Source organism: Mauremys mutica, chromosome 2 (assembly GCF_020497125.1).
Source record: "Mauremys mutica isolate MM-2020 ecotype Southern chromosome 2, ASM2049712v1, whole genome shotgun sequence".
In the NCBI taxonomy this organism is placed as follows: Eukaryota; Metazoa; Chordata; order Testudines; family Geoemydidae; genus Mauremys; species Mauremys mutica.
In genome coordinates, this window is record NC_059073.1 from 247,035,139 (window position 1) to 247,179,317 (window position 144,179).

Consider the following 144,179-nt stretch of genomic DNA (forward strand, 5'->3'; position numbering starts at 1 on the left):
TGGGGGGAAAAGTCTCTTTCTGTTCAAGATCAATCACTGAGGTTACTAAAAGGAAAAAAACAAAACAAAACAAAAAAACCCAACCTTGTCTCCTTGCCACACATACAAGTTCACACAGAGCCTGTTAAATTGGCACCGTTGGCAAGACAGCGGACTGCTTGCCATATCGAGACTAGGGCTTCTTGATAGATTATTTCTCTTGGACAATTCACATCATCTGTGGTCTCTGCATTGTGTCTTGATGTGGAGAAGAATACCAGTGAGAATAACCAGGCATGTAGCTGTTGGGAGGCATACTGACTCCCTTGGCAGAAGCTGAAACGTCCCAGACTGGAGGGAGAGCTGGAGACCGCGGGGACAGGGCAGCGGAACCTGGCAGAGGGTCGCTCTCATGAGGATTGCTGCCCTGCTTTAGCAGCTTCTTAAACTTGGAGCGTTTGTTCTGAAACCAGATCTTCACCTGTAAGCAAAAAGCGGAAGAGATTAGGCCGCTGAGGAGCACCTAACTGACAGCAGGAAGCACCCGACCGGAGTTATTTTTGATATATAGAGGGGCCTGAGTTTCCAAATGGTAGGGATGGAGATGTGGGCTCAAGCTGGCATTTTTAGGGGGTTAAACACGCTAGCGTTCGAACTAACCTGTTGTTAATCAGAGAAATAGTGACGCTGGGAATCGAGATGTAGCTTTTAAAATTGAGTGTTATTTTCTTGCCCAGGCCACCAGTAGTGCACAATATAATTTATTCTGTTTTAATTTCTCACTCTCTCACCTACCTATGTGTGTACATTTAAGTACTTAGACGCACAGACATATATATATATATATATATATATATATATATATATATATATATATATATATATATATATATATATATATATATATATATGTATATATATATATACATACACATGTACACACACGTGGCATATTCCTCATTCAGTATTTTGGAGGTCGTTTGATTATTTGGAGAAACTGTGGTCAAACAGACAGAAGCATATCACCCCGTGCTAGGAGACACAGTAATAGTCAAAGGGCATCTTAAAAGTAAAACCTGAATCAGACACTTTGTACCATCAGGCTGTCCTTGTTTATATCCTTGGGGAAGGGGCTGACTAGAACAAGTGCTTTATCGTCATTTTAAAACCAATTTTGGATGGAAATTGCTTTTTTCAGAAAGAGTAACTGATATAAATCACCTTGGATCGCATCTTGCCCTCTCTAGTCAAGTAAAACTCCCCTAAATTGAGTTTTCCCTGCATGAGGTCTGCAGGATCGGGCCCTCCACGTTCAAATGGTACATGGGTGTAATTTAAAGATTCAAACTCTTGATCCTGCAACCCTTGCAGGTAGTCTTTATGCAAGGATATTATCTCAATGGGACTACTAATTTGTCTGTAGATTTTCAGGATCAGGCCCACATCTTGTGTATGTCAGAAAAAATGCCATTTGTACAATAAGCAAACATATTTCCAAAATTTATATCCGCTCAATATTTAAAAATTGCCCAAGTAAGCTGCTGTTGCCAATTGCAATTATAAAATATTGAAATTATTTATTAAAGTCATAAATGCACATAACTGTTTTAAATGAATTGATAGTATTTATTCATTTGCTACTAACCCCTGCTTGTGAAGTCTGTAATGCCTCGTGTCTTTCAAGCTTAAATGAGCCAGGCTAGGACAGCTCCACCAACCACACTTAACTATGGCTTAACCTGCTATAATTTTCTACACGGTTGTCTTTGATCTTCAGATCTATTATCACGTTTTGTACATTTTGCCCAAGGGTAACCACTGCATTTGAGTTAGTCATCCAGGATGAATTAACTATTGATTTTACAGGTATTTTCTAATGCGCTCTTGCTTTCTCTGTCTCTATAGGTTGCCACGATCTGGCTTTTTATTTTTATCTCTGCTTCAGGCCTAAGGTTTTCTTGCCTTTGTTCTGTGCTCTTGTCACAACCGAACAATTTCATGTTGGTGCAGTAATAATTTGGATCCATTTGTTTTTTCTAGTTGTGCCATCAAAGGGTAAAATTTGATAACTAGTCGGCAGGGGAAAATGCAGATTCAGTCAGTTATTTCAGCAGTGAGCCATTTACTCTGTACTGTGTAATAAGATAACTCACATCACATTTGGCATAGTAGTAGCATGTGTGTTACCTTTTCTACTATCATGTACTTCTAGTGAAGATCTCTCTTTGGTTGGCCTTGTATTGTATGACCAGGATTGCAGTGATTTGTGGTTCCCATAATTTACCTGTGTCTGAGTAAGTCCTAAGGAAGCTGCCAGTTCAGCTCTCTCTGGAAGTGCCAGGTACTGAGTCTGCTGAAAGCGATGATTTAAAGCCTGAAGTTGTAAACTCGAATAAATGGTTCGAGGCTTCCGTATCTTCTTTCCTTTTCCATTGAATCTGATTTCACCGTTTTCAATCACTGTTGTTTTTTGCTGATCTGCAAGCAAGCAACACGTTTGAAATGTCACCACTGCAGAGAATGCAGAGAACACTCTCTGACTGTTTAACTGGGGCATTTTGTTGCTCTTTCCCCCCCGGAACAGCCCGCATGCAACAATCCCATTGCCGTGTCAGTCCCACTGCCATAGTATGCACCAGGTTGAGTGCTTAAAGGCATCACACCGCAATACCTCTTATTCGAACAGTGCGAATCAACGGACATAAGGAAGCCGTGCCTGTGTACTGGGTGGCTTGTTTTACTTGCAAAAACACAGCATTTGTTTAATGAATGGATTGCTAGCTGCCTGGCCATCAAGGTGTTTGCACGGCTAATTGACTTCATGTCGCCAGTTTGGTGGTCAGTGAATCACCAGTCGCAGCTTTAACCATGCTTTTTGTGCTCAGATCAGTACATAAAAATAATCTGCTAACTGCGGGAGGGGAAAAAAGCCCCACAACAAACTCATCTTGAAACTTTCACTCCTCAGGTGCTAACGGGCATTTGCCTAATGCCGATCCCCTTGCCTAGTGTCACAAAGGAGCAATAAACATTGTCTTTTCTCCCTTAGCTGAGGATGGGATCACTGCAAACTCTGTATAGCATTTCTCCCCAGCCATTAAGAGACGGCTGCAGAAGCAGGGCGCCTGGTGAAATGCAAATGGCCAGTTTCACGTTAAATGTAGCTGAGCAGTAGGCCAGCGCTCGGAGTATATTAACGGACAACACAAACAAACACACACACTCACACCTAGACAGTCCAACCCCGCCGCCAAATAGCGCTCCCGGGATGGAGCGATCGCAGCAAAGCCAGGAAGGGCTGTCGGTATCGCCCTGGAAAATAGACGCCCGGGGCTTTATAGCCCCACAACTAGATGCGCCTCCTGAAAGCCACCCAGACCTGGATGTCAACATAGACATAGGGACCGTATGCAATGCATAAGGCAGCTCCCGCATTTGCATGCCATGCACACACCCCGTGCGAAGCGAAGGCAAAGCACCGAGCTGCGCAAAGACGCGAGTCCCGGCTGCTCCGGGGCCAGCACTGGAGCCGATCCCCGGGGGCGGCGGAGCCCGGCCGGAGGAAGGAGCCGAACGCGGTAATAACGCGGCCTCGCTCACCTGCATCGTCCGCCCGCGTCTGGCTGGCCGCGCTGCTGTTGTGGTAGGACTGGAGGTAGGGGCTGTGCTGCGAGTGGCTCATGTAGGGGTAGGCGGCCAGCGAGCGGTGGTTGTAGGAGTTGCCGCTGGCGGGGTAGGGCGCGCTGTGGTGGTGGTGCTGGTGGTGCGGGTGCGAGCCGGCCGCCGAGTGCAGGCAGTGCAGCGGGTAGTGGGCGCCTGCCATGGCCGGCGAGCTCTGCTGGGAGTGGGACTGCGGCGGCGGCGGCGGCGGCGGCTGCTGCTGCGGCGGCTGCTGCTGCCCGAACTCCATGAAGGCGGATTTGGAGGAGTCCTGCGCTTCCAGCCCGTCAGCCATCGTAGTCATGGTCATCATCAAAGTTTGGGAGTGAGAGAGCGGATCTCTCCGGCTCGCCCCCCGCGCGCTCGCTCTCTCCCCAGCCACCTTAGAGCCTATTATCCTGCACTGGGAATTAGTGAGGTGGCTTTTTTTTTTGGAGGGGGGGAGAGCAGTAGTGAGAGGGGCCTTGTTCGCGGAGGGAGGGGTGAGGGGAGGGGTGTGGGGGGGGCTAGTCCTGGGATTTTTTTTCTCTCCTCTTCCCCTCCATTCCCCCCCCCCCTTGGTTATTGGGTTGTTGTTTTTTTTTGTTTTTTTTTTTTGGCTGGCGGAGTTTAAAGCGGAGATTTTTGAAGGTGGATGCTGGTAAAGTTGAGCTTCTGCTGTTAGACTTGAGGCAGAGACGCCACAAGTCGAATGGTTTGTCTCCAAAGGGCAGTGCCTCCCCATTGGTCAGTCAACCCCTGACGTCACCACCCCGGAGGCTGCGACTGGCGTCTGTGCGAGCTTGGGTTGAGCCCACCGTCGGCAACTCCAAATCCCGGCTAGAGCGCGGCGAGGCGGCGTGCGCGCGCCGTCCCCCGCCGCGGAGCACTGCTGCTCCCCGCCAGCCAGCAGCCCCCAGGCGCTGCAAACGCAGGCTTCCGAGCCGCTCGCTTCCTCCGAGCCGCAGCTTAGACAAAAGGAGTCCATGCTGGCACGGGGGGCATTTTTTGCTCGTGTCGTGTGCATTGTCGGGCCAATGTAGCAGACAGCCAAGTGTAACACAGCTACTAACCTACTAAAGGTGTTTCAGTCCATCTGTACAGCCCAGAGTTTGAATGCACCTTAGCTTTCCCTCTCCTGTACTTCAAAACATGCAGTCAACCCAAGTGAAAAGGGAAATTTAAAAGTGGAAAAACAGAACCCAAGTGCATGCTCCAGCCCCCCGTCCCGCCTGGGACTGGCTCCTGGTTGACCAAGACAATATTCTCTATATTTTAGGAAGAGCAGCAGCCTGCTCACTGTAGCAGCGAATCATTGGAGATCTGACAGTAATGCATTTTTTCCTATTGAAAACAGAAGCTACTGTAATGCTTTCAAATATATGCAAATGATACATGCGGTTAGTGGTTTGGCAAATCTTGATTACAATATAAACTACCCAAGAAAAAGTGCCTTCCTCCTAAATTTGTCTTTAGATTACAATTCCAGTTGATTTTATTTTATTGTCAACATTGTTAATGATAAAAATAGAGTCGTTTTACAGTTATTTTTACTTTCTGGAAGGAGGCAATTAGACGTCTAATCAGGAATACACAAAAATCTCCCATGATTAACTGCAGTACTTTGTTCAAATTGCTGCTATAAAATTCAGAACAATTTGCCTGTAATGATTATGGACTGGGTTTATTTTGGGAGGTGGAATAAAAGTGGATATAGCATAAATTATCCTCTAATTATACACCAGTGTCGCCTCAATTATCCTCTTATCAAAATGGTTGTCTAACTGCCGCATTTAGTTTCAATTCTCTCCTTTTTTTCTATAAAAAGAACTTCATACCTTGTTATTATTAATCCATTTATTATTTGCTAGGGGATTTATATGTGAACATCCAGGTGGTATTACCACTTCTCTTTCAAAGATGGACTGGGGAAAGACATTTAGTTTGAACCAGCACTGTTGCGGATCTATCCTTTTTTTGCTTCCCCTGTTTAAATCTCCTCGCGTCCAGCTAGAGAAAGCATGAACTCCAGAGCCAGACACTACCGAAGAGGACCCAGGTAGAAAAAGAAAGGAGACGTGCAATTGGTTAAACCTAGAGAAAGCTGAAAGTTCTGTAGATTGGGAAATGGGATCAATCTTCGGGCTTTGAAAACCACCAGCAGCTGCAATTTGCAAAACAGCTTTCAAGACTAAGCCCAGAAACGTATCCAAAACGAAGTACATGTCCTGACACTATTTCTGAGAGCGACATTTCCAGGGGACTTGTTTCGAACCTTTGCAGAATATTTAAAAACGCATCGCTTTTGGAAACATCAAGAGGGATTTAAAAACAAACAAACAAACAAACCGTTGCTTTGTTTCTCAGCACGGTTATTAGCCCTAGGAAAGGGGTGGAAGTGGTAGAACGTGATCTCACCATTTGCATATTGCACCGTACATGCAGTCGATGGGTTTAAGCTATTTTTTTCCCGGTGCATAGCCCCTAATCTCTCGGCGTTTATAGTGCAATTTGGGGGAATTGGGGGGTGTCTTTTTTTTAGGGTGGCCAGGATGTTTTATCCCCCCTCCCCCCATCGGTGTTCAACTTCTTGAGCCTCTGGAGTCGGTTCAGTAACTCTGAATGCAGTTGTAAGTGTCTCGCTTTTGCTCTCCTCTTTTAACAGGAGTTCCACGTTAACATGCGAAAGGGTAATCCGATCCACGCGTTTACAAATCTACAATGATAAAAATGCTCATAGTAAAACAGAGAGGGAGGAAGAAAAGGGAAAGAGCGGACTATAACATTCGTGCTCCAGCCTCCTGTTCCTATTGGGACTCTTGATTCATAGGGTGTAGGTAATGTACTCAGTAGGAACAGGTACATTTGGCAGTTTTATTGCTTTATACCCTCCAGCTTGTTGTTAACACCAGGAAGGCGTTTTTCTGCAGGTGCGCATACTACCATTTTCTCCACGCTTTTCGGCAACAGCAAAAGCCTGCATAACAAAAGATGTCAGACAAGGGGCTAAGGAATGCCTTCAGAACGTTGTTTTGAAAGGACTCTGGCTGCATACTGTACAGCTCTGGAGTAGAGCCTGCGAAAGGTGGAACGCTTTACATATTTTTTTTTTTAGTAAAATCTACACGCCACGCTTAAGAAAGAACTAGGCATCCTAGTCCTGAAACAAACAAGCAAAACAAACAAACAAACAAACAAGAGACAGGAATAGCCTAAAGTAACTGCTTCTTCGATAGGCAACATAGGGGTATAGCTGTGTTTCATCTTAAAGCTTGGGCTAAGTGACGGGTGTGCACCTGTATGTAGAACACATAGGGGAATGTGCGTGTGTCTGTGCGTGTATGTGTGTAGATTTTCACTTTAGAATAATAAAAGAATACAGGAGTATAAACAATAGTAAAAGTATAAATTATATCTACTTTTATTTATTAGTGATTTATTATTGCTCAAGGTGTGTGTATACGCGCACACACATTCTCAAGGTGTATATCTAGATAGAGCTGTAGATGTCCCTTGAGCAATTTACAGGGTAAGGACTGGCATTTTCTATAGGAGGATTGAATACATCAAGCCGTATACTGGTAATTTCCCCCAATTTAATTAGGCAAATGTGTCAGTATGGAGCGGGCGCTTTTCAGGGTTGATTGGCTGATGTTAATAACTCTTGACTAAAAGGAGCGATGGTGGTTGTAAATATTGATGGTTTTCTTTTTGTCCTAGAGTTCGGGGGGACCACACCTTTAGGGAGTGGAAAGTGCTGAGGGGGGTTGTTGTAATGCCGCACAAAAGGTTGTTTTTTTTTCTTTCTTTCTTTGCTGAACTCTGGTTTCATCGCCGGCAGGAGCTAGGCTGAGCCTCTCTCGCCCCATTGTCCCTGCGGCCCCCACTGCTTCAGGGTGTCTTCTCCCCCGCAGAGAAGGGAGGGCGATGCCTGCCCGGGAAGGGACCTCTATTATTCGGGGGGGGGGGGAGGGAGAGACAATTTGGAGAAGAATGAAGGCCGAAGCCTTTCTTTGGGGGGTGGGGGGAGGAGGCAGGTGTAGATATTTCTTCTCATAGGGGAAGGCAGGATTTGAGGCCTACGCTTTTGGGTGGGGTGGGAAAGAAAGAAAGAAAGAATTTCTGAATAGGGCTCTCACACTAATTTCTGTCTCAAACAAGATTCTTGAACGCAGAATCTATCTAATCTATCTATCTATCTATCTATCTATCATCTAGGTGTGTGTGCCCTTCAATGTGTTGTATGACGCTCTGGTAAAGCAGGGAAGGGGATGGTTGCCAAGTTGGACTCAGTTTCCAGGTTGATTCTAAAGAAATGAGACCTGTATAAATAGCCTTTGAATTCACAGAAATAACTCGGTATTAATTTACCTGGTCACTAAAGAATCAGATGGTATGGGAAAAGTCTTCACTTCTTTGTAGTGTATGAAAATATATCAAAAATCAATAAGCAAATCGTGAATCCGCACAGAGAAATAAATCCCTTGCTCTCAAAGCTGAAGCAAAGACAATGTTGCTCTCCTTTCCAGACACTCTCGGGACTGAGGTTTGCAAAGTTAGTTTTGATGGGTTGTGAGAGGGTCTAGTCTCGCTAGAAAAGCTTCTCGTACATTTCAGTCCCTGGTGGAATTGTTCAAGATTTCGACTTTTTTTTTTCTTCAGTAGACACTAACTGGGTTCTCTGGGATTTAGACAAAAACTAAAGAGCCACTTTTAAATATAATCTGTTAACAAATATTTCCCAAAAATGAAAAGCAGCAGCTAATCGTTAATGATCTTTATTCTAATTGTTTGGGTTTGGGACATTTCTTTTAACTGCCAAATTTGAGCTCCCGAAGCAAGGTAGAAAGGACCAGTGCCAGAAAATGTTATTCACGGCCACAAACCCCAAACTACAACCATTTCAAACGTTTAACCGGCCTTTAGTCAATTATAGGCCAATGTTGATTTCATTGCAGCTTTACCGAAACACAATGACTTTCATATTATAGAAATAGAATGCATTAGGCATGTGTGATGCCACTGTATTTGAAACATTAAGACTGGCAAGTTGGCATTTTAAAGAGAGATGGATTGTTGTTGTTTTCACAGCGGTACTGGCAGCCAGATGGAAAAAGAACTCAAAAGCTATCTAGAAAACTCCACGATGGAATTTAGGCCTTAAGAAATACAAAATAATTAATTGGAGAGAAATGGATGATGTACATTCATTCTTACACATATGCAAACACACACACTATCTTCATCTGCATATACATGTATGAATATACCAAGTATACTTCTATTGATAGTTTTTTAAAAAGAAAACGTAAAGCATGCAATACTCACAAAGCCACCTCTCTCTCTCGTATTTTATTTTTACGCCTATAAAGTCATGTTTCTCTGGCCACAAAAGCTACATGTAAAACAACGGACACAACCGTTTGAAGGAATTGACAACAACAGGAAACAGGAATCTATTTTTAGGGTATAATATGGAGTTATATAATCAGTCAGAGTCTTCCTAAATGCCCCCGAGCAGCTTCTGTTTCATTCATTCATTTAACACCACCAAAGAAAAACAAAACACCACATTTGTATTTCTTATTCTTTTTCTTTGAAATAAGTCTTATTCTGACAATATAGGGATGGACTTTTGAGATGTATTCCCTACTATATCAGGGACCTAACATCCAGAAGTTTTTTGTTTGTTTGTTTGTGGTTTTGAAATCGAGTCTTTAATTAGTTTAAACGTCTAATGATGTAAATACATGCGCTAACTGAATGATCATTTTAGACAGTATTATTGTAAAAAGAGCTCAAAGCAGTTTTCTACGCATTTTGGACATCGGAGCACACCCCCATAGGCCAACAGGCGAGCTGGTAAACCCACACCAACACATATAAACATGGACACATTTGAGCTAGGGGATTATTTACCCAAGAATTGCTGGAAAACTCACATAGGAGCTAATTTTATAGTGTTATTATCATGTGTATTTTCTAGTTATCGGAACAATGCATCTAGTTACTTAGTTTTTTAGGGGGAAAGGGCGGTGTTATTATATGATTTATTTATGGAGCTGTTGGTGATATAGAGAAAAGAGTTTAGAAAGGGAGGTTATTCATTTTAAGCCGGGGGGAAAGCATGTGTGTGTGAGAGAGAAGAAAGTACTGCTCCTGGCGATAACCTGGGAAAGATATATTAAAATACACCCTGCTATATGTACACAGCATCTATCTATCTATCTATCTATCTATCTATCTATCTATCTATCTATCTATCTATCTATCTATCTATCTATCGTTAATTGTGTATTGCCTTTATTGACAGTAAATTCCCCACTGACTGAATACACGGACTATGCATGTGCATTCTGAAATGCTTCTAAATGTACAGCCCGGTCTGAAGGCGACTGGTTCACATGGGAGGCGTGTTTCCTACATACTTTACTTTTGACATTGTTCACAAGCGTTAACTTCCCGGGAATGACGATTCCACAACAAATAAGCAAAACTATGTCTGATTAAAACCGTCCTTCCTTGGCAGTTCGACTCTGCCTTCATTATTTACTGCTCCCAGAGAGCAGAGAAAGGCTAAACAAAATCTCTCTCCCTACATCTGCTGATCACATTTCTCTTTTCAGGCTCATACGCCTGTTTACCCCAAAACACATTACTGGTCTCTTCTGCCAGGATGTCATCTTGCCATTGCCTTAATAGCAACTGAGTGGGAAGCAAAGGATCCCACAAAAAGAGGTCACCTCCTCAATATGAAAGCAAGCTATTTTAAGGAGAAGCTGGGGAGTTAAACGCTGCCAGTCCAAGAGTAAGAGCGGCGTGGAGGTTTTTCTGGATTTCAACCCACTAGCATCATAACAGACAGGCAGGCGTCGATGGCTTTCCATACCGCTAGTGTGAAGGAAGTGGCAAGGGGGAAAAAAAAACCTCCGAGCCTGCAGATGGATCACACACGCAGCTTTCTGTATTGTAACGTGGGTCAAAATAATAGAATTCAGAAGGGAAAGATCCGCAGAGAGCCAGCCACTGTCTCTTGTACAGATTTGTAGCGAAGCCTGCGCTGTAATTAAAACCTTACAGCCAGATTAATTCAATGTGTTGCTCTGCAGCGGTTTTTTTTTAATAGTCAAAATCCGCTTTACAATTGAATTAGGTTTAAGGACTATTTCTGCGAGGCTCTCCGCATTTGCCAGGGGATGCGAGATAATGTTATTGCCTAGCACATTCTTTCTTCTCCCAAGGTACCAGCTCCAGGAGTCGACTTGGCTGGGGAACCTGATCGGTACGGGACCCATAGAATGCTTTGAGTAGGGAGCTAAACATGGTGGCTTTGGCAGTGAGGGGTAGCTTCTTATTAATGTATACCTGCCATGTAACAGCAATTATACGAGTATTGAGCAAAACACACCAACACGAGTCATCGTGTTCAGTTCTCTCTCTCTCTCTCTCTCTCTCACACACACACACACACACACACACTTCTGTCCCCAGATTCATGAGGGAAAATTCTCCAGTCTATCTCGAAACAATTTCAGATTGAATGCTCCCCCGAGTGTAAATGATCGGTGCCCTCTCTCTATTAGCAGTTGGGTTACAGACAAGAGAAACTTGTGGTTCTCCTCCTCTCCCCTCCTTTTTTTTTTTGAAAACCTTCCAAAAATTAAGGGTAATATTTCAAGATCTCTGTCAAGATGTCTCCAAGGCTTTTTTATTTGGCACGCCCCCCTAGTGCTCTGGTGGTGCTGAAATAAATGTTTTATTATACAGAGAAAAAAATCCTCTGAAAAACACACTTCAAACTTTCAAACTCCGAAGTGCTCGACTTGGAAAAGCTCAGAACCTAATATAAACTCTAGGCCCTTTTAAGTCAGCCACAGGCTACAATTTCTTCTGCGGTACCAGCCAGTCTACCCCCAAACCAAACTCAGCGCTCAGGGTTTCAAGAATTCTTATACCTTCCTCTGATCGAGTTGCAGCTATTTCGTCAATGTTTTAGACGCTCAGCTGAACGTGCCTCTTAAAAACATAGGGCTTCTAGTAAAATTCACGATTAGTGTGTCATTTCAGCACCGTTTGAAAAATCGCCAGCTCCTTGGCAAGTGAAAGCAGACGCGTTAATTGCAGCAAATTATCGCGAGGTCCTCTTTTCATTCTGTTTCGCCCCAGTTTATTTTTAGTGCGCCTCAAATGCCTACACATTTCCCTTGTTGGGATCAGTGCAATTATTTACTCTACCTTTAGGGATGCATTTACCCACCACTGAATGGCAATGTAGTAAACACGGAAAAAAGTCAATCCAGTTATTGAGGTTCATTTAATATTAAGTGACGTAAACATCGTGGTTTTACTTTGTCTTCAGGCCGTCCTCATTATCTGGAATAGATTGCAATGAGCTCTTCCTATTTTTCCTTTCAATATTGTTGCTTCTTTTTCAGGATCTCGGTAGAGAGTAAAAAACAACGCTTAAAATAAAACTGGAACAGGTCTCCCAGAGGGATTCATTATCTAAAAACTCTCTGGAGAAAAATCTAAGAAGAAACCAGTGTCTGGGACTTTAAAAAAAGGTAACAGCCTCTTTAGCAACCGTCTCCCCCAAGTTCCTCATGGTCCGATCATCTAGAGCAAAAAAAGCTCTTGACAATGTCACTAATTCACTTTCACTGGAGTATTGAATTCGCCTGCCTGATTAATTGCTCTCACATACAACACTGAGATTTAATTTCCTGTGAGTGAAGATCGTCACCTTTCCCAACCTGGATGGTCCCCTGAACCATCATCCCACGACAAAGAGCATTGTTCACTGAACAAATGCAATAAGAAAGGGACGGAGGGAAAGGGTTAGGGAAAGGCCAGGTATCTGTAGCACTAAAGGAGGGAGGTAGCCAAGGATTCTGACAGATGGATCCGAAACATATCAGATCTGGATTAACTTGTCTGCTTTGTGAATTGTCTGCATTTGAGAAACCAGCCCTCCTCCACTCTGCCCCTGGCAGGTTTTGTTACGAGCGCCTTTATAAATGTCGGAACCCCCTCTCCTTCCTTAAAGATCCGTTCCGTTTCTTTTTCTCACCACGGGAATATTTCCACTCTCTGTAAAATAAAACGAAAAAGCCCAGAAGAAGTAGAAACGTTTGTTGTTGTTTTTTTTTAACGAAAACATAAGTAACCTAATTTCGTATCGTGGAAGTAAATTTCATGCTAGGATATATTTTGCATAACATGTAATCTCGCCGAGCCGGAAGACATTTAATTAAAGCCATACTCCGAGAAGTACAGTTAAAAGCGAAGTCATATCACCACATAACCTCATTCACATTCAGGATTCAGGACAGAATTCACATTGTTCTAGTGTAGTGTGTCGCTTTCCTGACGTACGAGGCCTGGAAACCCAAGAAACACCACAAAGGATATCGGGGGCGGGAGCGCTAATAAATAGGATTAATTTATTTTGCCTAAATACCATTGCTCTCTGGTTCATGATTCTGAATTTCCGATCAAAATAATTTAGAGAAACACAAATAAGATAACGGTTGCTATAGGATGGAGGTCAGTTTAAATCTCTGGGACAGTTGTATGATGCTACCACTTCACTCTGATGTGCTGAAGTCTTCTTAATATTGTTTTGGAACACGTACATCATCGGGTCTAGAATATATGGCACATTTCAGGGGGAAGCGGGTTGCTCTTGGGCCATTTCTGAAATGTCCTGCAGTTCACACGAAAAAAGGGCAGGAATGCACTTGGGGTTTTTCATCATCTAGTACCTGCCACTAGCCCAACGTTCTTCCTGTGCACGTGCACAAGGGGCTAGGGACCAAATGCTTAGAAAAGCAGACACAAAAATCCAAATAGCCTGTCTGCTCATTTAAACGTCAGACTTTGGGAAATGATTGTATTACACGCGGCTGATCAGTGTGTGTATGAAAAGAGCCAGCACCACCAGTACCGTCATGGGATCTATGAGCTTTTATTCCCAGGAGAGTTTTGCACCGCTGATAAATTTCCTATTGGAGTTTTTTTCCTCCGCTCCTCTCAGTATTTTGACTAATCCCATGTCATAATACTGATTTAGCCCCAAAAGAAAGGGGAGAAATACCCACATCCCCAAACGTATGCATTTGATAAAGAACTCTCAGCAGAACACCAAGGCGGGGCTGCTTGGAAAGGACTATTCTTCACTAGTATTTTTTAAAGTAAAACCACAAGATCATCTCGCAAATTCCAAATGGAAACGGGAGCGTTACTGCAAGGTTTGCTTGTTGGTTATCTTGTATAATATTTACATAGGCAGGGATATTTAATTATAAAGCCCCCACTCCCATCTTTCTTCCGTTCAAATTAATAGAAAAACTCCACGGAATGGGTGAGGATAGGATCGGGCCGTAGGTAATAATTCTGTCTACAGCAAATTTTGTTTCATAGGCTGCTAGATCGTTCTCCTTTCTGTGTGTGCTTTTGTAACTGGTGCTCCTAGTACGGTTTGATATCCTTAAAAATGACTGTCTATGCTCCAATAACGTGTAATTAAGACATTTTAGCTAGTTCTTTTTCTTTAAAGTGGCATCAAGACATTATAAAGGCGTGAAAAGAAAACGGCAGCAGTCCTACCTCACGGTTGTGACTGTTTCATTTCACAGGAGATAAAATTCAGCGGTCAAATCAAATCAGAAAGGCTCTGCTTAGTCTCCATGTAGCGGTAATTAAAAATATTAATTGGCTGCGTCGACTGCTCAAGAAGACAAATGTTGGTAAAAAAGCATCATTAATCCTCCAGTCATTAACAGGCAGTAGAGGAAGCTGGGCTGCTAGGACGTTCAAAGGAGCAATTTGTTTAGTGTTTCCCAAGATCTAAGAAATGATTTTAAAAATATTTTCCATTACTTAAAAAAACCAAACATTAACTTTTATGTGGCACTAAGCAATAGTCGGTTAAAGCGTTTTAAGTGACCTAAGTGCAGTTTTAGAGGACATAGTAACCCCCACCCCCCCAAAGCCACAGCTCTCATTCATGTTGCTATCAGCAAACGCTGTAGAGACGTGTCACTTCAGCTCTTGCTGGTGTGTCCTAAGGGCCTTGTCCCTCCTCATCCCTGATTTCACGAAGGTCCTGTTAGACTAGCCCGCAAACTGCTCTTCACGAGTTTTCAAGGCACTGACCACGGGGCCTGATTCTCCCCTTACCTGGAGTCACCCGCTGCAATCACTGGAGTTACACTAGGTGTGTGCGTGGAAGTGGAGGAAAATCCGCCCCATTATAGGAAACCCGATTCTGCACTTCTTACGTGCCCAGTGAAGCCACTGACGAGCTTCATGGGGCTGATTAAGAGAGCGCAGCATCGGGCCCGGAGTGGACTGGCGAGGAAACTTCTGCAACTGCCGAACCAAGTTTGCCAAACGCAAAAGCATGTTCGGGCAGATCAACTGATCTCTGCCCCTTACAGCCACGGAGATGAGAGCCCAAGAGCAGAGAGGAGATCTGCGAAAACGTCACGTCTAAACGGATACAGGGAGGGACCTTGCTGCTTGGTGCAGTTAGACTCTCATTTAATTCACAGACAGAAAACTTGCTGTTATTTACGTCCTTTGGGGCTGACAGAAACCTGAAGAAGGCAGAACCTGCAGAGGCGACCTGGCCACCCGTCCTGAAATCTAGTCAGTGCAAGGGACCACCCTGCCCCCAGGCCGAGCACAGCCCCAGTGCCTCCAGTCAAACCGGATCAGTTAGACTAGACAGGTCCTACCTCTCCTGGGAGCGTGTAGGCCCCAGAGGTCCCCGCTCCCGGGGGCTGGCCCTGGGACTGTCCTTCAGCCGCAATGGACGGAGGAAAGGTGAAGAAGAGACACTAGAACTCACGGGTGGAGCTGGGGCTGCGCGCGAGGAGGGAGCGCGCGCCCCGGGCCCTGCAGCAGCCAGCTCTGCAAAGGGACCCGTCTGAAGTGCGCTTGGAGGGGACTTGTCAAATACCTGCTTGCCCCTCCGTATGCTGCTCGAATTGCCGCCACATTCCTGCATTTCAGAGCTGTCTCTCCCCCCCCCCCCACACACATACCTTCCCCACACATGGTTTAGTAACGGATCCCCTCACAGACAGGCTCCAAAGCCACATTGTCATGAGTGGGGTTTTTAGCTGGTTGATCAGTTGCCCCTTCAAACCCACCGCCTGCCATCGCCTGGTGTCAGTGGCCCCTGGGAGAGCGAGGCCGCCATCGGGGATTATTGATAGGCCTCATCTAGGCATTATTACAGCTCTGCTACCCCTGAACTCCCAGAGCCACGGCAGTTCATCGTGTGAATTCAACTACTGGGCATGCGCGCTGAGGCCCAGCAAGAACCAGCCTTGTTCCGTTTTCGTTGAAAAGAAGTGACTGAGCATGCTCAGTAACCGATTTTCCATATAATCTAGGATATCCCACCCCCCTTTCAGTAATCCACCGGTTGGACTAACGAGCTGCAGTATCTCAGCTGACAAATAACATCTTGTTATCTAAAGAGAGAAGCGAGAAGAAGGTAAAACATCATATGAGACCATCACTCTCTTGTTGGCCCCCTCATTTCAGTTATTGCCATTCACGAATTAAAACACGTGTTTAAGGAGCTGTCTGAATACCCACACAGTCGAGTTTCTCCAACCTATAAGGCGTGAGCATCGCGATTTCTCTCCATTCTGCAAACTAGCTTTAAACGTTCCCCGGTTAAAGAAGCAGGCGCCCCGTCCTGAGGGCCACCGCTAGTTGTAGGGCATGAAATTCCCCCGTTTACTGCAATATTTAGGCATAAGGGAGTTGTCTGAGGCTTGGGCTTTTGCCTTAATCTCCATGGCCATTGTCAAACGAAGATGCTCCTTTAACCTAATACTGTGAACATTTTGAAAGCCTGTTCTGCAAATGGTTGTTGTTGTGCATCACAGTCACGTACGCGCACACAACAACTACTTAATTGGGAAAGATTCACTCACCTAGAATCTTACTGCAGCTCCATTTGTTATAACCTCAGCCTACGAAGTATCAGTCCCAAACTGCCGACATCTATTTATAATTTAGTACCACTAACCAAGGACAGTTTTGCTTAAGGACTCAGGATTAGGCCCTAGATTTCTGACACGCAATATTACTGGTTTACTATAAAATCCCTATGCCACCGGAGCTCAAACGTTAAAATTCCTTGGAGCTATACTTTCCTTAAAGGGTGTTTATGAGCTGAGGGCCATGCAGCTCTACATAAATGTAAGTGGTAATATGCAAAGTCTTTATATACCACTTACTTTATTCAATAATCATTTATTTTGGATTTAAGTATCATGAACTTAGCTGAAAGGTTAGTGTGGTTTTATTTTCATAACAAGGGACTTTCCCTACATTAAAAAAGTATTAATCAGTAGAAAGTAAGATATGGGGTTTTGATGCTCTGATGTGACATTAATAATTGTTGCATCATGTAACTTCCTACATCTTGGTTTTAATTTGCAGTGAACCAAACAGAGATATTTGCAATTTTTAAAATAAGCACTCTATGTAATAAATGGGAACATTGTGCATGAATGCTGTTTCTTCCTCCTTTCTTTAGAAGACATTATTAGCTCTGACAGCATGCAGCTCAGGTTTGGAGGAGAGGATTTTGTAAAGGGATGACAGACAGGAAGGGCAGCAATCATGGGCTTCTTGGGCTAAAGCTTTTTTTCTTTTTTATCAGAATGTTCTGTTCGATGCCATTTATCCTTGATGATAGAAAATTGCTCTGTTGCCAGGACGCTGCTGCTGAAATAGAGGGCAGGAGCCACATTTCCATTTTGCAGCTTGAAAGCTATTCAAATGAATGTGTAGAAAGGGGGGGAAATCTAGAGATAAACAAATGAGAATAAATCGAGTTCCTCTTTTCTTTCTTTTTCTCCCTCTTTTTTTTGAGGGGATGGGGGAGGTCTTTATTTCTTACATAATTTTTTTTGTTCATCAGCAGTTGGAATACCTGTGAAGTGTTGTAAATCAAGGGACATTTATTCTGGTGCTGCTAACGCTACTGAACATGTAAACATATTAAAGAAACTTATGTATATGTGTGTGTATACACACCCACCCACAGTTTTTATGTGTAGGTCTATAGCGAGAGAGAGAGAGGGGGGGGGGGGGAACTGCAAAAATGATCTTTCAACAGTCTTTCAATAAGTATGATTATCTACCAATGCTTTTAAGTGTTGACTATTATGGAAACATATGTCATTCTAAGACTATTAAAACAGAAATATTTAAATCGGAGTATTTACACTTCTTATCCACTTGCTTATTTTTCATCGTCTATTTTCACTTCATGTAACACATTGGCAATCAGAAAAGATCTAAAACATAACCAAACAGCTATGTACTAGTGCACATGACTAATGTTCAATATTTAGCCCAACGAGGTTTGTTTATTTATCATTTAAAAGCTAGAAAAAGTCAAAATAAGCCGGGCCCAATATTTATAAACCAGATTTATTAAAATGATAAGTAATTCTATTCTTCCTTGATGTTTATCCAACTTTCAGATCAGCTGAATAGTTTAAAAACCGGAGCAGAGGATTTTTAAACAATTTCAATTTCTTGTTTCTTCTACAGACTGCTGCTGTATCAGACTAGAAATGTTGGCCATACCTTGACTGAGGCTGTAAAAACTCCCAAAGCGCCCTTTTACCACAAAATAACTTTTAAAGAATTCTAACTGCACTGGTCTGTGCAAAGTCTGGTGCCAGTGAGTCATGGGGTTTTGCAGATTATGCAGCGTCCTCTTAAACACAGAATTTTAAGTGACCATAATGTATATGGTGACATACTAAATTTGATCCGCTGGGATTTTTTCACTATGTCATTTCAACCGAGTTTTGCCTCCTATTAATCTATAATTAGCATGTTGGCTTCAAGTAGAATGTATTCCAAAGTGGCACCTTGTTAGATGTGGTTCTCGTCTGCAATGAAGAAAACCTGAAGAAGAAGAAGAAGAAGAAGAAGAAGAAAGAACTATGAGTGAGAGACATTGATTTATTGGCTTTCGCCAATAGCTTCTCCACGAGTGTCCAATCCAGCCAAGCACAAGACTTCATTATTGATTTTTAAATCTCTCTTTAGCTGAAAGTATCACACTGCAGATAATAATGAAGTATAATCACTGCTGCTATTAGATTATACTAAATACACAAATCCAAGGGCTCAAGAGTGTTAATTTTTCTAAATGATTAAGATGCTGTTTCTTGCAGAATTACCTGTTGGGGATATGCCTGTGTCCCTGAGCATACAGAACACAGATCTCCCCAACAGGCAATGTTAGATATGTTAATGTAAATACATTGTACATATATCATAATTACATAATTAATTGTTTGCACTGTACAAAGCGTTTGTTATTGTAGTCCAAGACTTTTAGTGCTTGCAAATGGGACATCCTAACAAAACAAACAAACTATCTATCTGGCTCGACATATACCTAGCTGGCTCAAGCTTGCACTCTAATTTAATATGGTCTCTGGGGATATTTTAATCAAAAGTATATGCATATATACACACTTTCTACTGGATTGGACACTCATGGAAAAGCTGTTGGCGAAGGCCAATAAATCCCCCTCTCTCTTGTTCTTTTTCTTCAGATGTTCTTTAATTGCGGAGGAGAATCACAACTAACAAGTTGCCGCTTTGGAATGAACATTGTAACCCCGAAGTGCAGTACATGTGCCGTGTATGTATTTCCCAGGCTGTCTTAATGGAGCATTAAGTTGTGTTCACACATTGAGAGTCTCTTTTCCTCTTGTGGTCTGTGTTTGCTTCCCTACGCTGACAGGATACGTCCTGGCCAGTTTGGCCTTCCAATGAAAGAATGTGCGCGTAGATACTTTGATTTGCTGCTGCAGGGGAAGGGACGGTCTGCACTGTGGGGAGCAACATGCTTTCTTTGCAAATGTTGAACTAGGTCCATAAGGATAAGGGGTCGGATCTTGCAACTCTTCTCAAGCGAGTAGATCTTGCCCTCAAGAGGAATCACAAGGAAGTCAACGGGCTAGTCCCCTGGTAAGGATTTGCAGGATGGAGCCCTGAATCTACACTTGTAGGAAAGTTACTCTCTGGAAGTATTGAAATTAACCGGCTTCCGGTCTGTATGCAATAGCTTAGAGTCCAGGATTAATTGACTGTTCCCTAGGCACACATTTTTGCAGTGTTGTTACATTAGCCTTTTCGTAAACACAGCCAGCGACCCATCAGGGCTGTTAAAGTCAGGAAAGTGATTGAAACACTCAGAGGAAGAGAAATCGCTTCAGTTTTCAATATAAATGAGCTCTGCAGATACTTTTTTGGTGTGCAAAGAACCATCAGCCGATACAATTGTATACAATTCCCTACCCATTTAAAGCGAGAGTTTAGCTGCTTGACTCTGTGTGTGAGTGGAGGGGACCCAGTTCTGTGTATCAGAACCACCACACTTGCCTGTATCATTTCCGCTGCACTGGGGTGGCTCTCCTACCGGTAATGGAGTTAAAATACTAAGCGTTGGAGGAGGGACAGCTTTCTAGTCCCCAGCTGGGGGTGTACAATATGCACTAATAACAGAGGCGGCTTTGATCGCCGTCCCGCGATTTCTAGATAATCTGCCTGTCTTTTATTCTCAGGGTTGGCTTTAAAAAGATGGAGTCGTACAAGCCCATTCGGGGTTCGCGGCGCCCGAGAATGTGACACCCAGAGCGAATGTAAAAGCGAAACATTGTGACTCTTTAACTGGATTGGGTGGGAAGGAGGGGGAGTCAAATTTCCACTAAAATGCCCCGGGAAGGTGCTTTAGTGTGAAAACCTGCCGTGCGTTCCCGTGCCCTTGCATCGCTGAACAGCAGCTGCGCGTGTGTGTGTCAGAATAAAGTCATTTTCGAAACGATCATGTTGATAACGTTTTTCCCCACACACGCTTAGTTCTGATGGACCTTGGAACCTACCGCCTGGCCCGAACTGCACCAGCCCCACTACCTAATCTCAGCCCACTGGGATATTTTCGGGGCTATCGGCACATGAAGGGCCAGATCCCAAGTCCGTTGAGGTCAGTGGCAAGATTCCCATTGAGTTCAGTGAGGTTTGGCTCAGCCCCATGCCAGGATGGTATTAGCATGATGCATAAGAAAAGGAAACTACTCGATATGGGTACGGGTTTAAAAACTACTCGATAGGAAAGTGCTTGTCAGCATTTACTGGTGTCCTTTAATTAAAAACTCGCTGGGTTCCATTTCCCCCGGCATCTCTAGGCTGCCTCCGTCCTTATTCGCCATCCCCTCGCCAGAGTTCGGCGATGTGCGATGCAAAGGGTAAAGAATTGCATTAATCCCGCTTTGATCTCTAAAGGGTGATCACAGCAGAAATCAGGTCATCACACAGACAGGCACTGCTGTGGAAATGAGCTTTTTGCAGGATATCTCCCTTGGCTTCAGGGCTTCCATTGCCAGGTGGCAAACCGCAGACGTGTCAATATAAAGGAATAAATTGTGATTTGCGGGTAGAGATTAAAGCTACTTCAATCCAAGCACTTGCTATTATCCAGTAGATTCACAGCCCGGTGTCTGTGCTTCCCACCCCTAGTCATCCGAAAGGTATTAACTTTGTTGGACTTCAGAAAATATAAGATGATGCATGCAAGCTTAAAGGCCTGCAAAGTAACAGCATCAGTGTTTAAACCCCACTTTGGTTTTGGAGGAGGGGCTGGGGTGAGAGTCTTGGGTTGATTATGACCAGTTTACTTATTTGTAAGGAAGGACAATCTTGGTGCTAACATCAATTAATGTAAAGAAGTTAACTTTTTTTAAAGCACCTTTTCCGCTTGGCTAGACAGGGTCCTAGAGCACCGTGTGTGCGTAATAGCACCCAATCTGTTGAGAGCACTAGTAAGGCAAAGATTAGAAGACCTGAGTAAGTTTCAAAAGACCAGGCTGAATTTTTGACTAAGAAATATTGAAAGAAGAGGTGACAAATCCACGAAAACTGCCTGCAAATAGAGTCTACCACAACAAAACATAGCATTGTCAATACTGCATTTATAATATGAACAATAAAATGTGTTATAAACTAAGGAGAAACATTTATGCAGACATCCACCCTTTGTCTTGCACATTTCTTCCTTGGTATTTGATATATTGCACACCACCATGCCCAGCCCACTCCCTCCCTCTCTCCCATCCCCCCCACCCAATCATGTGGAGCTGGTATAATTAAGGTTGCCTGACACTTCCCATTGTAGAATCCTGTTTTCAGTTTTTTATAGTACCAAACTTTAACCATTCAGGTTGAATGTTTTCATGTCCCATGGAAAAAAATAGTATGTGATCATATAATTAAAGTCTGTATCATAATCCATTCACACAAGGGAAACGAATTAAGGTTACACAGGCAACCTTAATTCTGGCTAGGACTGTCAAGTGATTAAAAAAATAATTGCAATTAATTGGGAGGTTAAAACATTAATCATGATTAATCACGCTGTTAAACAATAATAGAATATCATTTATTTAAATATTTTTGGATGTTTTCTGCATTTTCAAATATATTTATTTCAATTACAATACAGAATACAGAGTGTACAGTGTTCACTCTATATTTATTTTTGATTACAAATATTTTCACTGTAAAAAACAAAATAGTATTTTTCAATTCACCTCATGCAAGTACCATAGTGCAATCTCTTTACCATGAAAGTTGAATTTACACATATAGAATTATGTACAAAAAAACCCTGCATTCAAAAATAAAACAATGTAAAACTTTAAAGCCTACAAGTCCACTCAGTCCTACTTCTTGTTCTGCCAATTGCTCAGACAAACAAGTTTGTTTACATTTGCAAGAGATAATTCTGCCCACTTCTTGTTTAGAGTGTCACCTGAAAGTGAGAACAGGCATTCACATGGCACTGTTGTAGCTGGCGTAGCAAGATATTTACATGCTAGGTGCGCTAAAGATTCATATGTCCATTCGTGCTTCAATCACCATTCCAGAAGACATGTCCTTGGTGATGATAGGTTCTGTTCGATAATGATCCAAAGCAGTGTGGATCAACGCATGTTCATTTTCATCATCTGAGGCCATGTCTACACTTACCAGGGATCAACGCTGTTGTGATCGATGCAGTGGGGGTTGATTTAGTGGGTCTAGTGAAGACCTGATAAATTGATCACAGAGCGCTCTCTGGTCAACTCTGATACTCCATTGGAACGAGAGGAATAAGGTAAGTCAATGGGAGAGCATCTCCCATTGATGCAGCACGGTGTAGAGACCGCAGTAAATTGACCTAACCTACATTGATTTCAGCTACATGAATAATGTAGCTGGAGTAGCGTAACTTAGGTCGACTTACCCCGGTAGTGTAGACAAGGCCTGAGTCAGACACCACCAGCAGAAGATTGATTTTCTTTTTTGATGGCTTGGATTCTGTAGTTTCCACATTGGAGTGCTGCTCTTTTAAGACTTCTGAAAGCATGCGCCACACCTCGTTCCTCTCAGATTTTGAAAGGCACTTCAGATTCTTAAACCTCGGGTCAAGTGCTGTAGCTATCTTTAGAAATCTCATATTGTACCTTCTTTGTATTTTGTCAAATCTGCAGTAAAAGTGTTCTTAAAATGAACAACATGTGCTGGGTCATCATCCGAGACTGCTATAACATGAAATATATGGCAGAATGTAGGTAAAACAGAGCAGGAGACATACAAGTCTCCCACAAAGAGTTGAGTCACAAATTTAATTAATGCAGTATTTTTTTAATGAGTGTCATCAGCATGGAAGCATGTCCTCTGGAATGGTGGTCAAAGCATGAAGGGGCATACAAATGTTTAGCATATCTGGTACATAAATACCTTGTAATGCTGGTTATAAAATTTACATGTGAATGCTTGTTCTCACTTTCAGGTGACGTAAATAAGAAGCAGGCAGTATTATCTCCCATAAATGTAAGCAATTGGCTGAACAAGAAGTATGACTGAGTGGACTTGTAGGTGCTAAAGTTTTACATTGTTTTGTTTTTCAGTGCATTTATGTAACAAAAAAATCTACTTTTGTAAATTGCATGTTCACATAAAGAGATTGCACTACCCTACTTGTATGAGGTGAATTGAAAGATACTATTTCTTTTGTTTATCATTTTTACAGTGCAAATATTTGTAATAAATAATAATAATGTAAAGCGAGCACTGTACACTGTGTATTGTATTCTGTGTTGTAATTGAATCAATATCTTTAAAAATGTAGAAAAACATCCAAAAATAGTTAATAAATTTCAGTTGGTGTTCTATTGTTTAACAGTGCGATTAAAACTATGATTAATCATGATTCATTTTTTTAATCTCATTTACTTTTTTTGAGTTAATTGCATGAGTTAACTGCGATTAACAGCCCTAATTCTGGCATTTCCTAACTTTTGGATGATTGACTTTGCAACCTTAGCATTATTTTAATGTCATTTGTGTGTGTGTAATCTATATATAAATTGAACCAAAATGAATATGTCTGGAACCTTGTCTCTAAATCTCTTTGAATTTGAGGTTGTTGATGGATTGGATTTGAACCTCAAGAACAGATCTGTTCCTACAGTTTGGGTTCTGGGTCTGACCTAAATCATGTTTTGTGACTCTGGTTCAAATGTAGCCAAAGTCTCATGGCAATAGCTCATGAAATCTCATTGTTATGAATTTGGACACAGCTTGGAACCTGGCCTAAACTGGATCCACTTGTGAATCAAAACATCACCTCCTCAGCTACCACTATTTAAGAGATCACATATCTGGGTGTTTAAGAGGTGAATATTTATCTATCTGTCCTTAGCTCTTCATTACTGATACCTCAAAATGCTTAGGTTTTATTAACAGTAGCATTCCTTAGAATACATCCTATAGCAGCAACCTTAACTGACTCAACTTTTTTTTAATAACTATGTGGGAGTAATACAGAGTGTAAGAGGTCCACTGGGTCTCTATAACACAGATTCCATGAGCTCTGCAAGGTTCCTGGTTACCACCAGACTCCACTGTCCTGCAGATCTCACGAACTCCACAAAGTACCAGGGGCTCCATTCACAAGGAGGATGCCACTTTAGGTGCATAAGTCCAACATTTAGGCCCCCCTGGCATTCACAAAACCACCACTCATCTACCAACCACCAGAAGGCAAACTACTTATACACACACTACAACCATTATAATTAGATACAATTATTAATAACTGTACTTAATTGCAACCTATTTTCTTCTTCTAAAACAGTCTATGCACATGTTTTCAAGGAGATTTAACCATGTGGAAAATCTGGAGTAGTCACAAACCATTTTTTAGCTAAAGGGATACAAAGAAATGTTAGACACATGTTAACATTTCAAGGCAGAGCAATTTTGTAATGATCTGAAACTCAAAACACTGTTTGACAAAGTTTATCCAAACATTGCAAAAATTGTACTTAAGCCTTCAGAGTAAACATACAATAAAAAAAAGAACAATATACAAAATGTGAAATTCAACTAGATCAGTGATTCTCAAACTTTTCTATATCATGACCCCAAGTTATAACAGAAAACATTTCAGGACCCACTTCCCATTTAGCCAACCATAAGGAAAGGCGGCAGGGTGATCATGATCCCCTGAAACATGTTTGTGACTTTTAGGTTGAGATACCAGGGCCTAGATAATGGTAGACCCACCAACTGGAATATCTAATCAGGTGAGACAAAAAGAGAAAGAAAGATCTTATTCAGTATTTATTTATATAGCACAGGTTGTAAGGATGGATAAGTGATAAGAAAGGAGCAGAAGGATGGACCAGTGGGTAGGGTGTTAATTTGGGATTTGAAAGACTTGGGTTTAACTCTCCGTTCTGCTACAGCCTTCTTGTGTGATGTTGTGTAGGTCACGAGTCTCTCTGTACCAGCTCCCCATCTTTAAAATGGAACTAACAACATTCCCTTACCTTACAGGGATGTTATGCAGATAAGCACACTGATATTATGAGGTGCTTAAATAGGATATGTCCATCTAATTCTTTCTATTTCTGTCTGTTAAATCCCCAGGAGGGATGGGGCACATGTGACAGGAATCTGTCTATGTGAGCCTGGATTCAGAGCAAGGAAAAGCCAAATCAGTGATTAATCAAAATCATACCTAACAAGGATTCTTTTTTTATTGCTTTGTAGGCCTGATCCTACATGCAGTACTCAGATAAAATTTTCCATTGAAATCAAATAGTAATTCTGTCTGAGAATGATTAATGGGTTGGGCCAGATCCTCAGCTGGTGCGAATCAGCACCAGTCCGTTGAAGTCAATGAAGTTGTGCTGAGGACCTGCCTCTAAATGTTTACACTGTCTGAAACATATTTTTCAGATCAGCATATTTAAAACCATTTCCCACACGTAAAAGACAAACCAATATACCTCTGGACTGCCAGTGGAAGCAGTTCTAACTATTACACAGGGGTTTGTTGAAAAGGGGAAAATAATCAGCTATTCTCCTCTCCCCCTATAAGGGCTGGTATAATGCCCTTTGAAGACATGGGAGTCTTTCCATTGACTTTGGTTCAGGGAGTTAAGCATGGGAAGAGGAGAAGAGAGCCCTTTGGCTTTTAATTAAGGTTACCCAACTTGTGGAAAGTAGTTTTTCTCCAAAGTTAGATCTCTTTGCTCCACTATTTTATTTTTACATGTCCCACCCTAGTTCCTGCCTCCTTGCCAGACCAGTACACTTAGCACCAAAATTTCAGCCATTCAATGTAAGGAAACATACTGAATTTATCATGGTTCGCTTGGAAAAAATGCTTTTGCCCTCCATAACTGATGTCTGTTACACATGAGATATGTTGTCCAATATAATCACATATACATATCATAGTGAATAGGATACTTTTCTAGACCTTGTTTCATTCTAAAAAGCAGAATAGTTAAATTGTGTTGTTTCTGAGGTTATGAAATATATCTGATTGGCTGTCCCCTTGGAGAAAGAGAGGCCTTGTCTACACTACAAAGTTTTGTCAACAAAAGTCAGCTTTCATTGACAAAACAGTGGAGGGGTACACATTACAATGCTACTTCCAATGACGAAACTCTCCTGCTTTGCCCACAAAATAAAACCACCTTGATGAGAGGCATAGAGCTTTGTGCAGCAAAGTGTCAGTGTAGACTCTGCACTTAGTTATGTCACTGTAAATGGCCTTCAGGAGGTGTCCTGCAGTGCCCATCCTGACCGCTCTGGTCAGAAGTTCGAACTCTGTTGCCCTGTACTTAGGCCCCTCCCCATTTAAAGGCCCGGGATTTTTTGAAATTCCACTTCCTGTTTGCTCGGCATGGAGAGCTCATAGTGCATCTTCCCATCTGACCATGGTGGCTCCACGCAGAAAACACTCTCCCACTTGGAGCACACAGGAGTTGTTGGGTCTGCTGGCACTGTGGGGAGAGGAGGCTGTGCAGTCCCAGCTCCTCTCCAGCTGTAGGATCTTCGATACCTATGGGCAGATTTCTCGTGGCATGTTGGATAAGGGCTACAAATGGGACATGCGTCGCTGTGCGAAGACAAAGGCATTGAGGCAGGCATACCAGAAGGCAAGGGAGTCAAACCATCACTCTGGTGCTGTGCTGAAGACCTGCTGCTTTTATAAGGAGCTGGACGCCCTCCTTGGTGGCGACCCCACCTCACCTGCCAAGAGCCCCGTGGATACTTCGGTGGGGCTGGAGACAGCAGACAGCAGAATTAACCCTAAGGACAAAGTCGAGGATGAGGAGTTTGAGTAGGAGGTTGATGTGGAGCATGCAGCAGCATCGTCCCCCTCCCCTGGGCTGAACTCACCATGTTCAGGGTGTTCCCCAAACTGTGTGCTTGTCAAGGGACAGTAAGAAACAGATTTGTATTTAAAAAGAAGTGCGTTTTACTATAATGATTCAATGCTGTGTGTGAACTAAAAATCATGCTTCTGTTTATTGATTCTTATTCTTCTGCAGATGTGGCCTTCAGGAGAACCTCCTACACAGCAGTGGAGTGCCTTCACCAGATAAAGAAGTGACCAAGGAGGCGTAAGGATGGCATGAGTCAAGAGGTGCTTCAATCCTCAGATGCAGGGTGCAGACTTTAAAAGAAAATTATAAAATATACAGGCAGGACAGAAAGGAGAGCCAAGAGTGAAATTTAATGGGTCAGGAGCAGATTATAAAAGTGATGGTGGAGCAAATGGAGATGTTGAAGTCCCTAATCATGCTGCACACTGAATTCATGCATGGTTCCCCGCCCCCGCAGCCAACACAGAACTGCTTTCCATGCACTCCTGAAATTCCTCCCATATATTCCTTGCAACTTCCTGGCCTGTCTAGGTACCCCATTCACTCCATCCCTTCTGACAGCTCTAAGATGATAGCTGGACTTACACATATCTATACGAGCCTTCACTGACGTTCATTATTATCTCTCTTCCCACCAAGCCTTTTGTGTGTGTTGTTAATTAGTATTTAATAAAAACAAACTCTCTGAAAGATAACCAATCTTTATTTGTCTCCTACACATGGTGGTTGCTGCTGGAATTAATACACAGTGGCAATTTGATCATTTGCTTAGTACAAATCATGGTCAGGAATCATCAACATTTTCATGAAAGTTAACAAAGCATGGCAGAGTGCGGTATAGAAAGACACCTTACTGGAACTCATTGTCCAAATGGTGCCTCAAAGCCTCCCTGATTCGAATAGCCCCCCATTATGCCCCTCTAATAGCCCTGGTATCTGGCTGCTCAAAATCAGCTGCCAGGTGATCCACCTCCACATTCCACCCATGGGGAAACTTTTCACCCTTAGCCGCACAACTATTATGGAGTGCACAGCAGGCTGCTATGACCATGGGAATATTTTCCTCATTTAGGTCTAGCCTGCCATAAAGGCAGCACCACCACACTTTTAATCTGCCAAAGGCACATTCCACAGTCATTCTGCACCTGCTCGGCCTACTGTTGAAGCACTCTTTGCTGCTGTCCATGTTTCCTTTGTAAGGCTTCATCAGCCATGACAGTAAGGGGTAAGCTGGGTCTCCCAGGATCACTATGGTCATTTCAACACCCACCATTGGAATATTCTGATCTGGAAAGAAAGTCCCTGCTTGCAGATTCTGTACAGGCCAGTGTTCCTGAAGATGCGTGCATCGTGCACTTCCCTGACCACCCTGTGCTGATATCAGTGAAATGCCCATGGTGATCCACAAGCACCTGCATAGCATAGAGAAGTACCCCTTTCTATTGATGTACTCCCATACAAGAAGGTCTGGAGCCAAAATTGGGATATGTGTGCCATCTATTGCCCCGCCGCCATTAGGGAATCTCATTGCCGCAGAGCCATCCACTATTTCCTGCACATTGCCCAGAATCACTGTCCTTTGTAGCAGGAGGTGATTAATGGCCCTGCACACTTGCATTAACGCAGTCCCAACAGTGGATTTCCCAACTCCCAACTGATTTGCGACAGACCAGTAGAAGTCTGGACTTGCCAGCTTCCACATAGTGATTGCCATGCACTTGTCCACCGAGAGGGCAGCTCTCATTTTGGTGTCCTGGTGCCACGGGGCTGTGGTGAGCTCCACACAGAGTTCAGAAAGGTGGATTTCCACATCAGAAAGTTCTACAGCCACTGTTTGTTATCCCAGACCTGCATAACGATGCAATCCCACCACTCAGTGCTTGTTTCCCAAGCCCAAAAGCGATGGTGCACCATGTTCAGCTGCACTGTGAATGCCAAAAGTAATGTGTGTTGTTTCTTTCCCCAGCACACAGCAGGTCAGACAACTCTGATTCCTGTACAGATTGGGAGCTCATGATATACTGCATGACCATCCACGATGTGTTCATAACAGTGACCACAACACTAGAGAGCAGTGAGAAGCAGCATTTCGTTTTATGGCATTTCAAATCTTTTGAGCACACAGAATGATGAGCAGCACTTGTTCATAGGAACAAGATAGTTCAGCTCTGCTCACCGGATTCCTTTCCAAGTGGCACATTTATTGAGTCCTTGCTTGGGGTGTCCTTCTCAAAACCTTTATATCTCATGTGGTGCACCCTTTTGTAGGGTCTTGTTAAACACACAGGATCAGATAAGAGCTGTGATAAGTGTGGTATAAAAACCTAAAAGCAAGGTTCAGGGCAGGGGGTGCCAAACCCTTCACTCAGCAATAACACAAAAGAGGGCAAATGTAAAGCAGAAAATGGGGAAGAGAAAGGTCATCCAAAGGTACTATCTTGGGGACAAAGAAAGATGATCCTGGTGAAAAGCTCATCCTTATGTAAAAATAAATAAATCTGTGATTGGGTAACCCACTGTTCAGTATATTATATAGTTCCCTCTGTGCCTGAGCCAGAGAGGATCTGGGTCTGGTATAGCTACCAGCAAAGGCCATGTAACCCTTTAGCTCAAGAGCTTAATATGCTCTTAGCAGTGGAGGTCCGGGTTCATTTCTTAATGATGACCAAGGTAACAGTATTAATAGCTGTATGCCACAAGGACACAGAATGTAGGTTATTATCAAGGTTATCCTAGCACTCACCTCTCCTTGTTATTTTATCCCAACAGATGAGATCAGTAGAGATGCTCTCATAGATAAGCCCTAGATTTTCATGTATTGGATCTTCTCACTGGAGGACACAGAAATCCAGAATTTGCTTCTTTCATTGATCTCACAGGGCCTGAGCATGTTGTTTTTCAGGGCAAGCCTTATCTATACTTGAGGGGTGGTTTAACCCTGCGGAGAGGTAGGGTTGAATTTCTTTTACTGGCAGGTTGGTTGAGTTCTGGTGGGTTGACTTGTATCAGTTTTGCAGTGTTTTTTTATTTAGTGTGCAGTTGCAGGACTTATTGTGGGTAGAAAATGGGATAGGCACATTCTATACATTATATGGTATTCAGCCCTTAGTTTTCTGCACTGGCAGATCATGCTTTGTGTGGCATGACTCTTTTAGTGCATTTCTATCTATAATAGACTCTCAATAATAACATGGTCCTGTTCACTCCGTACATTGGTCCAGGCAGGATTTTCTGTTTACATATATTTTGCTTCTCCATTGTGCTTTGTTTTGGCTTTAAGGTAACAAATGAGGTTCCTAGGTCCTCATTCTCCTTTCACTCACATTGGCGCCCACTTGTGTTATTCCACTGGCCTCAGTGGAATTACTCCTGATTCACACACTCATGTAAATGAGTGGAGAATCATTTCATAACCTGCAATAACACGGACCAGTTTAGTAAGAGCATCGGCAGAGAACCAATCCTTATTCTGCTGAAACCACAAGGCTCCAAAAGCTAATTTTAAAGGACATCACTGGAGCAGAGAGGTCTGTACAAGAATCACAAGGAAACTATATCACATATGAAAGATCATATAAATTATGACCACATTTCTTAATAAAGCAATAATCTTTAGGAATATTCAAGCCATATTCTTCAAATAATGCTCTTCACAGTTAGTAAGGGAATACATGATAACGTTGTTAGCTATTTCTCCTGTCAAATAACATCTGATGGCTGAAACACATTTGACAGACATATACAGACTTCCCTTTGGGTGAACTACAGAGAAACGTATAGGTCAGTATGATCCAGCCTTTCATTACAACTTTGGAAATATAGGTTTTTACAATGGAATGGCATCTTTGCAGTACTTTGACTGTCAAAAACCACAATTTTAGTAATTGTTTATGCATTAGGGAAACCTCAAACTAAATCTGAAACCATGTGAGGGTGAAAAGAGCAACAGCTGACATTTCAGAATAACCATTATGATCTAGCTGGAGATATGAGTCAGCATGAGGAGTCTGACAACAAGGAGGGGGAACTCCCCCCAAAAAGAGGAAGGTGGAAGAGGCACGGGCAGATTTCAAATGTGATTTCAGATGCTAACCCAACTGCATTACCAAGCAAGGAGACTTTCATCCTGCATGTAGGGAAGCAGCTCCCAACTGGTTATCATAGAATCATAGAAGATTAGGGTTGGAAGAGACCTCAGGAGGTCATCTAGTCCAATCCCTTGCTCAAAGCAGGACCCACTAAATCATCCCAGCCAAGGCTTTGTCAAGACGGGTCTTAAAAACCTCTAAGGATGGAGATTCCACCACCTCCCTAGGTAACCCATTCCAGTGCTTCACCACCCTCCTAGTGAAATAGTATTTCCTAATATCCAACCTAGACCTACCCCACTGCAACTTGAGACCATTACTCCTTGTTCTGTCATCTGCCACGACTGAGAACAGCCCAGCTCCATCCTCTTAGGAACCCCCCTTCAGGTAGTTGAAGGCGGCTATCAAATCTCCCCACACTCTTCTCTTCTGCAGACTAAATAACCCCAGTTCCCTCAGCCTCTCCTCATAAGTCATGTGCCCCAGCTCCCTAATTATTTTAATTGCCTTCCACTGGACTGTCTCCAATTTGTCCACATCCCTTCTGTAGTAGGGGGACCAAAACTGGATGCAATACTCCAGGTGTGGCCTCACCAGTGTCAAGTAGAGGGGAATAATCACTTCCCTCGATTTACTGGCAATGCTCCTACTAATACAGCCCAATATGCCGTTCGCCTTCTTGGCAACAAGGGCACACTGCTGACTCATATCCAGTTTCTCATCCACTGTAATCCCCAGGTCCTTTTCTGCAGAATTGCTGCTTAGCCAGTCGGTCCCCAGCCTGTAGAGGTGCATGGGATTCTTCCTTCCTAAATGCAGGACTCTGCACTTGTCCTTGTTTAACTTCTTTAGATTTCTCCAATTTGTCTGGGTCACTATTGACCCTATCCTTACCCTCCAGCATATCTACCTCTCTTCCCAGTTTAGTGTCATCTGTGAACTTTCTGAGGGTGCAATTAATCCCATCATCCAGATTATTAATGAAGATGATGAACAAAACCGGCCCCAGGACTGACCCCAGGGGCACTCCGCTTGATACCGGCTGCCAACTAGACATTGAGCCATTGATCACTACCCATTGAGCCCGACAATCTAGCCAGCTTTCTATCCACTTTATAGTCCATTCATCCAATCCATACTTTTTTAACTTGCTGGCAAGAATATGTGGGAGACTATATTAAAAGCTTTGCTAAAGTCAAGATATGTCACATCACCACTTTCCCCATATCCACAGAGCCAGTTATCTCATCATAGAAGGCAATCAGATTGGTCAGGCATGACTTGCCCTTAGTGAATCCATGTTGACTGTTCCTGATCCTGGTTACAACTTTGAAGAAGCCCAAATGCACATGTGGTTCTGTCAGAGATTACTTGTGCTTCAAACAGGCAAAATAGAGGGGGACAGAGCTTAACAGTTTTGATATTTTTTCTCATTTTTGCACAGATATCACCCAGTGCTTTCTGGCATGCCACCTCCACAAATATGTACACCAGTTAGATCACAGCTATCTGGGAATTGTGGAGGTCAGCAGAATTCCTTCTGACCAGAAGATAACAAAAGCTGGATGATTTCTCTGTGTCTTAGATCCATAGATTCCAAGGCCAGAATGGAACATTGTGAACTTCTAGTCTGACATCCTGTATAACACAGGCCATAGAACATCCCCAAAATAATTCCTAGTGCAGCACCACGTGTGAGCTTAACTCCAACCTTCATGACTTTTAATTACTGCCTAATTTCCTTCCCATGTTGCCATAGTGAATCTCACTGATTTGAGTAGAAAAACCCTTCTGTTGTGTCACTTCCCTGCCTTTGTCTGCCTGTCTATCCTTAGACTGTAAGCTTTTGGGGGCAGGGACCATCCTTTCTTGTATGTCTGGAAAGGACCTAACATTCTGTGGGAACTATCTGAAATGAATAGTAATTGCACACCTGCTTTCTTTATACCAAAACAGGGCAGCCACAGTATGAATCTAACCATGGAATGAGGCTCTCAAATGATTTGTGACATACAGGTGCTGTGAGAACACTGGCTGAAGCTTTTGAAGCCATGCAAAGGATTCTGGGCTGTTTCAGATAGTACTCTGCTAAAGCACAATAGGGAACCTTTGGTGCGCAGCAGCAGGATTTTAATGGACCAATCAGTGCACACCAAGTTAGTGGCTTTAGAAATCCCACCCCTGTAGTGCTCATTTCCCCACTGTGTAGGCAAGCTCTCAGACATGGGAGATGTATGATGAAATCCTCCACACTGCTTTGAAAATCTCAAGCATTTTGTATATTCTCACCAAATAAATGGCAGATTCCTAAAATCTCAAACAATGTTGCTAAAGTTACCCTCAGAAATTAGATAAATACATAAATATATATTAGGAACCAGACTCCTAAAATCCCTGTCATGTTTATTAAACAACTAGTAAATATACACCTCTACCCTGATATAACGCGACCCGATATAACACAAATTTGGATATAACATGGTAAAGCAGCACTCGGGGGGGGGGGAGAGGAGCTGCACACTCCAGCAGATCAAAGCAAGTTCGATATAACACGGTTCCACCTATAATGCAATAAGATTTTTTGGCTCCCGAGGACAGCGTTATATCGGGGTAGAGGTGTAGTTCCATAATTTTCTTGCCTTCTTTTGGCTGTGGAGGAGGGTAATATGGCTAAAGAGCGCTGACCTGTGCACTTACACTAGATAACTGCATATTTATGTGTGTATAATGCAGGGCCGACTCCAGGCACCAGCTAAAGAAGCAGGTGCTTGGGATGGCCAATACCAAAGCGTGGAACTCCAGCCACTATAGGGGCAGCATGTCCGGGTCTTCGTCGGCAATTCGGTGGCAGGTCCCTCAGTCCCTCTCAGAGTGAAGGACCTGCTGCCGAATTGCCGCCAAAGAGTGGAGCAGTGCGATTGTGCTGCTGTGTTGGCTTTTTTTTTTTTTTATCGCTTGGAGCAGCAGAAAACCTGGAGCCGGCCCTGGTATAATGGATACTTGTGCCAGGAATGGCATAACTAACTGTCCCTGTTATTATTTAGCATTTCTATTATGGGAGCACCTGGAGACCCCGCTCAGGGTCAGGGTCCCTTTGTGCTAGAGGCTGTATAGAGAAAAAGATGGCCCCTGCCCCAATGCTAATCAGAAGCTGTAAGTGTGCTCAGGTGACCGGGGGCAGCTAGTTCCCTGCTGCTCAATATGTGCACAGGGTAAGGAAGACACAAGGAGCACCCTGTTGCATAGCTATGTATCAGTGGGATACAAGTACAGTCCTTGTGTTCCCCAGAGGGCAGGGACTGCTTCCGCCAGGGACTCCTTGCTCTGGGACATGATACTCTCCAAATGAATGGCGAGGAGATGAGAGGAGGCAAATCAATGGTCTCGAGCCCCTGGGTAACAGGGCCGGCTCCAGACCCCAGCGGACCAAGCGCGCGCTTGGGGCGGCATTTTGCCGGGAGGGCAGCAGGCGGCTCCGGCGGACCTTCCGCAGTCATGCCTGCGGGAGGTCCACCGGAGCCGCGGGACGAGCGGACCCTCCGCAGGCACGTCTGCAAGAGGTCCCCCGGAGCCGCGGGACCGGCGACCACCAGCGCGCCCCCCGCGGCATGCCGCCGTGCTTGGGGCGGCCAAATTCCTAGAGCCGCCCCTGATGGGTAATGTCCCGCTGACTGGCCATGCAGGAGGGAGTGTGCTGCAGCCCCTATAATGGGCACATTCTGCCCGGGTGCAGAGTTGTTCCAGGCCATGTTCTGCCTCCTAGATGCAGAATAGTGCCCAGAGCTCCTGCTGGGGTGACGAGACTTCACACCACTTCCAATCTGGAACTCTGCCATAAAGGCACAATGGAGCCCGTGGTAAGAACCTGCATCTTACTTGCTAAATACCATTCAACTGCATCAGGCTGTAAGTTAGAAAAAGAAAAGACCTATTAGCTCAGCCAGCCCATCTCCCTGCCAAATTGTTCCCCACAGCACATTTTCTAGTTTTTTGTCCATTCTAATTTTAAAAGCCCAAGCAATTGGGCTTCCACCACTTCCCTTTGGAGACTACTTCAAAGCTAATGCATATCACTGTCAGGAAGTTTCTCCTCCTATTCAGCCTAAATTCTCCCTCTCTTAATTTCATCCCACTACTCCAAGATATATTGCCATGTACCACACTAAATAATTTCTCCTCTTAAAATATGTGTTGCCCTTAGCCATCACCAAGCAGTAGTATACACATTTAGATGTTTTAATATTTCATCATGTCAGTATTTCATGCCTATTGATAATTTTTGTTGCTTATCTCTACAGTCTTTCCAGTTTGTTTATTTTACTGTAATAACATAGTGCCCGGAATCAGCAGAGAATTCACATGTCCACACATGCATCAGGCAGCACTAAACTGCAGTCTATTGCCTATACTCCAGCAGCTCTCACAAACGCTTCTGCCTGCTCTCTGAGGACTGGTCTACACTAGGGGGGGATCGAACTAAGATACGCAACTTCAGCTACACTATTCGCGTAGCTGAAGTCGAAGTATTTTAGTTCGACTTATCTGGCCGTCCTCACAGCGGCAAGTTGACTGCCGTGGCTCTCCCGTCGATGCTGCTTACTCCTCCTGCTGAGGTGGAGTACCGGCGTCAATTTGCTGATCGATTTATCACGTCTAGATGAGATGCGATAAATCGATCCCTGATAGATCGATTACTACTCGCCGATCCAGTGGGTAGTATAAACATACCCTGAGTCTATTGGCTGTTGTTATGTCTTGTCTTGTGAGGAGCTGTGTGATTTGTTTCCTTGAGTCTACAGCAGAGGTGTTGTCACTTGATATGTGTACTCTTGGTGTGGATGGTGGTATTACCAAAGACAATGAGGCTAGGGATCTGTCCACATGACAACTCTAAAACCAGTGCTATATTAACCTGTGGGCCATGGAGTAGGGCAACAGTAGCGGAGAGGCAATACCCAGCAGTCAACAGAGAAACACAGAGATGGCATTTTCATGAACATTTTCCATTTTTGTTCAGATTTGACTTGTTTGTGTATTTCTTTATGGTCCACTGGATGGCTCTCTTATCATTTGGACACTTTGTCCACTACATTCTTGCACTCAACTGACGCTTTGTCTGTTGCTCATTTAAGGTCTAGGAAACCAACATAGGTTGGTTGGTTTTGGTAAGTTTTTATTTTCTGTCCTTCAGAGGCTGAGAGAATAACCATTTTAATTAGCCCAGAGCAACAGAAGAGGTTAAGTCATCAGTGCTGAAAACATAGGGGGCTGGTTGTATGGATTTGGGAGACCTTTCACCCTCTCTTGCTGATTATAACCCCTGTTCTTGATGCTCAGGTGGTCTTCTGGAGAATGCAGTATGTTGTGGTGCTACTTGAGATGTCTGATTGCCAGGTAGGTTCCTGTGAGTCAACACAGCTGATGTACATTTTTTCAGCAGTGATGGCAGTATGTAGGTCTAATGATATGCAAGATTCCTCACCCCACACGCACACACAAAAAATTGTCAGCAACCCTGCAGACTTCTTTGTAGAAAATTAAAATATGAATATATTTCATTTATAACAATATAACATCCATCTTGCAAACAAATGACCATAACTTACAGTAAAGATTATTTACATTGTTGTTTATATTGTAGAAGTGTTAACCTGGGGGGACGGAGGGGAAACTTAGCAGGTACTATGGCTAGTTGCTTGGCTGTATTAACTAATTAATATCCATTAGTACTTTGTTCATCTCTTTGCAGTACATCTGTTACATTTAATGGAAGAACCATTTTAATGCATAAGCTGCCCCACAAGAAGACACTTTAAATTTGACATGTATCTGTCCTAAAATGCATATGAAGATAACACACCCAAGATTCTGAATTTTCATATTCTATTGAGAGACCAGCTGGGTGAGGTAGTATCTTTTATTGGACCAACTTCTGTTGGTGAGAAAGACAAGCTTTTGAGCTTACACAGAGCTCTTCTTCAAGTCTGGGAAATTTAATCAGAGTGTCACAGCTAAATACAAGGTGGAACAGATTGTTTAGCATAGTTAACAAGTGACCATTTAAGGTGAACTGGCCAATTCACACCCCTCCAGTCACAGGAAGGAAAGAAGCGGGGAAAGCAGCTGGGGCAAGGGGAGTGAGTTGTTAGTGGATTATAGATGTTCTGATAAGACATAAAACCAGTGTCTCTATTCAGTTGATGATTTTTAGTGTCTAACAAAGTTATGAATTTAAGCTCCCAGGCTCATCTTTTGAAAGTGTTGTGCAGATTTCCTTGGAGGATGAGGACTGATGGGTCAGATATTGAGTGATCACTCTGTGAAAAGTGTGCACCCACAGGTAATGTGGTGCTTTTGTCTTTTATCATTTTCCTGTGGGAGTTCATTCGAGAGCATAGTGATTGTCTGGTTTTACCCTGACATAGGCTTTGGCTACACTTACACTTCAAAGCGCTGCCGCGGCAGCGCTGCCGCGGCAGCACTTTGAAGCGCTAAGTGTAGTCAAAGCGCCAGCGCTGGGAGAAAGCTCTCCCAGTGCTGTCCGTACTCCACCTCCCTGTGGGGAATAACGGACAGCGCTGGGAGCCGCGCTCCCAGCGCTGGGGCTTTGACTACACTGGCGCTTTGCAGCGCCGCAATTTGCAGCGCTGGAGAGGGTGTGTTTTCACACCCTGCTGCAGCGCTGCAAATTTGTAAGTGTAGCCAAGCCCATAGTTGCTATTGGGGAATTTAGTGCACTGGATGAGGTACACCACATGTTGTGATAGGTAAGTGTAGGACCCACACATCTTGAAAGGTGTGTTGTGGGGGATGTTGATCACTGTAGCATTGAAGATAGGTCTGTGTCTATTGTTATGGCAGGGTCTGGTGCCGCTTTGAGTTGGTGTGTCCTGGTCTGTGGGGACCTTGCTTCTGATGATGAGCCTGGAGCGGTTGGTGGTTGTAGAGGGCCAAAAGATAGGGTTCAGGAAATATTTTTTTCTGGATGGGGTCCCCATCGAGTATGGGTTGTAGTTGTTTGATGATACCCCGTATGGGTTCCAGTAGGGGGTGATAGGTGACAAATGGGTGTGTGTGGTGGGAGGAGGTTTTTTTTCTGTATTGAAGCAGGTTCTCTCAGGGTATTTGGGTGGTCTGTTTCAAGGTGTGATCTACTTCTCTGATGGAGTGTCCTTTTTGGTGAAGGAGGTTTTGAGTGTGTTATGGTGTATATCGCAGACTTTCTCCTCAGAGTGTATTCCATGGTATCTGAATGCTTGGGTTTAGATAACAAATGTCTTGGTGTGTTTGGGATGGTTACTGGATCTATGAAGATAGGGGTGCTGATCATGGGTTTCTTGTATATAGTTGTCTGTAGGGTTCCATTGTTGAAGCTGATTGTGGTGCCTAGGAATTTGATGCTGGTGTGGGAGTGTTCCAGAGAGTTTAATGGACGGGTGGTGGTTGTTGAAGTTGTGGTGGAACTCTATGTGGGAGTTTAAGCTGTCTGTCCAGAAGATGAAAATATCATTGATGTATCTCAGGTATATCATTGGTTTCATGGTGCATTTGTCCAGAAATTATTCTTCAAGGTGGTCCATGAAAAGAACATAAGAACATAAGAATGGCCCTACTGGGTCAGACCAAAGGTCCATCTAGCCCAGTAACCTGTCTTCCGACAGTGGCCAGTGCCAGGTGCCCCAGAGGGAATGAACAGAACAGGTACTCATCAAGTGATCCATTCCTTGTTGCCCATTACCAGCTTCTGGAAAACAGAGGCTAGGCATATTGGAGAGCCATCCTAATACCAATGGCTGTTCATGGTTTGGATAAAGTTTTGTTGTTGAATGTAAAGTTGTTAAGGGTGAGGATGAAATGGATGTGTTTGGCTATGTGTTTGGGGTGGGTATCTAAGGATTGTCCATTGTCTTGTAAATATTTGAGGCAAGCAGTTATATATTGGGACTCAAAAAAAACCCCATCCTCAAACCACATACACACACCACACACAAGGCCAGCTTCTTCCAGGACACAACCAACTTTTTCCACAAACTCCACAGCATTGACAACCTCCCTGAGAACATCTTCCTTGCCACCATGGATGTCACCTCCGTATATACCAACATCCTGACAATGATGGCATAGCTGCCCTCCCAGCAGCTCCCCCTCTTCCCTTCCTTTCCTCCCTATGACTGGAGGGATGTTAATGGGCCACTCCACCATGAATGGTCCCTGGAGATATTTTTCACTACTTTGTATTACTTTCCACCTTGTATTTAGCTGTGACCCTCTGAGTAAGTTTCACAGACCTGAAGAAGAGCTCTGTGTAAGCTTGAAAACTTCTCTCTCTCATCAACAGAAGTTTGTCCAATGAAAGATATTACCTCACTCACCTTGTCTTTCTAATACCCTGGGACCAACACAGCTATAACAAGACTGCATATTCTCTTGGACCAAATACAGAAGAATGGACTATTGCAGATGGCAGATACCATTGACAAAAACTTTGCATTAGCTTAATTGTATCTGCACTTTTCATTGTATTCCTAAAAAATGGCCATTGCTACAATGGGAGCAGAACTATATTCACTACAGTCATGCTCAGAAGTGACAACTGTCTTCCAGCTCAGAGGTTGTGATCATGGTGAACATGCCAGAGCCGAAAAGTGTGGCTTTTGTTTTGTTTTGCTTTTAATAACTATAGTAGCAGAAACAATCCTTCCAGCAAAAGTATAGCATTATTTCTTTACACTGTGGAAAAACAGGCCTCTTTGCTGCCTTTTTGCTTCAAAATATACAGATGGAAACAATCTCTTATACGGCTTTTACAGTTCAGCTTTTAGGGCTGCACCCTGAAGGGGTCCAGGACATAAAGTAACAAGAAGCAGGACCAAAAAATAAGTGGAGGCTGGCAACCCATGGGAAACCCTGGAATCCCTGGCCAGACACGTGAATGGTTTCTTGTTCAATGCTCTTTGCAGGTCTCTTCCTGGCAGCATTGGGCAATATAATTGCCTACTGGCTGAGCTCCCACTGGATATACACTGTTCTTTGGGAATCCTCAAGTAACAGGATGGTAGTGCTAATTTAAAAATCATTAACTCAGACCTTTTTTTTTACACTGGTTAGAATTGCAATGAAGTGGGATAATGCTACTACAAGGAATGGGAGTTCCTTGGCTTCTTCCTTATACTCTGGTTATGGCCTCTATTCCCACGGACACATTGACTTCAGCAGTAGTTCGGGATGCTCAGCATTTTATAGGAGCCCTAGTGTGGCTGGGGCCTTTATTTCCAGAATATAGACTTTGGGGTGAATCTTTTTGATTCGTCAGAAGACACTTTCTAGGGTCTTCACTAAAACCATTGGCTTAAGCACTAGCTAAGATATTTGCAGCTAGAAATATTCAGGTGGAAGAAACATCTATGAAAACATATGATAGTGTGCTAAAATAAATATTTGTAATTAGTATATTGAACACAATTAAAAAACACAGAGACCACATTTAGACCCTGATTCTGTAATTTGGTCTATACTAGTAGATCTGGTTGCAGGGCCTTAGTCTTCATTGATTTCCTAGACAATAGTATAGATGTATATCTATAAAATTCAAAAAAGGTTGCTGCTACCATTAATCAAAGTGATACATTGTTTGCCTGGGGATCTGCTGTATTAAACTGTCATGTGGTTGGAATCACATCATTTTAATTGCTATTGTAAATAGCTGTCAAGCACATAATGTCTAATGTCTTCTGTGCAATCTTTAACTGCGTTTGCTCTTCAAGGTCCCATCTTCAGGCCAGTGCTCCTTGAGCCATACATTAGTGACCTGCGTAGTACCTATACAAAAGCTACAGTGTTCACTGGTCAGGCATCACAGTAATTCTACATAGACGCAACAGAGCATCTGATGTCAAAATGACATTGTAATAACATGACTTTGCCAAAAGTTTCAGAACTCACGGAAAGATGCTGTTTAGTTCTAAATCCAGTGACAGAATTGTTTCAGAAGTTTCAGAACTAATTCTAGCCATATAAAAGCAAATAACCAGATCCTGCTTTTAGTTACACTGGTATAAATCTGGAGTGAATGGATTAACTCCAGATTTATGACAGCATAACTGAGATGAGAATCTGACTGATCAAGTTTGCAGCAGATAAAACATAATATTTTTCAAAGTAGGAGTTGTGAAGGGTGCTAGTGTTTAATTATGTAGTTGTCATTTTTGACAGAAGCAGGACAAGTTGGAAGGTATTACTGTGGTACAAACTGTTTTCTAAATTTAGTATTGAGGCATATTTTTATACCACTGTGTAATTCAATAAATATATGCTGGTAATATTTTCATAATAGGTTTTTCTAAATTAAGATTAGTTCTCTTCCTTGACCGAATCTCACCTCGGGATTATATATAACAAAGACACAGCAGCTGATAGCTATTTTACATTCTGCAGTGTTGCAAGACAAAGTGTCACCTATGCTTTGTTGCACTATTTAAACTTCTGATAAACTTCTTGCTTCATAACAACCTTGCGGGTGGGATCATAGCGTAATAATCTACCTCCTTGGAAGACAGTTCTTAACAAATAATAGTGGGGAAAAAAATAAGAAGTGAAGTCCACATTTGATCCAGCCTTGCAAAATTCTACTTGTTCACTTGCCCCAGGCATGTAATTTTTTTTGACAGATGAGTAAAATATTGACATCTTTTTCATTATCATTAATCACAGTATAGGAGGAGGTTAGTAGATTTTATCTAATATGGTAAATTTTCATGGTTATTCTTGCAGGTTGTATTAATCTAATCCTCTGTTTTGAGATGATCAAAATGATCTGTCAATCCAAATGTTTGTGGATATATTTATTTACCTAGATCTGAATATTCTGATTTTTTTAAATAGTGGCTACATTCCTATCATATCCAGAAATATTATTTTTAACTATTATTACAACAGGACTTCCCGGTTGGGAAAAATGTTCCAAACCATTTTCATACCAGTCTTGAAAGTGTTTGGATGAAATAAATATTTGCCAAGGCCCTGGGTTATCAGCTCTGGCTGTAGAGCATTTGGTGCAGATTAGGGTGATGATACCAAATTGTCTTTAGTCCCCTTTATGCTCTCCCCATGCTGAGACTGTTCTGGACTGGGTTGGTACTTCAGCACAAACTATAGCAATCTGAACTTTATGGGTGCCACATTCCCTTTCATGTGAAACCAGAACTAGAATCAGCCAGGGATGGGGGACTGGCGGGAGGCTGGGGGAAGCATGGGAATCACTGTGGTGGTTCTCTGTCACCGAAGTCATAGAATCATGGAATTGTAGGACTGGAAGGGATGTTGAGAGGTCATCTAGTCCAATCCCCTGCACTCGTAGCAGGACTAAGTATTATGTAGACCATCCTGGAAAGGTGTTTGTCTAATCTGCTCTTAAAAATCTCCAATGATGGAGATTCCACAACCTTCCTAGGCAATTTATTCCAGAGCTTAACCACCCTGACAGTTACAAAGTTACAAAGTTTTTCCTAATGTGCAACCTAAACCCCATTTGCTGCAATTTAAGCCCATTGATTCTAGTCCTATCCTCAGAGGTTAAGGAGAAAATTTTTCTCCTTCCTCCTTGTAACAACCTTTTATATACTTGAAAACTGTTATCATGTCCCCTCTCAGTCTCCTCTTCTCCAGACTAAACAAACCCAATTTTTTTCAATCTTAGGTCATGTTTTCTAGACCTTTAATAATTTTCATTGCTCTTCTTTAGACTTTCGCCAATTTGTACACATCTTTCCTGAAATGTGGTGCCCAGAACTGGACATATACTCCAGCTGAAACCTAATCAGTGCATAGAAGAGCAGAAGAATTACTTCTTGTGTCTTGCTTACAACACTCCTGCTAAAACAACCCAGAATGATGTTTGCTTTTTTTGCAACAGTGTTACACTATATTTAGCTTGTGATCCAGTACAACTCCCTGATCCCTTTCCGCAGTACTCCTTCCTAGGCAGTCATTTCCCATTTTGTAGGTGTGCAACTGACTGTTCCTTCCTAAGTGGAGTACTTTGCATTTATTCTTATTGAATTTCATCCTATTTACATCCAACCATTTCTCCAGTTGGTCCAAATCATTTTAAATTTTAATCCTGTCCTCCAAATCACTTGCAACCCCTTCCAGCTTAATATCATCTGCAAATTTTATAAGTGTACTCTCTATGCCATTATCTAAATCATTGATGAAGATATTGAACAGAACTGGCCAAAGAACTGATGCCTGCGGGACCACATTTGATATGCCCTTCCAGCTTGACTGTGAACAACTGATTACTATCCCCAGAACAGTTTCCAGCCAGTTATGCACCCACCTTATAGTAGCTCCATCTAGATTGTATCTCCTTAGTTTGTTTATGAGAAGGTCATGCAAGACAGTATCAAAAGCCTTACTATAGTCAAGATATACCACAACTACACTTCCTTCCTATCCACAAGGCTTGTTACCCTGTCAAAGAAAACTATTAGGTTGGTGTGACATGATTTGTTCTCGACAAATCCATGCTGACTTTTACTTATCACCTTATTATCTTAGGTGTTTGCAAATTGATTGTTTAATTATTTGCTCCATTATCTTTCTGGGTACTGAAGTTAAACTGACTGGTCTCTAATTCCCCGGGTTGTCCTTATTTCCCTTTTCACAGATTTGGCACTATCTTTGTCCCTTTCCAGTCCTCTGGACTCTCTCACTTCTTCCATTACTTTTCGAAGATAATCGCTAATGGCTCAGATATCTCCTCAGCCAGCTCCTTGAGTATTCTACGATGCATTTCATCAGGCCCTGGTGACTTGACGACATCTAACATGTCTAAGTACTTTTTAACTTGTTCTTTCCATATTTTAGCTTCTGATCCTATTTCATTTTCATAGAATCATAGAATATCAGTGTTGGAAGGAACCTCAGGTCATCTAGTCCAAACCCCTGCTCAAAGCAGGACCAAACCCAACGAAATCACTGCATTCCCCAATCCCCAATCACTGGCATTCACTATGTTAGCTGTCCAATCACTACTAACCTTTATGGTGAAAACTGAAACAAAAAAGTCATTTAATACTTCTGCCATTTCCACATTTTCTGTTATTGTTTTTCTCCCCTCAATGAGTAATGGGCCTACTCTGTCCTTGGTCTTTCTCTTGTTTCTAATGTATTTGTAGAATGTTTTCTTGTTACCTTTTATGTCTCTAGCTAGTTTAATCTTGTTTTGTGCCTTGGCCTTTTTAATTTTGTCCCTACATACTTGTGTTATTTATTTATATTCATCTTTTGTAATTTCACCTAGTTTCTACTTTCTGTAGGACTCTTTTTTGAGTTTCAGATAATTGAAGATTTCCTGGTTAACCCAGGATGGTTTCTTGCCATACTTCCTATCTTTCTTACACAGTGGGCTAGTTTGTGCTTGTGCTCTTAATAATGTCTCTTTGAAAAACTGTCAACTGTCTTAAATTGTTTTTCCTCTTAAACTTGCTTCCCATGGGATCTTAACTACCAACTCCCTGAGTTTGCTAAAGTCTGACTTCTTGAAATCCATTATCTTTATTGTGCCATTTTCCTCCTACCATTCATTAGAATCATGAACTCTACCATTTCATGATCACTTTCACCCAAGCTGCCTTCCACTTTCAAATTCTCAACCAGTTCCTCCCTACTTGTCAAAATCAAATCTAGAACAGCCTCTCCCTAGTAGCTTTCTCCACCCTCTGAACTAAAAAAATGGTCTCCAATACATTCCAAGAACTTGTTGGATAATCTGTGCCCTGCTGTGTTATTTTCTCGACAGATGTTTGGGTAGTAGAAATCCGCATCACTACCATGTCCTGTGCTTTGGATGATTTTGTTAGTTGTTTAAAAAAAGCCTCATCCACCTCTTCTTCCTGGTTAGGTGGTCTGTAGTAAACCCCCTACCATGACATTCTCCTTGTTTTTTTACTCCTTTTATCCTTATCCAGAGACTTTCAACAAGTCTGTCTCCTATTTTCATCTTGACCTCCATCCAAGTGTATCCATTTTTAATATTTAGGGCAACACCTCCCCCCATTTTTCTCTGCCTGTCCTTCCCGAGCAAGCTGTACCCTTCTATACCAATATTCTAGTCATGCTTATTATTCCACCAAGTCTCTGTGATGCCAACTATGTCATAGTTGTGTTTATTAACTAGGAATTCAAGTTCATTCTGCTTATTCCCCATACGTCTCACATTAGTATGCAGACATCTAAGATAATGATTTGATTTCCTCCCTATGTTCTCTCTTCCCTCCCTTATCCCTGTTATAATGGACTGGGCTCCCCCCAGATTCCGACTCTTCTTCCAGGTCTCCGTGGTAGTAGGCTTTTGTCACCTGCCCCCATCGAACCTAGGTTAAAGCCCTCCTCACTAGGTTAGACAGTTTGTGTCCAAATATGCTTTTCTCCTTCCTTGAATTCCTGCTATGTTGGTATGATTCTCCTGCAGCCAGGCACAGTGGATTTAAGGAAGCTTTGAATCAAAGTAATTCTAAGCAGCCCTAATGCCAGAAAGAAGCTTGTCATAGGAGTTTGACTTTCTACTGGTATATTTTCTATAATTTTATGTGCCCAAGTGGATCTATCTACCTTAGGGTAGATGCTGCCCATCACTAGAACTATCTGAGCATAAAACCAGTAGCAAGAGCAGTCTCTGGCACTTCTCCCTTTTCCAGGTCAAAACAATGAGCAGCCTGTTAAGTTGTGTTTTGTATTGTGCATATTACTTATTATGGGCTCCCAGAGCATAAGGTTGGCACCCGCAGAGGGTCTTATAAATCTAAATAAATAATTGCATAAAATGAATTATGACTTAAATTCTGTCACAGATGTTTAAGCAAAAACACGTGTTAATATTGTGACAGGTTGGATCACAGAAACCCTCTTGGGAGTGGCCACCTAATGTGCCCAGATTACATCTGCCCCTGCTTTCCTGCCCTGTCAGCCTAGGACTTCAGTGCCCTGCCTGGTTTGAGCCAGACTCACTAGCCTGCTGCAAACCCAGACCCAGGTCTGAATCACGTCCCCTAACAGCTGTAGGCTTGACTGAAAGCAGCTTACAGAAGTGTTCTTATCTTTAACACTCAGATGCCCAACTCCCAGTGGGATCTAAACTCCAAAAAATCTGTTTTACCCTGTATAAAGCTTATACAGGGTAAATTGTTCACCCTCTATAACACTGATAGAGAGATATACACAGCCATTTGCGCCCCCCCCCCCAGGTATCAATACATACTCTGGGTTAATTAATAAGTACAACGTGATTTTATTAAATACAGAAAGTAGGATTTAAGTGATTCCAAGTAGTAACAGACAGAACAAAGTGAATTACCAAGTAAAATAAAATAAAACGTGCAAATCTAAGTCTAATACAGTAATACAACTGAGTTCAGATAAAAACCTCACCAGTAAGCTTCCTTTTACAGACTAGTCTCCTTCTAGTCTGGGTCCAGCAATCACTCACACCCCCTTGTTCCAGTTTCTTTCAGATATCATTGGGGTGGAGAGGCTCTCTCTTCAGCCAGCTGAAGACAAAATGGAGGGGGTCTCCCACGGGCTTAAATAGACTTTCTCTTGTGGGTGGAGACCCCCTTCTCTCTCCTATGCAAAGTCTATCTCCAAGCTGGATTTCTGGAGTCACCTGGGCAAGTCACATGTCCATGTATGACTCACAGTTTTTACAGGCAGAAGCCATTGCCCACATGGTATCTTGTACGTCTCCAGGAAGACTTCTTATGTGGATTGGAGCATTCCAAGATGCATTGTTCCTTAAGTGCTTCTTGATTGGGCACTTAACTTTGCGAATTCCTTTCTAAAGAAGCTGACCAAATGCCTTACAAAGCTTACTTAGGGTACGTCTACAGTACAAAATTAATTTGAACTTATTCTATTTGAGTTTTCTGAAGCGATTTTATACATTTGGTGTTGTGTGTCCCCATTAAAGCGTGTGAATTCAGTGGAGTGCGTCCTCAGTACTGAGGCTAGCATCAAATGGCGGAGCGGTGCACTGTGGGAAGCTATCCCACAGTTCCCGCAGTCCCCGCCACCCATTGGAATTGTGGGTTATGCTCCCAGTGCATGATGGGGCAAAAACATTCTCACGGGTGTTTCTGGGTGTGTGCCGTCACTTGCTCTTCCCTCCATGAAAGCTACGGCAGATGCCATGCTGCCAGCAGATGGTGCAGTACAGTGCACCGCCTGTCTCCTGGTACTTTGAATCCACCTCGCATGTCCTCTCGTCTTTCTATCTACTCTTTTATCTAACCATTTCCCGCCTTTTTTTGGCTATCGTGAACCGAGCAGCACAGCTTCTGCCGCAAACTCTGCTCTCCTGCTCTTGCATCGCTAGCTAATTTTTCCATGTTGTCTGTCCCGGGCTACTTTGGAAGCTACAGAAGGCAACAATTCCCCGGTGTTTTTCAGCCATCGTGAACAGAGCCGCACAGCTTCCACCTTAAACTCTGCTCACGCTTCTGCCACAAACTCTGCTCTCCCACTCTTGCAGCTCTAGTGAGCTTCCCAACTTGATGAAAGCTACAGAAGACAACCATTTGTTGCCTTTTATTGGTCATCTTGAACCAAACATCTCTCCTACGTTTCACGCCTTTTTCCAGGCAGGGGCGGCTCTATGTTTTTTGCTACGCCAAGCACTGAGTCAGGCGGCCTTCAACGGTATTTCTGCAGGACGTCCGCTGATAACGCAGATTTGGCGGTGGTTCTGCAGGTGATCTGCCGGTCCCACGCCTTCAGCATACCCGCAGCTGAATTGCTGCCAAATCCATGGGTCCGGCAGACCTCCTGCAGAAACGCCGCCGAAGGCTCCCTGACTGCTGCCCTCATGACGACCGGCAGGCCGACCCCCCCACCCCCGGCTTGCCACCCCAGGCACGCGCTTGCTGCGCTGGTGCCTGGAGCCACCTCTGTTTCCAGGATTACTCGTGCAGGTGCCATAGCGCAGCAAGCATGGAGCCTGCTCAGATCTCTGCTGCAGTTTTGACTATTGTATATACCTCACGCATTATCCAGCAGTATGTGCAGTACCTGCAAAACCGGGCAAGGAAGCAATGACAGTGCGATTGCTCTGCTGATGAGGACATGGACACAGACGTTCCTAGAAGCAGGGCATGTGGTGATTGGGAGATCATGGTGGCATTAGGCCAGGTTCATGCCATGGAATGCCAATTCTGGGCCCGAGAAACAAGCACAGACTGGTGGGACTACATAGTGTTGCAGGTCGGGGATGATTCCCAATGGCTGCGAAACTTTCATATGCATAGGGCAACTTTCATGGAACTTTGTGACTTACTGTCCCCTGCCTTGAAGTGCAAAGACACCAAAATAAGAGCAGCCCTCACAGTTGAGAAACAAGTGCCATAGCACTATGGAAGCTTGCAAAGCTACTGGTCAGTCAGAAATCAGTTTGGAGTGGGAAAATCTACTGTAGGGGCTGCTGTGCTGCAAGTAGCCAACACAATCATTGACCAGCTGCTATCAAGGGTAGTGACTAGGAAATGTGCAGACCATTGTGGATGGCTTTAATGTGCTGGGGTTCCCTAACTGCAGTGGGGCGATAGACGGAATGCATATCCCTATCTTGGCCCCGGCACACCAGGGCGGCCAGTACATAAACTGCAAGGGGTACTTTTCCATGGTGCTGCAAGCACTGGTGGATCACAAGGGACGTTTCACAGACATCAATGTAGGATGGCTGGGAAATGTGCATGATGCTCGCATCTTCAGGAACTCTGGTCTGTTTGAACAGCTGCAGGAAGGGACTTACTTCCCAGATAAGAAAATTACTGTTGGGGGTGTTGAAATGCCTATAGTTATCCTCGGAGACCCAGCCTACACCTTAATGCCATGGTTCGTGAAACCGTACACAGGCACTCTGGACAGTAGTAAGGAGCAGTTCAACTATAGGCTGAGCAAGTGCAGAATGGTGGTAGAATGTGCAGGAGCAGTTCAACTATAGGCTGAGCAAGTGCAGAATGGTGGTAGAATGTGCAGGAGCAGTTCAACTATAGGCTGAGCAAGTGCAGAATGGTGGTAGAATGTGCTTTCGGACGTTTGAAAGTGCGCTGGTGCAGTTTACTGACTCGGTTAGATCTCAGCACAACCAGTATTCCAATTGTAATTGCTGCTTGTTGTGTGCTCCACAATATCTGTAAGAGTAAGGGGGAGACATTTATGGTGGAGTGGAAGGTTGAGGCAACTCGCCTGGTGTCCAGTTTCACACAGCCAGACAACAGGGCGATTAGGAGAGTGCAGCAGGGTGCGCTGTGCATCAGAGAAGCTTTGAAAGCCAGTTTCATGACTGGCCAGGGTATGGTGTGACAGTTGTGTTTGTTTCTCTTGAAGTTACCCGCCCCCTATATATATGAAAGGAAATAAAGTCTAAATTGTTTAAAAACTGTTCTTTATTATTTGTTGCACAACACATTGAGAGAAATCAGAAGGTAGTCCGGGGGGTATTGGGTTAGGGGGATGGAGGAGGAGGGAAGGACAAGTCCAGAAACCAAATAAAAAATTTGCATATGCCAGCTTTCTGCTGCTTGGGCGATCCTCTGAGGTTGACTGTGTGGGTCCCCGTAGCCTCCCCACTCATGTTCTTGGGCATCTGGGTGAGGAGGCTATGGAACTTGGGGAGGAGGGACGGTGGTTATACAGGAGCTGCAGTGGCAGTCTGTGGTCTTGCTGCCTTTCCCGCACTAGATCCACCATACAGCGGAGCATGTCAGTTTGCTCCCCCATGAGCTTGACCATAGCGTCCTGCCTGCTCTCATTGCGCACATCCCTCCTCTGTTCGTGTTCCTGTAATGCTTTACGGGACTCCGCAATTGTTTGCCTCCACGCATTCAGCTGGGCCCTATCAGTGCAGGAGGACTGCATGAGCTCGGCGAACATGTCATCTAGAGTTCATTTTTTCCACCTTCTAATCTGGACCAGCCTCTGGGACAGAGTAGATAGGGGCCACATTGAAACATTTGCACCTGTGGGAGGATAAAAAGAGAGGGTAGTATGTTAAAAGATGCATTTCAGAGAACGAAGGGGACTTTGGTGTGAGTAAGCCAGCGCACACGGCTGGGCAACAGAATTCAGCTTGCAGGTAGCCCAGGGGTTCTGCTTCTTCTACATTCCTTTCAATGCTTTCAAACTGCTGGGCCCCCTTTCCCATAGCAAGCAATGCCTGGTGGGTTTGCCATACAAAAGGAGGGCCTGTGGGCTCTCTGGAATGATCGCTTCACACAACACCCCCATCACCCCACAGACCTCTACCGCGTGGCTCCGATGAGGCTATGAGCAGGGATGAGCCCTTTAAAGTAAACACGAACAGCCCAGCGTGGCTGGGTTCCCCCCACCACACCCTACCCCTCCGCATGGCTCCGATCAGGCTCTCACTCACCAGAAGTACCTTCGCCAGGGTCATGGTCCAGGAGCCTGCCTTGGGAGTGGGGGGAGGCTATTGGCTGCAGCGTTAAGAATAGTTCCTGGCTAGTGGGGGAAAAAGATTCCCCACTTGCCGCCTGTGCACTGTTCTCCTCCTCCTCCTCCTCCTCTTCATCCTCCAATGACTCTTCCTCCTCGTTCTGTGCAACTCCCCCCTTGCAGGTGTCCACGGACAATGGTGAGGTAGTGGTGGCGTCACCCCCCATAATTGCATGCAGCTCACGGTAGAAGCGGAATGTATGGGGCTGTGACCCAGAGCGCCCGTTCACCTCCCTGGCTTTTTGGTATGCTTGCGTGAGCTCCTTGATTTTTGTACGACACTGCTCTGTGTCCCTGGAGTAGCCTCTTTCCGTCATGGCCCTGGAGACTTTAGCGTAAGTGTTTGCGTTCCTTTTTTTGAAATGTAGTTCTGCCATAACAGACTCATCTCCCAAACATGCAATGAGATCCAGTACCTCCCATTTGGACCATGCTGGAGCTCGTCTGCAAATCCGGGACTGTGTGATCTCTTGTGATGGTGGACTCTGTGCTGATGGTCACCTGTGCTGATGGTGACCAAACAGGAAATTAAATTCAAAAGTTCCTGGGGCTTTTCCTGCCCACCTGGCTAGTGCATCGGAGTTGAGAGTGTTGTCCAGAGTGGTCACAAAGGAGCATTCTGGGATCGCTCCCGGAGGCCAATAACATCGAATTGCATCCACAATACCTTTAACCCGGGATTGCGATCTCGATTTAAGCGCTACTCCACTTGCCAAGGTGGAGTACAGAAATTGGATTAAAGAGCCCTTTAAATCGAAAAAACTGGTTTGGTCGTGTGGACAGAATCATTTTTTTTTCGAGTTAACTCGGCTAATTCTGAAATAACAGACTAGTGTAGACCAGGCCTCAGAAATCAAGCATGTATACAGCCAATATTCATAACTTCAAGGACAAAAATGATATATGTGTACAAATAGGATGAATAGATTCAGTAAACCATAACCTTTACAGAGATACGTTACATGGCACATGTAGCATAAAACATACTCCAGTTATGTCATATTCCCATAAAGCATGATAGGCTACATCATCACAAATATAACCAGCAAAATGTAAAAAACAAACAAAAGAAAAGAAAAAACTTTAATTATATTCAGAAACAAAGACACTATTACATTATAGATTAAGGCTTAGACTTTCAAAGCTGCCTGGGGATCTGAATATCTCATGCCAAAAGCTGATGCATTATAGATGCTAAAATGAAATAGACTGAACACCAAGAGATCTATGTTGTTGGTATGCTTCAAGCTACATCACTGAATGAAACATATATTACCACTGTAACGATAACATAACTACAGGAAAATTCACTTCCATTAAATTGTGTCTCCGGTATGTTAAATATACCAAGATAAAAAAAAAATTATTACATGCCTAACTCTGGGAACACCCAAGTCATTCAGCCCTGAAGTAAACTTGCTGATTTTGGAGTAGATATATGTATCAATAAGTATTACTTTGTCTGTACTTTGTACTTAGATTCTAAAAATACATTAAATATCAGATTAAACAGTAATGCTAAGTAATTCAGTCACTTAGTTAATCTGGTTATATAAATTAATGGTAATAACATGCACAAATTAATTATGTTGCAATTACATTGTGTAACTACTATGTAATTAATGTATCTTTATTGGGAAATTATCCAAACATTTTATCTGAAGAAGGAGCCAAAAATGTATAACCAAGAAATGCAAAGCCAAGATATGAAAATTTTGTTCTAAAAATTGGCAATATCCTAATTGTTTCTTTTTTAAAACCTAAAGTATACTTCAGCCACACAATACGCATGACATGGCTTTATTGCAACATTTTCTGTAAATAGTTTCCATTGTGGGACATTCACACATACTCTGATCTGATAAGTTAGGTTACAGAAAATGGGGACAATAGAATCAAGATTTACATAGACCTCAAAGACTGAAATAACTTATGAAGAGCACAGTATTAGTCAGATATTCCAAGGGGATAAGTCAGTCTAGTTCCATTGACTTCAACGGAGCTATGCCAATTTATACAAGCAGAGGATCTGGCCCCTGAATTCCAAATTCTCCAGAGAATGTCAGAAATCCCCAGGATATTTCTGAATGCAAGACTGTGCCATTTCAATCTGATTTAAATTGCTGTTTTTTAAATTCATGGCCAAACAACGACTTATTGGCTATGCTTCTGAGGAAAAGGCTTAGATAAATAAATTATTTCCTCAAAGTTCAATGCTTTACTTTAGGTCAAAGTCTGCTGGGAAATATGGTACTGTAGCATGGGAGGAATTTTAGCATTTGATAAACATCTTCAGTCTGTGCCAAAACACACCTCTTCCAGAGGGTGTTGACATGGTGAAGATTTTAGAATAAGGGGGGAGATTGCTGTCAGATCCACTGTGACTCAATTTACCATAGCAAACAAGGATATTCAGTACAAATGATTAATGGACAAGTCAGCAGATGTATCAGATCTGAAAATTCTGTTCTTTACCCGTTGATTAACCGGACATTATTTTTAAGTTTACAGCTGCCATGGAAAATGACCAGAAACCTATATTCTCAGAAAGCACATCCATCATCTTCAGGCATTCTTCCAATCTGTTAACATTAACTGCTACTAATAAGTGTCTCTGTCCAAGAAAACCCATCATTAAGATGGTTCATGTGGAATGGCTTCCAAATAACGTGAGAAGTAAACTACGCTTGGGCTACATTTCCTCTAACGAGTCTGCAGTCTTCTTTCATTCTGTCAGCAACTTTAACAGAGACAAATGTGTGAAAAATAAAGATACAGGGCCAGCTCTTCAGCTGTTCTCAATTGGCATTGCTCCATTGATTTCACTGGAGCTATGCCGACATACACCTGCCAAGGATCTGGCCTGCAATACTTTGTAAATCACCTGTTATAGAGATTATGCAATGTGGAATCTCAGTGTATTTTCTTTTATCTAGAGGGAAGTTACAAATGTTAAAAGTTGTATTCACTATGTTGTGTCATGCAGAGCAAAATCAGGCATTTGGCTTTTTTCTTCTGTATACTTCCAGAAAACAACGTTGTATCTACTATTTAAAATACATAATTAACACCACAAACAAATGAATAAGACTTAAGGAATTAAAGTCTGCTTAATTTCATGCAACTTCAAAAGGCCCTAAATTAAGCTAATCACTCAGTATGATAATATGATGAGTCACTGCCAGAAATCTGAATACAGCTGGCCAACCAGCTGAGCCAAGCTTGCGTATGGCAATGGCTGCCTCTGTTTTCCCCTGCTGTGTCCCAGGACCATTGTGGACTGAAAGAGTGGCCAGCTTGCCTCTGACTGGCATTCATTATGGAGAAGGACTAAGATGGTCTTTCCATTGGCTGGTCTAACTTTACAGAAGACTTAAGGCACCATGCCTTTTACTCCTGGCCCTGGGTTCCACTGTTTGTCCCACACTTTCTCTGGTTGCCCCTGGAGTCCCTCACACAGTTTGATAAGTGCTGCCAGCACTTTCATGTGTTACTAATCATCAGTGTATCTTGGTTTGCAAGAGTGCTGCTCAGAGACACTCGTGGGATGTAACTGTTGGTACTAACAGTGGCCCTGACTCCTGGGAGGCAACTCAGCACTCCAAGTTCCTTAGTTAGGAGAGTCTTCAGCAGCCGTTCGGCTCCACAGGGCTTTGTGTTTATTGCTGTCAAAGATTCAGCTCACCTGTCTGCCTTCATCATGATACATGGAGAGTAGGGATGGAGGGGCAGAATATCATGCCAGAGCATCTGCAGCTGCTCCAGAGTCTCTATGACCTCCTTCCTCCGCCTCAGTCAAGCAGGGCCTTCATTAACATGCTTAGGGAGTTCACCAGGCAGGCAGAAGTGTGGGTAACACAGAAATGTGGTGTACTGCCACTTTTGACGGTGGAGTCTGTCCTTGCCAGGATGTGGCAAAGGCTTTGTGGCAGTAAATTACAGATTTACCTTTCTAATTGTTCTACAATATTTTATTCTACAGGGAGTTCCCTTGGAGTGTTTGGACTGCTGACCACAGAATTGTTTTCTGAGCTTAGAAATTCCTGGCCACCAAGAGGCTGGGCTCACAGCTGGAATATTATGAAGGCATAACCTGGATCACCTAGGAAAGGACCAGAATTATGTGTTATGACCCTCATCATGCAGCACAAGCAGTTTCCATTATCATCAAGAACCAGCTTCAAGCCATTGGTTAAAGTAAAGTAGGACTGGATGGCACTATGGAACTTCCAGAATCCATGTTGTTCTGATTTGTACTTTTCCCATTTGGGTCCAGAGATCATACACTGGCAGATTAGAAACTATACTTGACCTTGCAGTGAACAAACCGTAAATTAGAGAGAGAGAGAGAGAGAGAGAGAGAGAAAGAAAGAGAGAGAGAGATTTACTATGAGAAAACATGCAGTTTTGGCAATAGGATACATATCTATTCTTCTTGACTATGTACTCTTGGCTTGCATTGTTTTCAGCACTGTTAAGGGTGAAGGATGCCAACTAACAATTTATTAATAGTAACGAGTAGTTGTTTCAAGAGAGTCAGATAAATTGGTAAAATGTAAACAACTGGTGATTGGGAAATCATGGCCCCCCAGTCATGATGTGACTGGGTGGTAGGGGAATTCCCTCCTGTCATGGATAAGAAATAAGCCTATAACTATGAACTGACAGAATTTTGTTCACATGAAGGCCTGATCTCTCAACACAAGTGATGGGCTACTCTTAAATTGGTGTACACAACTGAGCTGCTTGCTGGTCTCCTGGACACCCTAGTCTAATGCATTGGGATGGAATTTGGTGGATAACTTAATTCTGGAAGGGAGAGAAATAAGGTCATGCTTCTTACCAAATTCCATAGTTTCAGGAACAACCTGCACTTGGGCAGCAGTGATAAAGAGCAATAATGGAATAATGATTAGAGATACTACCATGTTGGTTGGTTGTTGTAATGATGATAATAATGAACATAACCACGTGTGGGTTTCACAAAGGTACTTAGGTGCCTCATTCCCATTAAAATCAATTGGAGTTAGGTGCTTAAATTCCTTTGTGAATCCCAACCTACAGCTCTTATTTATTAGGTGGAATTCAGTACCTAAAGCAGAGTCCAAAGGCAAAAGTGCCAATTATTGTAGGTTAGAGGACAAGCACAGACCTATAGAATAGAAAACCCCTCATGCTGCTACTATGTGTTATACAGGAGGGGCTTCTTTTTTAAATTACTGTTAAAAATAAGAATGAACATGAGCAAATAAAGTCAAGTTTACTGCCAGGTTGTACCATTTTTTTGGAACCAGAACTGCTCCTTGATTTCCGAGGCGAGTCATGCTTACAAATGACTGGCACAATAAGGCCCATACTACATAAATTGTACAGCCACTTACACAGCCAGTGAAATACATGAAAACATTAATTAAGTTAACCTTGCTCATTCATATTCATGCGTGAGAAAGCCATGTTCCCTAGAACTTTTCATACTTGTCATTTGATTTATGTGCACAGCACCGCATTGACAATTCTATACTTTTCTTAGATGAAAAGTCAAGAGAGGAAAGAGGCAAATGAGTTTACCTGTCTCTGACCATGTACAAACTACTCTGGTCCAAGTGGCACTGATGCACTAAATATAAGAGTATATATCAGAATTCACTAGATGCAGAGAATGACCTCCCGACACATCAAAGAATATTCACATTAATGCATTATGAGTGTAATTAACTTTTTTAAGCATTGCAAACATCATGGCCTTTTGCATTCTTGTGCTCTGCAGCTTACTAATCAGCATGTTTGATATTTACTGCTGTTGCTTCTCTGTGTTTATTGGGTTTGTGGTAACAGATTCATGAATGAAAAAAACAACATTTGAATGCTACATCTCCTGGCCCAAAGAACACTGAAGTAACTGGAAAGACTCCCACTGGCTTCACTGGGCTTTGGATCAGATCCAATAGCATGAATGAAGAACTGTCCATCATTTTGGTCTCATGCTAGCATTTTCACCTTCCACCGATCAAATGGAAATAATGATACTGACTTCCTTTGTAAAGTGCTTTGAGATCTCCAGATAAGAAGTGCAGAATAAGAGCAAGGTATTATTATATTAATATAATCCCTTAGACATTTTAGGCAATAAAATAGCATTCAAAGAGAAATACTGTATTTCATTATCTTTTCTACAGCATGACTGAAAAACGATTTTTTGATTTAAAAATCAGGATCTAGATTCGGTTTTGATTGCAATGTTCTATACTGAAAGTAAGAATAGTGAGAGCAATTACATGTTCAGAGTCCTGCTCGCTCACAAACGCCTTCCATTCTGAGAGTGTTTATGCAACTGTGTGTGTGGCACAATGGTTTTTACTACCTTCTCTTAAAGCAGCCTGTATAAAACACTTTCTTTTTTATTGTTTCTCTTTATATTGTCAAGCATGTTTGCATTCTAAAGGGTTTTACCTCATTAAAGCAATTACTGTTAAACCTACAGTAGTTTGTTGGTTTTTTTTTCCCTCTCAGGGCACTAAAAATATCCCTAACCAGCTCTTGCTAGATCAGGATGTTCTGTATTGCCCAGGGTAGCAGTGGGAAGCACCATTCTGAGAAAGAATCAACATCGCTTTTCTTTAGCTGGAGCACCAAAAACCGGCACCAAGCATAAAAGAGAAGAAAAATGGAGCTGAACTCTGCCTGCTCTAATAGTCCCTGCCCTCCCTCTGCCTGACACAGGCTCAGCAACAGGAACAAAAATTTCCAAGTACAAGGCTTACCATGATAAGAAAGCAAATATAGTAAAGACGGATTGATCCGACACAGGGCCAGACTTTAGCTGATCCAGAAGTGACTCTTCAGAGGTATAAGAGCAAGTAAGACAGTCCCACTGCTGCCTGGCCCTCCTGGATTGCATTCTGGGTGCTAGAAGGAGAGATGGGCCCATATGGAGTACGGCCCTTATTGTGTCAGTCCCTTAATCAGGTGGGTTGGGAGATGGTGGAACCTTGAGTCTTCCCCCACAATACAGCAGCCCGTGCTGCTGAGCCAGCGCAAGGTGGGGAATATGTCACACCTGGTAAGGTGCGTTAGCAAATTGCTTCCTTCTGGAGCAAGCAGGGGAGGGAATCAGGGAGGGTCATAGATAGGGTGACCAGACAGCAAGTGTGAAAAATCGGGACAGGGGGTGGGCGTAATAGAAGCCTAAATAAGAAAAATTCCCAAATATCGGGACTGTCCCTATAATATCTGGTCACCCTAGTCATAGATCCTCCCTGGGGTAGCACAGTTACATGTTGTCCCGTATGCAGGGCTGAGCTTGAAGGCAAAGTCTACCTCACAGTAACTTTTATTTATCATGAACTAGAACAGGGGGTCTCAAACTTCATTGCATCGCGGCCCCCTTCTGACAACCAAAATTACTACAGGACCCCAGGAGTGGGGACTGAAGCCTGAGCCCGCCCAAGCCCCACCCGGGGGGCGGGGCAAAGCCAAAGCTCCTTCTCCCCAGGCCTGGGGGCTAAAGCTGACGCCCAAGGGCTTCAGGCCCAGGCAGGGGTCCTGTAACCAGAGCCCTGCAGCCCAAGGCTGAAGCCCTTGGGATTGGGATTGGGCTTTGGCCCGGGGCCCCAGCAAGTCTAAGCCAGCTCTAGCAACCCCATTAAAACAGGGTTATGATCCACTTTGGGGTCCCGACCCACAGTTTGAGAACTGCTGAAAAAGAATGATCATCAGGGCCAGACCTAACTATCTGTGATATTTTACTTAGCAGCCAGCATGGAAGTAACTTATGACAAATGTCCCAACCTTAATTGTGATAAGGAGCAAGTTGGTGCAGGAAAATAATAATTAATTATAGATTTTAACGGCCTGGAAAGCACACAACACTCAATAAGGGGGCCCTTTACGTTGCAGAGTACATATAAGCAACTAATCTGAGTCTCTCCGTATCTATAGAATTACTAAACTGCACCACAAAGAAAAGAACAACTGAAAGAGAAGGTTCTGTAGCATGTTCAGGGCAGTCCCTGTTGAGGAACTTTGTGATTTTTACCTCTATTAAACAACACACAGTGATCACTCCAGACAGGCTTTTCCCTTCAGATCTTAAACCAGGAGGATCCTGAGATTCCGGGGCAGATTCTCCACTGCTCTGCACCTTTTGTAATAATTTATATTGTGTAAAGTGGGTACAAAATGCTACCATTAAGAATTCTGATTCGGTCTCATTTTACACTCATTTGGTACAGGTGTAAGTGACTATATACAGCAACAGAGAAACAGATCCTCTGATTCAATCATGAGTCATGCTCTGGCCTGTTGCTCCTCAGGTAGATCTCCCAGGAATTCTCCTGGTGTAGAAGAATTCCCAAGTAGCTTTGAGCTGCTGTAGCTGGCTCCTTTGCCATGTCCATTTCTGATCCCCAGCCCAGGGAGCATAGCTCAAAAGCTACTGCAATCTGGAGATCCCTGGCTGGTAGATGACCTGTGAGGGCCATAGCCAGATGGGTGAAGTTTAGAGTAGTTTGGGGTTAGTGGATTTATTTGAGGATTGAGTCTTGTGTTCTGCTCACCACCCATTGCAATGTGAAGGACAGGCTGCAGGCAGGGGGAAAGGCTGAGGTACTTGGTTAACAGGAAGACTTTAGAGCACTCTTTTCTCCTCCTGGCTTCACACAGGAAGGTTGGATGATCTTAACTGTGCCCAATCTTGGCTGTTTTACTCATGTAAATGTAATTGGAATTTTGCATTAGTAAGGACTATAAACTCTCTGTGTAACTGAGGGCTAATCCCATGCCCCAAACAGAAAGCAAATGATACAACTGTGATTGTAAAGAGTTCCTCTCCCTTTTCCTTACTATTGGCTACTCATGCTGTTGGCCTGGGTCTCTGGGAGGTGCTGAACAGCTGCCTTTCAGGCTCCAACTCCAAATCTTTATTCTTTAAATAAACCAGAATCTTAAAACCCCCAATGCCTCTTTCTTTGTGATCATATAAACTACTCAACCCAGATAATTCCCTCCAAATGCCCCCATCAGTTCAGAGTCTGATTTGACATTGTTTTCACTTCATTTGCTACACTAGTGCAAGATTTTCAAAACATCTACACGATGAGTACTTCTATGGTTTACTTCATTTACCGTATTCCTGCCTGAAAGAACTACTGTGATCAAATCAAAATCACTGCGGTTTATTCTAATGTGATCTCCCAGTACATCTTTATCCACCCACACTCTTTATAAACGTGGCTTGTATTTATTTATAGATTATCATGATAATTCTATAAAGTGTCAGTGACTTCATTAATAAAATAATGCTATTACAATATTAATAATTAATTATGAAAAGTATAATAATTTAAGGACAAAGGAACTTTAAAAAAAATAAAAATATGACCCACAGTGGCTGCTTGTTGGAAAGTAGGAAAACATGCATTGCAAAGACTGTAATGAATAGCATCTGCTTCGTCTGTTTAACAGCCAGCAATGCTAGACATTTATCATTTATCCAAAAGAGCGATGTTGACCAAAAACATGGAGAAAAGCCATTCAGAAGCTATTTTGTATAAATGAAGTGCAGATTTGTGTATGTGAGATGATACCCCCTTTTCTGTTTCCTTTCATTAAGATCACAACATTAGCACTGGAAAATAATTATTACTCTTACACTCAAAGTCACTGCAATGCTAAATTCACAGAGAATCTCAATGAGTTCAATGAAGAAAAAATCTTTTAGAATTAAAAAAAAATACTTTCAATTAATGAAACTGCACAGGCTCTGGTATCTTATTGTCTCATATCCTCACTATCCTGTCATGTGCGTCATTCATTTTATTCTAAGAGAACATTTGTAAAGTGCCATACAGTAGCACCAATGTGAATTTCCCAAGGCTGTACATTCTAGCTGTGGGATTTTTGCTAGTACTTAGGGCCAAATCCTGCTTGCTCACATGGCCAAATTAATCCCTGGAGTCACTACATATGGAGGGTGACCACACATCCCATTTTGGTTGGGGCAGTCCACTTTTTAAGCTCTGTGCTGGACATCATGACTTTTTTGGCAAAATTGGGCATCTGTCCTGTTTGCTCTTGCTCTACAGGGGTGCGGAGGAACGCTGGGGCAAGAGAAAATGGGACAAATGCCCAATTTTGCCAAAAAAATCATGACGTCCATGACATTGGCTGGGGCAAGTGGCCACGCCAGAGGGCCATGCAGGACTAGCGCAAGCCACCTGGCATCGCTGCTTACCCAATGTACTGTTTTCACTTTAGGGAAATATGCTCACCGTACTACATTGGCTTCAGTGGAGTTAGAGTTCTCTTAAGGATGAATCTGGCCCTTGGACTCCCATGAGTAGAGCTGCCCCAATATTACAAAAGCTGTTTCTGAATGGTCATATGAATTCTGAATGATTGTTCCATATGAGCATATTCCCATCCCCTTTCTATTCATGAACATTGGTGGGGATGGCATTTGTGGGGATGGCTATTCATATAATAGAATTCACACATGAACAGGAGGATTTGTACACAAACAAGTGTATTTTTAATTCACGATTCATTATTCACGATTTGTCGGTGGGATGCTCATGGGATGAGGCTTACGCTCCTCAGCAAGGGTCTGCTGGCTCATGTCCTGCAGGAACAAGATTCAGCCCTAGATCAATATGCAATTTCTGAAGAGCAGATGACTGAGTTTTATGTCTTTTCCTATTTATTGGCATCTCTTGCTCAGTCTCGCTCTGTCTGTGCATCTTCCAAGTTTATTCACGCTCTGTGTCACTCTGGGCATGGCTACTCTGCAATTGTAGGATGTGATTGCGGCTCAAATAGACATAACCCAAGGTAACTTTACTCTAGCTAGCTCAGGTACCAGAGCAGTGAATCTGCAGTAGTGCAGCTCAGGCTGTACAAGCCCAACTGGAACCTGGGTAATTACTCATGGGGTTACCCCTCATTGAAGCACGAGTTGCTGTGGCTTCACTGCTCTGGTACCTGTGCTAGCTAGATTAAAACTAGCTTGGGTGTGTCTACATAAGCTGCAATCACACCCTTGATTGCAGTGTGGCTGTACCCAATTACATTGGGGTCCAATATTCCCCTCATTGAAACTGCTAGCAAAATTTCCATTGACTTCAGTGGGAATGGATTTGGGCCCAGACTCTCCGCCCTACCTGGCAGCTGTACTGTGAAATCCATCTGAATTCTCCTTGTTTGCAACACCCATTTTCCTGTAGGATACCATCCTGATCCGTAGAAGGCAGTAGGAGCTTTGTTTGCCTCCATAAAAAACACTGCAGTCATTGGCCCTTTAACAAGGGACCTTCAGACACAAAGCACCACCATTGTGCTTTCAAAGCAATGATGTCAAAAGTCTACTAACCTATCTGTTATACAGACCGTTCACCTGCTCTATTAATATAGCTTCAAAGTAAAAATGAAAGTGAGATTTCTTGGCTTCATTTTCTAGATCCAAGTTAAATTCCATTAATGATTGGTCCCCAGAGCAGAGGAGACCCTTCGTTCATGTGCCTGACATCTTATAAGTTGCAACACTTCCCTGGAGCTTAGCTAGATCTGGCACATTGACAATGCACCTCCACATTGCTGGGAGAGGCCACTGAAAATACACAATCCCCAGCCGGGAATGATTTAGTGAAATTAAAAACAGCCAGGGGGCCCTGAAACCAAGAGGTGTCAAATGTTCCCCCGGCCCCACTAAGAGATGTGGTTGCTCTGTATACCTGCCTATCTCCTCTTCATTTCTGTCTAATTTTGAAAGCTAAAACGCACAAAAGGAATGAAATACAGCAAGGGGACACACTTTTAATTATGGGTTATTATCACTTAATTTCAGTTCAGTCAAAGGTGGCTGAAAACAGGCTTCAGTGGGTCTCAGGCCTCCAGAGACATAGTAAAACATAACATCCAAGGTCCTGTCTGAACGCCATTGCTTCCTCTAGCCCACAAAGAATTTATTAATTCACATTGTTTGATTTTTCCAGACGCCTTTGCTTTCCCACTGCAGTCCCTTTCCCTTATTAAATAGAAAACTATAATACACCGGCAGAGTGTGGTGCTGCCGAAATACAGCAGCAAGATAAAAGAGGGAAAGTAGGAGGGCTGAGCTGGATTTTGAAGAGCAAATAGCTATGACTATAAAAACTAACATGACATTATTTAGGTATATCGAAGCAGGAAGCCTGCAAAAGAACTAGTGTATCCACTGGATCACCAGGGATAAAGCGAGCAATTAAGGAAGGTAAGGAAATGGCTGCGAAGCTAAATGATTTCTTTGCATCAGTCTTCACTACAGAGGATGTTGGGAAGAAACCTACCCTGGCCCTGTTCTTTCCTAGTAATAAAGATAAGGTATGGTCAGAGACTGAGGTTTCAAAAAAGACGTTGGAGCAAAATGATAAATGAAAGAGCAGTAGGTCTTCAGAGCCAGATGGTACACATTCATGAAGGTGATTAAGCATAAAGTGGTAGAGCTGTCAGCAAAAATGTGCAATTTCTTAGGGCTTGTCTACATTATCTGCTGGATCGACGGGCAGCGATCGATCCAGCGGGGGTCGATTTATTGCGTCTATAAATCGACCACCGAGTGCTCTCCCATTGACTTTGGTACTCCACCAGAGTGAGAGGCACAGGTGGAGTTGATGGGGGAGCGTCAGCAAACAATTCACCACAGAGAAGACACTGCGGTGAGTAGAGCTAAGTACGTCGACTTCAGCTACATTATTCACCTAGCTGAAGTTGCGTAACTTAGATCGATCCCCCTTCCCAGTGTAGACCAGACCTCAGTAAAAATAACTAATATTCCAGAAGATTAGGTGGTAGCAATTATGTTGTACCTAAAATAAGAAAGATTCTAGAGGTGATCCAGGGAATTACAGATCTGTAAACCTCACATCTGTCCCTAGTAAAATGGTCAAAAAGGTAAATTAAAACAGAATAATCAAACACTTGGAAGATCATGATCTGATAGAGTCTAACCAGCATGGCTTCTGCAAAGGGAAATTGTGTCTCACTAATCTCCTAGAGTTCTTTAAATTTGTGTCTAGTCTTCTAAAAGAAGGATGTTGATAAATCGGAGAGGGTTCAGAGAAGAGCCACAAAAATGATTAAACGGTAAGAAAACATGTCTTGTAGACTCAAGGAGGTCAATCTGTTTAGTTTAAAAAATAGAATGTTAAGGAGAGATACAATTACAGTCTACAAATACCTACATGATGAACAAATATTTAATAATGGGCTCTGTTACCTAGCAGAGAAAGGTATAACATAATCCAATGGCTGGAAGTTGAAGCTAGACAACCTTAGACTACAGATAAGGTATACATTTTTAACAGTGAGGGTAATTAACCATTGGAACAATTGACTAAGGTTCATGGTGTATTCTCCATCACTGGTAATTTTGAAATCAAGAAGGCTGTTTTTCTAAATTATGCTCTTGGATTTTTTCAGTGGGGAAGGGGGTTCTACTGCTTGCATTTTACAGGAGGTCAGACTAGATGATCACAATGATCCCGTCTGCTCTTGGAATCTATGAAAGGACTTTGACAAGGTTCCCCACAAAAGCCCACTGAAGAAACTAAATAATCAAGGGGGGTGAGGTACAGTATTGTCATAGGCCACGTCTATACTTACCCGCCGGGTCGACGCGGCGAGTTCGACTTCTCGGAGTTCGAACTATCGCGTCTGATCTAGACGCGATAGTTCGAACTCCGGAAGCGCCGCGGTCGACTCCGGTACTCCACCGCGGCAGGAGGAGTTGCCGGAGTCGACCTTGGAGCCGCGGAGTTCGCTTCCACGGCGTCTGGATGGTAAGTCATTCGAACTAGGGTAGTTCGAATTCAGCTACGTTATTCACGTAGCTGAATTCGCGTACCCTAGTTCGAACCAGGGGCTGTGTGTAGACCAGGGCATAGATCAAAAACTGGCTACGAGACAGGAAAGAAAGAGTAAGATTAAATGATCAGCTTTCAACAGAGCAAAACATTAACAGTGGGATGTGTCGATGTTCCATACTAGAACCAATGTCATTTAGTGCAAAGGCAAACCTGCAGCAGGACCAGGGCTCCTCACTGTAGAACATGCAGTAACTCATCTCTCAGGCATGCTGCAGCAGCCTATCCCCGGGCAGAGCCTGGGTCAGGTGACCCCCGGGCACAGACATTTCACTCTCACCACCAGAGCCACAGGTTAATCTGTGCTAGGAACCCTCCTGCTGTCTCATGGTGTTACAGATTCCTTCGACTTCCAACCTGCTCTTGATCCTGTCCCTGCCTGAGCCTAATTCCAGCCCACATCCTGACCTCTTCCAGCCCTGCACCTGCCTCCTGAATCCTAGACCCTTGGACTCACTCCAACCCAGCTTTGACCTTTGGCCTGCTTCCAGACTCAGACTACAATTCTGATTTGGCTTGTCTATGGATTTTGATCCTGGTTCTGACCTGTCCCCGGACCCAGGTTTCAGCACTGCTCTTGGCCCAGTCCCAACCCTACATCTGGCCTCAACCCTTGGTAACTGTTTTTGACCGCCGCTCCAACCACCAGACCTGACCATCTGGAAGCCAGAGCCTGACATTTAGTCTATTTATTAAAACTCAGGAAAAGGGGAATCTAGAAAATTTGCAGATGACGCAAAATTATTTTTCTTAGTCATTCATTTCTTAGTCATTCAGACTGTGAGGAACTTCAGAGGGTAGTAACCAAGTTAGGTAAATGAGTAATACGTGGCAGATGAAATTCAGTGTTTGCAAATGCAATGTAATGCACATTGAAGGGGGAAAATTGTACTTCTCATACACCTTACAGGATTCTAAATTAACAATACTGACTGAGGAAAGGGGCCTGGGCATCCCTGTGGCTGGTTCACTGAAGACTCAGTGTGCAACTGCATTAAAAAAGAAAAATTAGGATGCATAAGAAATTGGATGGAGAATAATTCAGAAATTATTACAATGCCGTTATGTACCTCAATGGTGTGGTCTCATCTGGAATATTGTGTGCAGGACTTGTCACCTGATCTTAAAAATGGTATTACAGAATTAGAAGGAGATCAGAGATGGGATTGTTCACCTTGAAAAGGAGGAGGATAAAAAGAGGCATGATAAAAATATATAAAATAATGAATTGTCTAAGAAGATAGATCAGGAGTTTCTGTTTTCCCTGTCTCTTAACACAAGAACACGAGGACGTTTAACGAAGATAAAAGGCAGCAAATTTCACACTGGTAAAAGGAAAGATTTTCCCTCACACAGTGCTTAATTAGACCATGGAACTCCTTGCCACAGGATGTCATTGAGGCAAGGAGTTCAGCAAGCTTCAGAGAAGGACTGGACATTCATATGGAAAACAATATCCAGCATTATCGTAGTTAATGCTAACAGAAAGAGCATGGAAAGATATAAAACCTCATGCTTTGAGCCAATTTTAGTATTGGGATTAAGTATTAGGGATTAAGTTGAGACCTGCCAGGGAAGTAGATAATCCCACATATACCTACTGCGGGGTTTCTTCCACCTTCCTCCAAAGCATCTGGTGCTGGCCAGTGTTGGAAACAGGATTCTGGAGTAGACAGACCATAGATCTGATCCAATATAGCAGTTCCTGTTTTCATATGCCGTCTGAGCTTAGATAGGTGTTTTTGCTGGGCCATTTAATATCAATTGACTGTCAACAGCAGACATGGCTTTCTTCATGCGTTTGGCAAAAAAGCTATCTTACAATTGAATAATTAGAATTCTTCAAGCTAAAGTTTGCTAATGTGAGCATATGCTATACCTGGGGAACTACTGATGCAGATTTTTAAAACATGTCCTTTTATCCAGGGTTTAAAGTTATTGTTGCTCATTAGGTGACAAGAAATGGTTAAAGGAAGACATATAGCTTGAATCCCTCCTCTTCTGTCCTACATGACTTTTTACAACACACAAGCGCCATGAGCCAGACAGATAGGGCACTCACTATCTTTCATTTTCTGCAAATACTCTGTATTTAAAATACTACTCCAGTGGTTTCTGTCTACTGCTTAGGGCAATTTTGCTTAGCCTAGCAGAATGTCCTGGAAACTACTGGCAATGATTTAGCCCCCAAAATTGGAACACATTTAGCAGAGACAGAAAGCCTGTGAACAAATAATGGACAAGTGCCAGAGTAAATACGTGTGGTTCATGAGCTGCGGTCAGAAATGTCTCTCTTTCAGTATGCAGTGCAAATCTTCTGCCAACATTTGCCATAAAGTTATTACACAAAGCAGTTTTTCCTCTCTGTAAGACAAACTCAATGAAAGACTGCTTCTAGTCCAGCAGCCTACCATTAGGGCTGCAATAGCCTGTCATACCAGAAGAAACCTGTGTGCAGTGGTCTCCTTTCAAGCTGCGCTTTTCATTATGTTAGTTGGGCTTCTGTGCAAAAAAAAATAAAAAAAAGGCTCCTCACAGCTCAACACTCCTCCAGGATCGCATGACAAACCACAGAGCGAGGCCTGTTTGCCTCTCCTTCCAAACCCAAATCCTGGCCCTGACCACTCAAGTCCTTTTAAAGCACTTTATGAGGCTATCATTACAGAGTGAAGTATTAAAGGCATCATCACCATGCATCAATGCCACCTTCCTTTTCAGATTTCTGTCAATGGCTCTGAGACAGACGGGGACAAATGTAAATCACCGCCATTTTATTATTATTATTAAAATAAAAAAGAAGTCAACTACTGAACCACAATATTGCAGAATGATTTAATGGGTCTGTATTGAAAAATACCAGTACAGTTTTTTGGTGAATGGTCTTTGCCGTTGGATTTTGGTTGCATAAGATTTCTATTCTAGTATCCTATAGTCTTGTCAACCACTGAACCCCAGGAAGAGGCAACTCATCTATATATAATTGACCAGGAGAAGCTAATGAATTTGTATCACCTCTCAGTACCATTAGGAACCCAAAGTAGAATCTCTTAGTTGAAAGGAAAGTTGTCAGAGATTATCAGGATTTTCCCTTCTCTCACCTAAAGGTCAATTCCAACCATTATTAACTTTTCAATCCAAAAAGAGAATGAACGACTTTTTGTAGAAATAGCTCAGTCGTTCTCAGTCAAATCAACACCAGGGGAAAATAGAATCCTAAACCAAAACTAGATTTCCTGATCTATTTGCCTTTCCTTCTCCTAATAACTAGAAGCACAGAAACGGACACTAAAACCTCTGAATGCTGAATATATAGGTCAGGCCTCAAAGCAAACACTTGATCAGCCCCATGAACATTGCCATATAGACTCTATTACCAGGGAGCTGATCAGGAAGGGAAACAGCTGAAGAAGTGAAATGTTAAAATTTTGTTTAAAATCCTTTTCTGCCCCAAAAATACACATCCTGCCATCTCTCTAACACAGCACTGTGACGGAGTCACAGGTCCAGTGCTCTGGAACTGCTTGATAGGAAGCCAGACAGGACTCTGGGTAGCGTAGCTCCCCTCAGGGCACGCTGTCTGGGGCAAAAAGCCACCTTGGCAATGGCCTTCCTGGTCTGACCTCGGAGCATTCAGCATCCCCGTTCACACCTCGCCCTTCCCCTTGGTGGTGGGAGCCAGTGGGCCCCGCACTCCAACTTCGCAGTCAGCAGTGCCTCACAGCCAGCATTGTAAAGCAGAAGGCTTTATTGGTCAACAGGAACAGAGCATAGCACAAAGCTTGGTAGCTCAGAAGTCAGTGACTTTCAGCAGACTCCATCTTGGGGGAACCCCAGGACAGAAGGTCTGCACTCCCCCTCTTCCAGTCCCTCACAGCAGACTGCCCTGGATCCCCCTGCCTGGCCTCTGACACGCCCATTGCTCCTCCTATGGTCTTTTGTCCTGCTTCCCAGGGAAAAGTTGTCACCTGGTGGCATCTCCCTCCTGGGTCTCAGGTTACAAAGGGCATCGGTCATCACCTACGTGCAGACCTCTGAGCAGCCTCCCATGCCCTGAGGGCCTCAGTAAAGGTCACACACCCAATTCCCACCGCCTAGGCATTGGTGCAATACAGAGGGAAACTGCGGTACACACAGTATTAGTATAGGACAGTAAGACTCACATGCAACATAGCAAGGTGAATAAAACCTCACTTTGTCACAAACACCCACCCACTCATTATTATATATACACTCCACTCCCGTTCATCCAAATGCCCTTTATCCGACAATCCTTGTTATTCACTGGTAACATCTCAATTAGCTTCTTAGCACCTGTTAGCTTTAATAAACAGCTTTGTATTTATATAGTAATTCTGAGAGGTTACCTGTAGGTAGTGAGACCTAATTCTGTTTCAGCAGCAACAGCAGCTTTGCAGGACAATGTCAAAAAGAAAAAGATCTGTGCTGGATCTAGAGCAGAAACCACAGATTCTTGAGGTTGTTTACTGATATTTTTGATGTCATGCAGTGGTACAATCAGGGGTGCCGGAACAGGGTGGCTAGGGGACCATGTCCCCCCACCCCCCTTTTTACTGGCTGTAAGGGTGAGCAACGGTGGGAAGGGGAGGAGAGAAGCGAGCTGGGGGCAGGGCCTCGAGGAGAAGGGGTGGTGCAAGGGATGGGGTTTCGGGGACAAGGGGCGGTGTGAGGGCAGGGCCTTGGAGGGGGGGCGGTGCAGCCAGAGAGGCCACCATTCAGACCCAATTCCCCCCCCCCTCCACCTCACACACACTTTTAGGAAGCTTCTGCCACTCCTCGGTACAACATTGATCACTCCACTATCTGCAACATCTGGGAGGTGAGGGACAAGCTGCAGAGCTGTGCTGTGAACATGGACAGCGGCGTTTGGGTGGAAGAAAGGAAAACCATGCATGTGTGTCGTGACGAGGCCTTGGATTATGCAGTACACATGTGGTTTGTGCACAGCTGCATGAAAGGTACCCTGATATCCAGACCCATGCTTACAGAGAAGGTAAAACACTTCCACCCAGAGCTGAATGGCCAAGAGGCAGTTTGAACAGCAGCATGGCACCCATCAGATGAGTATCAGTGAAATAAGGAGCACAGCTAATGATTCCAATCTAATCACACCTTTCTGTAGCCCATTGCTGGAGATTATGGAAACATAGGCAAAGGTGCTGGAACAATTTGTATAGTGAGGGTGCTGAGAGCCATTGAACCAAACTGCAAACCCTGTATATGATGGAAACCACTTCAAGCCAGGGGGTGCGGCAGCACCCCTAGTTCAAGCACCTATGAACATAGGGCTCCCAGAGCCCTGGTGTATCTGATGCCTCTGATCAAGAGCAAGAAGCAATCAGCAACCTCTACACCATTGCCAAACAATTTTCTTTTTATGCCCAAGAGGCGGAAAACTGGGCTGAGACAGACAAAGCTGATGTGGGGTATAGAGACTAGTCTGGCAGTGATCTTGTGTAATCTGGGTTACAGCAGGAGCAGACTGAAGTTTGTGAAATTGGAGATGTGGGACAGTGGGAGTCCTGACTGGTGGTGAGGCCACCAAGTGCCTAGAGAAAGCTGTCATTTGATTAGAAAACCAGGGTGATGCAGATGACGTACAAATTCTACTATTGTGTCAACTCCATCAGAAGGCTGTACAAAAAAGAAATTCTCATCAATGACAGCCTGTGCTTAGTCTTTTTTTTTTTTTTAAGATAAATTCTTCAGAATTAAATTAGGTCCACAGTGGCTTTAATCCAGTTCTGGAGTTTTAATAAGCTCAATAAAGTTGTTTTCTAACTCTTTCATCAAGTGCAAAATACTAACCAAGCATCAGTGTTAGTTCCTTTGTTCTCCATATTTCTTGATCGGTGAAACTGCAGCTCAAAATAGGACTTCTGTTTATCCAGACGCCCGGTTAGCCGAAAGTTTCAGATGTCCCCAGGCCATTTGGATAAATGGAGTGGACTGTACAGATAAAATAGCCGCACAGTGTTTCCAGCAGGGCCGGCTCCAGACCCCAGCGCGCCAAGCGTGCGCTTGGGGCGGCTCCGGCGGACCTTCCGCAGTCATGACTGTGGAAGGTCCGCCGGAGCCGCCTGCCGCCCTCCCAGCACACCCTCCGCAGGCGCATCTGCAAGACGTCCCCCGGAGCCGTGGGACCGGCAGCGCGCCCCCTGCGGCATGCCGCCCTGCTTGGGGCGGCCAAATTCCTATAGCTGCCCCTGGTTTCCAGCCAGGTAGAAGGAGAACAGGAGAATGTGGGATAGAAGGGGAGTCTTAATGAAAACACCTGAGGCAATAGGATTCTTGTTGTTTGCCACAACTGAATTAAACTCTAGGTAAGATTTGTTGTTGAGAGTCTCTGGATATCTCCCATTGAATGTATCCAGGCAAATGAGGCTCATTTATTTCAATGGCACCAGCTAGATGCTGAATGGCAGTTACAGAGATGGAAGCCAGCCTAAATTTGTCTTTGGAATATTTCTTCATGCTAAATCCTTCAACCCCTCTCCCAACCCAGATTTCCCTAAAAACAACTGAATGCATTTCCTTCCCTCTTCCCCCATCCCTTTAATAAATACGCATCATTTTGTGCTCTCTCTGCTGCAGCCAGCAGATGTAATAATAATGTCTGCTGAGCTTTTGCAAGGAGTCTTGCAATAATACCACCTTCCCCTCCCCCAAGTTAAAAGAGAACAGGCTGACATGTATTCAAAATGCACAGGCAATATAATGGTAGCAAATTACTTTGAAAAGAAAAAGGTTCTGTAGCGCACATGTCATTTCAATCCACTGTTACAAGGAAAGGTTTCAGCTTCATCATTTGTGTTCCCTCCCTCCACCCCCCAATTTCCCTCCTGAAGGAGAAGTCCCTGCACTACAGAGCAGTAGGATTGTCTTTGCTGGAAAGGGGGGAAATAGGCACAATTATTGCATGCTGCCCTCCATACACACAGCATAGCTACTCCATTCACATAATTATTTTAAGGGCACATTTGAAAGATGTGAATGAATTAATTCTTTTCTGGCCTTGCTGCTTAATTCCTTTATGTAGGTTATCCCAGCTCAATGCATGTTTTCCTAAGAAGCCCCATCCAGTATGTGCCATTAGGCTCTTGTCACAACAAAGGTTTTTCAAAGCCAGCGACACAATCGCTGCTAAAACTCAGGGAGAAACGGGGCTTAGCCATCATTTCGGAAATCTATTTACATCCTTAGGGAGATTGCTTTTGAAAATGATTCGGCTGTTTAGTACTATATTTGTTTATCTTGCTAGACAATTAAAAGAAGTTTGTCTAGTGCCCTGAAGAACCAAGACAATCGCACTAGTTTTGCATATGCCAAAGAGTGAGCTGTCATTCTGGATCTACAGCTATGAAATAGTGAGAGATTATTTTGTCTCCATAATATCTATTTGCTTGTCTGTGCTCTTCCTATCCATCCTGTTCTTGGTTGGCCCTTGAGCTGTGGTTTTGCAATTCATAATACATTTTACAAACCTCCATATTTATTTTTGCTAAAAACTGTTAGGCTTTTTCAAAGGCATAGCAGAAACACAATTGAGAAATGGTGCAAATCAAAGTGATCCACATTTCTGATGTGTAATGTGGCCAGGGTGTCTGGACACTGTCAGAGCATTGTAGCACATATCCCAAAGTGACTTTGTTATAAGAAAGGAGTTTAATTTTTTTCCTCTTTGTAACCTTGTGAAATTTCCACATTAAAAAGCAATCACATCTTTCAAACCAGCAATGATTGTGTTTGGCATAATGGCTGTAAACCCCTAGTGTGCTGGGCTGAGCTTGTTTGGACTAAAACAAAATCAGCTTTCAAAATAAATCATCTGCAACAACATTATATTCCCTAAATCTTATAATCCTATTAACAAAAATTCATTTTTTCATTGCCACCAGGCTGACAAGATTGGCCATGTGTCAATGCATAGAAACAGAAAGCCAGTTAAGGATGTAGCCAAGACATGCAGTGCAGGCCCAGGCCTGGCTCTGCCAGAGCCTGTGGTTAGAAGCTCTTAATGACTATTGTAAGCCCTTAAATATAATCATCTGTATTTTACCTCCACCTAATGTACTTCATGTGTAACATGTTTATCTGTTCATACAGCAGTTCAAGAGACTCAACAAATAGCTCTGTTTGAAGAACTAGCGGACGGGTAGCCACAACTCTTCAGTGAATAAGACCTCTATGAAAATTACATAAGAGTGCCAATGTGCTAACTGAAAATGTGTCCAAATTAGCCTCTGCAAAGTCTCTTTGCCAGAAGTGGAAATTATGTGGTAATATCAAAAAGCAACTTTACTTATATATAATTCCAGATTTCTCTATGTGTATTTTTTTTTTTAAATGACAAGACTAAATCCTACAATCCTTTTCCTGGGATTGTTTTGCAGGTAGTTCCTCCGCAGTCAGATGACTTTGTTGACGTCAGTGGGATTACTCACATAAGTAAGGACTACTATGGATTTAAAGGCTCGGGTCCAGTGTCCTTACTCAGGTAAATTGCTCGTTGAAATCAATGGGAGTTTTGCTGAGTAAAACATGCGTAAACAAATATGGTATTTAGCCCAGAAAAAGACAATTTTATGATAATATAATAGGGTTTCTCCTTCAAGAAATGAGAAGGAACTCCCAGATAGTGCTAAGTCAGAACAGAAACAGAAAGGTAGACTCACCAACCTGCTAAGAACTGGGCATACCATTATTTATCCATGGATTTTATCAGTTAGGAAATCATCCTGCTGTAAACATCATGTTCTATAACAGTTACCTGGCGGCAGGAGTTGGTAGCCGAGGTCAGCTTTTAATCTTCCATCCTAAATGACTGGTCACAAGCTCTTGGCTTCTGTTTATTTGTACTGACTGTAATCAGATATTATACTGGGAAAGGTAATTATCTTTTGGTTGTAATACTTAACAAACAAACAAAAACCCTTGTGCCATGATTTTCTTCAAGTCAAACTTTTCTTGATCTGCAAAGATAATGAAAGAAAACAGGAGCAGAGTCATAGGAGTGAAAAAATGAAGTTTAAAAATACATGCCCCTGCTGACAGCATTTTTCACTTTTATCATAAAGAATGAAGTAATGAAATGCTGACTGAGGAATGCAAACACTCTCTTTATTTTTTACATTTTCCTTTTATTAGTTCACCAGTGCAACAGTGATTTCTCCGTATCACAGGTAAAACATTGATGGCTCTCTACAACCACAAGAAAACATATATATATGATTGAATGTAACCTCTAGTTAGAAATAGATACAGTGATAGCTGTAGATTGACAGTGTTACTGCTCTTCTGCTAGTTCATCTTGCTGTTTATTAAATGTATTTATTGAAACTTTATATATAAATTTGAAACTGATAACGTAAAAACTTAGATTAAAAAGGAAATAGACATAGTACTTTGTATGAAAAAATTAAAACCTATAGCATCTGCTGACAAAATATCTTTGATGAGTTCTAAAAGGTGAGCAAGTTACTGATTTCGGCCCAGTCCTTCTCCCATTGGAGTTTTGCCACTGACTTCAATTGGAGGCACAAGCACAGTATTGCCAACTCCAAGCATTCAAAATTCATGAGTGAGGCCCCAAAAATCAAGAGAATAGTTTAAAATAATGAGATTTTAAATATAACAAATGTTGAGTTTGTGTGATTTGCCTTCTGGTTTTGAGTCTTTAGGGCTCACGGTGGTGAGTTTTTCTCCACAACCAAGAGGACTAGATGTTTAAAATTTTTTAAAATATATATATTTTTTTAAAAAAGCAAGCTGAGGTGATGTTTGTTGCTGTCTTGTCCCACAATAATCATATGAGGCCATGAAGCTCAAGAATGAATTCAACAACTTGTACAGGCTCCTTTGTAAGGGTTTGATCTATGGCGTCCAACCAGAAAAGCTTCCATTTCCTTACACTATCACATATAAAGCATTGGCTGGTATCAAAACCTGCTCCTGACACATCCTGCAGAGTAGCTATATCTTGGTTCCATCTCTACTGATTTTCATTCCTGCAGTGTGCCCTGACTGAAGTCTTATGATAGTGGATATCATTTTCCAAGATGATTTGATATCAGTCAGAATATCGTCCATATTTTGACCATTTTTTTCAGCTGATATTTTCCTGGAGGTGGTGTTAATATCCTCCACCATTGTCATTCCATTCTGAGTTTCCAATCTTCCAGTTTTGCCAGGTCACCAGCTATCTCACTCTCACATTGAAAAGTCAATGTATTGCCTCGATTTCCAATCTTTTGAGCTTCCTTACAGATCGCATTGTTGATAGCACTCTTGGTTTGTTCTAAAGCAGTGGTTCTCAAACTTTTGTACTGGTGACCCCTTTCACATAGCAAGCCTCTGAGCGTGACCCCTCATAAATTAAAAACACTTTTTTATATATTTAACACCAATTATAAATGCTGGGGGCAAAGCCGGGTTTAGGGTGGAGGCTAACAGCTTGCGAGCCCCCCTGTAATAACCCTGTGGCCCTCTGAGGAGTCCCGACCCCCAGTTTGAGAACCCCTGTTCTAAAGGAACCAAGGATCACCAAGGAGTCAACACAGATCACCACACCTATCTTTATTTCTGCTCGTTTGTTTCTTGCAGTGCAGTGAGAATAGTTTCAATTTAGCCATGTAGTTTGAGCTGATGTATCCTGAACTAGTGCTCTTTCTTATATTCTCTCCATTAGGCCACTGGCTGAAGACACCACAACCAATAATCCTGAAGGATTTTTCTTGTGAACCGTCGGTGTAAACATGAATCTGTTTGCCTAGTGACTGATACTGTTGAGTGGTCTTTTCTATGGTTTTCCTTAGCATGGCCAGGACTATGTGTTCCTTCAAGCAAGGTTCCAAAAAGAGAGATATTAACTAAAGCAAATAGGTTCATGTGGAGCAATTATTAGTCATACAAACTTCTTCCTGCATTCTATCCTCCTGACATTATCAAGTGCTCCTGTTTCTTCAGTAGCCTTTATACACCTTTCAAAACAAGATGATCGTTTCAGCCTTAATTTGGTTTTCCAGTTTCTGAGCAGACAGGAACAGTGATGATATTCTAGTAGGAAAGGAAGATGATATCCATACTGAATTCACTATCCTTTTCTATGATTCTCAAGAGGATGCATATCAGACCCTTGTTCAGAAATTGCTGTTAGAGTGATCTTATAGCTCCAATTATCCTGTGAACTGCAGATGACAGCACAAGGTTGATCTTCGGAAGATTAGTGGGAGCAGTATGTGACCAAACAGGTATGTTGTATGTTGTTTTCAGTGTCCTAACACATGAACCCCAATTGGTGCTGGCAATACGTCGTAGAAGTTTCAATGTCTTCTTTGTTTTGGCTGCCATCTTTCTGACTTGTGAGCCAAACCTTAGTTCCATCTTCAAGGTCACTCAAGGTAAACTAGGTTCCTCTCAATGGCAATATCAATATCAAAAAATCCATCCAGTATCAGTTTTAGATTGTAGTTAAACCTCCTATGATTTGGGTAAAGTAGGTGGACTTGTTTTTTGCTGGATTCAGCTGGAGTGTACGTCCCTTTGTCCATTTAGTTTAAATTTCAAAGTCCTCATTCAGTTCATACTCCAATACATCTATTTCACGACCTGTGATACAAAGTGCAAAATTGTCTGTATATGTGAATACAGATGATGTCAAGCAGCCTGACAGTCCAAAGGAGTACAGGAGGAAAAGAATAGGACTTTAAATAGGGTGACCAGATAGCAAGTGTGAAAAATCGGGACAGGAGGTGGGGGGTAATTGATGCCTATATAAGAAAAAGCCCAAAATATCAGGTATTCGCAGCAATGATTGATCTTTCAGAAGGGGAAACTCAGTGACTGATAATGACCTGAAGAAGAGCTCCGTGTAACTCAAAACCTTGTCTCTTTCACCCACAGAAGTTGGTCCAGTAAAAGGATTACCTCACCCACCTTGTCTCTCTATTTACTGTAGGCATCACTGAATGAAATTGAAGTAGGACAGTAATATCCACAATCTGACTCTTCTAGCTTTTTAAGCCTGGTTAAGAGTATTTTGAAGTATTGCTATTCAGCTGCAAACGCAATGAAGGTTTAAAGGACTTAATGAAATTGCAACAAAGATGCCCTATGCATATATTAATTCTGAGTAACTTATGCTGGACACAGTATATTGTTTAAACTTGCTATGAAAACCAAAACTACTACATCACTAGCATTCCTCACCGTTAGTATGTGACTGTGGGCCAGTGGATCGGGCATGACGCAGGGAGACAGGCGACCTGTATTCTACTGTTGGCTCTGCTGTGTCACCTTGGGCAAGTCCCTTCACATGTCTTGTCTATTTAGATTCAATGGTCTTTGGGGCAGAGACTTTCCATTATTATATATTTTTGTTCAGTGCCTATCACAATGGGGCTCTGACCTCACCCTGAGAGGCTACTCAAATACTACTAATAATAATCTATTGATTATACTTTAACAATAATTTTAAAAAAATTCTATTCAAAATTAGCTTATATATTCAAGATCTTGTATACTCTGTAGAAAGCTACATCCACATTCTGGGCCGAGGTGCCTAGATTCCGAAGTGCTCTGGCATGGCAGATTGCAAATTTTGTAGCAGCTTCACTGACATTTTAAAAAATTCATCTTTAATGAATTAGAAATGCAGAAGCACCCGTGTTATTTATTTTGATATTAATTTCAGTTTATTTTGTCCCATTCCCACATTTCCACTTCTCAGTATGCTGCAGATTTTTGCATTCATGATGCAGGACTGCATTCTAGAAGTTATCATGGGGGAAACTAAGGTGCAGCCCCGTATGAAAAATTGTGGATACCTGGAATGACAACACATGAGTCCAGTAGCTGTATTAAGAGCAGGATCAACAAGAAAGGAAGAATCTGGGAGCACTTCATTTACTGAATGCCATCAATGTCCCAAGGCACATGGACAGACATTCCCTGAACCAAGTAATTCATACTCTAAGGGGCAAATTGTATCTCTAAAGGGAAAAACCCATACTGAAGCTTAGAGACTCTGTTATGTTCCTCTTACTGAATTTTCTTTGAATTCTTCCATTGGGGTGAGGGTCTGCTTCCCCCACCACAATCAAGAGAAAGGCAAAGGTTTAGCTTCCTCTCAACCACCCCCTCCCATAAATCACACATCCTCTAGCTAGTGTTATTCATACACATGCCCCAAGCCACTTGTGCTGTCTCCTTGAGTGCCATAGGGAGGAGCATCTCCATACTCTGTTTTGGCAGAAAAGGTTCAATGCATTTTTTCCAGGTGAGGAGAAATGTGGCAGCTACGTGACATCATCATCCCAGCAAAGGAACTCTCTGCAGGAATTCCTAGTGAAACTAGTATGCTGTCACGTACACAGGCAAAATGTCATACTCACAGGCGTGTGGGTATGTATATGATAATGGCTGCATAACAATTGTGGAGGAATTCTGTTTGCACACAGAATTGGCCCAGCAGCGTCATGTTGCTGCTCCGTTTCTTTTCATTGAAAGACACTTGTTGACACTTTCGACAGTAGGGCAAGAATCCAGCCCATGAAAAATGAAGCAGTTGTTTGGTTTAAGTTTGCATGTCTCCGGCCAGTGGAGATATGTTATTACTCCCCAGTTGAGTACTACATTAATTTCATAGCTGGAGTGTTACTCAGACCAGTGGAGTGATGTCAGTTCACCCCAGCTGAAGATCTGATCACCAGGGGCAGTAAAAGGTGTTTGTGTCCATTTAGTCAGGGCAATGTTCTCTACATCCTTTGAACTCTCTATGTGATATCATGTCTACACTTGCAAGCTTACAGCAGCACTGCTGCACTGATACGGCTGAGCTGTAAGAGCACTCGTGTAGCCCCGTTATGCTGACGGGAGAGAGCTCTCCCAATTACATCATAAAACGAGCTCAGCAAGTAGCAGCAGCTGTGTTGGCGGGAGAGCGTCTCCCGTTAACATAGTGCTGTGCACGCGAGCGCTTATGTTGGCAAAACTTGTGTCACTCAGGGGTGTGGTTTTTTACACCCCATATTGACTCTCTGAATGCAGGCAATAGGCATTTCTGTTTAATAGAGCCCTGAGCTGTTCAATTCCCACAAGCAAGGAAATGTTTTTTGGGATTTCAAACCCATCCAAACATTCTCAACTAAACGTTTGTTATGCTGTCCCTTTAATGCTGCCCATGGGGAGGATATGCTGATTTACAGCAGTGGTTCTCAACCAGGGATCCAGGGCCCACTGGGGGACCACGAGCAGGTTTCAGGGGTTCCGCCAAGCAGGGCCGACATTAGACTTGCTGGGGCCCAGGGCAGAAAGCCGAAGCCCCACCGCATGGGGCTGAAGCCTGGGGTTCCAAGCCCTGCCACCCAGGGCTGAAGCCGAAGCTTGAGAAACATAGCTTCACAGGGTCCCCTATGACATGGGGCCCTGGGCAATTGCCCTGCTTGCTACCCCCTAATACCAGCTCTGCCTTTTATATGCAGAAAAACCATTGTTGTGACACAGGTGGGCCATGGAGTTTTTATACCACGTTGTGGGGGGCCTCAGAAAGAAAAAGGTTGAGAATCCCTGATATACAGTTCACTAACAGCATCGTTCCAGCCAGCCAGCCAATCATACTGTAATGGGTGTGCTGAAGAAGAAAGGGGTTAGAAAATCAGTGGGCTTGGAGGAGAGAGAGAAAACACAAGAGAAAAGGAGGCACAGAGCAGAGGGAGAGAATGAGAGACAATTACAGGACAGAGATTCAGAAAACAACAAAAGATTGAGAAAAAGAAATGGAGCCTTTAAAGCAGAGAGAGAGAGAGAGAGAGAGAGAGAGAAAAGAAATGTGTGGCCCAGTAAGCAGAGAAAGTGGGAGATAGACAGAGGGCCCTGTAAACAGATAAACTCTTGGAGCACTATTCTCTAGCCACAGGATACAAATAATACCCCATTGAAGAAAATAATAGCTACTCATATCCTGCTGTGGGAGAATATGGCCCCTAGATTCAGAGCAAGAGTGAGCGATAAAGATATGGCCTTAGAAGCATAGGTGGGCAAGTCCTAAGCAATCCAGCCCTAACATGTCCATTAAGCTAAATAGGCTGCTGATCTGAGATGTTTGTTTTTCTGTCGACAATTTTCATGCCACAAAATGTAAACTTATTAAACAACCCTACTGCCTTTCCAGGAAATAAAAAGGCTGCTATGTCGATCAAACCTGGATATGAAACAAAAAGAAAAGAGAATTTGCTTCTGGTTTATAGCTATTGCCTCAACAGCAGTAAAATATTAAAATGGTCTATAGAGTATTAATTATCAAACCACAATCACATCACACTCCACAAATAAAGAAAGACCTAGAGAAGAAATGTCAGTTCTGCTGGAATAGTGTTAAAATATGACTCCTTAACTTGGTCTGAAACCAAGTACAGTGTTGCCAATCTTACAATACAATAAAAGCATACAACAATAATGAGTAGTGCCCCCCAGGAGATTGGCTTAAAAGTAATTACGTTTTTTAAAATAGTACATGTTGGGTTCTTTTTAGCTAAGAGTCTCATGAAATCAAATAATTCCAGTATCTGGGGCTATATAAAAAAAAAATCAAGTCACTACACATGCAATCAAATAATGAAAGAGTTGATAACACTATAAGTGTAAACTGAACCGGAGTGAGTAAGAAAAGGAAAGCATAGGGGATGTGGCTGGCACAAGAAGAGTGGTGTGGACAAGGACTTTGGACACAACTTTGGCAGTTTGTGCTGGGTGAATTCTGATATAGAGTTTATATACTGTGCAATCAGGGCTCAGTACCTTAATTTAAAGATCTCCCAGTAAGCTGAGGTATAGCAAGAGTCTGCTTGGTATGCATTTTTTGGATGCTATTCTTTCACTCTGTTGTTATAAAGTGCCATCTTTTGTTTTATCTCAAGAGAGTTACTAATCTTTTCAGCTAGATAAATACACTTCTAATATGTTCTGAGTAAATTGCCTTTGAAAACAATGTTTTAGGGAAATAATCTGAAAGTTCTTAAAAGGAAAATGTCAAGATATTTTTCATAATTATTTCAATACTTTTTCTGCAGATGTTTATAGGAAACACTTGAAAGTTAGAAACCAGCATAGAGCCTGAGGTTGTCTAATTTTCTTATGGACACCCACGTACTATTAAAATGTATGAGAATTGGGCATCCAGATCCTCATGGCACTTTTGAAAATCTCAGTTATATTTCTAACCAAATTCTTGCACACCCACATTAGTTTGATATTATAGGGGTTCTTCTGGATGGTGGGTAGGAATCACTAGTTTGTTTTAGGAAAAGATTACATAAACCCAGATTCAGCAAAACACTTAAACACATCCTTAAATCCATCCTTGTTCATCAAGGCCCCGAATCAAACAAGATGTTTAAGCATCTGCCTCTAACATCAACGTAATTAAGACCGTTAAAGTCAGTGAGACTCCTCACATGCTTAAAAGTAGGTACCTCTCTGAATCAGGGTGAGAATACTTTCTTTTTAAGGAAACAAAAAACTGATCAGTCAATGAGCAGAGTGAGAAATGAAGTCACAATGTAAGTGTGGCAGGAATCACCGCCCATGAAGAAATGAGTTGCACAGGAAGGCCATACTTGATCAATTTTGGCCTTACCTACTTTTCTGTGTAACCTCTTTGGGCTGCCACTAGTGGAGTCAGTATTATTGCATGGGATAAGGGAGGGCAAAATTTAACCCATTGCATATTGTGGAGGGGTTAAGATTAACTGCTCATCTTCCCCTATACTCCATGAGAGGCAGTGTTCTGGAGTAGGACTTATGACACTTCTCCTCCTGGCAGATAGGTCTATCAATGGCTATTAGTCAAGATGGTTGAGGATACAATCCCTTGCTCCAGGTATCCCTCAACCTCCAACTGCGAGAAGCTGGAACTGGATGACAGTGGATGGATCACTCAAAATTTCCCTTTCTGTTCATTTTTTCTAAAGCATCTGACAGAGAAACAGGACACGGGCTGGATGGTCCATTGGTCTGACACAGTATGGCCATTCTTATGACATAGGGTCTATTCCCAGCTCTGCCACTGGCCTGATAGGTGTCACTTTGCATCTCAATGTCTCAGTTTTCCCATCTGTAAAATAGGGTTAAAGTGCTTTGAGATGTCTGGATGATAAAATTAGGTAAGATGTAGGCATTATAATTATTCTTGGTGAGTCTTGGTTTTGACTGGAATAGAGGTAAAGACACTTAAACTAAAGCTTTTTTCAAACATCAATCAGTTCATTAAATTGGTTCAGTTAATGGTACTAATTACCATCTTGATTCACAGACACATTTTAAAATAAAGCATGGATTATGTTTTAGACACAAATAAAGCTTTAGTTGACCATTTGCAGATGACCACTGAGTCATCAATATTGTTAGGAAAATGGCAATTTTTGAATTCTGAATCTCAAAGAGCTTCTTTACAAAGGTTAGAAAAAACAGTTTGCCTTCAAAGAAATTGGAAGGGCAGGGCCACCTACCCTTGCATGCAGCACTGTTTCATAAGGCTTATTTTCCTTCTTCTGGCAGGTCATTAGTCATCATGACAAAAGCATGGACCAGCTTGCTTGATATAGACAATATGCAGAACAACAGAACAGAACCCTACAAGAACTCCAGATCAGCTCTCTTTAGTTTGAATTGTTTAACTTATTCACAGCAAGTCTGATATGAACTATGCTGTGTCTGACAATGCACCAGAAAATATATACTAGGGAAGAATCCCACTTTGACAGAAGGCAGACTAGATGACCCGGTAGGGGGTATTTTCATCTCTAATTTCTATTATTCTGAAACCAATACTTGAATGAACTAGACTGATAGTAAAGGACTAACCCACCTCCTGCAAAGCATAACTTTTTTACACTGTAATTGTGCCTGTATAGGACAGCCTGGATGTATGGGATGGATTCTGAACGTGTTCGCCTAGCCAGCAGGAACGGAGCCTACCAGAGATGGGACACTGGGACTGCTAGGATCACCTTGTGTAAGTCTCTAACAGCATTCCTTGGCAAACTGAGGCAGTGGGTTGTGTAGAATTTCAGGATGGGCTGTTGTAACAGGGTCGGACTCACCCCTGCGGCACCTCCTACTGGTTGCTCTGGGGAATTAGCTCTGTTCCAGCCAGGAGCGCTCTCTGCAGGCCGGTGATCCACCTGTCCGTCACTACTGGCTCTGTGTCCCTCCCAGGACCCCGGTGCCCCTTTAACTGGGTTGCCCCTTCCCAGGGGGAACCCCCACCCTACTATCCCCACTTCGCCTCAGTAGTGGCTACTGCCCAGTCTCTATCTAGCCCCTGTTCGCTGGGGCAGACTGCAGTATCCAGTACTCATCATCGGCAAAGGGGGTTTTGGACCTGCTGCCTTGGCCTACCCCTAGGTTGCCCCCTGCAACCCCCAGTACCTTTTGCCCTATGCTAGGCCGCAGCCTGGGGCTTTCCAGGCTGGAGCTCCCCAGCTCCTCTGCCTTTCCCCAGCCCTGCTCCACTCAGGTACCTGGTCTAGCTCCCTGCAGCCAGGCCCATCTCTCTCTACAGCCAGAGAGAGACTGTTTTCATTCTGGCCTCCCTGGCCTACTTATAAGACCCTGTAGCTCTGTTTGGGGCGTGGCCCCAGCTGCAGCCACTTCCCCAATCAGCCCAGCCAAAAGCCCCTTCCCAGGGCTGTTTTAAAGCCCCAAAGGGCAGGAGCGGGTAGCCACTCCGCTACAGCTGTATACAGACCTCTTTGCAAGGAAAGAGATGCCAGGACAACTTTGAGAGTATGAGGGAGAGTAAAAGAAGAAATACTATAAAGAAATGCTGAAGACCCCTCCATCCCTGGCAGGTGCACACTACCTGTGAAAATTAGTCCATTTAGTTAGCTGCCTAAGTATGGATTTGGGTACTTACATTTAGGCACACGAGTTTGAAATTTTGTCCTAGGGCACTGACTTCACTTGGCATCATAGGTGCTCCATATTTCTCATAAACCAGGTCCTACAGGTCTAGGCATTCAGAATTAGAGTTCACTTCTGAAAATGTGTCCCTCAGAGTTTGTGTGGTGCCTCTCAAGTGAGTCTCAGTGTCTTAATTTAAGGAGCTCCTCAGATACCATGAACATTACACTAACTGAACCCATTGTTTTTGTGATCATACTGTGTATGACATGTCTGCCATGGAGGGATTATTGGACCGCCCAAGGGGAAGGAATGAGGTTGAATATGTGTTCGAATTTCAGTATTTGAGCAGTGATAACCCTGAAACAAATGCCTGAATCCAAACAAGTCCAAAGCTTAGTGGGGGCAAGTTCAGGATCCAGCCTAAGAGTAGGTATGAATTTCATGGCTAGGCACTATCCCTATAATTGGGCTGAGTCAAAATCTTGGATTAGTTCATCACCAAAAAGTCAAGGGAAAGAGGGGACCAAATTTTCAGGTCCAAATTTTACAGCTGGAGTTTATCTGAAAGGGAAAATGGTCCTGGCACAGGGCTGGCATTCAGAAAATCGGGTTGCTTTTTCTGATGTGAGATCTATCTGTGCTTCAGTCCCTGTGTGTAAAATGGGAATAATAATACCTGCCTACCCAACAGAGGTGCTTATCTGTTTGTGAGACAACAGTAATGATCACTGTATAAAAAGCCATCAAATAAAATCTCTTTGTTAAACCTACAAAAACTTTTAAACTTAAAAACACACCAACTTTTTTATGCATGCCTATTTCTTCAAACTAGAACTCTGCAAAATTGCTAGCCAGGGTGATCCTAATGTGATAATACAGGGTTTCTGGTGGCAAAGAATTTCTTTTCTCTTCCAACCAAAATGTATTTTTTCCTTAATGTATTGAAAAATCAGCCACACAAAGACCATTCTCCCTAAGCTTTTGCATAAATCCCCAAAATTTTTGTCACAAAATTTCAGTGAAATGCAGTTTTTCTCTAGCCACAAGAAGTAGGGGTATCCTAGGGATACTTCTACAAACCAAAGGGTTAACATATATTATATGCTAAAAGCAAATGACTAAAGTCAGGTCAGTTCCGGTATAAACCAAAATCTTACTAAGCTGCAACCATTTTAAACACGGCATCTTATTCAGTTTGCTGCGTGCAGTAATGATTTTAAAGAGAATCAAAGCTCATCTAAATGGAACAAAGATCTCTCCATTTTGGCGGGGCGTCAATGTTCTCTTTCAGGTTCATGATCTCCTCTCTGTATAGTTGGCTGTCACTATGCTTTGCCCATATGTCTACTATTTATGGCTGCCAGTGACCCCAAAACTATATTAACAAAATTAATGTTAACTAAACCCCAAAGTAGTGCCACTATGACATATGCCATAATCGCCACTCAAACATGTCACCTTCAAGTAACTTCACTGGTTCCCTGAAGAACGCCGAAAAGAAGAATCCAAAAGGTCATGACCTTCAAACCCAGTACTGACAAATCCTTATCCCAGTGTTATTGACCCTACAGTGATTGTACACACATTCTGTAACCCAGTACAAAATTGAAAACAACATTACATTTCTCTAACAATAACCATTCCCCCAGAAAGTTTGAATAAACAAAATGTAAGCAGAATAGCACATTCTAACATTAAAAGATTATGGTTCAGATCCTCAGCTGGCGTAACTCAGCGTAGCTCACTGAAGTCAATGACAGTTTCTTGTGCACCTAAAATAATTGTTAACTTCAATGGGAGCTTTGGTAGCACCATGAATGCCAGATAAGGCCCATTCTTCTCAACCTGCCAAGGCTCAGTTGCAGGATACAATGTGTGTCAAAGACCCAAAAGGAGGGATTCTAAAAATAATATGTGCAAGAAACTTAAAATGCTGTTGGATTCTTTCCTTTCCTGTAAATAACTCTTTCTATAACTTCAGTTTCAGAATTACTCCCAATGTAAATGATTTTCAAGAATAAAAATGAGAGACCAATTTTTTGTGGAAAATACTGTGGAGCTAATATGAGGGAGATCCCATGAAATGAAGAACATTTGAGAGGTATGGGCAGGTCAGTATTTTGCAGTTTTTTGGCAGAAAGGTAAGTATTGGCTTCCTCCAGTGTCTTGGAAACACAAATGTGTTCCTCAAAGATGCAATGTTATACAGTTATATTTTAGTTTTGGGAGGGTAATCAAAGGAATTACCAATACATAATAATGTTTGAATAACGAATAATAAAGAATAATTGTACCCATCATAAAACTTTGCATTTATATAGGGTTTTCCCAGTTTATTGATAATGTAATGCAACCAACTTAGTGTTTCATAGGTTAAGTGTGTTGCCACTTGAGTTGATATCCTCTTGGAGAATTTGGGGGAGAGTTCTGTGGAGGCCCACCAAATATACAGCTGTCTCTCAGATATATGTCCTTACTTCCACCCACAGGGAGCCAACATAATCCTATCCATAATTAGTGTAAATTATCTGGAGCCAGGAATGCTGACGCATGACAATGGAGTTATAGAAAAATGTTATTTCTATTAACTTTTACTTCATGTTAAAGAAATGCATCCTACAACCTTTTAATTTTTCCTCGCTGCTATTTTGGCATGTCTCTCATTCTCTGCCTTAGCCCCTCTTTTTACAGATTTGGGGCTAGGCAGGCTGAGAATTAGGATCTCGATCCTGTAATTTACAATGTGTGGCAGACAGTCTGCCCACATGTCATTGATTGGGGCCTAAATGACTGTCTTCATGACTGAAGTTGCCAGATGCCATACATCTCCACTTGATACATCCAGTCCTCCAGTTGGATAAAATAAACTAAATCCCTTAGGCCTTGTTTACACCGCAGAGTTTTGTCGACAAAAGTGCTTTAATTAAACTGCTGTTGCATGTCCACACTATGCTCCTTGTGTCAGCCGAGTGCATCCACACTAGCAGCTCTTGCATCAACACAGAGAACAGTGCAATGTAGGTAGCTATCCCACTGTGCAACTGGTCGCAGGGTACTTTGGGAAGGATTTGCAATGCTTCATGGGGAAGGTACAGCATCACGTGATGCAGGTTTCTCAAACCCATCCTTCCATGGGCATCCTACTAGATTGTTAGCTGCTTTTCAACTGAAGTGTATATGGGGGGAAGGGAAGCGTGTGCCAGGGAGTGTTTGTGTGTGTGTGTTGCAGGGGGAGAGACAGAACAGAGATGGGGAAGTATGTGAGAGATTGTGGAGGGCGGAGTGTATATGTGAGAGAGACAGAGTGTGTGCTGGGTAAGTGTGTGTTGGGGGAGTGTGTCATCATGGTGTCTCTTTAAATTCAGACAGCATCCTGAACAACCAATCCTGGGGGAAGGGGACACCCCCCCACATCAGCCCCCGGCTCTGCACAGCACAGCAGTCTCTCCCCCCCGCTCCCCTCTTGCAGCAGCAGCCCACTCTGCCTGCCTGCCGATTCCACATTAATGGTTCAGCGATTCCCTCTGAGTTCTCCCACAGCCTCCTCAGCTACCAGGAGCAGCATCCTCAGCAGTTCTGTGAGTGCTCCGGCTGAGGAATGCCAAAGCTTCCTGGAGCTCTGAAAGGGGAGGGATGCATGCATGCAGGGCAGCTGAGTTCAAAACAGTGAGCAGAGCAGTCACAGCGGGCATTGTGGGATACTGGGGGAGGCCAGTTATGTTGACATAATGAATGTCGGCATCTATCCTGGCACTTTGTTGACAAAGCTTTTGTGCAAAAAGCCCTATGTCTCTCATTGAGGCGATCTTATTTAGTCATCAAAACGGAAGAGTTTTGTTGCCAAAAGTGGCATTGCTTTGTGTACACCTTCACTGTTTTGCCACCAAAAGCTGCCTTTTACCGAAAAAGCTCTGCAGTGTATACAAGGCCTTAAGGAGGAACATGCCAAGTCTGCTGAAATCTCCTTTACAATGTATTTTATGTTCATCATTTAATTTCAATCTATTGCTGTTTAGTTATTTTGAACTTCTTTTCACATGACAAACGAATCTCTGCTTTAAATATGCACATTGAAAAGAGTCCCTTCTCCCCAAATAGAGGAGATATTTTGCTATAGCAGCTCCATTTCTTTCTCTCACAGACACACACACACACACATACAGAGGCAATCGGCCCATTTAAATCAGAAAACAACAGGGGGATGTTTTTTCCCTCCTGCCTTTTTGGCAAGACCAGAGCAGGAGGAGCCAGACACTTTGGCTCCACATTCACTCAACAGCCCTTTCAAGCTCTTGTGCATTGAGCAACAAGAAGCAACAGTTTCTACGTTCGCATTACTATGCTGACAGTACAAGTTGGGCATTATAACTGGATCAGCAAGTTTCCTTTATGCAGCACAGTTTGAATGGGTGTATCAGAGACTGTTGAGGCTCAGAGGGAGAGTAACAAACAGCATGACCACAACACAGCAAAGCAGCAATGAACTTGGCCATCTCTTCATGTGGATGAAGTAGTAACTCATGCTCAAATCTGAAACTGAAGCCACCACAGTAAGTAGCTGATATGTTCCAAGTTTGGCTCACACAGTCCTACAATGCACAGGAGATCAATTGTGTGGATGGAAAGGCTGAGGTGCTCCAAACCACAACTATATGGCCTTTCTGCAATGTACTGGCCAAACCACTTACATACAGGCCCCACTAATTAGGTCTCTATTATGATGATGTACAAACTGCATAGCTCAGGTTTCCATATTACTTGCAACCTAAAGGAAGGTAGCTGTCATTTTCTTGCTCAAATTACTCAAAGCTGGCATCCTCCTCACTAGAATTTGGTGCTGGATACTGGCCATGCCTGTGATAGGAAAGTGGGTTGTGATGTGATTAAGGAAAATAAAGAACATAGAAAGAGGGAAAAACTGACCCCATTGAGAAAACACCAATGGATTTCTTTCTTCTGCGACAACTTCATTCGTTGTGTAAATTCACTGGATGCAATGAAATTGCACCAGGCATGTTTTGCAAAAATTGGGTGTGTAGAGTAAAGCTGCCTTCAGGCAGGTTCCACCTGCAAAACCTGTTAATTCTCAGTAGCAAATAGGACTCCCTGACCTCAATTGCATCCCAAGAGTCATATTTTCAGGTGGATATTAGTATTAAAAATAATGTATAGAATTGCTGGGAAATTTACACAAACATAAAGGCAGACACATTTCCTGTCTCAAAGTGCAGAGGACAAGCATCCGACCTCCTAGATGTAAATCCTGAATAATGCTTTTAAATGCTGAGTTACTCTGGACTCACCGTGATATAAGTTAAAACAAAACACAGCCCTTATGGTGTCACTTTTCTTGGACAATGTCATCAGTGTGTTATACACTGCATGGATTTTCTTTGCTGATCAGACTTCTGTCATTGCCAATAAAAAAAAAAGTTTACTGTGGACCTCTCATGTTAGTTCTTTCCCATTAATGACTGAGCTTCTCTGTCCTTTTCATAGAGCACTGAAGGCACCAGTAGCAAGAGTGGATTATCTTACTCTACGATCATGTTGCACTTTTCTGTTAATATTCCATCCCATGTCAGATACATACACTGTTTATAAGTAACCTTTACACCACTTTTTCATTTTTAGAACTCTTTCTAATGGAATTCAATTATTTGTTTTTCATTCATTCAGATGTATTGTCTGACATTATAGTATAAGCATTCTTTGAAAAATATAAATTTGTAAATGAATTTGATGCTCATAATAGTGAAGGCATAATAGCATTGATTAGTGGTAAGAAAACACTAAAAATGGATACACACTCCAATACACCTCAGACGCTTAAATTCTGATCAGTATCACCTTTGCTGTTTTAGTCCTCGGTCTCATTTGAGTAGGCCTTAGTTATGTTGAACTATGTTCAATTGTTTGGTGCTAAATTAGTTGAGATTAACAAACTCATTTCAGCATCTGAAACTGAGTCTCCAGAAATGAAAGGCTGGTGTACTCCCATATCCCAGTTTCACTTGGCTCTCTGTAAGGTTATGCTGTCCTTTGTCAAGCTTTCCAATCCAAAGAGCAGTGGTTATTACAGGCTAAACAGGGTAGCTCACAAAGGTTTGCCATGTCTAAAACCTGTGCAACCTGAAAGAGCAGATCTACTCTGAAAATGACTTTGAAAATGGCATTGTATGGTTCTGTGTCCATTGTGTCTCCACAGGGCATTTTCTCAGCTCACAAGAAAAAAGAAAGTGGGCCAGATTCTTATCTCAGTTATGCCAGTGTAAACCTCAGTGACTCCACTGATTTAAATTGACACCAGGTGTGATATCCTGGCCCCATTGAAGTCAATAGTAAAACTCCCACTGACTACAAAGGAATAAAGATTTCATCCCATATCAGTGTAACTGAGATCTAATTGCCAACACTACATATTCATTCTAGAATCTGGAAATACAGCTGTATTCTTACTGGCATCCTTACCAGTAAATTTAATCCAGATCAGATGTATTATATTTGTAGTTAAGGCACAAGTTAGCTGTACACCTGTGCACACTTTTAAGTAAAGTTTCTACAGCTAGAATTCAAATAGCAATTCCACTGAAGATTTATGAGCAAGAAAAGAATCCCACTCTCTCTCATGTATCAGTAGCTCAATGGGCTTTATTAACAGAGATAAAAAAAATAGTAAAATTTTATTTTATTGTATTTTAAATTTAAATTTATTTTTGGAACAAGAGTGCAGCTGTCAATCTGAATACATATGAGATAGACATGTTGGGTAAAAAGATGTCATTTGAAACTAGTCATCTTTCTGTCCATAACCACACTTTAAATAAGTGTAATTAAGAGAGAGGTACTTGGAATCTTAGTGTAATTTGAAAAATACTACTACCACTATCAATATATGATAGATATGTATTCGTCTATATTTATACACACATAGACATTTATATATGCATAATAACTATCACAAATGTATCTATTTGGCATAATCCTGCTGTATTAATTGCGCTTCGGTCCTCAAGGGCACATAAAAGGATTAACAGACTTAACCACCATATTATGACATTCATAGATCTTATCCAACATTTTAAATTATCAAATAGCCAATTACTCAAATACTTCCACCTGCTATGCTGCCTGAGTAAATTATAGTGATCAAAACTAAGAGTGTAACTAACAATATGCGATACAGAAATTATGTGTGACAACAATCTAAGCTGGAACCTTCAACTGCTAGAATATACAAGCTGTTCAACAGCAGGATAGCAGATGTTGTGCTGTTGGAAAAGGGTAGCAGGCAGATCTTAAACAGACAATTACCAGGAAACTTTGGCCTTGTCTAGATGAGAGGTTTTGGTCATGTTGTAACTCAAGTTAATTGATCGCCAGTTCACTTGACTTAACTAATATGATCGTAAATGGACTTGTAGACCTTTCACATATGTTTATTCCAAGACACAACTATTTGTTCCTAGCTGCGGCTCACCTTAGGGTTCAGACTAGGGAAATTTTGAAGGTGATGAATTGTGGGAGAAGTAAAGCTGGGGAAGACTGCATGATGTTGCTGCACTTTAGTTAGGCTGGGGTTTTGTGAGACATGTCAAGGGCACCTAGAGAGAGAATGAACAGACATCCTTTTTGAGCATTTGAATATCTCCAAATAAATAAATATGCCTTGGGGCTCAATATGTAAAAGCAACAGATGGTATCGGTAACAGGAAAATTTGTAACGTCACACCATCTGGAGTGGTTCATCACCGTGAGTGCCAGCCTCTGGGCAAGCTGCCAAAAAGGCAGGGCAGACACCCGCAACTGGTGGTATGTTCTAGAATTAGTTTTCACCAGCCCAGTAACAACTGTGAACTCCTGGAGCACTGTAAGTCTTACCATGGAGTCACAGATGTCCCTGGGAGCACTCCGGTCTATGTTTCCATCCAGGCAAGCTGGACTGAGTGATAGTTAGTTGCCATACATCAAAGATCGCAAAATATTCAAGTTGCTTCCAGTCCCAAGAGACCAGTCACTTACCCCAGGTCAATCGGTACCTCAGATTTCATACCAAAGACAACACGTGTATCCAATCCCATAGTAAACTAACTAAGCAGGCAACATACTTACACAACTGAGTTACAATCTATGGTTCCAAAAGGTGATGGAGTTGTAGCAATTTGTGGGCACTGAATGCCTTTTAGGGTGAACCCCAGGTTGACCTTGGGGATCTCTGCTTCTGTTTCATTGCTCCAGCCCTGAGAAAGTCTAAACAGCAAAAGGGTTGACAAATTTTCTTGTCAGCTATCTTTATTTCCTTCTTCCAGAATTCCCTTTTGCACATAGCCTCTGCATGGGTATGAAGGGGCAATTAACAAAGTCTTTGTATTGTGTTGTCCCACAGTGGCCCATTTAGTCTTAGCCTTCTTAATAAGCAGGAGAGATCCCTTCTGACAGGTTGACAGATTCAGGAGAAACATTTTTTACAGTTATAAAGCAAAAATGTAAATATTACCTTATTGCATGTGATAAAGAAATTATAAGTAGGATTAATGCATGTAGCAACTTACAAGCATTTCATAAAGTCTAACACTAAACACGTTGTTGTAAATCTAGTATGCATCTAACACACAGGTGAGCTGGACTGGTTTCCAGCAATGAATTTGTCAGTGTTCGGCTGAGACTTAAAGCCTTGGCAAGAGTTGGTACCTGGTCTGCCAGTGTCACAACAGGAAAAAAAATCCTTGAGAAATGGTCCTAGAACACAATAACATCAGAGTGTAAAAACAGAAAAAAGCTTAGGGAAAGTATAAAAAAAATTGTAAAATGTTTTAATTGAAAATTTCTAAATTTCCAAATGTTTCAACCCCTTTCAAAGCTGACGGGGAAAAAAGGAAAAAAGATATTAAAAAAATTGAAAATTTTTGCACAAACTTTTCACTGGCATTTCAAAAAATTGAAAATATTCAATCATCTCTAGTACTCCTTGGAATCAGTCTCTGTGCCACTTACCAGTCAATGCCTTAAAAAACCCCTTAGTGATATAAATTGCTAGATCCGATCATCTATATGCTTCAGGTTCACACATAGTCTGCAACTCTTGGGTCAAAGTTAAGTCCCAGAAAAAGTTCCTATGAATTGCATGGCAAATTCTGGATCTTCCATAGATTTGCCAGACCAACAAGAACGCTCTGCTGCATCAGTATTGCCAGCTCTTCAATTCCCTCATGCGTAATTTAGATGTAGGTGAGTGTTTCCTTTCCCGCTCTTTTTGTGTGGAGTGGCAGTATGGGGAGCTAAAGATCCCCCTCCCCCTATAAAGCTTCATCTGATTGAATGTTCTACTAGAGCAGATGTTCTCAAACTGGGGGTTGGGACCCCTCAGGGGGTCACAAGCTAATTACATGGGGGGTCATGCGCTGTCAGCCCCCACCCCAAACCCTGCTTTGCCTCCAGCATTTATAATGGTGTTAAATATATTAAAAAGTGTTTTTAATTTATAAGTGGGGTCGCACTCAGAGGCTTGCTATGTGGAAGGGGTCACCAGTACAAAAGTTTGAGAACCACTGTACTATAGCATCACCAACTGGTACTGCAGGTTAGCAGTTCTTTCCTTGAGGTGCTGAGCAATTGCCAAAGCCCTCCACTGAGTGACACATTAGCCAATGGGCCGACAGGGGCTGTGCCCAGGGGCCCTGGCCAATGGGGGGAGGGTGGAAAAATGGGTGCCCTGCCAGACATCCACTGCAGGGTGGTGGAAGCCCGGAGCCCCGGCAGAAGTGCAGGGAGAGGGGTGGAGGGCGGGAAGGAGAAGCCCCAGCACCCCAACCCTGCTCCAGGTGGGCGGGGTGGGAGAAGCCCCAGTTTCCTGACCCCGGTCCCCTGCAGAAGCGTGGGGTAGTGGGGGAAGCCCCAGCACCTGGACCCTGGCTGCAACCCTGGGACTGGAGATGCTCCGGCTCCCTGCTGTGGCTCAGGGCTGGGGGAGCTCTCAGTCTCTGCTGAAGCCCCCAGGCCCTGGTGAAGGGGACAGAGCTTCTCTGGTCTTGGGGCCGCGGGGGCAGAAAGGAGCAAACGAGTTGCAAGGCCACACTGCGGGGGTGGAACGGGGTGGGACCAGGGGTGGAACAGGGGCAGGGCCCTGGGAGGAAGGGGCAGAATGGTGTGGGGACATGGTCAGGGCTGCAGGCAGAATGGGTGGAACAGGGGCAGGACTGCAGGTGGAAGGGATGGGGAAGGGCCCCCCTCTTGCTCTGGCCCAGTGCCCCACGAAACCTTAATCTGCCTCTGCCTACGCTGATGTTTTTTCCCAGAAAGAACCCCAACCCTCACTGTTCAAAACACATTGCTGCACTTCTCTAATCCCGCAGCTCTCACTGTCCCTAGATCCCACACAAGCATCATCTGAAAAGAACAAAGACACAGTGAAGCACAATGTAAAAATCAGTCAGTTCACACCCGCCTCCCAACTCACTGCACAATCAGTGCCAGATTTATTAAACCAACTAAGCCCATCAGCTATCACAAAAGGAATTTACAGTTTACCAAAACAAATCCCTTTCTCCCCTAGCTCTATCAGACTTTCACACAAAAAAGCACCCTTTTCTCTCAACTCTTCAAGATGACAGTTTATTTTAAAACGCACTCATAGCTGAATATACCACTAACAGCCATTCCATCCATACGAATTGCCCAGTCAAAACTCGCCTGATTAGATTACTGCAAACAGTAAAGAGTTAAACTTAAAATGAGACTAACAAAGAAGCAAACCACCTCTCTCCTTTTCACATTCTCCCCTCCGAGAATCTCCTCTTTTGACTCTTCCAAGAGATGTTATTTTCCCTTTCAGTGCCAATTTCAGCAGTGATGGACTAAAAGGTTCTGGTGCCCCAAGAGAGACTAGATTATAGGGCTCCATCTGGGGTCAAAGCTAGGGGAGTTCTTATACACTTTTCACCATGAAAATAAAAGCTGTAGGATTTCACTGCACTTCAAAGAAAAGCTACCAAAAGAAGCAAATCCTTTCCTTGGCTTGCTGGTTGTAAAAATGTTACTAGCATCAGTCACAGGCAGCCAGAGGCCTAGAAGGATGCTTCTGTGCCAAGAGTCTAAATAGCCTGTTTAGCGTCACAAATTGTTTTTGGGGTTGAAGAAAGATTTATGCAAATGTAGATGGATGCTGCCTGCAGTCTCAAGTGCATTCTTTAAATGCTTGGAGATGCTACAAGACAATGCTATTTTGCACTCCAATAGTATCTTCTGCCTGTAATATCTCCCATCCTTTGCATTACCCGTACTTTTACAGTTATTAATTGTCAGAACACTCTCTCCTCAATTTTTCACATTAGGAAACCAAGGCACAAATATCTTAAGCAATTTACATAGGAAGTCTGTGGTAGAGTCGGGTAAGAGAACTCACATTTCCTCATTCGGGGCTCTATGCTTTGAGCACAGAGCCTTCATACTTCAAAAGCATAGTGAGTGTTTGATGATGTATTCCACTCCAGGGTAGACCACCGGCTGGAAAGATATTGGACATTCCCATTACTCCATCAGGGAGTGGAGACTTCTAAAAGCTCAAGGTTGAGTTGCAGAGTAGTCAGGAAGACGCCTAGGGTTGCTGTTCCTTCATGCCTGCACCTACAATGTCAAAACGGTCTGGGTGTGGAGTTCACAGGCTTTCACCACAGTGAAAAACTAGGGTGGCCGTTGTTTTTGCTTTTTAGGAATTGACTGGAAACATGATTGTTCACCAGTTTTGTCAGCAGTATGAGTTTTTTCATGCAAAAAAAAAATAAAAATAAAATAATGTTATAAGGTCTGGTGTTCACACATGTCAAAAGGGAAATGGCCACAGAGCTCTTGATATAACCACTATTACAATGAAACCACAGGGGCTGTGAAGAGCTGTATACAGTTCTAGTGCTCCAAGCTGAGTTAACACTTTGAGCTATCACTGTTCCAAAACCATTCCAAAGCCACCAAACTCCATGGGCGCAGAAATAGATTCATTAACTAAATTCAAACAAACCAAATCTTATTTCAAAATCTTGGCTTCCCATCAATTCAGATGCAATGGGAAATCCTGCTTTCTAACTGTGTATGTGGTAATTAGCTGCATATAATTTTTTCATCCAGAATCGCCTGAAGCCCCTGACCAAAAGCAATGCTTGTTTGTAAATTTATGTCTACCCCCATGAAACCATTACACTATACTTATATTACAGCCAATCTAAAGCTGCACAGCATGAGGTTAGCAGGAGGCAAATGTTTACAGATAGTTGCTATATCATCTACTGTAGATGAACATAGGTATAAAGATGTGATGTGACCTTTACTTGCAATTTTGGGGACTTGATACTCTTCTCATGCCAGTGTAAATCAGGAGAAATTCCACTGGAGTCAATGATTTATTAACATTGGTGTGAAACCAGACTGAAGGGAAAATCTGGCCCTTTGACTTTTTTTTTAATTATGAGAAGGAAGAAAGAAGCTAATTGAAATTCATTTGGATCTGAGGGCTGAAAGAATGAATTCTTAGCTCTCCTACAAGAGCAAAGTGGGAGGAGATCGCTAGACAGCTTTTTAGAAACAAGTGAAGCAAAAGTATTTCAGTAACATTCCCCTTAAATTATCCAGGGCTGCATCAGCTGTGGAACGCTAAAGAGTGTAAACTGCTGCTCTCTGCAGAGGTTGCCATAGACGATGGGCACATATGTTAGCATGGGCTCCCAGGCTGCACCTCTGCAACTGTTCCTGCAACCTCAGGGCTGCAGTAACCTAAGCAACTGCTGAAGTGCTCCAGTATAATTGGTGGATCCATGTAGGTGGAGGTTGATAGGCTTGTGCTCTGCTCAACTCCTGACTTGCTGTCCCCCTAATAGCTCTGCATAAAGGTAGATAGAAGCTGCAACCAACAGCTGTGAGCCTTATCATTCTTCTCTTGTCCTCTATGCACAGGAAAACTGCACCAGTGATTCAGAGCCTTCAATAGCCCCAACTTGGGCAGGAAGACATGGCTTTTTATGACTTGTCATTCCCACATACATGTAATCAGGAGTCACTGCCAACATAGAAGTGGGCTTGCCTGTGGAGTCTTCCACAGAATGTTCTGTACCATGGTGGCTGGCCAGGGGTTCTCACAGCCCTATTCTCATTCCTCCAGTGAAACAAGATGAGGTGAAAAGCTGCGAATGGACTAGGGGTCAGTCTTTCACTGTAAACTGTTTGCTCAAGCAGGTGCCAACCTATCTCTGGACTCCAGAGAAGAGATCAGGTTAGGACAACTAAGATTGGCTGTTGGTAAGTTTTATTAAGTTTATCTTTCTCTGCTACAAAGCTTTATAAGCGCATAAGCAACATTTCCTTAGATGCAGTATCACAGTTTCTACACATTCCCTTTTTACTTTGTCCCTGGTACTAAGATTTCTACCCTGTGAAGAGTGTTAATAAATACTATAATTATAACTCACTTGGTCAGCACCATCTTTAAGTGTGTTTCCACTCCTTGGATCTCCTTGAAGCATGTGACATTATCCAAGAGAGTCAGCACGGTCTGGTTAGAGCTATTCTGACCAGATTAGCTGGGCAGACAGGAAATAGATTGCAGAGCATAGTGAAACCACTGCCTTATTCTGGGAAAAGCCTGTCAAAGGTGTATCATGGAAGTGCAACCTTGGGTGTCTGCTGTGCCTCGGGTCTTTTCCTAAAATTTCCCACCATTGCTGTAGCTCCGAAGATAGTAGCAATGATGGGAGAATCACAGGCTTCTGGGATTTTCACCACCGTGTCATCTGCTCCTCTTGACTCAGGTTAGATGTCACAATGATTACAAAGCTGGAGACTGTTTACCGTAGTGCTCTCACCATCAGTGGAGATGTACCTGTGGCAGCAACAGCAAAATTTTTAGTATAGTCACACCCCGATGGTTCCACTGCATGCGTAAGGGCTGACCAGACACGACAGAGCGAGGTCTGGGGCTGAAGACTGTACAGTCACATCTTGCAGTTTTTGCCACAGAAAGTTCTAGGACACTTTTAGCCCTGTTCATCTTGAGTCAGTCAATGACACTGCGAGGTGCTAGCAGAAGCTTTCACTGGTTTTATTGTTCTAATTGCTTTCACCTGGGTCAGTTTGTTCCTACTCTTTGCTCTACTTCAGAGGCTGTTTTTATTTAGATGATCAAAAGAGGGTCCGTATTTTCACCCCCGCCCAGGCTTCTCAATGTGAGGATTAGGGGGGTTGGATTTCTCATGCCTTTTACAGTCTATATAAGTTGATACTGGTTATTTTAAATGTGGGGGAATTAGACTGATGTGAATTGTGATCCGGTGACATTAATCACCTAGTTAGTCACACCTGGACCTGATACTGTAGAATAATCTAGGCGCACACACCACTTTGGTCAGTTAACATGAAAAAGCCAGAATAACATAAATATAGATCCAAAAAGAAAGCTTTACCAGTTTGCTCAGAGACGTTCTGAGAGTGAGCAGGCACCTATGTTTACCCTTAAAGAAATGAGATCTAATTCACAATTAAATACAGAGCAACCACAAGGTGGGCTTTCCTGTGGATGTGCAGTGGGACCCCATTAAAGATGCTGCTGGCTCACATGGCACACCGTCTTGCCTACACTAACGTGAGTGGTACCAGTTTAAGACTTTAGAAGCCAAAATCCCCACTGCTCTGCATGGACATAAAAGACGATATGGCACTTTTCACAGAGTAGAGGCTTGCCCCAAATTTCTTTTCCCCCACTGTTGTTCTCTGGGCCTGTTTGCTGCCCTCCGCCCTGAGATGGCTGCATTTCAGTAGTGAAACTTTGCATTACATAGTTCATAAAGTGCTCCAGGCTCTTTTGGGATGAAAGGTGGTAACATTCAAATCAAATATTCATGTTAGTGTTGGAAATTCCTATAGACATTTCCTCCCCTTCCCCCCATAGGCTGGAGACAACTCAGCCTTTTGTGTGGGGATTTTTTTCCCTCCTGATTCTTTCTATAAAACCAAATATCCCGTTAACCTTGTGGGAACCTGACCAGAATATCTAAGGGTCATATAGACTATGCATTTGGGGAATAATATTATGTGCAATAATCTTTCTGCAGACATTGTGGTGGGCTTAGCTGCAATGCTGAGCAAACGGAAGTGCCTTGTAGATGGGTGTGGACCTAACAGCCATTGCTTTTATAGGGGAAACTTGCCAACTTGGCAGGAAGTGGGGAGCAGGGTTAGAAAGGAGGTGCCAGTTAATCTTTCTCCTTCACAACCACCAGTTTCTTAGGAAAACATGAATGAAATTTTGGGAAGCCAAGAATCATTATTGAAGAGATTTAAAAAGAAAGAGAGAAAGAGAAACCCTCTTTTTTAAAAGTATACTTGTGATTGAGTTTGGTGATTCAAAGCAGGTGACTTGAAAGATGAAAGGTCAGTTTCAGAGAACTCTCAAGAGACATATATATATTTTAGGCTGTGGGTGTATTTAGCTATGTAACTATTGGGTTAGATCAGGGGTAGGCAACCTGCGGCACGTGAGCTAATTTTCAGTGGCACTCACACTGCCAGGGTCCTGGCCACCGGTCCGGGGGGCAGGGCCGACTCCAGGCCCCAGCACGCCAAGTGTGTGCTTGGGGCGGCATGCCGCGGGGGGCGCTCTGCCAGTCGCCGGGAGGGCGGCAGGTGTCTCCGGTGGACTTCCCGCAGGCGTGCCTGCGGAGGGTCCGCTGGTCCCGCGGCTCCGGTGGACCTCCCACAGGCATGCCTGCGGATGCTCCACCGGAGCCGCGGGACCAGCGGACCCTCCGCAGACACGTCTGCAGGAGGTCCACCGGAGCCGCGGGACCGGCGACCGCCAGAGCGCCCCCCGCGGCGTGCCACCGTGCTTGGGGCGGCGAAATTGCTAGAGCCGCCCCTGCCGGGAGGCTCTGCATTTTAATTTAATTTTAAATGAAGCTTCTTAAACATTTTAAAAACCGTATTTACTTTACGTACAACAATAGTTTAGTTATATATTATAGACTTATAGAAAGAGACCTTCTAAAAACATTAAAATGTATTACTGGCACATGAAACCTTAACTTAGAGTGAATAAATGAAGACTCGGCACATCGCTTCTGAAAGGTTGCCGACCCCGGGGTTTGATCATACAATGGTATCTCCACTACAGCAGCCATGCTTGTCATCATTGGAGAAGCTGTGTTAGTGGAGAATTACATATCCTATTTTTTCAACTTAGACTCACCCTTGGGGTCAATAAGATCTGAAAGGAGCAGTGAAAACAATCAACAAAACCCTTCAAAAAGTTGATTCTATTATCATATTTTTAACCCATAAAGCCTGAGTAAATTCTGAGTAAAGCTTGAGTAATGGTAAAAGGCATTGTCCCTATCTCCAATATTAGCAAATTTCAGAACAGCTCAATCTCCAGACAGCAACAGCTGTAGCCCTGTGACCCATTGAAACCATATTTGTGATCAGGTTTGCTTCCACATCCAAAATTAACTTCAAAGCAACTTTGTTCATAAATAAATACAAGAAGCTAAAGGAAAGAACACTTAATGTTAACTCTTCCAAAAGCAGTAGAAGTTCATGAAGATTTTCAAAAACAACTTTATGACCCATATACTGCCTTTAATCTGTGAGTACAATTATGACTAATATTAAAGGGAATTGTGCACATGAGTCAAAGATGGTAGATTTAGATGGAAAGATTCCATTTAGATTGCAAGCTCCTGTTGAGATCAGGGGTGGGCAAACTACAGCCCGTGGGCCACATCTGGCTCATCGGACCTTTTAATCTGACCCTCTAGCTCCCGCCGGGGAGTGGGGTTGGGAGCTTTCCACACTCCAGTGCTCCATCCGGGAAGTGGGGTCAGGGGCTTGCCTTGCTCTGCTCCACATGTACAGCAGCTCTGTGTGACTCCTGGAAACAGGGGCAGCCAGAGGACTCCGCATGCTGCTCCTGCCCCAAGCACCAGCTCTGCAGCTCCCATTGGCTGGGAACCATGGCCAATGGGAGCTGCGTGGGTGGTGCCTGCTGACAGGGCACAGATGTGCGTACAGATGTGGTCTCCTCATCTCAAAAAAGATATACTGGCATTAGAAAAGGTTCAGAGAAGGGCAACTAAAATGATTAGGGGTTTGGAACGGGTCCCATATGAGGAGAGATTAAAGAGGCTAGGACTTTTCAGCTTGGAAAAGAGGAGTCTAAAGGGGGATATAATAGAAGTATATAAAATCATGAGTGGTGTGGAAAAAGTGAATAAGGAAAAGTTATTTACTAGTTCCCATAATATAAGAACGAGGGGTCACCAAATGAAATTAATAGGCAGCAGGTTTAAAACAAATAAAAGGAAGTTCTTCTTCACACAGAGCACAGTCAACCTGTGGAACGCCTTGCCTGAGGAGGTTGTGAAGGCTAGGACTATAACAGGGTTTAAAAGAGAACTAGATAAATTCATGGAGGTTAAGTCCATTAATGGCTATTAGCCAGGGTGGGTAAGGAATGGTGTCCCTAGCCTCTGTTTGTCAGAGGATGGAGATGGATGGCAGGAGAGAGATCACTCGATCATTACCTGTTATGTTCACTCCCTCTGGGGCACCCGGCATTGGCCACTGTTGGTAGATTGGATACTGGGCTGGATGGATCTTTGGTCTGACCCAGTATGGCCATTCTTATGTTCTTAGGACAGCACACAGCAGCAGAGCCCCGCCTCTGCATGGGAGCCGGAGTGGGGATGGGCCGCCATTTCCAGGAGCTGCTTCAGGTAAGGGCCACCCAGATCCTGCACCCCTGAGCCCTGTCCACAACCCAACCGTCTGCGCCAGTCCTGACCACCCTCCAAACCCTTTGATCCCAGCCCCTAGCACCCTCCTGCATTCCAAAACCCTCATCTTCAACCCCACCCCAGAGTCTGCACCCCCAGCCAGAGCCATCAACCCCCCCGCATGCACTCCAAATCCCCTGTCCCAGTCAGCCCTCCACACAATTTCCCTCAGGCCAAAAAGTTTGCCCACCCCTGGTTTAGATAGTAAGCACGTTTGGGGAGACACCAAGTTTTCTAAGTCTTGTGTAACAGTGAGCACACTATCCTCACATGACAAATAATAAGATGAATTAATGTGGCTGTAGGTTTTCATTTTCTGATGATTAATTTTAATGAATGATCAGTGAAAATTCCATACGTTCTAGGCAATGAAATCTGGGGTTTGTATCTGGGTTTTGTAAGGGGGATGCTTTGAAAAATGGCCTTCATTTGTACGTAAACAACTTTATATGTTCAATCTCATTCACTCCATTTTTGGTTATTACTTCCTGTGCATGCAAATGATAGAAAGTTCATCTGTAAATGCTTTTACATGTGAAAATTGAGCGCAAGTGAGTTCTGAGCAGGTGAATTCTAGTATTAGTATGTACAAACAACAGCGCTCAACAAATGAATGCAAATTATTTGTGCTTATGCATAAATGCAGGTCAGGTTGAGGCCCCTTTGAAAATATGGTCCTAGATCCAGTGGTGGGTTAAGAATAAAATGGGGCCTGGTTCCAGTCCAAGCAACAAGATCTCCCCCAATCAAAGGCACCTTTCCCCTCCTTGCAAAAGAGCTTGTGGTACTCCTGTCTCCCTGCAGTGTCAGTGCTATTTCCTGCTCTTCAAGCCTCAAGGCAGAATCTAACATTGTCTGGAAGTTAATCTTCACCTCCCATTGATCATTTGATCCATACTTTGTGGCTCCATGGGTGCAGAGTCTAGATTTGTAGATCAATTAATCCTGCTTTAATCCACATCTACCTTCTTCTGTTGCTATCTAAAATCAGTGAACTCCAGATAAGTCTAAACTAAAAGCAAAATTTCCTGGTTTGAAAAATAAGATCTGTATCTTGGGTCTGATCTACACCACAGACTTATATCAATATAATATCCCTTGTAGGCAGTGCTATGTCGGCGTCTCTTGTGAAGGTGGATTAACGACACCGAAGGGAGAGCTCTCTCCCATCAGCATACAGCATCTTCATTAAAGTGCTACAGCAGCACAACTGCATCGGTGCAGCTGCACTGATACAGAGTTTTATGTGTAGACTTGCCCTTGATGTGTGACTTTGACCCACACTCTGAAGTAACAAATTACCTGACTTTTACAGCCTTACTTCTAAGACACGTGTTGACATTTTTGCTGTCTCCTTAAAGGCTACATGCCAATTACATAATACATAATGTTACATACGTATTCAGTAAACCTAAGCATGAGAAGATGTAGTTTTGTTTATCTTTTTTAAAATGGGGGGAGGGAAATCTTTCTATAAAACTATAGTCAGAAGTATTTACTTTAAGGGAGAAAGAGCAAAGTAGCAAACGTTAATTTCATTGTATGGTATTTTATAATTTGAAGGTGAAAGTCATAAATCACAAGCGTGTCAATGTGACACGTTATACGATTACACCTGGCTACTTTATTACCACGCTTTAAAAAATTACCTTTTGAATACCATACTGATAATAACAAAAAGAAGAAAGCTGAGAAGTGTGAATTCCATTTAGCACTTTTAGAGAAGCACTTAGTAACGTTTGTATTGGACGGTCAGAACCATACAAATGGCCCTTAAACTAACATTTAACTATGAAAACATGGCTTAATTCCAGTGTTAACAGTAGTGCTGCTAAAATAACTTTGGTAGGTGCAGCAACTTACAATTTCTGTAACATTATTGAAAAAGATGTTTTCTCCACAGTGCGATGTGACTTGTGTACTGGATATTTTCATAAATATTTGATTTGAATATCTGATTACCTATTGTTATCAAATAAGACAAGTATCTGTCACAGGATGCTTACTTCAGTGAACTCTGATAGCTCTCAAGTCCTGCTTAAGAACTGCTTAGCATCTGATCATATCATCTTTGCATTTATCTTTCCTGGTAAATCTCAGTGCAGTAATTTGTGTCATACCCTCAACCCACCATCAAAAGGGGTTAACACGTAATTTGCTGAAATACAAAGTGAAAAGTGCATTTGGCAAGTTGAAAACTAATGGTCTGATTCTATTCTCATTCACACTGGCTCTACACCAGTTTAACTTCACTGACGTCAGTAGAGTTACTCCTGAGTTTCACTAGTGTCCAAGGAGATTCAGGCCAAAATAATTTATTTGCCACAAGCCTTGCTCTTTGTTTTTGTATTTCACTCAGCATGGACAGAGGGCTGTCCGGTGAGTTTGACTTTCTGGGTTGTATCCTCTGTCTTATGTGGTCATTCACACCTGTCCAAAGTAGGTGTAAAATGTGACCTTTCTACTTCGGTAGCATTTTCATCAAAAAGAAACGGACACATGGACAAATTGCTAAGGATGAGTGCAAAAGAATAGTACAGGCATTCAGGGATAAAATCAGAAAGGCCAAGGCACAAAATGAGTTACATATAGCAAGCGATATAAAAGGCAATAAGAAGTAGTTCTATAAATACATTAGGAGCAAGAAAAGATGAAGGAAAGTGTACATCTATTACTTACCAGGCAACACCAGGAAGACTGAGGTGCCTATTTTGTTTCAGTCTTCACTAAAAAAATTGTGACCAGATGCTTAAGATTAACAACAAGGGGGAAGGATCACAAGCCAAAATAAAGAAAGACCAGGGCAAAGAATATTTAGAAATTTAGTATTAGTCAGCAGGGCCTGATGAAATTCATCCTAGCACATTGAAGGAACAAGCTGAAGCAATCTCAGAATCATTAGCAATGATCTTTGAGAACTCCTGGAGGCTGAGTTGAGGTCCCAGAGGACTAGAAAATGGCAAATATAGTACCTATCTTTAAAAAAAAAGGGAGCAACAAGGATCTGGGGATTTACACACCAGTCAGCCTAATTTTGATACCTGGAAAGATATTGGAACAAGATATTAAACAATCAATCTGTAAACACCTAGAGAATAGTAGGGTGATAAATAATAGCCTACATGGATTTGTCAAGAACAAATCACGTCAAACCAACCTAATTTCCTTCTTTGTCAGAGTTAGTGGCCTCATGGATAGGGAGGAAGCAATAGATGTGATTTTTTATTTTGGTAAGACTTTTGACACAGTCCCGCATGACAGTCTCATAAGCAACCTAGGGAAATGGTCTAGATGGAACTTCTATAAAGTGGGTGTACAACTGGCTAACAACTCAAAGAGTAGTTATTAATGATATGCTGTCCAACTGGAAGGATGTATCTAGGACGTCCGTGCTGGTTCTTGTACTATTCAATATTTTCATTAGTTATTTGGATAACAGGGTGAATGGTTTGCTTAAGAAGCTTGCAAATGACACCAAACTGAGAGGGGTTGAAAGCACTGTAGAGGACAGGATTAAAATTCAAAATGACCTTGATAAATTGGAGGATTGGTCTGAAATCAACAAGATAAAATTCAATAAAAAGAAATGCAAAGCACTTCATTTAGGAAGGAAAAAATCAAATACACAAATACAAAATGGAGAATCACTGGGTATGCAGTAGTACTGCAGAAAGTGATCTGTGAGGTATAATGAATCACAAACCTAATATGAGCCAATAATATGATGCAGTTTGGAGAAAGGCAAATATCATTCTGGAGTGTATTAATTTGAGCATCACATGTAGGAAATGGGAGGTAGTTGTTCCACTCTACGTGGTGGTAGTGAGGCCTCAGCTGGAGTCCTGTGTCCAGTTTTGGGCCCCACACTTTAAGAAAGAAGGACAAATAGATAGCCAAGAGGAGAGCAACAAAAATGATAAAAATTTAGATAACCCGACCTCTGAGGAAAGGTTAAAAACTGGGCACGTTTAGTCTTAAGAAAAGAAAACAGAGGCAACCTGACAACAGTTTTCAAATATATGACAGGCTGTTAGGAAAAGGATGGTGATCAGTTGTTCTCCATGTTCACCGAAGGTAGAACACACAATAATCCGCAGCAAGGGAGATTTAGATTAGGTATTAGGAAAAGCTTTCTAACTATAAGGACAATTAAGTATTGGAAGAGGTTACCAAGGGAGGTTGTAGAATCCCAGTCACTGGAGCTTTTGCGAATAGATTAGACAAACACCAGTCTAGGTATCTGGTCCTGCCACAGCACGGGGGACTGGACTAGATGACTTTTCAAGGTCCCTTCCAGGTGTACATTTCTATGATTTTACACCATTTTGTATGTCACTATGAAAAGGTATAGGCCCTGATGCCAAGTCAATGGGAGACTTCTTATTGACTCCAAAGGGGTTTGGATTGAGCCAACAGTCATTTTTACTTCCTGGTTCTTTTGCACTGGTATAATGCTGCTCTCCTGAATGCTGAAAGGAAAGGTTTCTGTATAGAGACAGTGTTCTCGGCGATTAAGATGCCATGAAACACAATTCTATTTATGATCAGATTCTGTAAATGTCTTTTAAAAAACATCAGGCCAGGTTGGAACAGTTGGTTGGCTTGCACAGGGCCTTAGTGCAGTTGTTGCTTGCATTGAAGGCAAACTGGTCGTGAGTCAATCCAGACAAAGAGGGGGTTATGATGGAGGATGGGGGAGTCATCTGGTAGAAACAGGAGAATTGGTATCAACTCTTTCAGCTGGACTGGGGGACTTTCACCCTATTATTATTCAGGTGTGATACCCGTAGGGTTGCCAACTTTCTAATCCCACAAAACCGAACATCCTAGCCCTGCCCCTTCCCAGAGGCCCTGCCCCCCACTCACTACATTCCCCCTCCCTCGGTGCCTTGCTCTCCCCCACCCTCACTCACTTTCACTGGGCTGGGGAAGGGGGTTGGAGTGCGGGAGGGGTGAGGGCTCTAACTGGGGGTGTGGGCTCTGAGGTGGGCTGGGGATGAGGGGTTTAGGGTGTGGGAAGGGTTGAGGTGTGGGGGGTGAGGGTTCCATTTGGGGGTGCAGGCTCTTGGGTGGGGCCAGGGATGAGGAGTTTGGGGTGCAAGAGGGGGCTCCAGACTGAGGGGTGGGGCCAAGGCATTCAGGGTGTGGGAGCAGGCTCTGGGATGGGGCAGGTGGGCAGGAGGGGGTGAGGGCTCCATCAGGGGTGCAGGCTCTGGGGTGGGGCCAGGGATGAGAGGGTTGGGGTGCAGGAGGGGGCTCTGGGTTTGGAGGGACTCAGGGCTGGGGCTTGGGCTGTAGGAAGGTGTCAGGGCCTGGGCTGGGGATGTGAGCTCTGGGGTGGGGCCAGGGATGAGGGGGTTGGGGTGCAGGAGCAGGCTCTGGGTTTGGGGGCAGCTAAGGGCTGGGGCAGGAGGTTGGGGCATGGCCTTACCTCCAGTGGCTCAGCAGGGGGGCTAAGGCAGCCATCAGTCCGGCTCCTAGGTGGAGGCGTGGCAGGCAGCTCCATGCATGCTGCTCTCGCTCGCAAGCACCACCCCACAGCTTCGATTGGCTGCGGTTCCTGGCCAATGGGAGTGCGGAGCTGGTGCTTGGGGTGGGGGCAGCCTGAGGAGCCCCCTGCCCCCCCAACCTAGGAGCTGGACCTGATGGCCACTTCCGGGGCACAGTGCAGAGCCAGGACAGGTAGGGACTAGCCTGCCTGAGCTCCGCAGCACCATTGACCAGACTTTTAACGGTCAGTTGTGGGATGAAGACCTCATCACAGTCATCCAGACTGTTGTCACCTGGAGACTGGATTACTGCATTGTGATGCATCAAACTTCAGCTGATGCATTGTATGGCAAACTCTTTGTGAAAGAGTTGTCTCACAGGAAGCATATTACTTATCTGTGCTCCAGGAGCTGCGATAGCATCCTGTTTGTTTCTGGGTGCAATTTAAGGTGGTGGTGATTCTGAATTATCTCTAGGTTCTCATATGGCAGGCACCGTCATTGGAGTAGCTGAGTGCCTCGAAAGGAGCCGTCACCTGGCAAGGGATGATTTCAATCCATCAACCTCTGGGCTACAGGGGCAATACTCTTTGTTTATACTCTCTCCTATTCATCCTTAATGGGTTAGTCTAAGTTACCTCTCTCCTGGCATAATACCACAGCAGTTCAGTCAGGTGACATGCTTCAACTAACAGGCCCCATGAGGGAGTTAGTGGGAGAATGGTCTCGGTGAGGCGCCTGTACTGCGGATGCAGAATGACCTTTCTGCTTCAGTTCACCAACATCTGGGTTCGTTGACTTTCCGGTTCTGCCACAAAGCCCATTTGTTCTCCCAGGCTTTTCCTACGGAGCAGAACATGCAGGTGGGGTATTGGTGGTGGGACAGTTTGTTTTGGAGGGAGTTGAAAGGCTCTGAGAGGGCTCAGATTGTTGGCCATTAGTATTAAATTGGTGTCATTTTAATATAAAATATGTGTGTGCTCATGGACACAGGATAAATACACTTAAAAATCTAAATAAATTAATAGAGTACATGCACAGAAGTGAGGGAAAGGAAACTATGCCTGGTCAGCTCTGCTCACCACTCTCTCTATGCTTACCACCCCGAGTTTGCTACTGTTTGTGAGTTTCATTCCCCTCCACACTCTTTTATGTGGTAATGGACTAAGTAGGAATGATATGGCCCTTTGTTTGGCTTACATTACAGCTTAGCAAGAAACTCAGCTACATGAGATTTGCTACAGCCTGAAGCTATTAAAGTATCTGGGCATTACAACATTTCTTACTGAGTTTGTAGAATTGTAAGCAAGTAAATATTGTATGTTTTAACAACTATGGTTTTAAAGAGGAAATAAATTGCAGCACACATTAGATATATTACATTAAATTGTAAATATGTAGGTTCTTGAGCTTTCTAAATCCCGCAGGAAATATTTGAAGGCTGCAAACTTAAGAGAAGACTGAATGTTGTTTAGGGCGGTTATTTAATAATTTTTAAATAGCTGGAAGTAAGTTATGCCCTGAAAACAGCACATGATGTGTCGCGTGCAAAAGTATCTGGATGTTAACCAGTGACATTGCAAAGCAGGCTAACGATGTGTGGGGCTTTCGTCTATAAAATGAAGTTTCTAATACCTGCACCCCCCAAGCTTTCTGAATAATTGCTATCAATAAAGTGGACTATATAGTGCTTCAATTGTACAGTTCAGGAGCATTAAACCTCTTAACCTTTGAGTTGCCTACTTGATTTTAAATGAATATGATACTCAAGAAGATAACATTCACACTCCTCCATTCTTTATTAAGGACATACATGATTGTTAGTGTGCAGAACAGAACTCTCATTATACTAATAAAGAATGTCAAAAATACAGCTATTGAATATGATTATTAGTGCCTACTAGACATACAGTCTTTTCAGAATACCTGTTTGTGGCATCATGCAACCCTAATTAGTGTAGCTACTATTATCACATTCAAAGTGCCAACAGCAATATTCAGTAACACAGAACCTTTTAAAAGCCTCTCTCCTTCTTTTGTTCTGTTTGAAATTTGTATGAAAAATCTATTTTATGTCTTCTCTTCTGCAGCACATCTTCTACACTGTGTGCTGAGGGAGAAGCAACAACAATAGCACCCATTTTGCCAGAGTTGGAAGAAGTAGTGATCTGTGCCTGGTAAAAAGAAACTGTTTTGTTCCAGCACATCACTTGGGCTCTGTGAAAACAAACTGTCAAGCAGAAACCCTTTCTAAAGGAATGGAATACATATAGCAATAGATTTTGTTTAGCTCAGGTATTGATACATGAGCTAAACAAACAAATGTCCAACAAATAAGACAAGGCCAAGAAGAAAACCATGTTTTGCAAAGCACATCAGGCACAGCACAACTGTGTTCAGCATTTATCGGTGAACAAAGATAAGTTATCAAACCTCGGCCCTGAATGTGCAAATACTTACGCATGAGTCTAACTTTACTCACACAGGACCCATAACAGATTTTGGTTATTTTGGACCAAGCAAGGAATAAATTCCAAAGCTGAGGGACCTTCAAGGAGAATGTCCTGCTGGCAGATCACTCTCATATATGTCAAGAGAGCTGCTGCTCAAGGGCCTCTGCTGACAGCATCTTTAGCAATCAGAAAAGTGGTTTATTAAGTAGGCAGGTTCCAGGCCATTTAGCGCTATGTGTCAAAACAAACACCTTAAATTCTATACAAAAGACACTCAGCAACCAGAGTAGCTTATGAAGAACAAGAGTTATATATTCCTGACAAGGTACTCCACTTATTGAATCGGTGCATGGTGGACTAGTTTCAGTTTCTGAATAGTTTTAGGCTATTTTTTTTCAAAGCTGCCTCGGGGAGCTGGATTCCCAGTTCCTATTCTAAATTCTGTTGGACAGCCATGAAAATCCCATCCTTAAGTCCTGAAAATACAGGTTGTTTGGTTCAAATATGAACAATGTTCCCTGCAAAATGCCTAGAATTTCCACACTATAGCAGACATAGATTAATCTGGCTGCCCACAACCCAGAACAAATCCCCAAAATCTTGATCTCCAGGTGCTAAAATGGAGGCAAACAACCACTTCTTTGCTTCTGGCTCTGTTCTCCCAGTGTACCAGCTAGTACAGCTGAGCTGGAACAGAGACTTAGTAAGGAATACCAGCAAGGATCTGAGCCAGTAACAGATCCCCTTGCTCTAGGAGACAGTAGAGACGACACATGATTCCTTCCCTAGGGCCTACTGGAGCAGCAGCTACACACAGCCCTGTACTGGGGGCAGACTGTAAAACTCAAATCTATCCCTAAAAACACATTGGTTGAAATCCTGGCCACACTGAAGCCAGTGGCAAAACTCACTGATGTCAATGGGGCCAGGATTTCACCCCTTTTGTTTTATTAAAGATATGTCAATATACTGGGTGGTATAAAAATGACCATCATAGCTTCTGTGGCTGAACAGCACCATTAGGCCATTCAGTCTATTCCCCCAAATAATAAATAATCCTTTCATTTAACTATACTAGAAAGCAATTACAGCTCACATTCGAGTCACTGTCAATTATCTGACTAAAAAGGTAACGAGAATCTAAGGATTTGCTAACAACCTTTACATCAGTTTATTTATTTCTAGGTAGTTCACTGCAAGTAGGCACAGCTTGATGCTTTTGTGAAGTTCCATAACTCCCTTCTCAAAGAAGATGTATTTAAAGTAATCATCCATTTATACCATTTATACCTGGCAGATAACTGAACCGCAAGCAGTATTTCGTACTTGTTCTGACAAAATGTGAAAGAAATAGAAAGATTCTGTTAAAATGGCATTTCAATGATATTTGTGGTAAAACATTGCGCTCATACTGTTTCTTTAAGTTGGTCTCTTTACTACTAGCAGGAAATAAAAGAACCACGTGTCTTTCTAAACCACACACTCTTTTACACAGAGGGCTCAGTTCACCTGGCATGTTACTCCTATTTTATACCTAGGTACCAGGAATACCATTGAAATCAATGGAGTTCCAGCGGCTCAGAACTGGACACAGTGGTGAATCACACCCTTAGCTAACAACCTATTTTTAAGGCAGGATCAGGATTGTGTTTACTGGCAAAAGATAAAACATCCACACTGTTCGTTTTGCTGCTGTTGAAAACTGTGACTAAATAATAATTAATAGGCTTCAACTAATCAGTCAACAGTATTTCACGGGAATAAATTTATAAGCTGGAATCCTGGACACAGATTTAAAGTATTTATTTTTAGATGGTGAACTGATACAAATTTAGCAGCTTGAAACTAAATCCAGGCTAGCGCTTGATTAGCAATTCCTTAGTGTGGTTTTACAATGTTAAATTTGTACAAACAGATTAAGCATGTTTTTAAGCTGTTCCTAAATAGCCTGGGAACTAAGAATTAAGTGCATATTGTGCCCATCCCCTCAAAAACCAACACACCCTTCTCCAAGCCCAACACCTGCTGTTAAAAATACATCACACAATGGCCTTCATCTATATGGCAACAGATGGGAAGATGCCCAGAGGTCTCTCAGATGTTTGTGTTCCTGGGTCATGTGAGGGCACCAGGAAGGGGAGGGAAAATTATTCTGGAATTCCAAAGGTCACTGCTGGACAAAAATAGTGAAAATTGCACACATGTTGAGAAAAAACAAAGGCTCGGGGGTCTGGCAATCAGGCTTAGAAGACTTAACAAGGTTAATGTTTCATCTCTGCATTAGAAGTCAAGGAAAGGAGAATACAGTGGATGAAAGAATAAAAAAAGATGTCATCAGGAGGAAGAAAATGATTATTATGTTCTCTAGCCCTCAGGGCAATAATAATTAACAAGTTCAAATGAAAAAAGGAAAGAGTTGCTCTTACTGAAAACTTGCCTTGGTAAATTCTTCAACTGCTCATGTTCTCCCCCAGGTTACAATTAATGATTTGCTTTACTTTACTTCTCTTATACCCCCCATTCTCAAACCCCTCTTCTCAGACCCACCCCTGGCCGATGCTCACATATGTGTTAGTTTTATCCATATTATATGAAAATACTGAGAGCCAGATTGCGGACTCCTTACTCATGTGTTCACCCATGCAGTAATCTATTGACTTCAGTAGGGCTACTCACATGAGTAAGTGTTCACCATTGTGAGCATATGCTCTACAATCTAGCCCTTGACATCATCCATTTAACCGTCACTGTTGATACATTGCCAGTTACAGATGCCTTTGCTCACATTGAGTAGTATGTTACTCCAGGTGTAGTCCCAACTGGACTACTTGCTGCGTGAGGTGTAAGATTGTGGGAATCTGGGCCACGGAATAACAAGCACAAAGGCAACATATTAACAGTATACAGAGCTTCTCAAAATACTCAGCTGAACTGCAGTGTTACAGTGAAACACATCATAATCACATCAATTATGCAATCACTATTTTGTGAACGCAAGCCTCTGGGATTTCTTTTTAAGTAATGAAAGAAATATCAGATGGGAAAACAATGAGCATTCCCATTAATAATGAACAAATATGGTAAGTCTCCAGTGGAAAAGAAAAAAGAAAAACCAGGCCAAAATAACCTTAAGAACATCTGCCGGCACTTGAAACCCCATTCTCCATATTTTAATATTTGTAAACTACTGAACTGCCATTTTAAGTCGGTTCCCTCCCACTCTTTCTCCTCCCTCCCATCACACATGTTGTTTGTTCTGTTAGTAGAGGTGTTGCCAGAGCTAATTTAGGTCTCATTTGAGGTTGGGGGGGAAAACTGATTGGAATGCACCTGTAAAGAGATTTAGCTGATGAATTACTCCCTGTGATTTCACATCCTGTGGCTGTCCTGTGTGTCTCACATTTGCAGTGCAAGCCTCATTAGCTCACATTTCCCTTCTGATTACACCCATACTAGAATATGATCTACCCTCACCCCTGTAGCCATTCTCCTGTATAGCCTGGCCAAATTTTCAGAGGCAAGTGAACTTGCTGCACCCACAAAAACATGCATGGTTGCACAAAGATATTCATCCACAAATTGGATAATTATGCAGACTATGCACCTACTTGTGTGCACAAAAGCAGGTTTTTGCGTGTGCAGGTTTTTGCATATTTTGTGGGTACATTATGGTAATAAAATCTGACTTATAGTTGCATAAAAGAGGTGTCCAAATACAATTTCCAGTGCAGGCAGTGCAATGTTTTGCTCTCAGAACCCCTACTAAAATATCCCCTGGCAAGACAGAGGGGTTGGGCTGGAACTGCCGAGATCCCAGTGGGGGTCCAGCAGCAGAGCTTTGGATGGGAACTATAGAGAGGCACTAGCCCTGCAGCTGAAAAACCTGATACAATCTACAAGCATTTGAATAGGGAAAATAAATATGACCCCACCCAGCATTCCCGTCAGATTTTTAGTTTGTCCCTAATTTTCCTAACCTAAATCAGCTAATTCTTTCTTTCTGTCTCCCTTTATTCTGCACTTCCCAATACCAGAACTCCTTCTGGTTGAGGCAGTGCGGCCTGTATGACAAACAAGAGAAGCAGTTTCAGGCAGGGTGGGCCGAATGGATTTTCTCCATTGTTTCTTTTTTGATTTCTTCCTACAGTAAATTTGTCACCCATCTTCTCTGTGTTTCTCATTTCTCTCCTAAGCCAGTTGAAGGCAGGCGTTGCCATTTGAACAAAACAAGCAGTAAATATTTAGGGCCAGCAAAATATTTACATCATAAGCCATTTGTTTTAACTCTTCACCCCAGAATTCTTTGCTACGACATGCAAAAGGTCCCATGTATGTCTCTTAGGGTTTAATTAATATAATCCAACTATGCAGATACTATATTTATTGGAGCAATTATGAGATCTCCTGCTGTAGGTAGTTATAGTACTGTGGAACTCCTTTACTTGCAAATAAATCGTTCTATTTTTCTGTTGTTGAAATAAGTGTCTCTATTGTCCAAATAAAGAAAACCCCAAATGTTTGTAAGTATTGAGGCTCAGTCCTGAAGTCCTTATTCAAACTAAACTCCCACTGGATACAATTATTACCAACCCCAAGTATTAAAAAATTATGAATCAGGCCCCCAAAATCATGAGATTGGTTTAAAAATCATGAGATTTTTTTAAAAAAATACTATATTTTGGATTCTTTTGCTTTGCTTTCTGGTTTCTGAGCTTCATGTGTGCCATCATTTCATGACTGAAGTTTTCCTCTGCAAGCATGAGAGGGATAGATTTAAAAAAAAAATGAAAGCTGAGTTTCTCATACAATCCCCTGCTACAAGCTTTAAGACACCAAATAGTGAGATGATGCATGATGAAATAATGAGTTGGCAACACAACAATTAGAAAAAAAAGACAAAGTGACCCTAGCAGTCATCATCCCATAAGTCTAACTTCTGCCCCTAGTAAAAGAATGCAACAAATTAATGGAGGAGGGGGAGAAATCACTTAGCACCTATGTCCAGTTTATTCCTGGTGCTTGTGCAAGGTGTCACTGTAGTTCCTCCTGAACAATGGGATTACCCCCTCCTAGTACAGCCCAGGGGTAACAGCAAAGAGCCAGGGCTGTCTTCTGTGCAGCAGTCAGCAAGTCAGCACAGCTGGCCAGTTATGCATGGGGGTGCATGTTATGCTAGGGGAGTGCTCTGAGGTATAATCCCTGCTGGAGTTATCCCTTGGAATGGGATGGCTAAACACCTCCCCCCAGAGCTGATTCAAGGGTCCCATTTTGAGGCCTCTGCATGTCGTGATTTAAAAAGCGAACAATCTTCCAGGAGTCCCAAGGCAAATTAGACCTCTGGAAAATCTTTGATTTTTAAACATTTACAAAAGTAAAATTTGGCGACTGCGTAACAGGATTTTGCCGTGACTTCTAATCTATATAGGGGATGAAGCCCCTCCAGTCTCCTGCTGCTCAATTGCTTCACAGGGGAGACGGCTAAACAGATTTTGGCCTTTTTGACAATAATATGGGACCCATGGCAGATTGAGGGGGGCAAATGTCCCTTTTGCCCCACCTGTAGCACCGAGGCTGCCTCCCCCATTGTGGGCCAGTGCAGGTCGGGCATAGTCTGGCCCCTGGGGTAACAAATCCATGAGCCATATAGAGCATGAAATCCACTTCACCCGCATAAAGCGCGAGCAATCAGGTTTTATGTGAATGAAATGTGGGAGGAGTGAATAGGTAATATCCACCACCTTTCTGCCTGCAGCCAGAGCATAGGATTGCAGTGCTGCTTCCACCCCCTTCCCTCCATGCCTGCTACTGTAGACTATGGGCTGGAAAAGTGACTGCACACCCCCACCTCGACCCCCGCATGCCCCATGGACATTGAGTTGAGCCCAAGAGCTTTGCATAAACACAGTTGCTGCAGGCTCTCCCTTGATGCTCTTATTGCTGCATTCCATGGCTCATGGCACCACCCCTCATAGTCCTCCTGTTCATGGCTTCCCAACTGTATGCAGCTCCAATAGAGGGTATGTATGGTGCAGAATGCCTTGAGCTAGCTGTCCACACCGGGGGTGAATTTCATTAGAACTCTTCTTATAAGCATGAAAACTACAATTTATCTTTATACGGACAGCATCGCGCATACATCCCAAATAATGCACACACACAAGAACATTGGCCACAAAGGGCAGCTAGGAACACAGTTAATTTTCAAGGGGAGTTAAGTGCCTATTTGCCCTTTGTCCCTTTGAAAATCTCCACTATATACTCAAAGGGGATTTTCCAAAGTGCTTAAGGGAACATAGGCACCTCATTCTTATATGCCCACCAAATACTTTGAAACAGAATATAAAATAAAGAACATTGCTGAAAGTTCCATTGACGGTCAATAGGAGTTGGGTGTTTTTCTCTCTTTGCCACATTTGAAAAATCCCACCTGAACGAGGCAGTAGACCCTAGAGATGAAAAAAAACAAAACAAAAAACCCACCCACAGAGCCATTTAATCTATCCCTACCAATGCAACTTTATTCCCTCCAGTTTATCTGCTAGTGCTTTGTCTAGTCTAGTTTTAAATATCCCAAGTAAAGAGGCTCCCTATCCGTCTCTTGAAAGAAAATCCCACAGACACCTATTTTACTCTCAGAATATTGTTCATACTATTCAGCCTAATTTTTCTTTTATTTTCCTTCACTCAACTAACCCTACTTTAACCCTCCTAAATAATTCTCTTCCAGCCTTGGCCTTTGTATGGTTCAGGTTGTTGTTAATTATTTTGCTTGGCTTAGCCAAGCTACACATATTTAGCTCTTATTTTTTAAGTTCCTTTATTGTCGATGCCTACACTTTTCCATAGATCAGGGGTAGGCAACCTATGGCACGGGTGCTGAAGGCGGTACGCGAGCTGATTTTCAGTGGCACTCGCACTGCCTGGGCCCTGGCCACTGGTCCGGGGGGCTCTGCATTTTAATTTAGTTTTAAATGAAGCTTCTTAAACATTTTTAAAACCTTATTTACTTTACATACAACAATAGTTTAGTTATATATTATAGACTTATAGAAAGAGACCTTCTAAAAATGTTAAAATGTATTACTGGCACGCGAAACCTTAAATTAGAGTGAATAAATGAAGACTCGGCACACCTCTTCCAAAAGGTTGCCGACCCCTGCCGTAGATTAACATGGGGCAAAGCAGCACCGTATAACCAATTATGCTCTAGATCATTCGGCCAGTTCTACACGACAGACTTCTGCTAGTTTAAGCAGTGTTGGTCTGGGGTATGAAGAGGTGTGATACGCTCCCGACAGAGCTATGCAGACTCAGTTATACTGGCCCTTTTCCCGGTATAGCTTGTTTCACTCAGGAGTGAGGTGGCTTTACCGTATTGGTACAAAGTGCAGCGCTGCTGGTATAGCTATGCTCACACGAGAACCACTTTGCCAGTAGAATATACCAGTATTCCTATGCAGGTAAACGACTGTTAGTGTAGACATAACCTCAGTCTCACAGTTAGCTGTTTTCATATTTTGTTGCTGTTCTCTGATCTCCTTTCAATTTGCCTGTCTTTTCAATATCCAGGGACGGTTTCACCGGGGCATTTTAAGACAATTGGTTACCTTCTTGCTTCTGTTGTGGCCAAGTTCTAGGATGTGTAGCTAACACTGCTGACTTTGAGTGCTGTGGCAATGCAGTAAGTCTCTTTCATCCTTCTCTTCAGCGAAGTTCTTTTGTTTTATTTAAATATATTTGCTAGGCACGGAGGGCTTGATCCTCCAAGGTGCTGTGTACTCCTGTTAGGTGCTGATGGTGGACAACTGCCACTGACTTCAGTGGAGCTTGTGAGCGCTCAGCACCTTGCAGGACTGAGCCCATAGAAAAGGAGGATAGCTTTGTGGCGATGGCGGACAAATTCTGGTCACAAGCAAATTAGGAATCATCATTCAAGAGAATCTCCCTCATCTTCCTTTACCAAATAATTCTTAGAAAAAGGTTCCCGATCAAAAGGAAAAAAACCCATCAAGTAAACCAAATAAAATCCTTGTGGGTGATCTAATAGTACAGGTTACCAAGCTGTGAACAACCAGAAAGACCCTTAATCAGGTTTCAGTTACAGCATGGTAGAATATGACTTGTGCGGTTTTGAAGCATGAAAATCATATCAGAAAAAAGAAAGGCGATTTCACCAAGCAGAGGAGATATGGGACGTTTTATTGGATGCATTAAATTATATAAAGTTTAGCCACAACATCTTGAGATAGCATGAAGGAAATGAAAATGAGTGCCATATGTATGGATGCTTCAGATCTCCATGCAACTTACTCTAAGTCTGTATATACAGGGTCAAAAACTCTTCTCTGTTACACCAGTGTAAATTTGGAGTAACTCCAAGGAAACCAGTTAAAATAATTCAGGATTTATACTGGAGTTACTGTAAGCAGATTTGATCCACAATAAATTCAATTCCAATAAAACATTTCACTAGAATTATCTAGTTATTCAGCAGGGGTTAAAAAAACATATTAATCCTACAGGGACCAATTCTGAACCATCAATCCTTCAACTCCCAATTAATGAGAGTTTTACCATTGACTGCAATGGGAGGAGGACTAAGACTATAATAAAGTTGAAGTATTTAATGCCACAACTCAGGAAATTCAAAACTTTAGGTTTCCAGTAAATTCCCTTCTGTATTTTTAAAGGAAGGATGGTTAAGTCATTGGATTGAGACTCAGAAGATCAGTTCCACTCACACTGAGCAAGTCACTTAATCTCTCTATGCCACTATTCTCCATAAGTAAACTGGAGATAGTAGTACATCTTTGACTGTCTAGACTATAAGATCTTTCTGCCAGGACATTTTCTTACTATTTTGATGGGTAGTTCTTAGTTTCATGGGTCCCCAATCTCAACAGGAACCAGGCACTAATGTAATACAAAATTATTAATAATACAAATTTTGTATGGCTAAATGGAATGTTAAATATGTACCTAGTATATGAAAAATTTGAGCAAGTTAACATAGCTGCAAGTGCCTTAATTTTTAAATTTCTAAATTTGTGTGTTTATATTCTTAACCGTGATAATTTGTTAATGCAGGAAAGAGAGAGAGAGGATTGCACTGGGTTTTCTGGGGTTTTTTAGAGAGGAAAAAGGAAAGAAAGGTCCTAGTTGAATAAATGCAAATGTAAATGTCTGATCGAGACACTCATAAGCATACCCAGGTGTCTCGTGGTCTCAGCACTTTGGGGTCATATAGGACTAGAATGTCTAATCACTGACATAAACACAGCTGTGTATACTTACACTTTCCATAAGTATTTTGCTAGGGGGAAAAAAATCACTACTCAGTACATCTTTTCCAGGCACTTCTAGTGTCTTTATTTCTTAACCAAATTATTTTCTAGAGCTGTGTGAGAGTAAGCAAATTTTTTTGGCAAAATGGAGCATGGAAAAAAAAATCCCAGGTCCATTTTAAGTCATTTCATGCATTTGAAATGTTTTTTTCCCTGCCAAACATGTTTTGTATCAAATTTTGCAAAAGGGAGTAAAGACACTTTTGTGTGAAATTTAACACTTCCAAAATTTCAAACAGAAGACGTGTGAGGTGAGGAAAATTTGAAAAAAATTCTATTGTTGAGATGTGAGGGGGCTAGATCGGAGTTACATGTATGTAAATCTGGAGTAATCCTACTGACTTCAGTGGAGTTACTCCTGACTTGGAATAATGGACCATCTTAAGATCACCCACAAAGGTTCCCATTGGCCCCACATTTCAGTGTCCAATCACATCCTGCACCAAGAGAAGAGAGCTGCCAGTGCATGACAATGAGCAGGCTCAGCCACTCAGGGATCCTCAAGAAATATTTTGTAACTTCAGTTATGTGATGAAATTCAACCAACTCATCTGGAAACACAAAACCATACAAAGCAGCACTGAACATTTTGTTTATACTGAGTTAGTGGAAAAAACTCTTTGTGCCCAACTTCTGATTCAAACATTTCTGCAGAAAATATAGCACTTCTTGGAGTCTACACAAACTTAGAAGAAGTAACATTTGAGCATCTTTAATTTCATGATGAATATTTTGCACAGATGTATTATTTCCGCACTTGACACAAATCTTATTCATCGAAGACAATGGTTCCTAGAGAGTTAAGTCAGGCACTCATATCTGTAGCATCTTGTAGATGGATTCCACTCCAGAGCAGATTATACCTTGCAAAATGAATTTTGTAATACAACTAAATGACTCTGGCTATAGGCCAGAAATTTGCTTTCAGCAAACAATTTAACTATAGATTTGGTCATCAAATGAATGCTGCAATACACACACAAATTCACACCCACAGAACTTTTATATTCTTTTATTCTTAAAAATACAGTGGTGCCGCTTGAATCACTCTCCAGAAGTTAAGTCTGTGTCAGCATTTCCAGCATAAACCCACATTTTGACTGTTTTATAACTTGGCCAAAAAAAATTGCTCCAGGCTGAAACTTGACATAAAAGATCATTTTTTTTCAGTTACAGGAGGAGAAAAAATAGGTCTGATTAAATATATATATATATCTCAGAAAGCTCTCAAGTAACTTGAAGTTTTACAGGTCTTTATAAGAATTAACACATTTGCTACTTTGAAAATATCGATTAACAAATTTTCAGCCAAGAATGTGAATTGCTACACATTTATAGGGATCATTGGTTGCAGGAAATCTGGGAACATTCAGCCTTGCTGTGTGAGGGCAGTATCCAGAGTGAAAAACCCACCCGTAATGTCTTCAAAGTAGGGATGAGGAATGCTTAAGAGATGGCTCTGCTTTGGGTACATGATTTCACCACAGACTCTGATGAAGCTCAAGTCAATTGTGAAATCGAAGTAAGGCATGGTGATTTCAACTTCATGGCACTGTGGTGACACTTGGGATAGACAATGAGGTTCCAACTAACGTATCAAATTACAATAGTAATGATAATATTATTTATTATCAATATTATATAACAATATACTATAATGCAGGGGTTCTCAGACTTTTGTACTGGTGACCCCTTTCACACAGCAAGCCTCTGAGTGTGACCCCCCCATTATAAATTAAAAACACTTTTTATTTATTTAACACCATTATAAATGCTGGAGGCAAAGCGGGGTTTGGGGTGGAGGCTGACACTGCCATGTAATAACCTCGCGACCCCCTGAGGGGTCCCGACCCCCAGTTTCAGAACCCCCGCTATAATGTAATAACAATATGTATTTGTTCCCTTGTCTTTCTTCTGTCATTCTATTCTTTGGGGTAGACATTCAGGTAGTGTAAGTCTGAGTAGATCTATTGAAGTCAACAGACCTATGGCAATTTACACTACCTGAAAATCTAGCTCTCTATACTGTATTTCATGATATCATTTGCTCATGGAACAATCACCTTCTCTTCCTTTTCTCTTCAGTGTTATTGGGTGCCCAAATAACCCTGGCAGTCAAAAACACCCTCTTCCATCTGTGACTGATCAAAAGATTGTTGCCTTCCTATTAGACTCAGATCCAGCCATACCTGGCATTCATGACCACCAGCCTTGATTATTGCAATTTGTCATATCTAGGAATGAAACTACAAATGCTGCAAATGGTCCAATTGGTATGAAATAGAGTAGCCCTTCTCTTTAACACCACAGGTCACTGTAAATACATCCTATGGATGCGCCTATATCTGAAAACAGTGAATATAATCCAATGGAAGATTTCTGTCTTGATCATCAAAATCCTCCAGGAGACTGGTCCTAGCTACCTGAGAGATCCCCTGTTCTTCCGTAACCACAGACTCCATGACAATGGCGTTCCACAGTCTGCAACAATGAAAGTGTTGATCAATAGAAGGAGATTTGTGAGTGTAAGAGACTTCCACAGGGACTGAACCTAGTCTGTAGTAAGAAGAATGCTAATGGAGCTAGCCACTTTCAGAATGAAACGCAAAAGTCATTTATTCAATGGAGCTTTCCCTCAGTAAGTTCTTTGCATGCACACAGAGTACTCCTCCCCAACATTCTCTCTCTCACACACACACACACAAAGCCAAAACAGAATAAAAATAAAGCTCTATAAATGAATCAACCAAATTCACCTACATGCTGGGAGTTAAAAAAAGAGAGATTATTACTGTTAATTCTCTTTGAAATACCTAGGAAATGCCCAGGTACTACCATGACAGGGGCCATATTGGTACCTACATAAGTACCCAAATAGTTATTAGGAAACCATTTTGCTAACATTGTTTTATCCATGGCATTACATTAACTTTAGACAAAAGGAAGCAAAGCACACACCACATAGCATATGTGACTCATTTTAAAACAGCAAGTTAGAGACTCTGGTTTACAGGTATATTTACATAGCTGCATACAATCAAAATTTTTAAAACCCACTTTTAAACAAACTTATGCTCTGACCATACTGCCGATAAAAGTACATTAACTGAAATCATCTTCTAAAACAGATTTTACAACTCTTTCCTAACACCATAGGACTGGTGGAGTATACAATAAGTAGTTGTAAGTAACTAGAGAGAGATGTGAGCTGAAAAACAGATCAACTTCAAATACCTAAAGTTCAGGGGTATTCAAAGGCAGGGTTTGGTTAGGCACATGAAAAAGATAGGAGCATCTGCAAGCACCAGGATCAGGTTTGTAATTTAGATATCCCCAAGACTGGGGTTGACTTCTGGGGTCAGGTCTCTATATAGCTCTCTTTCCAAACTGTTTTCATACCCTTGGAGACATAGTGAGATGGTCACTAAACTGTCTGAAAGAGACTTCAGGAGAGCAGTAAAAATAAGAAGTTTGCATAAATTGACATGAGAAAACCTTAAGGGAATTGGTATGTTCAGTCTAGAGAAAAAGATTTGAGGAAAGACATGATAATTCTCTACAGATACAAAAGTAAGACAGGGACCAATTATTTTCATTAATCTACAAGGACAGAACAAGAGTTAATGGGGCTTAAATTACAGCAGTGACACAAAAAAGAAAAGTACTGGAAAACGTACTCTGTTACAAAGTTGCAAGGGAAAATAAAGGCAAAGGAGGAAGGATTGTCTTGTGGGTTAAGGCACTGGACTAGAAGCTATGAGATTGGGGTTTGATTCCCAGCTTGGCTAGAGATTTCCTGTTTGGCCTTGGGCAAGTCACTTAACCCATCTGTGCCCAGTTTGACCATTAGTAAAATGGGAGTAATAATTTCCTACTTCATAGGAATGGTGTGAGGATAAATTAATTAATATTGGTGAGGCATTCATATATTACAGGGATGGAAACCATAGAAAAGCCTATAGATAAATAAAGGGATTAATTCTGATTTTGTATTAGTTTTAAACCTGCATAACTCCATTGACTTCAAGTGAGTTACTCCTGATTTACTTCAGTATACAAGAGAGCAGGATCAGGCTCAGAAAGGCAAATATTTCCTTGTGTTTTCAAATAGTAAGGACACTATAAAAAAATGGAATCATTCAGTAACTGACCTATTCATAAGTCACTCATAGGAAGATGATGTTTTTCCAGAGGAGTTAAATTTAGTTGTGGCAAAAGGAATAACACAATTCACTATTATGGAAGACGTATCAAAATTGGAGAAAGACGGTAGATTAGAAATACAGGGCACATTTTTAACAGTGAGGGAATTAACCATAGGAACAACTACTTAGGGATGTGGTGGATTCTCCATCACTTGAAGACTAAGGCCATGTCTACACTACCGGCTAAATTGGCACTGCTGTGATCAAAGTGTCGATTTAGCAGCTCTGGTGAAGACATGCTAAGTGGATGGGAGAGCACTCTCCCATCAATGTCTGTACTCCACCTCCCCCAGAGGTGAAGCTATGTCGACCTCCTGATCAGCTGTTTTGTGGCATGCAGGAGGATCTGAGGAGGAAAGAGAGAGGAGTGAGGGCACAGCAGGCTCAGGAGAGGGGGTGGAAAGAGGGGGCAAGGTCTGTGGCAGAGCCAGGGGTTGAGCAGTGAGCATCCCCTGGCACATGGGAAAGTTGGCACCTGTAGTTCCAGCCCCGGAGTCGGTGCCTACACAAGGAGCCACATATTAACTTCTGAAGAGCCGCATGTGGCTCCAGAGCCACAGGCTGGCCACCCCTGGACTAGATGATCAAAGTTGTTCCATCTGGCCTTAAAATCTATCAAGTTTATGATAATATATATTATGGAAGTCTAAAATGGGACTGTGATGTGCCCAATATTATTCTCTTTTGCATCTGTTTTTATAATTTGTAATGTTGTACTGTAGTATTAGAATTTGTCTTGACAAGGATTCTCATACTGAAAGCTTGTCTACACACAAGCTAGAACCAAACTAACTAAATCAATTTTAATGGTTAATCTTTAGTAATTTCAGTGCAAGTCTATGTGTGGACATTTTTATTGTAGATTAAGTGTGTTCTATTTTACCTTAATTTAAACTAATTTTTTACAGGATTACATTAAATCAAAATAGGAATTCAATCTGAAATAAGAGAATCCACACACAGACTTACATTGAAATAACTAAAGGTTAACCCAGGAGTTGGCAACCTTTCAGAAGTGCTGTGCCGAGTCTTCATTTATTTACTCTAATTTAAGATTTCACATGTCAGTAATACATTTTAATGTTTTTAGAAGGTCTCTTTCTATAAGTCTATAATATATAACTAAACTATTGTTGTATGTAAAGTAAATAAGGTTTTTTAAATGTTTAAGAAGCTTCATTTAAAATTAAATTAAAATGCAGAGCCCCCCGAACCGGTGGCCAGGACCCAGGCAGTGTGAGTGCCACTGAAAATCAGCTCACGGACCGCTTTCAGCACCCGTGCCATAGGTTGCCTACCCCTGGGTTAACCACTAAAATTGATTTAGTTGTTTACATACAAACCAGAACCAAAATAATGAAATGAATTCTAATGCACACCTTTACTTATTTCAGTGCAAGGCTGTATGTGGACATTCTTATTTAAGATTGGATGACCTATCTTGATTTAATTTAAACCTGTAAAAAGTCAATTTAAATTATATCAAAACAGAACACTCTTGATCTGCAATAAGAATGTCCACACTGGAATACATGTGCGCATTGGAATGCTTGTCCAATGGAATACTTGATCTTGGATGTACTAGTGAAGCCTTGCTGTTTTGCACTGTGTTGCAAAGCAGCCATAAACCCAGACAAACACCCAGGTTTATTGCTGATTTGTATTAGCAGGATAGTGTAAAGCAACTAGATGGTACACTGCATCTGTCCCTAAATCTTGATTTCATTGACCAACTTCAGTGGAGTTACACTAGCATAAAATTGGAATGAAACAGTGGCAAATCAGGCCTCATGTGTAAACTTGACTCATATCCTGTAAATTCCACAGGAAATGGCTTTTTTCAGGAAATAGTTATCCGGAGCTCTCAATGATTTTCCTAAAAAATACTTTCCTCAATAACTTTCTTAGAAATATCAGAAAAGGGCAAAGTACCATGTTTAAATTGAAGGAGAGGAGGGGAATGGTAAGGGAGAGATGTAACCTGCATCTTAATGAGAGGGTGTGAGACTAAACAAGTCTAAATAAGTTAGTTTAACTTAGTTTAATACACACCTTAAAGCAGCCAAGAAGATTTAAGTTACAAACACAACCTTATAGTCCTTCTAGAATTTCTTCAATTTACCTTTGGGGCTGATTGTGAACCTCTTACCCATAACAGGGAACAATTAATTATCACATGAGAAGTCCCATTTATTTCAGTAGAACTGCCTGTGTAAGAAACTGCTCACCAGCGTAAGGGGTTCACAGTCTGGACTTCTTAATTTAGCCCACAGTCTTTATGTTGGGAAAATTGCCTGGAAGGGTCTATTGTAATAACTGGGCCTACAAATTTCCCCTAATTGTGAACTCAAGTGTAAAAAGTTCATAAGAGGTCCTAATAACCTATAACAACAAATGTTGATGGGAAAAGGTACAAAAGTGAGATGGACTGAATTAGTCTTAACAAAAAGAAAATCAAGAAAAGTGTGGAACCAGAAATCAGTGAACAAAAATTGGTGTGCCCAAAACTACACCCATGTGGTGGACAAGATAATGAGGGGATGGACTATTCCACCCACAATCCCTTTGTGGGTCCTTAAAGAAGAAGATTTTAGGGAGCACAATTGGCTTCACCATCATGGCTGCTACCCCCACAATCTCCTGGGGCTCCGGGATTCATTGTCCTGATCCTGAGAGTTGTCCTGACCAGACTGGGCCAGAGAGAGGTACCCAGAAGACATCACCACCTCTGCCACCTCCAGATGAATCCCAAACATGAGGAAATGGGATTGGACTTCAACGACAGCAACAACAGCTCCAGCCCATCTCAGACTAACTTCTCTTTCCCTAAAAGAACAGTTATTGCCATCTTTGATACCATCTAAAGGACTGTCAAACAAGGGCTCCTTTCCTTCTTAAAAACTCTCTCCAGCTAAAGGGAAAGGAAACAAGGGATGTTGTGAAAATGAAGGCCTTACTTAATACTTTACATTTCAAATGCTTAACTGTTTTCCTTTCTTTTCTTTATCTTTAATAAAAACTTAAGAGGCTCTGTAATGGTATGTTTGCCATGGCACTAAACAGGCTGAGGTCTCTGCCTAGCAAACCCTGGATTTTGTTTAACACTATTTAATGGGGGACAGTGACTGCATTATGTTAAGACTTTTGGCCTACATAGTCCATCTAAATGAAAACAACAGGTCATAAACAGGTAGCTATAATATCTGAGAAAGGTAATACCCATGGTAAAATACTGAATTTCATGTACTAGGTCTGCCAAGTTCCTATATTTTATGGCTAACTTTTAAAACCTTTTAATTTTGTGTATGTTTTCTCTATTGTACCTTAAAATAAACATTTCATTTCATTCATCAGAGCCGTTCTACTGCTGAAAAACCAGAACGATGATGTGGTGAATCAGGCCCATTGACTTTTAAAGAACTGCAGTAAGTAGGCACATTTGACATTAGACAGGGATGAACAATGGCAGTTTACAGAAAAGCATGTGCTTAAGTGGTTGCCTGAGTAGATCCTCAGGTATATAGGTTACCTATATTGAGAGAGAAACTGAACTTATCCCCTGTAGGACTATGCCAGGGGTAGGCAACGTATGGCACGCGTGCCAAAGGCGGCACGCAAGCTGATTTTCAGTGGCACTCAGACTGCCTGGGTCCTGGCCACCAGTCTGGGGGGTTCTGCATTTTAATTTAATTTTAAATGAAACTTCTTAAACATTTTAAAAACCTTGTTTACTTTACATACAACAATAGTTTAGTTATATATTATAGACCTATAGAAAGAGACCTAAAAATGTTAAAATGTATTACTGGCACGCAAAATCTTAAATCCAAGTGAATAAATGAAGACTCGGCACACCGCTTCTGAAAGGTTGCCGACCCCTGGACTATGCTAAAACAGAGCAGGCTGTGTCATGAGCCGCATGTACAGATGCACCATCTCTGTCGACATGGCACTTGTTGAGGGGATCTCTTTTTTCAAGAGTATCATATTTACCTTTACTTCAATGCTTTACTGATAAATGTCTCCTCATCCCTATGTAGGTATTTATTAAAGGTGCCTCTCATACCATCCAATTATTATTTAAACATTAAAGGGGGGGCGAGTTGCACCTCGTAAAGGTCAGGGACCAAATTCTGGCCTCAGTTACACCTGTGAAATACCATTAACTAACTGGGTTCCTGTGATATGTCTGAGCACAGAAGTTGGCCCAATATGTGCCTGGGTATTTTGGGGGCAACACCTGTTTTAAGAAAAGGTCAGTTTTGAAGACAGATTTACTGCCCTGAGGATGGATTAAAAATTCTGTGCAAGGCAGCTGGACCTAACAGCCTCTCACCTCTGGAAATACTGCTTTAAACCCTTCTGGGATCACTTCGTGAAAATGACTTCTGTGGTTTCAACCTAGACAACCTACCCCATGATCCACCACAAGGGAGTCTCTGCCCTGCTCATGGATAGTAAGAGAGCAGTAGGTCAGGAATAAGGGCCTAATCCTGTATTCCTTGCACACCCATAACAGGAGTTACAGGTGCTCAAGAAATCCAGGATCAGGCCATAATTTGCACTAGCAATCATATCTACTCAGTCCCCACACCATGCTTCCATTTTCATCAGCTAACGCAATCAGCCCCTCACCTTCAAAAGCACCAGAGTTATGCTAACGTGAAGAAAAAATAAAAGCAGCTTGTTTGGGGGATAGCAATAACCAAAGGAAATGGCACCTCGGTGCTGTGACTACCAGTATGTGCACTCGTGGGATGTACTAAATGAACAGTTCTTTGAATTAGTAAAAAGAATTTGTACCATCATGTTATCAAGATAAAACTCTTCAGCTGTGATGCCCTTTCCTTAAGGGGAAAAAAACAGACTTTCGACCATGTCCTACTTTTTTTTCTCTGAACCCAGGCAAAAAAACAGTTTATTGATCTCTACTAAGAAATCAAATGTTGTTATAGCTCCAAAGGGTGTCCAGTTACTCAGAATCTGTGGTAATCGGAAGCTTCAGACAGACCTTATGTGACCCTATTCATTCCTGAACAGAAAATAGTTTTTGTCTAACTTTGAAAGAAACCAGACAAACCATGCAAGGTTACTTGTAATCTCAACACCATTCTTAGAACTGCCATATGCTGGGAACATGCCTTCTTGCCTATCTACAGTATAAATCTGAAGGACTTTGTTATGGCTCTTATACTTGGCATATCTTAAGCCTATTTAGAACATCAACACCATCAATCACATAATATGGGGCCGAGCAGCTGGATGAACCTTGGCTATCATGCAAGGGCTATTTGTCATCTGGGCATGTCTGTTTGGCATATAAAACACTCCTTCAGTCCCAGAACAATTTTCCCTCTCCAAAAATATTCTCTTTGATTCAGGAAACACGTGATTAATAAAGGACAAGGGTTTAAAGATGGAGGTCAAGGCTGAAGTCTTAACCAAACAAGTGCATTGCTTACTAATGTTTGCCTCAGCATTCAAATATTCCCTTGAAGAGTTCCCTTACTAGAGAAACACAAAGACTATTCTTACATGCTCAAGAGACTTGAGCAACCATGGTGATAATGGTGGTTTGCTTTAATGGTAATGGTGTTGTTCTTATAAAACTTTAGCTGGACGACAAAGCTCCATTAATAGCCTGATTTTCAGAAGTGCTGTGCACAGCTCTTACGGATCACAGTGTGAGTCGAGGTGCTCGGCACATCAGAAATGTAGGTAATTAGTAAGGTTTTTTTTAAAAAAAAGTTTACTCTTTAAGATAAGAAATATTAGCTAAGGTACTTTAACCACTTAGATGTGCAAAGTAAACATGCACTGTAGCACCAAGATAGCAGCTGTAAAATATTGCTGTTTCTACTAAACATGTATTTGGCTATTTCTCAAAAACCAAAAATGACTCTGAACTAAAATGACACTGGATAAGACCAAGTACTGTTCACAACTCATCTTTTTGCACTTTAATGAAGAGCTAGTAATTAGTGGCCGACTAAACTTTGTGGTATTTCAGTTAATGGGGTTGTAAAGGACATCATTTTCCCCACTCCCCAGAGACTGAGAGGAAAATCTTTAGAAACAGCCACAATAGCAGCACAAAATAATTTGTCACTGAAGTTTGTCCAAAGTTATGTTGGCCTGTTTTGTTTGTCTCTCTGGCTCCACTTCTTACCTTCCTCACCCCCCCCCGTCCCGTAATCTTGCCACATCTTCCCTTTCCTAAACTGTTGTTCTGGGTCTCATTTGTCATAGACTGTAAACTCTTTAGGGCAGGGAATATATGTTTTACTGTGTTTTTGTAAAGCATAATACAATATAATATAGGATATGACTTGCTCTGAGGTCTGCATGGCACAGTGGTTCTCAACCCTGCAGACCACTTGTGGCCCAATCAGCACACAACTGCGGCCAATGAGACATCCTCAGGTAGTATATACATTGTGTGGCTGTGGGCCACATAACACACAGAGAGCTGCCTATGAAGCCCACAATGGTTAATAAGTTGAGAACCATTATACTAGACACATGCAGTGCTTTTAGTTACGTGGATGACCTTGTTAAGCAATGACAATGCATGTAAACCACAAATTTGTTAGCCTTCATTGTTACAAAACAGGGTTATTGACCTTGTCATATTTAACAGCTTTGAGCAGACACAGCAAAGTGGATCCCGAGGGCAAAAGAAGAATTTCCACCAGTGATGTAATAATATACCATGATAATTAACCCCTTTTCCACTTCCAACCTGTTAAATATCTGCACAGTTCAGCTGGCAGTCTCTAAGTTCTGAACACCCAAAGCCAGAATTTGTATAAACCAAAAAAAGAAAGAGAGACCCAACTTGTCTATCTCATCTCAGAACAAGTGTAGCATTCAGTGGGGAGTTGCCTCTAGCCCAGCAATCATCACACTAACACAGCCACTTCTCTGTCCCCCTCCCCCTCCATGTCCTACTGTAACAACAAAGAGCATCAGAAATGGCCAGGGAAAACCCAAAGATGTGGTAGAAGAGGCACATTTTAAACCATTTCTCAAATGAAGCTGAGAACTCTGGCACTGAGGAGAGAAATGACTTGTTTTCAGTTAAACTCCTGCTCCATGTAACTAAGCAGCTCAGTGTTATTGCTTCAGCAAAAAGAGAAGCAAAGTTAATTTTTTAACAATGCCATGTTACCTTTGCACATCTTGTTCCAACTGTCCCTCAGAGTCTGACATGAATGAATCAGAAAATTGCTCCCTTATGGTTGGCCTGTGTCTGCACCTGTGTGAAATTCATGTCAAAGCAGGGCGGAGGAGGCAAATGTCAGTAAAACCAATAGGAAGATGCATCTGGCTTTCAATTCTCAATCTGTACAGCATGACAGCCCCCCTACATTGCCTATAATAGCCTTTTGTGGTTCTGCTCAAAGCAAAAAAAATTGGTGTGATGTCTGTGGCGGTCCCTTATGATAAAAAGAGAAACAAGTTGGTGTCTTGTTCAGATAATCTTCCAAAAAGCTGGTTATACTGTGTGCAGATATTCTAGGATAGAGAATACATACAGGTTAATTTAGATGAAAAATTACTGTTAACTGTTTACACTTACCACATTCTATGAATAAAAGTACTTCCCCCTTCACATCAGACTAGCCTTATTTGAGACGGTATAAAACTGAAATCGCAAATCGTTGAAGTTGGGGGCCTGCGAGTGTTTCAAATCCAAATTCCTGGATCTAAGCCCACCTCTCTGGTTTTGGTTCCAAGCCAAATTCAAAATGGAATGAGGCCTATTTTCTGACACTGGATGTAGTCTGAGAGATTTTGGCACAGTCAAATTGGAACCCGAATCCATCTCTTGAACCCAAACTCTAGACTAAACCTAATCTGAACCTCAGGCTATCTTCACATTATTGTTGTTGGTTACTTCCCCCACACAAAATTCAATCCTGTCTCCACAGAGAATTTTGTATTGACTTCAATGGAAGCGGAATCTGGCCTACGTGTTGTTTTGGTTCCCCCCCTCCATGCCCCTCAGTTTTAGGAAATGGAAGTGTTGGCAAAAATATTCTTGGTTGTTTAGGGTAAGAGTGTGTCTTGGATATATTCAGTTTTAAGTAGTCTGCTTAGTCTGATACTCTTGATATATGAGACAGCAAAGAAATATGTCTAGGAGTCTTGGAATGAGGCATCTTTTTCATAAGATGATTGAAATACACACTAGGATGAAATATTACTTGCATATTACCACCAAAGCTGGTTAAAATTCACTCAATTGGCTCCAGATGTGGGTTTCTGCAGCAATTTTAAAGTTAGCACTACTGTAACTAGGTGTGAGGCCAAGGTAAACTGCTTTGGTGCTTTATGGCACTTGGAAGGTACAGTAGTCAAACAAAAATATGTGTTACAAGAGAACCCATTTCTTTAACCTTAGCAGCAGGAAGGATTTAATATACAGAATACAGACAGCCCATCCTCCACCAAAAAATCATAAAATAAATCTGTACAATGTTTGTGGCTGATTATTTGCACGAAGGACCTGATTCAGCATGGTACTTAATCATGTGCCTTCTTTTAAGCATGCAAGTAGCTCCATTAGCTCCAGGGGGATTACTCACATGCTTAAAATTAGACACGTGCTTAAGTGCTTTGCCGCATCAGAGCCTTCGTGTCAGAATATTTTAAGCTGCTATTTAGGACTTGCTTAGTAGGTGTTCAGTTGAATATGTTCATTCTATTTATTTATTCTTTTGCTATCTCTTCTGTCATCCTGCCAGTAAGAGTTGCATGTAAAAAGCAGTACTGAAGAAGCCATTTGCAGGACCCAACAACTTTTGCTGGTCCTACAATGAGCAATGGTTCACATTCTTGAGCCCCATCTACTGGCACATTATCTATTAACTATTGACATATATACAGACATAACTACCACTGTTTGTTGCTTACTATTTAATTATGATGTTGCAGTGGTGATTCCCCAGTTAAGGGCAAGCATGTGCTTAAGGCCTGTGCTGAACAGGGGCCTATGTGATTCCAAATCTTCAGTCCAATACTTAGCCCAACTAGCGGTGCTTAGCTTCGTGAAAAGGAGTTCTCCTCTCTAAGGCCTGCTGCACACCTAAAACTTAGGCTCACCTAAGCACCGGTGCAGACATTGCTAGATCTAGGAAAGAATTCTTTCTTCAACCTAGCTACCATTTCTCGAGGGGGTCGATTTACCACAGCGATGGAAAAACCTCTTCCCTCTCTGTAGCAAGTGTCTACACTGCAGCACTACAATGTAGAGTGCCCAGAGCCTTAATACTTTCCTTCTCTATTAGCAGAGGAGGAGAGGGTCTTCATAGAAGCAGATCAGCTACCCTTGCCTGGTATCACTCATGTCTCCATGCTGGCTCATGGGAAACAGCTGCAGACCTGACTCCTGCACCTCCTAAGCAGCCAGGGCACTGCCAACTCTCACTGTTTCATCACAAATCTCGCAATATTTGATCTCCCTCTTAAAGCCCCAGTCCCTGGAGTGATGAGGATCTCAGTTCAATTTTTTTTAAGTAAGTCTCTAGCCTTCATGGTTGCAGAGAAAAGCTGGGAAACATGCCCCAAGTGCATCCTAAAGGCTGAGGCACCAGAAGGTAATGAAAAAGAACTCCCAGTGCTTTTTTGATTATTATTAATCTCATGATTCTTAAACTAATCTCTTGATTTTGGGGGTGGGGGCTGAGTCATGATTTTTTGAATGCTTAGGGCTGCACAGTGAAAATGCTCAAATTCCACTGCCAAAGAACCTTCCATAGATGCGGAGGCAGTATTGGCCCAAAGATTGTAAGACAGTTTTAATGTAAAGACCAATTTTAAACCCCTCGAAACCAACTCCTTTCTGCTTGAAATGTCACATGTGGGTCTGTTGCAAGAAGACAATTTTAATGGATCGTTTAAGGTGGGCCAGAGAGAAAAATGGTGGTCATTTAATTTTTTTGATTGACATTCTTAAAAAGTGTGTATAGGAAATCTGCATTAGTACCTGTTGACAATATAGGGCCAGATTCTCAGCTGGTGGAAATCAGTGTAGTGCCACTTAAATCAGTGGAGCTCTGGCAATTTACAGCACCTGCGGATTTGGCCTTTAGTCTCTGCACAACAGGAATACTTAAATTTTCAGAATTTCAAATGCAAATTCTTCTCTAAAACATCTTCTTTTTATTAAAGTTCACTAGCAATATCAGCAATAATAAGGTAAAATGACAACACAACTAGAGAAAATCTCTTACACATAAGAACTCCTTGCATGCTACATAGCCAGTTCATCTTGATTAATTCTCGTCTTTGTATTACAGCTTCACTTAATCACACAAAAGAACAACATAATTAATTGCAAAAGCTAAGGGAGAATTTTAAGAAAGAATGCATCCTTTCATTTAGCTTACCAAAATACAATTAGTAATTATTACCGATTTCCTGGAGAAAGTCCAGAGCAGAATTAAAAATATCTCTAGCCACGGGGAAGTTCATTGGTCCACTGGGACAGGAATGCTCTGCTCATGAAGCTTAGATTTGTTCAGCAAACTTCTGTGGTAACTTACAGGCTAGAACACCCAGCACTTGTTTTGAGTAAGGACTAGAGGACTCTATTTTTAAATATACACTATCTACTTAAAAATCAGATTTCTAGCTGAAAATGGTATACTTCACATTGTTACAAGGAATATCTAAAACTGCTGTAGTTAAAAGAGGATAGAGAAAAATCATAAAAAATAATCAGAGAAACCTGATCCGTTTTTTAAAAAAGAATTTGTCAAGGGCTCAGGGGCAGGTCAATTTTATCAAAATTATTTTAGTTCATTTTTGTGAAACTAACCAGTTCCAAGGTGACAATGTCCTTTTAAAAAATTCCCCCTATAGGACGGTATAAGCCTGGTTCCAGGCGTTTTACATTTACTGACTCTCACATGTACAAGTGCCGTTCAGTCATAGGCACTTCATCAGGACCTACAGTAGATTTTTACCTCTTTTGATGATAATGTTTCATTCCCCCATATACTTCATATGTCAACGTCCTTTCTAACTCCAGATTCTCCATAGGGAGATGCAGGAAGTTCTCGGAAGTGCATCACGACATAATAAAATTCCTTGTACTATCACTCACTCCCAAAAAGGGGCCCGGCCTACATCCACTGTACTGTATTCTCACTTTGCTAATCTCCAGTTCAAAGGATTTTGTTCTGATCATTAAGGCCTGCTCGACAGCTCACTGAAGTCAATGGAAAGATTCCCATTGACTTCATTAGGATTGGAATTGCACCCTAAAAGCACTATTTCTGTGGGCGTCTCCCATTCTGATCAGCAAAATGCCTAACCTTTTGGATTTTGAAAGGATTGACAGATTTATTTAGGAAGCCGTTTAAGTGTTTGGGGAAATGATTTTGGGCCAAATGCATATGGTGCAAATTAACATATGTTTATTGGCTTTAAAGGAGCTAGGCCAATTTACAGGCGCTCAAGATCTGGCCCTTTGTTTTCAAATGCATTGACTGTGTCTGGAGTTTTACATAGGTGTAAATGGAAACAAATTCAGATAAATAGATAGATTGTACGTGCATGCATACACGCAGTGCAACATACCTATTTTCCCTACAGTCAGCCACAGCTGACCTGTTTACAGGGGTGCTTCTTCCACCTCATGTTAAATATACTATATAATTCACACACTTTCAGAAGCATTCACAGCCAATCAGATTTCTGGGTGGAAATCTGTGGTATGTGGAAGGGAGAAGGGTGTTCTTCAGTGCCAGACCAGATCGTAAATTCCCACAAAGGTTCAATCCCTTGGATATCCAGGGCTAGTCCTGACCCATTCCAAGATTTCATTGTGCTTTGGCCTTAAAACAGCTCTAAATAGGCAGCAAAGGGTTCCCTCTGCGTGGGAAAATCCTTGACTGGAATTGAGAAAGTATAGCCAGCTCTATGAAACTTCATTCTGGCCAATCCAGTGCACGGGGCTCTGTCCCTTGGGGGGCAAGGGGAAGCTGATACACCCAGCATAGTTTAGAGCAGCCCCAAGGCTGTTCTAAGGTATACTTGAGAGGGGGCATTAAACCAGTTCCAGGATCTGGCAGCCATGAATGGATCTTTTGCACCCCCCACCCCCCAACCTGCAGCCAACAATAGAACCTGACATTGTAGTTTGTTCGGTCCAGATCCTCTGAGGATCTGGGCCTTACTTCTTGGTGATCCTGTTAAGTAAATGAACTATTTGTGCACCTTCCTCACATAATTTAAGCTGTTCTGTGTGGCATGAAAGTGAAGGCAGACTAGGTACCCACCTTTGAAAGATGGGTAGCAACACTGCATATTTTATTTTAGATACCAATGGAAATCACAAATATCTATAGAAAGATTCATTTTGTAACAGAAAAAGTGAACAACTGGACGCAGTTAGGGATTTTTTAATTTTATTTTTTTGTTAAGAACGGATATGGCATTTGTTGGAACATCCTTTCAATGAATGCCAATCATATCTGTGCAAAGTGGCACTGAAGGATACGCCAACTCTCTGCTGCTTGATACTGTCATTCATTCATTGGCTGGGAGATTCCTACATTTGCCGAGGGATGGGCTAGATGAACTAATTGGTCTTTTCCATCTCAAACTTTTATGACTGTGATTCTATAATTCATGCTAATTGTTAGTGGGAAATCACTTACTGTCAGTAACAAAGGTGGCATGCAGAATTCCTTTCAGTCATTGCACATGTATTCTATTTGAAGTGAAAGGAAGAGTAGGGTGTTTTTTTTTCAAGAAATGTGTTTGGATTTCATGCATAAATAGACCCTCTTCCTTTAAACTGCTCCACATGCCAGTTTGCATTTGCATGTAGTTACTTTTTTAGGAAAGCCATTCAAAACTTTGTGAAGAGGTAAAAGATCGATGGCAAAATTACGCACGGCTTTACAAGCTTATGCTTTTCGTGAGGTGTTATTTGTATTATATGCTAATTATTATTTAGCATCAGGGCATAGATTTTTATTTGCCAATTTTCCCCATGCAAACCTTATAGTTACTGTCCTGTATGTTTTTATTTATCCTAATCATGTCAGGAGACAGAAAGGATGATTAATAACACATTGAAAATAAAGATACAAATGTTGATACCAAGTGCCTTATTTATTGTTTGTTTATGGTAACACCTACAATGTGCTAATGCTTTCCAAACATTATAGATGGGATAGTCCCTGCAGAGGATAAGTGGCAATGCTAACTAAAGCTAACTCATTTTTACCTAAACACTGTTGCATTACACATAACATATAGTGAATGGCCAGGGATGTTGTGTTCAAATCTGATTATGAATCAGGTTTGGCCTAGGGTTTAGGTTCAGATCTGATGCTGTTAACATCTCGCAAGCTGTTTGTGACAGGGTAGCTGATGAAATCGGGCCCATTGCTCCTGTTCCAGTCCAGATGCACCCCAGTTTGGTGTAATGAGGAGAGCGGGGCGGTTCTGGGAGTTATAAATACTCTCTGACTGGGGGGCTGCCCTTCAGGGAGGGGATGGTCATGAAGGAGGGAGTGGTGAGATCACCCCAATTAAGCAGTGGATCCAGATCAGTCTGGTGAAAATAGAAGGCAGTCAAGAGGGAGGGGCATTTATAAACTTCCCCAGGTCAGAAAGCCATGGTCAGAGAGGGGTGAAGCAGCAGAGGGAGATGCTAGCTTGCTCATGCTGGAGAACAGAAAGGACTGAAGGGTGGGAATAATGGAAGGAGGAGACCACAGGTGTTTTCAGGCAACAGCTGAAATCATGCCTCAGAAGGAAACAGGAAAGAAAATACCCCAGCTTGAGAGGCTGGAGTAAGAGATACTGGTAAGAGATACTGGAACTATACTTGGTGTGTTGATGGACTGTGGGGACTTGAAAGAGTGCTGTTTGGACTGTACTGGGGAAACCTCCATTTGACTGTAGGACTTTTTTTAATAAATTAGCCCCGCAGAGGGCTATTTATACTTGGAAAACTTGCATGGAGATTTTGAGGACTCTGGAAGAAAGGGGAAACTGAGACAGGCACACTGGTCATGCTATGGTCTGCTGCTGGAGGGTGCCCCAATTTTAGGGTTGACATATTACACTATTCTTAATTGCCTTCTGCCAGGGGGGAGGAAGGAGTTGTTCTCATGAGCCTTCTGTCATATTGGACTGAAATCTTGCCAACATGCCTGTATTCATGAGAGCTTGAGCCATATCCGAACCAGCACTGAAAAATGGTTCCCTTCGGGTTTGAACCAAACCCAAACCCGAACCAAAAAGAAGGTTTGGGAATTCAGGGATTCAAAGGCAACTCCCCTCCTTCCTCAATTCTCATACATACAAACTTCTTATAATTTGGTGGGGTTTAGAGTCTAGGACTCTGAATCACAAGTGTGTTACCCCAGTTTTACTCTGATTAACTTCACTGAAGTCAATGGAGTTCTACTGATGTAAAACTGGAACAAAACAGTGGTAAATGGAGCTGGATGAAACTTTGACTGATTATTTGCTGAAAAAATGCAGTTTCAGATAGACCAAAACTATTTGAAAATTTAGGTCAAATCTGGCCAGAAAAAAAAAAGTTGGAAAAAACATCAAAATATCTTGCTTTGACATTTTCAAAATGAAATATTTTCATTTTGAAATGTTTTGTTTTTAAAAATTTTAACTTTACCAGAAGTGTTATAACATCCCCAAACTAAATATAATGGGAAAAACATTAATTTGGGATAAAACTGAATGTCTTTTTCAACTTTATTTTTTTTAAAGAAAAAACAAGAAAAGTTGCATTTTGGGTTGACCGAAAACAATTTCCCCCCCCCCGATTTTTCAGTTTGGTGACCAAACTGAATAATTAATTATTCACTCAACACTAGTGATGACCCATTACCAGATTTCAGTTTTGGCCCATTTGTAGTACCTGTGCATAGATTCATAAAAATATCCCATGCTCTTCTGATGAGGTGTTATCTCTCATTATTGTAGTGATATCTAAGAGAGTCTACAATCTTAATTGTAAAAAGTGACATTTTTATAGTGCAACAAACAAATCCAAAACACATTTTATGGCTCTTTTTTTCAAGTAAGTAAACAAGTTAGACCAGCGGGTCTCAAACGGTGGGTCAGGACCCCAAAGTGGATCACAACCTTGTGTTAATGGGGTTGCCAGGTCTGGCTTAGATTTGCTGGGGCCTGGAGCTGAAGCTGAAGGCCAAGCACCACCGCCCGGGGCCAAAGCCTGAGGGCTCTAGCTCTGGGCATTGAGACTCAGATTACAGGCTCCTGCCCAGGACTGAAGCCCTTGGGCTTTGGCTTTGCCCGCCCCCGGCTCAGGCTGGCTCAGGCTTCAGCCCCTCCTCCTGTGGTCATGGAGTAATTTTTATTGTCAAAAGGGGGTTGCAATGCAATGAAGTTTGATAACCCCTGAGTTAGACAATTGTGTGATGAATAGCTGAGCTTCCTCTGTCACATTCCCACACTCAGCAGGGTTTTAAAACAGTTCTTCAATAAAAATCTACATATAAGTAATGGCAAAGATGTTCTCTTGTAACAAATCTCTAACAAAGTGGTGGCGTTTTGTAGGGTTTTTTCTTTTCTCCTAAAGAGGCCATTGGCATATACAATTTTAAGAAAACGTTGTTTTTCATCCAATCATGATGACTTCAATCATGATACAACATTTACCATCATGACTGGGTTATCAGGTGTCTCACAGGAGACAGAAGTGGAGATAGATGTCACACCAAGTTTAAGTCAATAGGTAGAAAAAATAATAAATTAACATCCATGTAGTACAAGGCTATAATTCTATCAAAGGGTTTTGGTGACATCATAAACCACAAGAGCCCAAGTCAATTAGTCTCTCTTGTGGGAAGATTTCTGAAGCTGTGTCTCAGGGTGAAGTTGCTTTCCGTTCAAAAGAAACCAGCAGCAAATATAGCCACACACACATTTATGTATGTATATGCTGAGATTTTCAGACATCTTAGACATTTTCCAATAAAAGTAATGAAGATATATAGCACTAATGGCTTCGGTGGAGGATAGGTACAAATTGATGGTTTTAAAAAATCAGTTTTGTTTAATTTAAATTAAATATTTTTCTTTTTTTAAAAAATCTTTAAAATTAATTTTGAAAGTGACAGTCTCTGTTAAGGTCTAAATTTACTATAATCCATTAAAATAATTTAAATTAAAATATTCAAGCCATACATGTTTGCTGTTGAAGTTTTAAAGAAAGTCAAATCAACTGAAAGTCACTGGCTTCGCAGCTGGACCCAGAGTTTATTGAAGAGCAAAACTAGCTTTGACTGCACTAGCCTCTTCTATATGTGCAGAAGGAATATTTTCTTTATTTCAGTTTATTCAACTAGTTCAGTTCAATGATTACTTCATTCAAAGTTGAGAAACTGATTGGGAGTTAAAAAAGCAATAAAACTTGTTTTTTGTCTTTCAGTCTATGAATGTCAAAAAGAGGTGTGAGAGGATGAGATCAACTAGTTCTAAAATCTTGAAGGCCATGGTGACCAGAAACAATCAATTCAATTTACTAGTTACAGATAATATTTTATTAAGACCAGTTAGTTTTAAATGCAAAACATGGTCTGATATGTTACTGTTTTCTTACGTAATTTTACAATACTATTTTTGTGCATTTTAATTTCATTCCAATTTCCATTCAAATGCAGTTTGACACAAATCATGAGTAAAAAATTAATCATCTACTAAATGAATGTCATTCATCATTTTCTAACAATAAATATGTAAAAATTAAGAATCTGAATAAATGTATGTTAACCTAGTCAACTGCTTAACCAGATGTGTATAGACATAATGTATCCTCCCATTTAGCTAAAAGAAGTACCAAATTAGTGTAAAAGCTAACTTATATTTAGTTCCAAGTCAACATGTTTTAATGGTTACCTACCAATGAGCATCGACCTTTCCCTAGGAAAATAATTAAAGTACAACTGCAACAGAAGATTAAAATTGGTGATTTAAATCAAGGTTTCCTGTTTGCTGATTTTAAATCATGATTAAAATCAGTGACTTAAATCACTTTGCTCTTAATCAATCCACCTTGCTTCACTGGCACTGCTCACTTGAGAGAGTTTGAAGGATTGGACCCTACATTTTTAAATGCACCAGTGGTCTTCAGTAATCAATATATTCTATTGTAAAAGCAAAATCGAGAAAGTGAAGGTTAAATTCTATACTTAAAATGATTCAGTAACCTGGGAACCAATTCTTTAAAGAGGAGCTAAAATGATTTGGGCAACTATACTTTCTTCTGCTTGTTTTAAATTGATATTTGCCTATCTAATTGGTAAATCTTGTATAATTTTTTACAAAAAGGGAAAGCATTATATAAGTGAAATACCAATTTGTTTCTTAAGGCAAAGGAGGAGTTAGGTAAAAGGGAGAGCTCACCCATTAGGAAAAGAAAATAATCAGTGATCTTTTGACTCAGGATCATTTTGATAACAAGAGGAATGGAATCCTGAGCTGCATTTTTCCCCAGCTATCATCACACCTAAGGCATGAAAAACCTTTGACCTGAACATTAGGGATTGTTTCTTGGATCTGCACATGCACAGTCCAAAACTGTAATGGGATAAATCCCCCGCGTTTTAATCAAATTACACCTCTGGACTGGGATAGTTAGGTACAAACATCTTTTGAAAAAAGGGAGCATGCATGTTAGAGAAAAAAGGTGGGTGAGGTAAAATCTTTTTGAACCAAATTCTGTTGGTGACAGAGACAACCTTTGAGCTTCCACAGAGCTCTTCTTCAGGGCCATTCACTATTCACAGGAGAGAAGCAGACTTGGCAGCATGTCCTAACCGGCCCTGCACCCCATGATTTTGTGTTGATATCATTTTTCTTGTGTTTTGGTTTTATTGTTATATGCGTCACTCTAGCATTGGGTAATTGTTCATTACAAACGTCTTGAAAAAATATCTGATCCCCTCTTCAACAGCTAAAACCACCAGCTCTCTGGACAAAAATGTAAATACTAGCATATGTGCCCAACATTTTGCCTAGCTCCTTTCTCCTGGCTCCCAATCTGGGGTTGATGATTGGTGCAAGAAGCATTTCATGCAGGGAAAATGTACATCCCCCCGCCCCCTGCCTAAAATGCCCTCCCCAACTCCTATGGCAGCAAGATACTTATTTGCATATCTGACTTTTTCTGTCCAATATGTAGACTTGGCTTGGGACTCATTCAATGGTGTTTGCATAAAGGCTGCCTGAAAAAGTAAGGGTGGTAGGATCAGGCCCATCATGCTAACTGCAGGGTGAGGCGGTTTTGGTCTGTTAGGTCTGCAACAGTAACGAGTAGGAAGTGCATCAGGGGTTAGACAGCCAAAAAGGGGGACACAATAGATACACAAAAAACAGCTTGTATGAATAAACCTAACTAGTCATAGATATGAATTCTGCAAGCCTTAACCATAGCTAGACTCATATACACAGATCTGGCAAACAGAAAGAGTATATGATCTGAATTTTGGTGTCCTGAGAATGCACCAAAGAAAATCAATTTTTTCTATGCACTTTTCTGCACAGAAATCTAAACTGAGCCCATAGTACTTTATCCACCTATATTGTACTGAAACACATAAGCCTGCTTTACTGTTCAAATAAAAATGCAGGATCCATTTCTGCAGGGTGCTGAGTGTCCTTTCTTCCTACTAAGGTCAATGGAAGTTGAGAAGCCTCATTACTTTTCCATATTCATTGATTTCAGTGGGAATTAGGCATTGAAGTACCTTTGTGAATCCCACTCACCCTTAAATTTTGTAGAATGGTCAAAATAGTTGCTGTTTGGTTATTCTTCTGTCTTGGTTAATATTGCTTGCTGTGGAAATATCATTTCCAAGAAAATCATGTACTAAAGCATTTGTGCTAAAGGAAACTCCTGACTTTTATAGTTATTCATATGTTTTACCTGTGTCTTCCATGTTCAGAAAAGGGATTCATTTCTTTGAATATGGAAATATTATATGGTGACTAATATTTTATTTATTTTTCACTTGGAACACAAAAAGTTGAGAAAAATGTTTTGATAATTTATATGTACAATTCACTATGCAGGATTTTTTAAAATCTAATACATAGTTGACAAGGTACACAGATTTGTTCAAAGACAGCAGTAAATGTACTGATTAAGAGTGTGAGACACTTACTTTAAAATCTGGAGCAATGGATGACTATTCTAATTACCTGAGACATGTGAAGTCAATTGTCCTTAATACTTTAAGAATGACAGATTACAAATGAATAGATATTAGGGCTTTCTGCTCTGTTGCTCACTGAAGAATCTGATGAAGGACAAGCACTTGGGTATGTCACCTTATGTCTTGGGGGGGAAAAAAAGAAGAATGAAAGGATGATGATGGGAAAAGATAGATTATCTCAGTGTTACATTCTTTTCTAAATCCAAAGTGTGAACTGATTCTCAAAGAGAAAACAATGGTGTTTTTTAAATTAAAAGTACTTAAATATATATGTATTTAAGCTCTAAGTCTTGTTCTCTTCAGGACTCTTATTACTTAGTAATTGTAAAGCACATTTGACATATTTAAAAGTAATTTATTCTCTCTATTTCAGGGCTCTATTTCAAGTCTCGTAGCTCTTTAACCAAAATATCTTGCTTATCTCAAGAGTAGGAGTTTGAGTGCTAGATAAACTTTTAGTGGAACTAAAACCAACCTTAAATTAAATTAAGAATTTTCTTGATCAAATGTGAAAGAATCTTTACCTTCAAATGGATAATGCAGGAGGGAACCCCATCCTGCTCCCATAGAAATTAGTGCTAGTAGGATAGGACCAAAGGAGGAGGGGGGTTGTTTGTGTTTTCCTTTAGAACAAATATTCATCAGGTTTTTAGATTGCGAGAAGGCAATAGTGCTGGGGAGTAGCAATTCTGTGGATGCAGTATTATTTCTTGTTTTAATTCTCTTCGTATACATAGAGTTTGGGGCCAGAACAGACCATTCTGATCATCTAGTTTAACCTCTTGCATAACACACGCCATTGAATTTCACCCATAGATTCCTGCATCTTCTAGTCCATTAACTTATGGTTGCACTCACATATCGATTTTGGGTGTTTGATTAATTTTTGTAGTAGATGTTTTAAAATCACTGTAGTGCTCATGAAGAATCTCAGAGAGACAGAGTAATCACTATATTTGTTAGGTGTCCCCCCGCCAAAGTGCTCAGGGTATTCTACTTCTATTTACAAAACACAATGGAATAAAAATCAGTGATGCTGTGGGCAGATCTGTCCCAGAGTTATAGAATCATAGACGTGCAGGACGTCAAGAGGTCATCTAGTTCAGTCCCCAGCACTCAAGGCAGGACTAGACATGGGGTGAGCAACCTTTCAGAAGTGGTGTGCCAAGTCTTCATTTATTCACTCTAAGTTAAGGTTTCGCGTGCCAGTAATACATTTTAACGTTTTTAGAAGATCTCTTTCTATAAGTCTATAATATATAACTAAACTATTGTTGTATGTAAAGTAAATAAGGTTTTTAAAATGTTTAAGAAGCTTCATTTAAATTTACATTAAAATGCAGAACCGCCCGGACCGGTGGCCAGGACCTAGGCAGTGTGAGTGCCACTGAAAATCAGCTCGCGTGCCGCCTTTAGCACACATGCCGCAGGTTGCCTACCCTGGACTAGACCATTCGTGACAGGTATTTGTCTAACCTGTTCTTAAAAACCTCCAGCTTCTGGAAGTATGGTCCCTAACAGTGGAAAGTCCAAAGCCCAGATTCTCAAAGATATTTAGGTGTGTAACCCCATATCCATAAAGGTGCTGGGCTCCCGCAGACTTAGGCACCTAACTCCCAGTTCTAGGCTCCACAGCGATCCACAAAACTCCCTCTGAATCCTGTAGGTACCTAAACTCACTTGGTGCTTAAATTCCTGAGGTGCCTACATTTCTTCTGCTTCTGGGCATGTGCATTGCTGCCTCCCTCTAGGCATCTGGACACCTAAGCCTCAGAGTGACCCATAATCAATGTAAGAAAAGCAGTGAAGTGCCTATTTTTCCTGTG

The 144,179-nt window shown here is 42.2% G+C and overlaps 1 protein-coding gene across 1 annotated transcript in view; it reads right to left on the reverse strand.

The window, feature by feature from the left end:
• The window catches only part of DLX6 (distal-less homeobox 6), a 4,511-nt gene extending 480 nt beyond the window's left edge, over positions 1–4,031 (reverse strand). The window contains exons 1-3 of the mRNA XM_045006937.1: positions 3,580–4,031; positions 2,264–2,457; positions 1–460 (exon numbers count right to left, since the gene is read on the reverse strand). The exon at positions 1–460 is cut by the window's left edge and continues 480 nt beyond it. Coding sequence (XP_044862872.1) covers positions 209–460; positions 2,264–2,457; positions 3,580–3,952 — 819 coding nt within the window. The 5' untranslated portion in view covers positions 3,953–4,031 and the 3' untranslated portion in view covers positions 1–208. The remainder of the gene's footprint in view (positions 461–2,263; positions 2,458–3,579) is intronic.
• Positions 4,032–144,179: the final 140,148 nt, after the last annotated feature.